This window comes from Clinocottus analis, unplaced genomic scaffold (assembly GCF_023055335.1).
Source record: "Clinocottus analis isolate CAN_PGR_092001 unplaced genomic scaffold, fCliAna1.0.p SCAF_19, whole genome shotgun sequence".
NCBI lineage: Eukaryota > Metazoa > Chordata > Actinopteri > Perciformes > Cottidae > Clinocottus > Clinocottus analis.
Window position 1 is genome coordinate 9,117,844 of NW_027175920.1, and position 103,439 is coordinate 9,221,282.

At 40.7% G+C, this 103,439-nt stretch overlaps 8 protein-coding genes across 8 annotated transcripts; 6 read left to right on the forward strand and 2 right to left on the reverse strand.

Moving 5' to 3' along the window:
* The first annotated feature begins 19,947 nt into the window (after positions 1-19,947).
* LOC137789719 (olfactory receptor 6C3-like) lies at positions 19,948-21,019 on the forward strand. The gene is given in 3 exon segments (XM_068583482.1): positions 19,948-19,956; positions 20,182-20,841; positions 20,843-21,019. Coding segments are annotated over 3 exon segments (846 nt in total).
* A 1,344-nt stretch (positions 21,020-22,363) lies between these two features.
* Positions 22,364-24,384, reverse strand: LOC137789959 (golgin subfamily A member 6-like protein 7). Its single transcript, XM_068583850.1, has one exon. It carries the CDS (start codon positions 23,817-23,819, stop codon positions 22,638-22,640), a length of 1,182 nt encoding a protein of 393 aa, XP_068439951.1. The 5' UTR covers positions 23,820-24,384; the 3' UTR covers positions 22,364-22,637.
* Positions 24,385-30,099: 5,715 nt separating this feature from the next.
* Positions 30,100-42,174, forward strand: si:ch211-183d21.1 (uncharacterized). Its single transcript, XM_068583848.1, has 12 exons — positions 30,100-30,444; positions 31,285-32,148; positions 32,360-32,540; positions 33,672-33,811; positions 34,903-35,468; positions 35,989-36,262; positions 36,440-36,635; positions 37,237-37,421; positions 37,799-37,894; positions 38,292-38,456; positions 39,082-39,175; positions 40,129-42,174. The coding sequence occupies exons 2-12, from the start codon at positions 31,326-31,328 to the stop codon at positions 40,190-40,192; spliced, it is 2,784 nt and encodes a 927-aa protein (XP_068439949.1). The 5' UTR covers positions 30,100-30,444; positions 31,285-31,325; the 3' UTR covers positions 40,193-42,174.
* Positions 42,175-44,276: 2,102 nt separating this feature from the next.
* nlrc3 (NLR family, CARD domain containing 3) lies at positions 44,277-55,234 on the forward strand. Its single transcript, XM_068583395.1, has 18 exons — positions 44,277-44,401; positions 45,604-45,867; positions 46,107-47,853; positions 47,945-48,031; positions 48,230-48,313; positions 48,551-48,634; positions 48,740-48,823; positions 48,968-49,051; positions 49,364-49,447; positions 49,631-49,714; positions 50,512-50,595; positions 51,083-51,166; positions 51,447-51,530; positions 51,791-51,874; positions 52,085-52,168; positions 53,526-53,609; positions 54,586-54,669; positions 54,808-55,234. Exons 1-18 carry the CDS (start codon positions 44,278-44,280, stop codon positions 54,896-54,898), a joined length of 3,405 nt encoding a protein of 1,134 aa, XP_068439496.1. The 5' UTR covers position 44,277; the 3' UTR covers positions 54,899-55,234.
* A 7,360-nt stretch (positions 55,235-62,594) lies between these two features.
* Positions 62,595-68,260, forward strand: LOC137789791 (glucagon receptor-like). Its single transcript, XM_068583578.1, has 13 exons — positions 62,595-62,684; positions 62,851-62,953; positions 63,135-63,245; positions 63,933-64,054; positions 65,533-65,639; positions 66,049-66,205; positions 66,291-66,450; positions 66,703-66,763; positions 66,910-66,979; positions 67,116-67,207; positions 67,310-67,448; positions 67,580-67,621; positions 67,901-68,260. Exons 1-13 carry the CDS (start codon positions 62,607-62,609, stop codon positions 67,970-67,972), a joined length of 1,314 nt encoding a protein of 437 aa, XP_068439679.1. The 5' UTR covers positions 62,595-62,606; the 3' UTR covers positions 67,973-68,260.
* A 591-nt stretch (positions 68,261-68,851) lies between these two features.
* Positions 68,852-87,042, forward strand: wdr90 (WD repeat domain 90). Its single transcript, XM_068582589.1, has 43 exons — positions 68,852-69,152; positions 69,266-69,357; positions 69,634-69,810; positions 70,263-70,401; positions 70,552-70,722; positions 71,305-71,431; positions 71,815-71,882; positions 72,282-72,391; positions 72,470-72,706; positions 72,864-72,926; positions 73,029-73,097; positions 73,227-73,337; positions 73,605-73,750; positions 73,838-73,895; positions 74,157-74,275; positions 74,703-74,864; positions 75,000-75,130; positions 75,216-75,332; positions 75,621-75,856; positions 76,089-76,225; positions 76,572-76,702; positions 76,901-77,031; positions 77,258-77,419; positions 77,663-77,791; positions 77,943-78,076; positions 78,172-78,212; positions 78,329-78,439; positions 79,019-79,183; positions 79,276-79,358; positions 79,453-79,555; positions 79,776-79,897; positions 80,809-80,965; positions 81,159-81,349; positions 81,517-81,685; positions 81,897-82,020; positions 82,387-82,558; positions 83,647-83,769; positions 84,044-84,212; positions 84,620-84,750; positions 85,629-85,772; positions 86,062-86,178; positions 86,316-86,400; positions 86,528-87,042. Exons 1-43 carry the CDS (start codon positions 69,140-69,142, stop codon positions 86,683-86,685), a joined length of 5,535 nt encoding a protein of 1,844 aa, XP_068438690.1. The 5' UTR covers positions 68,852-69,139; the 3' UTR covers positions 86,686-87,042.
* Positions 87,043-88,251: 1,209 nt separating this feature from the next.
* Positions 88,252-97,390, forward strand: rhot2 (ras homolog family member T2). Its single transcript, XM_068582590.1, has 19 exons — positions 88,252-88,427; positions 89,339-89,397; positions 89,730-89,811; positions 90,003-90,046; positions 90,516-90,569; positions 90,693-90,745; positions 91,019-91,127; positions 91,277-91,378; positions 91,504-91,602; positions 91,704-91,812; positions 91,911-92,031; positions 92,125-92,209; positions 92,452-92,597; positions 92,727-92,827; positions 93,695-93,825; positions 93,939-94,019; positions 94,110-94,232; positions 95,133-95,335; positions 95,545-97,390. Exons 1-19 carry the CDS (start codon positions 88,391-88,393, stop codon positions 95,660-95,662), a joined length of 1,857 nt encoding a protein of 618 aa, XP_068438691.1. The 5' UTR covers positions 88,252-88,390; the 3' UTR covers positions 95,663-97,390.
* Positions 97,391-98,088: 698 nt separating this feature from the next.
* h1-0 (H1.0 linker histone) lies at positions 98,089-99,463 on the reverse strand. The gene has a single exon (XM_068583966.1). It carries the CDS (start codon positions 99,210-99,212, stop codon positions 98,622-98,624), a length of 591 nt encoding a protein of 196 aa, XP_068440067.1. The 5' UTR covers positions 99,213-99,463; the 3' UTR covers positions 98,089-98,621.
* Positions 99,464-103,439: the final 3,976 nt, after the last annotated feature.

Consider the following 103,439-nt stretch of genomic DNA (forward strand, 5'->3'; position numbering starts at 1 on the left):
AACAGTATGACGACCCCAAAGGTGTTCACAATCCTAAATGGCCTCATGTTTAACATCTTTGACCTTGAGCAAACATGAAACATGTTTATTTTTCCCTGAGCCCAAAGCAACATTTTTCATGGAGAGGGAGAAACTTGATTTGTTCCCACATCATGCTGCAGTGATCGGGATGGACAAAGGAAGTCAGCCTTCACTGCGCCAACACATTTATCCGTCTGGCCTTTTTTTCCTCGCCCCGTGTCACATAACTGCGACAGTATATCCTGTCCCTGCAGGTTTTTTGAACATTAGTGGCTGGTTGATGAAGCTTACTGCCCAGCTGCACTGACAGCTAATGAAGAATCCGCTGCGTTGACGTCACACGCTAGACTTACTCACCTCAAGACCCACCGCACCACCATCAGCCACAGACGAGTGCGCACCAGAGACGCTCTCTGGGAACACGGCCTCCATCCACTCTCAGGTCTGCGATGGATGATTCAGCCAGCGGTGACCCAGCGCTGCATGCTGTCACTGTGAGAGAATGGATCTATTCCAGCGGCTGTGTGACATACTTTAATGGAAGGAAATGAGAGCCAGGAGAGATGGAACGGGAATTTCATATATTTGAATTTGTCACACTCTCATCAAGTGCTTGAATGGAAAAATGCCTTTAATGATTTTACGAGGCAGAGCTTGTAATTAAAAAGCAGCAGCCTGAAGTCCACTTATTTCACATTCATTTTTCTCAATTTAAGCTCAAGCTCTTACGATATATTATATATATATATATATATATATATATATATATATATATATATATATATATATATATATATATATATATAATGTACTTCACATAAATGATGTACTTCACCTCTGCTTACAGAACCATGTATAACGTGGAGGCAGATTCATATCGATGAAAATAGAAAATAATGCGTTGTTGTGTTGCAGGTTGAGTCCTGAGTGAGTCATACCTCACCCCTGTGAATGAACTGAATACGTTAATCACACTCACTACCAGCAGCCTCATGCGGCTCTGACTCGCTTGTCACAACCTGAGGTTCCAGTGTTGTTTCTGCAAAGACAAAGTTTGATTGGACCTGACAACACACGCTGCTGGTTTCCAAGAGGTGATTAAAACAAGTCCCATGCAGTCTGAAGTGGTTGCTTTGCATCTGGCGTAAACACGCCTGCCCATGTTGCCAGGGTAATCTCAATTTATCACCACGGTGGGTAACAGGATATGACTGGATGCTTGTTGTTTGTCATTAAACGGCAGCGGGGAGAAGCTTTTATGAAGCAAACAGCGATCCCTCCCGAGACAGCCATCCAATCCTCGTAAAATACATAACACATTGTAAAAAGAAAAGATGAGATGCATTGGAAAAGCGGCAGCTTGAAGGATTTGTTATTTGACCGTGGTGCTGACAACCTGCATCCCTTGTGTTAATGAAAGCAGGAAAATGACTTCACTCTTGTCTATGTTGGAGAAGAAAGACACAATAGCGCTGCAGAATAGCTCATTAACTGCATTAACAGTAAAAGTACGAGGTGGCGACTACCTCATTAATTATCTCGTTGTATGTAATGTGATTTGGACAGCTCTGCTGGCTCTTCATTTTTAACACATCATTAAAGCGGCCCAGGGTCCGCTCCACTGCTGGATTGCTTGGCTGATGAGGTCACCAAACAGTCGAGGGTCTAACTGATATCAGAGCAGAGATGTTAAAAGCAGTATTTGTCAAAACTTCAAATGTTTTTGGGGTAAGCAAAAAACTCACGTCTTTTCACCAAGAGACAGACTTTTAAAAAAAAGGCAAATGATCCTTACCCCTCTCATATCTGTTATATTCAGGCCGAGAAGGAAAACAATTCCTTGTCCTCTTCTTGATTGTCAGCAAGTCCGCTCTCAGTCTTTGAGCTTGATTCAGGATGACATCAATAATTACATTTGTTTATCAACACACGATGAAGTGATACTTATTAAAGAAAGACTTACCAGTTAATTACTTCTCTTATAGGAACAGATTCACTGTCTGAGCAGCAGGACTGTTTAAAAAAGAAGAGGGCTAAGTAAATATAAAAATTAAATCAAATAAATGAAACTACCTGCCTGTCCACCTGCATTTACTCTGCACGTTTACTCATTGAGTAAACCGGAGACTCCCACAAGATGCTATCTTGACAGCTGTAAGTAACCACAGCCATATTTATTGTTTACGTTGATATTTTGGGGCGGGGCTTTGGAGGGAAGGACTGTCAGTGATGCTGATTTGGCAACGTTCTCGCTCTATTTAGTGTTTTCGGGATTAAGCGCTAATATCTACTTTCATTGCATAAGAGTTGGCAACACTGAGTGGGTTTTTTTGGTGGTATAATTGTTTTAATCTAGTTTATGTTTACTGGTATGTCAAGATTACTAACTGGAGCTTTAAATCTTGGCTTCAGAACAAAAGGAAGAAGAAGAAGCAGCATGAAGGGAATTATAGTTGTTGCTGTTCAATGAGCGCTATCAGTTTCTGCCTTCTTTTTTTACTTTAAACATTTCCATACCATATGAGAAAACGTTCCTACTTTTAAAGCTAGATAAACCATAAAAACAATATGGAAATACAGCATATAGTTAAAACATCACAAAGCCAAAAACAAGGTTCATCTTTTTGGAAATACATATTTTTAAGAACAACAAGGTTTTATTGTTTTTAAAAAAAAAGAGATTATTTTTGGCACAACAACTGTAACTTGTTTGACTATGTGTCAATATTTAATGACTTATTTGAGTTCAGGGAAAGAACACTCTGAAGTTGTCCTCACAGCGCTGTGACTCACCCTGAGATACATCAGCATTGATCACATCAGAAGAACCCCAAGAAGAGGAGGAGATATTAATAGTCTTCATCTCTAAAGGGAAGGTATTTTAACAATTTAAACTCAGACACTAAGGGTCTACATCTTTCTTCTTTCCTCTTCCATTAATCCTTTTACGACCCTCCCGATGTGTATTGTAACCCTTTGGGGGGGGACTTTCACTAATAGTATATATATATATATATATATATATATGTGTGTGTGTGTGTAGTCATAACTTCTGTCAAACATTGTGAACTGATCAAGGTCAGGCTGGGTTTAAAACATTGTCTTCTCATATAGACATGTGAATTGTTGTTACGTAAAACAGCGTCTTAAGTTCTTAAATAACAACTTGTGAAATGTGACATTGTCCTCAAATGATGTATTTGATCGTATGCAATTTCCAGCTACACTTTTCCAGTAATGTTGAAGAAGAATGAGAAGCATATTGATGACAACCTATTGATTACATAAGTATCACTGGGCTGAACTCACATGACGGTTACATCAGAAAAATCATCTCCACCCACAGCAAACCGAACCTAAAAATAAACTCAGTCAACACAATAAGAAAACAGCATTAACAGTACCTGATTAAGTATAAATGACCCGTAACGTCCTCTATAACGGGATCAGGTGTTCAAGAAATAATCACAATATGTCCTGGTTTAATCTTGTTGCGCAACACACTCAGTGGTTGATTACATTTTGCCACCTTACGTAAGCGTGGGTTGCCGATGCCGTACAGTGGCAGGCAACAGGAAAAGGGTTTAAACTTTAATCGTTCTTAAAGTACTTTTGGCCGGTCTGACTGCGTCTTGGCAAGGTTGGCCCGAGTCAAAACAGATGCAGGGAGCAACTTGGGAAGTTAAAAGCAGCCTTGACTGTAAATGTTCCTCATGTGAAAACAATTTGGACGGACAGTGCGTTTCAGGCAACTCCGAGATATAAAGTGTAGTTTTGGAGGAAAAGGGATAAACATGCTGGCGACTACCACACACACACACACACACACACACACACACACACACACACCCACACACACACACACACACACACACACACACACACACACACACACACACACACACACACACGCAAACAGCTTTAAAGTTGAGGTTGCCTAGCAGCGAACAAAATGAAGCTGACAAGGTTCCTCTAGCTCGGCTCTTCTCAGCCCTCTGTGCAGCTGAGAGCATCTTTCATTTGGATAAATTACTTCAATGAATGAAGTCAGAATTCGACAGTGACCCTATTCCTTATTATTCTGCACTCATCTATTCCTTTTCTTGTGGTCGTAATAATCCAGAGAGTATTTTCTACTGTTATCAGGGTTGTTCGTTGATATAACTCTTATCCTCAACACAGAAAATAAAACCCTTATATGATGGCTTCCACGGTTCATTTGTTTGATTTTTCTTGTCGAGTGGAGAAGAAAAAAGTTTGCTAATTAGCTGGCGTTACTTAAGAGTCTGCATGAAACACATTTTCAGCCCTTTTGAGACCCAAAAAACGCAATTACTCAGTCAGTGAAATCATGCTCACGATTATAAACCAACACTACACGTACCAAGTTAATTTAATTAGCATTACTTTTCTTTTCATACAAATATGGGGTTTCAAAGAGAAAGAGTGTCCCCTTCTTCATGAATGTTTTCTCATCTCCTTCATTTATATGCATGGTTTTATTCCCAGCTGTCACTCCAACACACAGAACAGCATACTGTACATTGACGAGTAATGTGCGGCATGGTTAGCTTTTGTACTTGACTGATTAGCTTGGGACAGTTGGCACACTTCAGAAATATGATAATTGTGTTTTTATGCCGTCCTGATGAGTGTGCTACACTCGAGCGGCGCTGCGCTTTGTACCGTGCTTCAATCATCCTCATCATCATCAGCTGAATCTTTTAAATAAGGGAGCGTTCGCATCACCGAGAGGAAACAACTGCTTGGCAGACAAACAGCATTATTGTTTACGCACGTATAAGTATTTATTTCAGGCAATAGCTCAGTTCCAGTTACTTTCAGGATTAAGAAATTCAAGGTGGTTCTGAATCTCAGCTCTTTCTGCTGAATATAACTAAGATGTTTTACTGTATAACACACTTTGTTCTAACAAAGTGAAGATAACAGGTCACAGAAGTAGGTGGAGAGACACACACCTCTAACTACAAGGAATTATGCTTTCTCTCACATAAAACAAAGGGGTGCAACGTAGAGAGGGATTGCATTGTATGTCTACACGTTGGATATGTTATAGGCCACAGATTCCAGCACACTCTGCTTGTTCAAATTTGACTATTTTTAGGACAACAACATATATATGTTTAGTTTATTCCTTGTTATGTGGAAAGTCAGCATCTATATATGCATGTTGGGCCCCACGCAACTGTTGTCACACATTATTATCAGCTACACTGGATACACATGTGTATCCTATGCTGTGCCTCCGCTGAGGCTATCAGTCTGCTCTACCGGTTTTGTTTTCATTCACACTGGTTGAGCTTTAAATGCAGATTCCCATGAAACGATTGAAATGTAATTGACCATCGTGGAAATGGATTTAACCGGAGATTATCTAGGGATGCTGCTCTCTCACACAAGGTGTTTTGCGGTGTTTATGATCGTCTATATTTATACAAACAAGGTATCAAATGACAACCACAAGGTGTCGGTCGTCTGAACCTTCAGAGAAACACCTGAACTTTACTCTCACTGCGCTCTTAGCGCTGTTTTCAGTGGAACATTTAATGCTACCTGCTCATACAAACACTGTTGGAGACTAGCTGGTGAACATAGTGGAGGATAAACCGAGAGTTTTTTTCTGTCTTGGTGGAGACAAAAACTAGAGCTAAGAAAGGGTTAAACATATCATCTAGTGGCCGTAAACACAACTTCAAATGAACGACAAAAGCACTCCATAACAACTAGATCAACTTACAACAGGATTATTATTTGTCAGTGATGTGTTTGCCCCCGGAAAAATGTTTTTTTGCAGGTTTAAAATGGGAAGCAATTCTAAATAAGAACACAAAAACCATAGAACTTAAATGTGTATATATTTCGATAAATGGTGAAATCCTGCCTGTGGAGCTCTTCTGCTTCTGGGATGCAGCTGTACTCAAGTGTGACGCTGCTGAAACATAAGCTTGTAGCTGTTATGTAGACACAGTGCAATGCACGGCGTCTGGACAACGTGCAACTAAACACTCTCGGGTAATGGTGAAATAAAGTGTTGAGTTTATTTGGGTTTCAGGTGAGTTTATTTTCAAGCTCCACTCTTGAGGGATACGAAGATGAAAACAAGGGGGAGCTATGAATCCAAAGTGGATCCCCCTCCAGCCTCTTTCTCAACATCACTTCAATTTGAAACACTTGCTTGGTGTAGTAAATTGGCATTTGCTTCGTGCAAACAATCATTCATCAATCTGTCCCCTCTCACATTCCCCCTCTTCATCTGTCTCCCTCAGTCACCTCCCTTTCACTCCCATTTCCTTGTCTCCTTCCATTTCTCGCCCTTCTCCCTGCCTTCTTGCTCGGCCCCCTGTTTCCCTTCCACCGCTTCCCCCCCTCTGTCTGTTCCTCTGCTGCGGAATACACCACCTACTCTCATGAATACATCTGCGTCATTCTACTACGTCAGATCTACTTAAGGATCCTGGGGGGGAAGATTTTTTTTCCCGTTATGCCCCCTTATCCACAAAAAGCGTATGTGAAAGTGTGGGGGGAAGAAATGGGGATGGATGAGGCTAATGTAATAGGGGAAATAAAGAGAGAGGAAGTCAGCGGGAAGGATGGATGGCAGTGAGAAAATGGGTGAGAAGGAAATGTAAAAGGGGGAGGGGAGGGGATAAATGGGGTGCAGAGATGAGTGTTAGGAGGATGGTGCTGCTTGTGTGTGCACTCTGGAGATATGATATGATGGTATTTATAGTGTGTCTGATCATTTTCAGTTTTGAGTTTTTGCAAGGCGTGGTGGAACGTTTTTCACAGCTGGTGTTCCCAACGCAAATAAACAAAGGATTGTAAATGGATCAGGCTTTAAAAAGCTGACACAACATTTCCTGTTTCGAGTGTATAAGAGAGATGGGTGAATGTATTTACCACTACTCTAGTAAAATGTGCTACTTGTAACAATACAAATCTGCATGTCACAACTATCGCTCGTTTTGTGGTTTTGCTTATTTTTCTTTCGGTTTTCTTCTCTTTTTGGTTTTGTGTGTTCTTTTGTTTATCATAAATCGAACCAAACCAAATATTCAAACTGAAAGCAAAGACTGAACATGATCAAGTGACAGCTTGAAGGAAGCTTTCCGCTATCCAAAATGTTATGGTCCTTATTGCGCTCTCCACAGTTTATATTTTCATGCCAAATTATGGGGGTGTGCAACTGTGCATTCATGTTTCTCCAGCCGTTCCATCACGATGGGTTCCTCACAGTCTCAGTCCATTGAAGCTCTTACATCAGCGTCAGCGTCAGAGAGGTCCCAGTCTGGATTGCTGAAGATGAATCACGTCTAAACTGGCAGTTATTAAAAGAAGACCAAAAATAGTCCACCCTGAACACTTGCCAGGGAATGTATGCAGGGTATCGGAAATTCAGTTAGCCGAGGAAAGGACTCAGGGAGGGAATTCGTCAGTAAACAGAAAGGTTTTTTTTTTTCTCTTCTGCTTTACAGTGTTCTGGTTTGTTTAGTTACATACACCAAATGTATTCTCTTTATCTTGTGCTTTTTTTCCCTTGTTCATTTGCTCTTCAGTCTGTGGTGTTCATGGCAAGCTCTTTATTGGAAAAAGCTGTGGTGGCTTACAGGGGAAGTGCCATCTGTCCTTGGCAGACTTGATCCTGGCGCTGATTATGACGAGCCGCTATAAATATAATCAGGACATATGGGATGGAAACACATACGTCTGTAGAGATTATATATACATAGAGAGGCTGACGTGATCGTGTTCGATGTCATTACAAGTGTCAACATTGACGGTGCATTTTTAGGGTCCACTTGCAACTGCAGCTTGTGTTGCATTTAAAAAAATAATCCATTTAATTGATTTTACAAGCTTAAGTAACAGTAGAGGATGATTAGGAGATAATCATGAAGAAGGCTGTACAGACACTTCCTCCGCTTTGCTATTGAGCACTAAACCCCCTCCCAACACACGCACACACACGCACACACACAATCCGATACACAACGCTCTTCCTTCAGTATGATCAGATCTTCATCTGCAGCTCTGTTATTCTTCTGGACGATTGATTTCCCTGATGCATTAAGCAGCCTCCTCTCTCAGCGCAGTAGTGTGTGTGTGTGTGTGTGTGTGTGCGTGTGTACGTGTGTGTGTGTGCATCTGCATGTCGGAGCAGCAAGCCGAAGACAGATGCGTGCTTTCCCTCTGTCCCTCTTCGCTGTCGCTGTCTGACCCATTTTCCTGAGCAGGAGGACAGTGGAGAGCCTGCATGTGAAGAGGAGTTGATGAACAAAGTGAGGGTGAGAATGTAAACGATTGAGAGGGGACAGTTCATGTATCAAATACAATAACCCTTCTGTTTGGGTTAATAATTGTAGTTGTTTCACAGATAGTGAGTGCAGTTCAATGTAAACTAATGCAGGTTATGGTCAAGTCTTCTCGATCAATATGACAGTACCACCCTTGGCTATTGAGCTGCTGTGTGCAGCAACTAGGCTCCTCACTGTTCACTATTTTTGATTTTGTCATCATTCTGAACTTTCATCGGGTACAAACTTGCACCTGAAGGATGGGCGAGGGTTGTCTTCCTCTGGCTCAAACAGTGGGGAGGACACCTTGAACACGCCTGGAGACCACACGCTCCAGGCGGCCTGGGACCATTTGAGATCTCCCAGGGGGAGCAACACAACGATGCCGGCGAAAAGGACGTCTGGGTGTCTCTGATCACCCTGTTGCCATAGCAACCCCGTACCGGATAAGTGGTGAAGAAATGGATGGATGGATGGATTAGTAGAAAGTTGAGAGCATAAGAATTTTCCCTCTGACTGGAATAAAATTTTGGCTGAAGACTAAAGGCATGTAAACCAACAATGTGGACATCAGACATGAAAACATATTGAAATGGGATCAATCAATGTGAACGAATGTACATCAGTGTTGGCTTTGGCACACAAAAGAAGAACATATTTGTCTTTTCTCAGGGCACCACGAATCACACACTTTAGCAAAGACGCAGCATATTGGAGGCTTGAATATGAAGGGTTTGTTTGACAAAACATGAACAACATAACAACGAGCTGGATACATTTTAAGAAGCACTTACATACGCAGAGACAACTTTTAATGCAGACAATGTTAAACAGAAAGTCAGGATGTCAGTCTATCTCTATATCAGCATAGAAACAACAGCATAATGATGCTCGTCACAGCAATAAAAGGGGTGCACAGAATAAAGTGAGCAACAAATATGGTTAGAAGATCAGTGCAACTAATGGATAAGCCTCGTGTGGCTGACAGGGAAGAAATGAGCTCCTGTCCTTCTCGCTCTCTAATGAGGAAGTGGTGGTGAACTAAACAACCCTCTACATGATTGAATTTGTACAACTCATTAAGCAGCAGTGATTGAATATGCAGACTTATAAACGGTGAGGCGTGTGTGCCTGTGACCTTGCAGACTGGGAACACACGCATGGGAAAGCACCCTTTAACATCCTTAAATCTCCTGTGATCATTTCTCAGCACAGCCAGCGGCAACCGACGCGAGCTGCAGCTGTGAACGATATTCCCAGGGTGGTGACCAATCAGGACTGCTGCCATCAGAGCAGTAGAGTCAGACTTTAACAATCGATTAATTTCTGCTGACAGCCTGAAGCCTGGGGCAAGACTCGCTCTAAAGTAATAGAGGTCTAACCTTCAAGTTTCCATGTAAAAAGCTCCTCTGGCGGCCGGGGGCGATTGCATGTGCTGAAATAGAATCGCACCTTCGCAGTTTCTATTTGTTAGGAGTCATACTTTTAACGTATGCAGCTTTTTTGAGGAAATGGATACAGATGACAGTGTTGTAGCCTTTTCCAACAGTGAATCAATAAATATAGGTAATTATTTGATCACACTTAACATTATCCTCAGCGCTGAAGACACTGAGATGCATAATTACCATAAACTATAGACAGGAATTGATCGGGCACACGCTGTGCTGTACAGATGTCACATCCAAAGTTTAATGTCATTGCAAAAGTTTCAAAAGAATGAACTGTGTGAGAGGCTCGAATGTGTTGTTGGTGAGTACTGTGCCGTGAAACAAAAGCTCCCTCTTCGTGTTCAGAAAGTAATTATCCCAGGAGGGGCGAAGGGTCCAACAGGATTTTTCCATAACAAACGGTGACGTTTTTAAAAAGGAACAACAAGAAAAGGTACTGCACATTCTCCCTGGAGCAGCCCATATGTCCAAATGTTCGTATGTGTTCGAGGATTGTGAACAGCTCTATTTATGCATGCAGATAATTAGCTCCAACCCGGTGATATCTTTTAATCACGTTGTTCTTCCAAGTTTGAGGAGGCACATCTCCTCGACTGTCAAAACGTCTCCTGATGAAAACAATGACAACTGTGAGAAAAACAACGTGACGAGGCGCGGAGTAAAAGCTGCTAAATGAAAGGAGACATTCCGACGTGATTAATCCGGGTGCCAAGTCAACCAGCCCGCCTTCAGCTTGGGGTAAAAACACAAAGGGCTTTCATTACGGAAGGTTGTCTTCCTTTATTCTTTTTTTCTAAAGTATTCATCACTAGTGAGGCAGTCAAAAATAGCTCGCTCGTGTTGCAAAATGGAGAGATGAAAGAGTGCAAAAAAGGCACTTTGGGGAGAGAGAAGGCTTTCCAGGCTAATTGTGTTAGCTTCTCATACATAGTGTATCAGCACGCACGGTGCTGTGTCTGTCGCCTGTGTGCCAGCAGAAACAGTCTCCTGTGGGCAGCTGTGAGGAAACGAACTGTCTAAAACGAAAACAATTTGTACCCGACATTTCTTTTAAAAGGGACATGGCAGAAAACGCAGTACTTTTGAATGCACTTCTGTTATAAGTTGCCTCTGTGAGGTACAGGCAAGAGTGCACAGACGTCACAATGCATTGAAAGAAAGTGGACTTGTTAGGTGTCCATGTATGTTCGGAGCAAGATCTCAAAGTGGACTCCCTGACAAAGGGACGCCTATACTGTTGTTTGTGCTGTGTGACGTACAAAGTGTGATGTATTATCTTACATAATTCCCCCCATTCCCTTTCTGGAAAACCATTAAATATTAATGAACGCTCAGAAATGGTTGCTCTCCAGACTATAAATTCCATTTTTAATTATTATGACGCATTCAGGCAGAAAGATTCCCAGGGCCTCGTGCAGCTGAACTGCACAAGATAGGAAATTGGTTCCTGGAAGAAGAGATAGTAAAGGTGAAGATGTGCAATTATAGCCAAAAACCACAAGAAATACTGTCGCTCACACTCTGTGGGGAAAATATGTCTCGTCATGGGCATCAAATATGACTTTTAAGAGTTTTACAAGTTATGATTTCTAGCCATCTCCCAGGCTTTGAAATACATGGAAACGTTATTTGATTTGTGGACTGAATTAATAAACTGGCACATTCCTCATCCAAAGAAATAGCTCTGCTCTCATGCAGTTGGATCTCATTTCTTTTATCTTCTCTTGTCTCAGCAATGATTAAGAGTTAGCTGTCCGTAAACAAAATGCAGCCGCTTTTACCTGCAGCTGCTGTGCTTTGTAGATACTGTGTGAGCAACCTGCTTCGAACAAACAAAACAAGTTCCTCCTGTTGTGCACAGTTTGTGCTCCATTTCATACTCCACTTTAACATGACTGAACCTGACAAGGCCATGGGACTGTATTGTCCCGAAGCGCGAGCTCGTCTCCTCTCTGGCTTTCCAATCAGAGCAGCACAGTTTGTACAGAGCCAGACGGTGCTTTTTCTACGTGTGATCATCTAAGTGCTTTACAAATAGTCCTGCTTTTATCACAAATCTGTGAAAAGAGGCCATCATTAGGTGGCTTTGTTGTCCTGGCCTAATTCTCAGCACAAGGGCTGCTAATAGATGTTGATCTGAGTTCTGCATCTTCTTGTATTTTGTCCCCGGAGACGAGCACTGGGCTTACTCACTCCCTCGTCTTACTGATGAAGAGAAATGAGAGGGAAAAGAGGTCAAGAAAAACGTTGACGATTTTTTATGAAAGACGGACCAACAGAGTAAACGTTGCATATTCTGGTCCCCATGTGGCATTTAGATTTTTAGATAAACTGTAATGAGCTGGCATTATTGAAGCCTTTCATTATCCATGACATTTTAAATCTCATGAGATTTTAGTCGTTTTAGTAGGTTAGAAGATATACAGTACAACTGATACATGAAGACCAAGAAACTGCCACTTACAGTGAAAGAGAAAATTTACACCTAAACATGTTATTAAGCTAAAAATTAAAATAATTGATGAATCATAGATTGTACTACATGCTTAAAAAGGATCTACAATCACCATAACCTCATCCTGTAATTTCCCCTACTGAGGGACTAGTAAAGGATTATCTTATCTTAAAACTAAATCAGCAAACAACCAGATAAGTCTTAACAGGTGGCCAACATGGATGAACACATGGTTGAAAGAGAGCTGAAGGTTTTGGATGGATAGTTGAAATAGCTCAAAGAAATGGTTAAATTGCTACTGAAGCTTATGGGGAAGTTCAGTAAGGAAGATACTCTTTACACTCCCATAATCTCAGCCTCTAATTCAGCCAGCATTACTCCATCAGCTGATTGGGGGGCGTGTACAGTTTCTGTAAGCCAATCACATTGTTGCTGTCAAACTTTTGAATGGGTTCTCCTCTCTGCTGCTCACAGTAGTCATTTCAGCTCAAACAGATGCGACCTTCCTCCACCCCTGGCACCTCCGGTCAGCATTCAGTCCTGCTCCTCATTCATCATCGGGTTACAGCTACTGCCTTCTTCAACACCACCACCAGTGTCTGGACTCCAGGGAGATTCTGCCTGAGCAGATATCAGCATCACTCCCCCGTGCTTATCCGAAATTCAGGATGGAGTCCAATCGCCAAAGACTTTGCTCTATTCAACCAGATGCAAGTGTAGTAGATTATTCTTTAACTCTGAACAAGTCTCACCTGATTGAACTATAGATAGCTATAAATAAGGTTATAGGTTGTGATAAATGGGTAAAATGTTCTTCCAACCTGATCTCAGAGGAAGATGTATAAATAGCATGTTTTAAGGACAGTCAAAACGACTTCAGCAGTTTTGGAGACAAACACCATTCTCCTGGTGGAACGTGCTGCGTGAGTCTCTCACTTTTTATACCATCACACTTTTTCTGTGTCTACTCACGCGCTACACTGCAGTCGAGCAGACTACATGTCGTTGAATTCCAGACTAAATGAAAAACAAGTGTTTTTCATTCATAATGGTTGGTTTTACTGTATCTGGCGTACTTATTATTATTTTGACATTGCATAAAGCAGTGGACATTTTTCTTGGTGATATAGTAATAATACATGTAATTTGTATAGTGCCGTGAAAAGTGTACTTATAGGCACTTTACATGTTAAAAACAGGAACAATGAAAGTGATAACAATACAAACAAGGCAGAGAGATGACGTTATAACAGTAAGAAACAAAATAAAAACATATTGACCTAGCATCAAAGTTGAAAGCAGATTTAAATAGGTGAGCTTTAAGTGCAATTTTGAAAGTGTCGAGTGATGGAGAATGTCGGAGGTGCTGGAGAGAGAGATCCAGAGGGAGGGGACTGCTCAGGGTTGGACACAGTAGGGAGGTGAGGAGGTTGGTGTCTGCAGATCTGAGGTTGCGAGTGGGAGCGTGTCGGTGCAGGAGGTCAGAAAACTCTGAAGGTGTGAAGGGTTGTGAAGGGCTTTGTACACGATGAGGAGAACCTTGAGCCAGCTTTGTAGGACTGGGGTCATGTGATCTGTGGTGCGGGAGGAGGAGAGCAGGGTGGTGGATGTGCCGTACAGGATGCTGTTGCAGTGGTCCAGTCGGGAGGTGATGAAGGCGTGGATGAGTGGATCAGCGGCTGAGGAGGGGGAGGGAGGGATTTTAAGATGGAAGAAACGTTTTTGTGTGATGTGGCGTTCAAAGGAGAGGGTTTGACCAAAGATGATAACACGGTGACGGATTTGTGTGGAAGGAGGAACAGGGGCGCCATCGATGCATTCAGGAGCCAAGTCTTAAGTTTTACAATATGAAACGATGTAAGGTTTATGTGTATGTATAAGAAACATTATTCTCATCGGTCTCAAAGTTCACTCGGTGCCATTGCTCTGGTGCAAAGACTCCAGCTGGCTTTCACCAAACACACGTACTTAGGTGCACCTCTATGCTACTTTTTTGGCCCAGTTTCCTCCATTTTGTGGATATATTTGTCGAGGTGAAAACTGGGCCAGAACCTTCCCATGAGCCTCCACATGTAGACAGGAATTAGATTTATTACCCAGAATGCCGCACAGGGGAACACTGTCCCCTGCCCTGTCTGGGCAGAATCGATGAAACATGGAGGGAAGAGGAGAGGAAAGGAAAAGAGCAAACGAAGAGGAGAGGTAGCAGCTACTTGGATCTACAGCGCACCCAGGAGAGTAAGGAAGACAAAACACAGAAAAAGAGAAAAGGGGCAAGTAAGAGTGCAGAAGTTATTTTAGATACATAGTTACAAGACACATTTGAGCTCTACATCCATGCACGAGCTGCCATACCAGCTGTTTTCAGCCTTTTTATCGGTGAACATGAAGCGACTCCGACTCACCTCGCAATTCACAAGTCAACGTTGGTGAAAGGTTTGACCAGAGATAGACAGTTTTATTAAAAGTTGCTTTTGACAAATTTTTTATATCAACCACACATGATGACTCCACCACAAGGGAATTAAACCAGACTCTGCAGCTCCTTCAAATAGCGTTGTTTTGGTGGTGAGTGAAAACAGATGTTCAGAGAAAATATTCATCAGATGACCAGGATGAATGATAATATTCCTCCATGGATTATTATGTAAACTAGCAACTATTGTCTAAAACGTACACAATACATTAGAAGTGGACATTAGACATGAGAAGGTCATTTTCTCATAGACTTCTATACAACCAGACTTCTTCTGTACAACCAGAGGCATCCCCACATTGGTTTCATTAACTCGACTAGATTTTTACACATTTGTATGATTATATATCTGTGTTTAATTTGTGTTTGAGTGCACAGATAGATGATACAAGATGTATAAAGTGTCATGATGGCACGCTACATGAAAGTACCTCGTACATACAGTGCAGTAGATGGCGCAAAGAATTATGGTTTCTCAATCGTATTCATTCATCATGTCAGAGACATCGCAGTCCTATTGGGCCATAAATCCACTATAAATTGTGCTTGGCTTGAATTTATTATCCATCCATCTCTGCTAATCTATCAGCAGACTTCACTGTGTAATCTACTGAACTGGACTGTCTGTAAATTGTGGCTGGTGTCACAAAAGCAATTTGCAGTCAGGCATCAACAGATGCTTCTTGTGTCAGAGAGCACGTCTATAAATACATCAAAATGGACCGAAAGATTGTGGAATGAGGATTCTGTCTGACTTCCAAATCGTATTACGAAAATATATTTTAACATTCAAGTCTATTCATGTAAAGTTGAAGCATGCTTTAGAAAAAATAAATGACTGCATATACAAATAGCCGAATGTCATCAGCTTCAATGAGAATGTGCTTCTACTATCTAAGTTTAATATGGCACCGTACTGCAGTTGTACTCAGATCTTTTTATTAGTAAAAGCAGCTGTTCCAGAAACACTGTGACAAGAAAAAGTCCTTCATTCAAAATTTTACTTCAAGGCACAATGAGCAGGATTTGTCGACACCAACACACACTTCTAGGGGGATGAGAGGGATTATTTTTGTATGAGGAGAATCCCACTCATACTTCTTTAAAATACAAGTGCATAAGTATGCACATCAAATATACTAAAAGTACCAAAATTAAAGTATAATCATTAATGTATCTGTATCACTGTTGAACTGCTATAAATACAGACAGATACCTTAATCTATATTAGTACATCATAATGTATTTGTTGATTACTATAGTAATTTGTCTGAAATGTCGTGCAGTAAAAGTATTTGTGGCTCACCAATTGCAGCTATTGCGATGTTGTCAAAAATGATATGCCAACACATCTGTGGTAATACCCTCATCAGTCGACAATGCGCATTGCAAACACAGCTTGTTTCAATGTGACATCCAGCCATTGTTGACACAACTCATTGACAGCGTCTCGTAAATGAAGACAGCAGCTCCTGGCTCCTCTGTTTGTTCTCGCCATCTCTGATCAGACTCATTCGACAACCATTCAAAGTCCCCACGAGCGTCTGTACAATGCAACAAAGACAGATGGTTAGCGCCTGTTTGTGTACATACAGCACATATGTAGGTCAGGTACACTGCGGTCGCCGGTTGCCATGGGAACTGGTGTATCAAACATGACTGCAATCTCTCGGAGAAATCGACTCGTGGCCGAGCTCCTGCTTTCGCACCTCTTATCCCTTCTTAGCAGTTAACCTGTGCGGATTACGTGGGAATATTCTCTGGGGAAAGTTATTATTGTCAAAACAAGCTCAGACTGAGCCCGCGATGAAGCATCACTTTAGATCCATAATCCAACACACATCTGGTCAGCCAGAAGCACGTTGGCGTTGCCTTTGCTTCCATTAACCTAAATGTACTGTATAAAATCCTAATCCTACACTCTGACCTGGATTATCATCTCCACCTCACACTTGGCGCCTGTCTTGGGTCTGTTGGTAAAATGCCTGTGCATGACCTTGGGGATGCACAGTGAACACAAAGGGATTCTCCCTGCCTGGCTCTGTCTGGCCCTCCATCACACACACACACACACGCACACACACACGCACACACAAACATGCGCTCTGTATGGTAAGCGCACGTGATTGGATTCAGTGAGCTGGTGGTGCATGTTGAATGCTGATGAGGTTCTCTGGGTGCATTCTTGAAGAAGCTGTAGAAAGCTTCCTCTGTGCCTGCGAGACAGACAGGAAGGGAAGGAGAGAGAGACAATATTCATCAGCGTCAGACCTGCCCTCACCTCCTGGTTAGACCGGCACGTGCGTCCCGTCACATTTGGACACACGGAGGTAGAAATACCTCGACACACACACGCTACTCTCTGTGATGCATTGCTGCCCTTTCTCATCACATACTTCATTGTCATCATGTCTTTGAGAACTGTAGTGCACACACACTCCAGTTAACGTGCCTCCCTCCCCACTGCGTTGTCCCACGCTCTCCTGCGGTGGATATGTACACAAACCTGCTTTGTCCTCACAGTGTCCCAGTTTTTTTTTAATGTCTGTTGAGGCTAATGAGGTGAACAATTAGCTTAAGGCACACCAGGGAAGCTTTTAGGGTTAGCAGCATGCAAAGCAATTTCTGGTGTGAGGTAGCTGCAGATAGGGGATTGCAAGAAGACATAATATGAGGCTATTGATGACACCACTTGTTAAGCCAGGTTGCTGAGGCCTGTTATTTACGGGGTTGGGGTTATATACCCCATATCCTGACTTCTCTTATTGTCAACAATCCAACAAAGAATTGATCCTTCCAAGTATTTCCTGTGCAGTAAAGCCTGATATTGCTTATTGTTCTGTGCCATGGACCTTCATTTCTGTCTAAAACTATTCAAAACATCAATGAGTCGCATCATTGCACTGAGTGATTACTTGTTCATAACAATGAAAGGCACCTCGTTTTAGCTCCACAAGTCAGCTGCTGCTGTAAATACTGAAACACTGAATGCGTATTAATCTGCAGCTGAAAACAGTCCCAAGAAAAACTCTTTCCTCCTGTTTGAGCTGCATGTTTTAAAAACTACACTCCCCAGCTGTTTCAGGAACAGAACATTTTACAAAAATGTATCTCATGTGTTTGTTTTATTAGGACTTGTGACTTCGGTAGTGAGATATGGGCATCACGATGAATGACGCTGGCCAATATAATGTTCTACAAAACTATGTTTTCGTGCTTCTAAACTGCATTCTGAATTGCTTTTCATGAGTAAAACATCTTTCCCCCAAATTCCAATTTTTAGCATGTGATTAGTTGAAGAAACAGAAAAAACACAACATCGGTTGAGGTTAGAAGTATATTTGTTAGTTGTTTACAGACCAAAATCAAAATCAGTCAACGTGGAGTTTTATTTCACACGGGACACGAGCAGCGGTCACGGAAATGTTAGCTGTTCACTAACTGCATGATATTAAAGGACAAAGGTTTAGAAAACCACTCCAGGGAAACCCCGAAAGGAAATGTGTTATGTGTTCAAATAGTAAAGAACCCAAAATAGAGTCACAAGGTCAACAACATTTCTTTGAAACCTGTATTTGTAGTGGATACAATTTCCCCGCAGGTTGATCAAACTGCGTTCAAGCAGAACTTTGTGCTTCACTGTGAGTGGAACTATTAAAATATTACAACACTGCAGTGTAATATATTTTAGAGTATGCGGTCTTCCATTCTGGGGTTTTGTCTGATGACACCGGCTCCGGTATTTGATCTGTCTAGACTCAAGAAGTTAGTCCCATATCCCAGTGGGTGTAAATATCCTCCCGAGCCTGCTACTGCCGCTCCTGAAATCCATCTGATGATTGAGTCAGGGATGATGCTGCCTGTCTACACTTCAGACAACATGACTCAACACTCGCATCCAATCGCTGTCACACTCAAACAGTGACATGACAGAACGATCGTCTGAGATCAAACGTGCACCTTGCTGAATTTTGCACCGCTGCATGCAGATTCAGATTTCTTTGAGTTTTTTGTTTCTTTTCTTATGAATTATGCACTAAATTGAAGAGAACGGTGGATCCAGGAGATGTAAAGGAATAGACAGTTTTGCAATTATCATGAATTACCATTGTCGTGGCTAACTCAAATATTTTCTGAACAGATATTCCTTCATTGGATTTACTAAACTGACTTGGCATAATAATGCTTTTTCAGTGTTGATTAATAGTCTGTCAACTGAGATGTATTCACATTCTCCGAGAATTTGCTCTCCAGTTACCTCAAAGTATGAAATGAAACCCTAATTGACTTAATAAGGATTCTGTTGGACAGATGAGTCTGTATTAAATCTTCAAATGTATGAAGTTGATCCACTGAGCATAGCATCTTTCCATATTATCTGAAGGGAAGAATATTTTTCCATCGATGAATTAGATGCAATGACATCTAAGTCGTAAGTCATCAAAACAAACCAGACAGATGCATGAGATTAGACGAGGGTGTTGGAGCAGCAGTTTGACAGAAATTCATCTGCGCACACTGCAGCAGCACCACCATGCACACACACCACAAACAAAATGTGTACGTCATTAACATTTCAACTGACCTTTTCGCTGTGTCAAAATTCACCTCGACACATGAAATAGCACCTTGAACATCAAAGAATGAGCTTCCTGCAAGCGGAGTCCACTCTAAACAGTGTCCCCCTCAAGAAACCTCACTTATCAGAGGCATGTCTGCTTATTTTGCCCTGCTGACAGTTTAATGGTGTCCACAAGCCCACAATACGTCAGATAAAACACAATGCCATGCGTATAGAGCCATCTTGTGGTGCAGAGAGGTATACACTTTTTTATTGCCAAGGCCATTTTTTTTTCTTCAAATTGAACAATAAATTAACTGTTTAAAGTATTCTATAAATATAAATAAATACATACAACACATTTGACTTCAAACTATATATATAGCTGGTTGATGCTTCGGCAAAGGGTGTTTCTAATTCATCTGAAACAGAAATGAAATGCAGTTTTATTACAGTAATGAAAATGTGCAATCTCTAATAATTTACTGTCGAACATTACTCATGATGGTCAAGGTTTTTGCTCATTTTTGTTGTGAATGCTGTGATATTCCAGGCTCCCGAAACCATTCACTGTGGGTCATGCGCACATATCCTGTTACTATTCTACGAACATCCAGCAGGAGTCTATCTTGAATTATATATTATTATTATATATTATTTTTGCAAGCATGATCATGGTGGGGTTTTGGAGTATTTGCTGCTGTAAAATAAAAAATAAAAGTTGGGTTGATATAATAAACATCGGAATGGTATGCATTTATCGAACAGGTAGAACGCTTAAAATGTATTTAACAAAATCCCAGTTTTTAGTTTCAAGATGCTCTCACATACCTTCCACAATGCAGGAGATGGACTTCTCATTTTCCCAGTTGAAGTAAAGTACCAGCTCCTTGTTGACGAAGTCATTGGACGAGAGGGACAAAGGATTGCATGAACGGATGTATATGTTATGTAATTTAGTTGTGAATGAAATGGGTGGCAGCACATCACTGTATCCTCTTCTACTCTCACAGATGTTTTCAGATACACATGAGGTGACACCGCCATGGTGTTTTCTGCAGATGTGTTGTATCTACACATGTGGTTCTCTTGCGTTTTGCAGTTTAGCAGCTATGGCCTATGACAGATATGTCTGTATCTGTTATCCTCTCCACTACAACGTCGTTATGAGCACAGGGAGAGTAGGTTTGATCCTTCTGCTTATATGGATGTATTCAATTGTTAACTTTATCTTTTCATTTTCATTCATCATCCCTTTAACATTTTGTGGAAATGTCATTGACAAAGTGTTTTGTGGCCACCACTTAGTGATAAAGCTTTCATGTTCAGTCTCAGTACTTACCGAAATGTCTGACCTGCTTTTTGCCTTTGTTACTATGGTTATCCCATTTAGTCTTATTTTAGTATCTGACATGAAGATTCTGTCGGTTTGTCTAAATACATCCAAAGAAAACAAGCAGAAAGCCATTAGCACCTGCTCACCTCAGATTGTCTCACTGTCAAATATGTTTGTTGGCTGCATTTTTCATTTTGTGGATTCCAGGTTTGATGTGGCCCAAAGTACCAGATGAAGTGTGCATTATTTTATCAGTGTATCTCCAACCAATACTCACCCCCTTTATGTATGGATTTAAGCTACCCAAAATAAGAGAATCATGTAAAACAATTCTGTTAAAAGTAAATATTTTGGATATTGTACACTATGATGTAAAATTATTTGATGTATCTCCTTCACCATAATAGAAACACTTTTCAATGATCAAAACAACAAGCAACAACAAGTATCATCTGATACAACGCCTTTACTAATAAGAGAACCAGTTGATTATTGTATTTGTTTTTTGTAATGCTGACACAGAAATGCAAGATGTGGCTGTCACCTTTTTCTTTACCTTTCAAACCCCAAATAGAGCATCCAAGTAAATTATTTATTTATTAATGTTAATTTATGTATATCCTGCTTTGTCAAATTGTTTCATATTCTAAGTTGGTATCCTTGCGTCGCTGAGCACCTCTGGCCGAGAGCGTACGCCAGGTGGGCGTACGCTCTCGGCCGGGCGAGCCTGCGACCCGCAGGCGTCCCCGACGTGCCGGAAAGAGCGAGGACACGCTCACAGCTTTAATTTTTGTTTTATCATTCCATCACATCCTCAAATTGTGTCACAATCTTCCAGGGAGAAGTAATGGTGAGAAAAAGTCAGGACGTAACATCCGTCAAAACACAAATCAGTTGAACAGCTTACACATGTGCCCGTACCTTTCGGGCGTCAGTGAAATCATTTTTAAATCATGGAATTAAAGTTGAAATTATGATTTGGTTTTATTTTGGAGCTGCATGTCTTTGAGTTTGGGGGAAAACCGGATTGCCCGGAGTAAAAACCCTACAAACAGGTGGAGAACATGCGAAAAGAAATTGTGTAAAAATCTTAGAGGGAGAAGGTAATGGTGAGAAAAAAAGTCAGGACATCACGTCCATTAAGACACAAATCAGTGTAATGACTTATACAAGTGCCCTTAAGTACTTTTTAGTTTGGGCGTCGGTGAAATAACTTTTAAATCATGGAATTAAAGTTGAAATTATAATTTGGTTTTATTTTGGACCTGTATGTCTTTGAGTTTGGGGGAAAACCGGAGTGCCCGGAGTAAAAACCCTACAAACTGGGGGAGAACAAATTTAGTGGGAGAAGGTACTGGGGAGAAAAAAGTCAGGACATAATGTCCGTCCTTTTTGTTTTATCATTCCAACGCATCCTCAAATTGTGTCACAATCTTAGAGGGAGAAGGTAATGGTGAGAACAAAGTCGGGACATAACATCCGTCATTTTGTTTCACCATTCCAACGCATCCTCAAAATTGCGTCACAATCTTAGAGGGAGAAGGTAATGGTGAGAACAAAGTCGGGACATAATGTCCGTCCTTTTTGTTTCACCATTCCAACGCATCCTCAAATTGCTTCACAATCTTAGAGGGAGAAGGTAATGATGAGAACAAAGTCGGGACATAACATCCGTCATTTTGTTTCACCATTCCAACGCATCCTCAAATTGCGTCACAATCTTAGAGGGAGAAGGTAATGGTGAGAACAAAGTCAGGACATAACGTCCGTCATTTTGTTTCACCATTCCAACGCATCCTCAAATTGTGTCACAATCTTAGAGGGAGAAGGTAATGATTTGAGTTTGGGGGAAAACCGAATTAGAAAAACAAACAGGTGCAGAACATGCAAGCAGAAATTGGGTCACAATGTGGATTTCTTGCTGATTGGAGGAGGAAAGAGTCTTGGGGTGGAGGATGAGAGGATGTTTGTTAGGAAGGATGATGGGGGAGGGGAAGAGAAACACTTTTGGTGCTTTCTCTTCTATTCATCCGCCGTACTCGTCTCACCTCTCTTCTCCCTCAACTTCCTTTCATTTGCTTGTTTTTTCAGTTCCTTGATGTCGTTCTTCAACTTTTCGGCGCTCTCCTTCTTCTGTGTTTTCCGTAACTCCTTTTGTTTCTTTTCCTCCTCCTTCTTCTCCTTTTTAAGCTGCTGTTCTGCCTCCTTCTTTATCTTTGCCTTCTCTTTATCCGTTTTTTGGGAGAGCTCCAGGAGGTGCAGGTTGGCGACCTGAAGGTCAGCGTGTTCTTGTGTAAGGCGCTTGACCTTCTCTTCCAGTAGACTGACTTGGTCATCCTTTGCAGAGAGCTGGTGTGTCATCTCTTTTTGCAGGTTGACGGTTTGTTGGGTGAGGAGCTTGATCTCTACCTCCCTTTCTTGGACTTTGTCATCCTTTGCAGAGAGCTGGTGTGTCATCTCTTCTTGCAGGTTGACAGTTTGTTGGGTGAGGCGCTTGATCTCTACCTCCCTTTCTTGGACTTGGTCATCCTTGGCAGAAAGCTGACGCGTCATCTCTTCTTGCAGGTCGATGGTTTGTTGGGTGAGGCGCTTGATCTCTACCTCCATTTCTTGGACTTTGTCATCCTTTGCAGAGAGCTGACGCGTCATCTCTTCTTGCAGGTCGACATTTTGTTTAGTGTGGTGCTTGATCTCTACCTCCATCTGTTGGACTTTGTCATCCTTCGCAGAAATCTGAGCTGTCATCATTTTCAATAGGTCTGCTTCATGTTTGAGAGCCTTGTAATCATCCACCAACTTCCTCTTCTCCACCTTTTCTTCCTTTCTGAATAGTCTCTCTTTCCGAAGAGCTCCAATTATTTTTGCTTTTTCCTCCTCCCATTTGAGCTCATTGGTGTTAATCACATTCTTCAGGGCGGTATTATTTATGGCCAGCTCCACAATTTGTTTGATCAGGTACTGCTGTTGTGTGCTTGGTGTTGGAAGGTTTTCTTGCTTCTGCACCTGGTCAGTAGGGCTGGTACCATGTTGAATATTGTCGATCGATTTCAGCTCTTTTTTCAAGGCGTTACATTTGGCCTCTGCTTCTTTTCTAGAGGCTCTCTCGGCCTTTAGAGCTTTGAGTATTTTCTCCTTCTCCTGCTGGTGTTGGAGTTCCTTGTTGGCCATCTGCTCTTCAAGGGCAGCAATTCTCTGGTCCTGCATTTTTAGAGTTAAATTGCTGTTATTGTTGGTTGAGTACTGTAGTGTTGGTTGAGTACGGTATTGTTGGTTGAGTACGGTATCGCTGGTTGAGTACGGTATCGCTGGTTGAGTACGGTATCGCTGGTTGAGTACGGTATCGCTGGTTGAGTACGGTATCGCTGGTTGAGTACGGTATTCCTGGTTGAGTACGGTATCGCTGGTTGAGTACGGTATCGCTGGTTGAGTACGGTATTCCCGGTTGAGTACGGTATCGCTGGTTGAGTACGGTATCGCTGGTTGAGTACGGTATCGCTGGTTGAGTACGGTATCGCTGGTTGAGTACGGTATTCCTGGTTGAGTACGGTATCGCTGGTTGAGTACGGTATTCCCGGTTGAGTACGGTATCGCTGGTTGAGTACGGTATCGCTGGTTGAGTACGGTATCGCTGGTTGAGTACGGTATCGCTGCTTGAGTACGGTATCGCTGGTTGAGTACGGTATCGCTGCTTGAGTACTGGTGCAAGTTGTGTCTTGATAGTAGAAGGTCGCTCAGTTTACATGAAATGTAAATGTCGCATGAAAAATGTTTTCCAGAGGACTCTAACATATAGAAACTTCATCAACGTGCCTTTGAAATCTTCAAAGGCTTGACTCCTCCCTCTTCTGGTTGAGTCACATGACTCAGATCACAGGATATGGATTGGTTGCTTAGTTACATGAAATAGAATGTATTTTCTGTAACTAAGCAACCAATGAACATCCTGTTTACAAGGATAATAGTGTGATCTGAGTCATGTTCAATATTGTTGTATTAATAATAGTCTTTATTAATAAAAGGTCTGGCTTGATACTTAATAAATAACCCACAACTGCATAGATTTGAGCAATTATCCCCCACTGCACATGAATAGACTAAAACAGATTATAACATGTATCAATTAAATACTGTGATAAACTATAATTTAAAAAAACATTTCTTTAATCACAATAAACGACACAATGAGATACACTTGAAAACTAGAATGCCGTAAAGCAATAAAAAGGGTCGCATTGGGTGGGTCGTATTGGCTAAAGGGCCGCGCTGTGCTCGTTGTGTTTGAATATTGTCAGCTGTACAGCAGCTTACGTCTGGAAACAAAATGTCTGATGCTGTTTTCACATTCATTTTCAAATTTTCATTTTGACCTAAATATTGCTTGCCAAAAAAAGAATATGGTTCAATATTACCTAATCATTGTCAAATTTGAATACACATTTGAATATTGTCCACTATACAGAGAGGCAGGACTAAACAGCTTTTCTATTATTATTTTAATGTGGTCAAAGTACCCCCCTTTGGGTCATTTAATTGGCTTATTGTTCTTCCATCTCAAATTTTTACTAAATTAACACATACATATGTGAAAAATTCCAAGTTTACATTATCATTTAATAAAGAGCTTCTATAAACATTGCTATTTAAATTGATATGGAAATATGACAGATTTAGATTTAGTTTTTCAGTGCCTATACACACACACACACACACACACACACACACACACACACACACACACACACACACACACACACACACACACACACACACTTTGAAGTATTGTATGATGTATGTATTTCGATAGAGCAGAGATCATATACATAACCAAGCACAGCAGCTTACCTCACCTAAGCACTCATTATGGCGGCCACTTAGGTACTTCCGGGTCATTTCCCTCAGTTAGAAGGTTCCTAACCAAAATGGACTATTCGACCGCAGCCTGGGTCTGTAAGACGAGAGACGGCATGATGGGCCGCGGAATAAAGAGTTATAATTACAAGCACTTGTTCTCATGTCTTATGTGTCTATATAAAACACAACAGATGTATTCCAGTCCAGCGCATGTGATGGAAATGCCACCGAGACACTTTCTTCAGTGTCAGTAGAAGCCACAAGCCTCTCTGTCATACCTGAGGAACATCTGGAAAAACTTTGTGAGGAAGATTCTCCAACTGACATTCTTCAAAGTCCAGAAAACCTTGAATCAGCTACTTCATGGATAGCTGTGACAGGAGGAATATCAACACATAGTATCCAAGATAACCTCACACATTCACGGGAGGAAAAGCACTCCAGACTGAAGAGTTTTATTCCCAGTCTCTTTCTGAATTGACTCCCAAGGCAGTTACATCTGCAAGTCATTTTTTATCCTGCCTGTTTTCCCTCCTCTGTGGCTGCGGTCGAATAGTCAAATAATCACCTCCTAAGCACTTTTTCTTGACCTCTGTGGAAACGTCACGGGGTCAAGGAAAGATGGTAAGGAGAATTCATGAGGAGTTAGGAAAAGACAACCGTGGTGTTTAGAGACTCCACTTTCACTAAGCGACGTTATGACGCGACGGTAGGCGATGCTAGTGACGTCAGTCTGTCTGCAGCAGTGAAACTACAGCGTTGTAGTCCATCTCAAACCACAATAAAGCATCTTAAATACTTCATCTGTGTTCTTACAGTGTTGCGACATGCAGACGATTTAAACAACCCGGTTCATATGTTACTTTAATAGAAATTAACGAAGGAATACGAAAGTGAAACCAAGGGATTTTACACAGAGTACAAAGCTACTAACCTGTCTTTTCAGTTTAAACCTGCTGAATTAAATACGTTATCCCTCTAACGATGTGTGTCATATGTGTGTCTCATATCCATTTATGTTGTTATGGTTTATATGCAGATTATAATCTGATCATTATCTCCTTTCCTTTCGTTAAGAAAGGTCCAGTGGTTCCTAAAATAAAGGAGCTAAGTGAGGATACATGAAGCTCCTTTCCTTTGCGTTTAGAGAATTTATCACTTATCATGGCGGCCACCGAGGTACTTCCGGGTTTTCTGCATCACAATGTATAAGCCACATCTGTAATGTTGTTTTCCTCTATGACTAGAATCTGTTTGTCTTTGTTATTATGAGCAGTGTGGTGAACACACTGTGGTGCTGTTGCGCACAGAAACCACAGAAAGAGTTGCTGTTAATATTGATCTCAGTTGATGGGGAAAATAACTTTGGAAAAAATTCAAACTGATATGTGCCAGGGGAGTCAAGGTGTCGCAGCATATGGTGCAGCCCTATATTGATGGAGAGAGCGAGAGAGAGAGAGAGAGAGAGAGAGAGAGAGAGAGAGAGAGAGAGAGAGAGAGAGAGAGAGAGAGAGAGAGAGAGAGAATATTCAACTATCTGCATGCACTGCAGCAGCAACACCATGCACACACACCACAAACAAAATGTGTATGTCATTAACATTTCAACTGACCTTTTCACCGTGTCAAAGTAGACCCAGCCACATCACATAGCACCTTGAACGTCAAAGAATGACCTTCCTACAAGCAGAGTCCCCTATAAACAGTGTCCTCTCAGGCAACTTATCAGAGGCATGTCTGCTTATTCTGCCCTGCTGACAGTTTAATTGTTTAATTGCCAGTTTTATTGTGGGTTTTAACAAGCCAGTCATGGGAGAAACTCCATGCGTAGCTCATGTCTAAATCTAAAAAGGACTCTGCAAGTTCAATTTAAAAAGTCTTCATCTGAGTCCGAGTCCTGGTGGTAGGTTACAAGTTTCCGGGCATGTGCGGGCTGGTCTCACGCCAGCACGAGAGCTGCTGCCTCGTGGTCTGAAACCAGGAGGTTATCGTCCTCGTCCCAGTGTTTGGTTTTCTGCAAAAGAGAACACATTTAGCTATAACAAATGTGTTAATTGTGCCTTACAGTACCTAAAGTAATGAATAGATTATTCAATATGGGTCCACATTGTCCATTAACCACATGAACTGCATACTACCATACAGGGGTTTTATAACAAACCTTTGTCGTATTTTGTGGTCCAGGATGTGTGGCTGGGCTGGCTATCCTCCATGCATGGTACTCAGGCAGACTAGAAAGACAGCTGAGATGTCTTATGAGTTGCCTAAAGAGAGGGAAAAATAATAAGTCTGTTTGTTGACAAAATGGCAAAATAAGGATAAAATATCACCATTAAAATGGATTTATGACAAGTAAGATATTTACCTATATGGAGGAATTGTTGCTTCTAAAATTAGCTTCTAAAAGTTCTCTGGTTTTGACACCGGGTGGCAGCGTTGTTGTTAATTTGGGGAGACCGCTACTACTCAAAAAGTGTGGACCTCTACCAGGTTTAGAAATCCTCCTCTATCTCACATTATATATTCTTAATTCCTATCAATAGACTTAGAAGCCAAGAAAATCTTCTTCCTCTGAGCTTTACTGTTTGATGTCGAGTATTTTTTTTCTTTTCCATGTGTTCCAAGTCTTCAGCACGAGGGTCGAAGGCTTTAAGATTACAAACATGCACAGTTCATATATCCTGACCTGTGTCTTCCAACACAACTTGATAGTTTACGGGTCCAATTTGATGTGTATACAATACCTGCATCATTGGCATGAACCAGTTCAGGTACCTGTTTGATTTGTGTTTCTTTGAACATTTCTTGTTTAGCTAGTTGTTCTTTGTTTTTTGGTCTGAGCATTGAACTTTAAATTCGGACACATTTCTAATGTGTGATACGTCTCACCTTCCACTTCCCTTTAGCATGCACATACTGTACATTTGTGTTGTGTCTCTTTCTAACACTAAGACCATCACTTCCTGATTATTATGTAACGTATAGTGCTCTTCTTAAGTGAAGATCATCAGTACTTGGGACTCAGTGTGAAAATATGGTTTTGTAATTATATTCTCCGGAGGTATACAGGCAAACTGTATAAAGCAGTCACAGTCAAAACATATACCACCTTTGTCTGTAACTGTATATCTGAGTTCTGGATTCTGAATAAACAATCCACCACTGAAAATATACTTTAATATGCACTTGAAAAGATGAAGTGCTGCCCTTGTAATGCATCACCACAGCCTCCCTGAGCTCAGGCTAAACATAATCTCTTACCTGAGGCCACAACATGGTGCTGGTATTAGCAAAATCCAATATTTGTAGCTACATTTTGTCACCAAATACTTAAGCTATCAATAAATTGACCATATTATGGAAATAATTAGGACATTTAGATACAAGAGAGAAAAGTCACTGGTAATATGAACCAAATAGACGAAGACCATTCATTTCAATTTCAGAAAATTGCTTAACTTAACTGTAGCATCATTTTTGGGAACAAGAGAGAAGAAAACACATTCAAGCTTGCATGATAACCCAAACCTAAGACCATCAAATGTTTAAATCGTAACATTGATATCTAAACAGATAAAGCGACCGTAGCGATATAAATTTATCTCCAAGCTGCAGCCTGGCAATATATTTGTTCCTACTTTTTGTTCCTCAAAAACCCCGTCAAGGTTTGACTTTTTGCACTTTCATCATCATGTAAACTCCCAGTCCCCAGATAGATATGTGGCAATAATATTCTGAAACCGTTTGCACAGAGAGCAGAATTGAAACTTTAAAATATTGACTGAGCAATACGGAACAACAGCATCCTCTGAAACCCACTTTGCTGTGGTCAATTTTGCTGTTCAGTAATGAAGTACAGTTTTCAGGTATTTGTATTTATTTGAATATTTACATTTTATGCTACTTCTACTGCACAACATTTCAGAGGGAAATATCTAATTATATTATATATTGATAATATTTTTATGGTATTCCAGGATATTCCAGGAACTTAAAATACCTGAAATACAGGAGCATGAGGTCAGTTTACAGTACACATACTCTATATGCTTTTTGAACATGGAGGTGAAACCAATCTTGCATTCTCTCTTTTTTTTAATCTGATTTGTGGTTCGTTTGTCTGTATTATGGAGCTGTATACTTTATTCAATAGTATCTACTTCCTGTGTCATTCCGTGGAAATATCTCCATTTATGTTCTCTAAAATCTGTTCCTGTTAAGTGTCACATACAGAAAGTTTCGTCTTTGTCTTTTTTGTCTTCTTCTTCTATAATCTTTACGCACAGTACACAAGTACAGGTACCTTCTCAAATATAAAGCCAGAATCGTATATATTATGCAGCTGCCAGGCAGTTTTTTTTAAAAATTTTTTTATCACTTACACCCCCCCCACCTCACCAAAATGAGTTGTGTGGTAAAAGCTACAGCAACAGTTATAACTTGATGGTGGACGAGACTTCGGCTCTCATTAAAGTGTTACCACTGGACCCGCTCTCCCCTAAATGCACAAAGTGGGGTCAGGGGCCCCCTTCAGGTCTTTTACGAGGCTTCTTGGGATGAACTCAAGGCCGCCATCCCTTTCACCAAACGAAATGACCACAGTTTTACGCTGCATCTTTTGTATAGTGGCATTATAGACTGGTGGTTACACGACTTTACGCGCCTTTTTCTTTTTACTGGTGTTGTATCTTCAGCTGTGGCTGCCTGAATGGTGTACGAGCCGTGGAGACACAAAAAGGAAAAGAAAAAAGAAAAAGAAAAGGAAGAAAGAAGAGCGCTTCCCCTGGCAGGCATCATCCCCCTCAGTCAGTCTGACCGCCCACAGTCCGGGGGGAGAAAGTGCTGCTTTGTGAATGAAGGGAGCGGGGCGGAGGGCTGAAAACTAACTTTAACCCCCAAAAATATTTCACATTACAACCGGAGGAGGTTTGGACGGAGCAACGCGCGACACCTGGCCAACGAGCACCGAGAAAACACAGTAAGTCGCGACGGCTTTTTGGACCTCGCTTAGGCGCCGATAGAAAGCGGATTGACAGGCTTTTTTTTTTTCTTTTTTTTTTTTTCCTCGACGGGGAGATGCATGCATAGCAGCCCGACCGTGACTGGAATAACTGTCGAGAGATGGGAGATCATTTCAAGGCAGAATTGAACTCCGCAGACTCTTTCTTCCTTTTTAAGACGTCTACGTTTTCTGTTGTTTTGGTCCCAGCGTGGTTTCCCCCAGAGAGTCACTGTCGGGCAAACTAATGTAGCTTCTTAAAGACACATTTTTCCTAAAGCTGTGGCGGTTGTGGGGGATTTGGGGGATGCAATGCTACTGGGAAACTGCATCATGTGTTGAACTTGCTCCGCGAGAAACGACACGGACCACAATTCATTTTAGACGATCTTCCCATTTTGTCACTTGATCCCGTTTGTGCACGGCTAAAAAAAACAAAAAAAAACGTTTCACCGTTTCATGCAACGTTCCCGTCTGCTTGCCAGTGTGTTTCGCAACATTACATGAGTCATGCCGAAGACGTGCATTCCCAATGTCACCATGAACAAAAAATAGACTCATAGAAGACTCATTCATGATATTATGAGGTTTCTCCTTTGGGGGAGACTTGTCTGCTGCAAGTAGTAAACATAAGATTTGATTACAGTTGCGTGAACACGCTTCTGGTGCTCCAGCCTGTGCTTTTGTGTGGCTCAGATTGTGTTTCAGTCATCTTGTCCTCGCAATAAGATCCCAGTGTTGAGTTTAATAAAGCAGAGCACCATCACTCACAGTTATTATATTGTACTGAGGAATGCAACTTCTTTTTTGTTGTTGCAGAAGCTCCCCCGGTCTGGTTATTTTCAGAGAAGCCGTGAATCATGGCAGTCGCTTTGGCCTGTGTGGCTTGTCTCTGGCTGGCAGTGGTAGTCAGCGGTGACCCCTGCCTCATCATCAGCGAGATCAACGCCGACAACCCCAGACTGGACACCACTGAGTTTGTGGAGTTGTATCACACCAGTGGACAGCGGGCGTCCCTGGATGGCTACACCCTTGTGTTCTTTAATGGAAATGGCAATATAGCCTACAAGGTGCTGGACCTCAAAGGCCACAGCACGGACGACAGGGGGTTCTTCCTGGTGGGCTCGGTGGACATGCTGCCCAAACCAGCCATCCTCCTGCCTCCCAACACGGTCCAGAACGGCCCGGACGCCATCGTCCTCTACCACACATCTGCTTTCCGCTACAGTGAGAAGATGAACGTCACGTCCATGGGGCTGGTGGATGCCGTCGTGTACATGACTCGCCGCACCGGGGGCGCCGAGTTCCTCGCTGAGACGCTGACGCCAGGAGAACCGGCCTTCGTCGAGGACGAAACGGCCCTGGAGGGGGACGAGTCAATCGAGAGGTGCCTGCTGTCTGAGGATCGCTGGGGTTTTCAGGTCTCCTCACCCTCCCCAGGTCAGAGGAATAACTGCACCCCGCCTGCCGCTCCGGCAACCATTCCCGTCATCACCGAGCTGAAGCTGGGAGGAGGGCAGGTGGACGGGTTCGTGGAGATAACAGAGGCTCCAGCTGCTGGTCCTCTGGTGCTGGTCGTGTTGGACGGGAGAACAGACAGGGTCAGTGTGAGCGTGGACGTGAACGCGAACACTTCCAGGAAAGGGTTGAGCTCGGTGACCATAGAGAAGACCTACATGAAAGGTCAGTGTTCCCTGAGCAGTCGTGATCTCATACCATCGCTCCGGAAAAGATTATCTTTGTATGATTGCTCGATTGTTTTAGCTCTTTAGCTCACCGTGTTTCACGTTTGGGAAAGCCACGTAGAGTTGAATTCATTTTGTGTAAACATTCATTCATTCACTCACTTTCGTTTTATTGTAAAGACTTTGTTCCTGTTCTGATTTCTTCTCAGGGGATGAGTCAGGGGCAGTGGCCGTTTACAGTGGAAGAGCCTCCGATTTCCCCGTGGGCGGGCAACTCAGCCAGATACAGCCTCTAGATGCATTCGTGTTTGCTGGACCCGGAAACAAGCCGAGTGCCAACCTCACAGAGACTCTCATCCCAGGCAGAGAGCCCTACCAACTCAGCAACAGGCAAGACACTAGGATTTCAAAAGCAAAGCCACCCCCATTCGGATGCAGTACGTGCAAGATATGGAAAGAATTAGTGCGAGTTTGGTGAAGCGCGTGACATATTTTTAGGACGTATTCAGTGGTTGTTTTTGAGGCTAAAGTTGTATGTGTTGTGAAACACTGTAAAAGCGTGAAGAAGAGGGTCAGCTTCTGACCGCTCTTCCTCTTTGTTAATGTGTTTTTTGCTTGTTAAGCGCATGTCATCGCTAGAGCAGTACTCACAAGTAGGCTCTCGATCACACTGACTCAGGGTAACTTAAATAGATTTTGACATACCGGTCTTATTTGAGCAGCAAGCTTCATTCACAGCTCTCCGATGAAAATGCGTCATACAACAAGACCACTATAGCGACTTTGTGAGGCTGCAATGGAGAGCAATCGTGCTTTGAGTAAAGTTAAAACGCTTGCATGCTCACAAATACAATGCTGACACGCTGAAGATCAGCAGGTGTACCGTTTACCATGTCCAGCATAACATTTGCCAATTAGCTGTTAACACAAAGGTTATTCGTCATAAATCAAAATATTTGTCATATACAAATTTTGATCTAATGATGGTGCTGGACGACGATCACCAAAGTTATCAAAGTGTATCCTGACAGGGACGTTCTCGACATTGTCATAGTCGTGAAGACGTTTACTCAAACTTAAAACGTGAACCTACTGGTGGTGCGAGATGACAAGTCAAGGGATCACTGAAGTCAATAGGATTCATCCTCTGGGAACCGGGAACGTCATAACAATTCATCCAACAGCTGTTGAGACAATTCGGTCTGTGTTGCCGAGGGACTGACTTTGCCATCTTCGAGCTGGCACAGCCAAAATCTATGGAGAAATGTTACATTACAATTGTTGATGGTATTTCAAGACTATGTTATTGGAGAGCAAAACCCACTGCATACAACATAAACCAGTTTTAATATTACAACCCTGCAAAATAAGGCTGAACTCATAAGCCTTGTTTCTCAATGATTGTTTGTTCAATGACTGTAAATATTTTGCTGTCTCTTGTGTGCACTTGGCTGCTGTAACCCTGCAAAGTTCACCACTGCGGGGAAAGGATTATCTGATCTTATTTAATTATTTTGTCAGTTTGAGAGAGGGAGGCTTCGATCTGAGTCGCTGTGGCGTGGCCACCTGGGCCAGAGATCCTGGTGTCTTCTGGGAGGCCCCGCAAACTCCTGCGCAGCCCAACCAGTGCCCGTGGCCTAAGATCTGCCCACACAGTAACGGTGAGTGTTTGAATCTGCTTCATGAATTTATATATTAGATGTTTCACGTTATTGAGATCTGCATGTTGTTTAACACAGACGATGAAATGCAGTCGACTCTGAAGAGAAAAAAGGGTTTCAATGTCACACTTTTTGCCGTAAGGAAGGGAATAGGTAACGCATGCCTGATTGACAGGCAGTGAAAACATTATGAGGTCATGGCAATAACATAATCATCATAATCATGTGTGGGTGTGAGTTGATTGGAATGAGTTAGTCATCTTCATGGAGAGACTGTTGTTAGTTGTGAATACTTTTGTTGTAAGGAGCTACAAGTATAAGCATGCAAACAGGAATACTTTCAACTAGATGTTTTAGTCATCTTGAGCTCAAGAGTAGAGCGAAAGAGATCTCAGAAAGAAATACGTCCTTGTGCACAACATCAATCGAAGACAGTGTGCTGATCACTGGGAAGTTATAAATTCTATAATTCACCAGCTGAGGAACAGAGGAACAAAGCTGCGTCACTGGGACACGTATTGCAAATTAGGAACTGAAAGTTGGTGGGGGACGCTGCTCCCAGAAGGAACCGACATGAAAAGAAATGAAAGATGAGGGATCGGTTCCACACAGGAAAGCCTGTGATTTACCATGTGGACTACGTTCCAATCCCTCCAACAGATGAAGAGCAAAATGTGGGATGAAATATTATAAGGTTCAGCTGGATTCATCCAAATTTGTCAGTGAAAAATAGATTAGAAACTTCATATTTTCCATCAGCAAAAAATGCCACTCTAAAGATAAGAATATCAAGATAAAAACCTAATGAAGTTAAATGTACATTACCAAACTAATTGGACGTCGTGGTGAAATTCTTTTCTTGTCTATTTCCAAGGTCAGGAAATATTATTAATTATTATTATTAATCATTACGTTAACAAATCCCTGTGGATTCAATGTGGATTATATCAGCTACTGTGTCCTATCGCCATCTATGAAGCTCTTAAGTCCCGTTATATGTTGTTTGTTAAATCCAAAACAAAAGGAAAGTGCAGGAAAGTAAAACTATTCCTCTAACAGCAGCCCATTGATAGCTTCTTGTTGTGCTTAAGTGATTCCAGGAGGTACAGATTCGCCACCTCACCTCCCTCCCTGGGGGAACAGCGACTTCCTGATCAATGAGCTGAACACCGACACACCTGGCGCAGCTGAGGACGGCGAGTACATCGAGCTTTGGCACCCATCAGGACGCCGGGTCTCCCTGCAGGGCACCTGGATACTACTGTTCAGTGCACACAACAACAAACCCTACAGGGAGATCAGCCTGAGCGGACACTTCACCACATCTAAGGGCTACTTTCTGCTGGGAAGCGACAGGTTGGTGCCAGCTCCATCACTCCGCCTGCCTCCTAATACCATCCAGAACGGACCGGATGCTGTGGCACTCTACCGCAGCCCGTTTGGTCCACCATCAGCGACACAAAGGGGGATCCCCACCAAAGGCCTGCTGGATGCAGTGGTGTACCGGCAGAGAGGATCCGACAGGGAGGCGCAGGAGCTGAGTAAAGCTCTGACGCCTGGACAGCTGCCTCTGCTGGAGGATCCAGAGGTTCTGCCTGGTGATGAAGCGCTCAGCCGCTGTAGAGGCCTTTACCCCTATGACCTGTCTGCTTTTTCAGTAAGTACAAAGTGCGCAATGGTTTCAAAGGGCATGCGTAAATCAGTCAGTCGATAGACTCCTTTACCAAATGGTAGAAACATGACTTTATGTATAATAATGAAGACAAAAGCTCTTCACTTTGGCCAAAATGCCAAACTCAGGGTATCAAAAGCGCTGTCCACGACCCAATAGATAACATCATGACGATTACGTCCACTTTTTATGTGCAGTTTTTATTAAGAGCAAGCCTGGCTCTATTCACAAGTCACAAAATCCACTTAGCAGCATCTCTTGTGTTGGACTGTTTAAGTGAAGTCATTTCTCGGGAGTCTTGTTGTCACCATAAGTGGGGACCCCAGAAAGTTTGCTGTGTGTATTCCCCAAACTGTTTGAACTCTTCTTTTTAAATACTAGGCTATTTTTGGTAATCTATAAGCTAAACAAAATGTGTATTTGTCCTATTGCGTATTTAAATTGATGCAGGTGTGTTATTGGATATCTTACAAAAATGTCTAAATGTCTGAAACGCATCCATCAGGTGGCTCCACCCACACCTCTGAGGGAGAACAGCTGCCCCCGTCCCCCTCCAGCCCCTGAGGGTGTGGTCATCAGTGAGGTGGCTAGTGGCCACTGGACCAATCACAGCCAGCAGAGGAGCTTTGTGGAGCTGCAGGGCCTCCCCATGACGGACCTGCGGGGCCTGGTGCTCTCCGTGTTCGACCAGGAGCGCAGCGGTACCGTCATTGCCCTTCCTTTGACCGGATCTGTTGACCAGGATGGATTTTACATCGTTGGAAATGTCACTGGAGCAGGTGAGGAGTGGGGGGACAGACCCTTTTTGGGAAAACAAAACTAAGAAAACTTAATCCTCATTCTTAATGACTCTCCCAACCTCTCTCTCTCTGTCCTTTCTCCTCTTCTTTTTCTTATTTTGTACCCATTCCCATCATTCTCACTATACTTCTTGACCTCCTCTCTCTGCCGCATAGATCAGACCTTCCTGGAGGGCTCCGTGGTGCCGGTACGAGGAGCAGTGGTCCTGTGCTATGACCTGTTCAGTGTCTGTCGAGCCGGCACTGCTCTGACAAATTCCAGTCTCAGAGATGTACTGGTGTTCAGTGAAAACCAGCAGCTGCTCTCCTCTCTGTCCACCACCAGAGGGAGACAAGTCATTCCAGCGGCCAGGTAAACGCAGAAAAAAATCCAGAAAGGGATCGATCACAGGGAACCAAGCAGAAACCCTTTGAGGGTTTTGTTCCAGGTGGAAAATGTTTGAGGTAAACGGTTAAATCAGACACAATCAACTCGAGATGTGGGTAGATGGGGGCAACACCCACCAACAAATTTCCTTGGGAAAGCTCTTGATTCCTGGCTGTGAGTGTCGGCTATAAGCAGCAGCACTCATATTACTCATATTACTCCATCACTGCAGCTCAGCAGAACACAAGGTGGCTTTACCAACAGACAGTGTTGTTATTTAGACAATACGATGATGCTGTGAATCCAGGTTACAGAGTAACTTTACAATCAGGTTCAAGAGACTGATTATCCAGCTTCACCAAAAAAAGGCTTTAAACATGACGTATTGCATTTGAGTGGTAAACATTTCTGTGTATTGAAGTAATGTAAATGTTGCAAAACATCTTATTACTGTAAACTAAATGGTGTGCATACAAACCACCATCTGTTTTGCTCCATGTCGTTCCAGGCAGACGTTATATGACTTTATCGTCCCTATTACAGCTGTATGTATATGTTTGTATTCATGCATGTATTGCATGTGCAGGTCAGTGGAAGATGGTCCTGTTTCACTGAGCCGGTGTTCCTGCTGCGAGGTGAGGAGCCCCGCCTCCTGGACGAGCTCCTCGCCCACGCCTCACAGCACCAACCTCTGTCCGAGCTCCGCCTTCTCCAGCCACATTGACCTCTGCCTCGGACCCCAGTCCAGTGACTGGCTGCAGCAGCCGGCAGGTGAGGCGTCATGACTGTAACTTACATTGAATTGTACAAAATGAAATGTAAAAGTGATGAAACATGGTCTCAGGATAGATGTGTCATGGTGCACAGATTGTAAAATCAATTTAGGTCATTACTGTTTTGATTATAATCAACATAAATTCAAACATTACAGGTACAGCGATGAGGTATGTCCTGGAGCATGTTGTTAAGAGGTGCACTATATTGCTGCCATGCTGCCACTACCCTGTCAACAGCAACATGAAAGTGAATGTACAGCAATAAAGATGAACCCTTAATGTGGGAATTGATGTAAAGTTGAACTTTTTTGTTTGTTTTAATTGTCTGAAAAACGTAATGTTTTTGTGTGAATGTTCCTTTCCCTGTTCCAGACTGCAGCGGCCTGATCCAGGGGAAGAAGGTCGCGGAGGTGGCCGACTACCTGGAGCAGAAGTGTCACTGCGGCATCTCTGCTTTGTATCTCCAAGGTGAGGCAATTTCACTCAGCAGAGATAGATATTGTCGCTTTTGGCGTATATCTGTCAAAGAAATAAATTATAGACCGCTGACCCTCTGGAGGAAAACTAGATCTTGCTGTTACTATGCAGCTGTCAAGGAGGATAATTGAGCTGTTATGTTCAAGGAGAGCTGTTGTAGAGTCCGTAGGTTCAGAGAGTATAGCGTGGTAAGTAATTCTCACAGGGACATTACTTAGAGGCAGAAAGGCTCAGGTGTGATTATTTCCATGTACACAGTCATAAATTGTGTAGTTCAGTATTAAATTCCCGTCCTGTCTCTCATTTACATAATTTGCCACGCTAAAGCATTTCCTGAACACTTTCACATTTGGATAATGAAACACTTGTCCGTCTCTGCATGCTCAAGGAGCCAACATTTCCTGTGTGTCTGGGTGGCTTCGAGTGTGGGGGAACATCCAGGCGCTGTCGAACCATCAGAAGGCCCTCATCCTCCAGACATCGCACATGAAGCCCGCATCTGCGCAGGGAGATGTCTGCTCTGCTCCAACCACAGGCCGTTACGCAGGCACAGGTTAGCACCAGCAAAACAACGGCTCCTCAGGACAACAAAGCCCACCGCATAATTCATGCTTTGTGTCACAGCTGGTTCATAATCACTTCAAGTAGAAAACAACAGCTAATCGGCTAAATCACCTGATTAATAGTCTGCTGTAAACATCGAGCTTGTGTAAAACCTCCGTTTTGTCCCGAGGGTCTTAAAACAGGTTGAATAAAACCAGGCATGGCAGCCAACCCTTGGTGGTAAATTCTCTCCCAAAAAGTTGTACATTTCATATAAAATGAATATGTTATTAGATGTGTTGTTGTGGTCTATAAATGAAGGATTAAATTGTGGTAAGATCGGCCAGATCCGGCATGGTCGTGTTGTGTTCGTCGGAGCTCAGCGGCTGCAGCCGTCTTACTCTGGAGCCACCGGGCACGAGGTGTTTTACAACAAAGCCAACGGCGGGTTTTGCCATCAATGTGAAATACTATCTTTCTTTGCGTTAAGCCACGAGTTTGTAAAATTAGAAGGAAACTAAATCTGCTGCTCCCTTTTTAAGGTTTCATCCGGATGTTTTAATCCCCATGTTGTGTTTTAAAAGTAGAGCGTTGACCAGAAAATGTAAATGAGTTTTTTTATTCATTTCTCCTAGCGTCTGCCCTGGGGTTACAGATCGGGCTCATAATAGCCGTGCTTCTGCTGCTCGGACTCGGAGCTGCTCTTTTCACGTATTTCTACAGGAGGAGGTGAGAACTCCTCTTATTTTATTCTCCTCATCTCTCTGGTCTGCTGGCTGTGCATACCGATCACAGATATTCTAACTACCTCTTTACATCATGTCTACAGCATGTCATTTCTTTATTCTTTCTTAGTTTGCTGGAAATCATCACAAAGCCAGATCATCATCATTTGTTTAATCTGTTGATTAGTGATACTTCTTTCTATTACACTGCGATTGTGTGTGAATTGGCTATTTGTAATTGAGACTCTATAATGCTCATTTATCTGAAGATGTGTATTTGTTAGATTGATAACACTCGCATGACTGTACAGTTATGGTAAAAATAAAACTACAGCCAACAGGATTATGTTATCGTAGTATGAAGACTGAACAGTCTATGGAGGCCTACGAGCTGTTAATTAGTGAGTTCAGTGTCCTGCTGTTTTCAGGCTAAGCTAAGTGCTCCCATGTTGTTGCTTAATTTATACCACATTGTATCACGATACATTTGAGGTAATAACAAATCCATTCATTTTTTTTCTATGTGGCTTTAAGTCATATTTCTGGCCCATTTTCAGTTTGTAGAATTGCACATTTTCCAAAAGGGAAATATCAGCAGTAAATGTCAGGTTTTGGTGTCAGACTGTAGTTCAGAATTAAGGAGCAAGACTCTCTTAATTGTCTTCACATTTTACAACGTAGGACAGTCAGAAAGGGAGTTTGTGGTCGAGATACAGATTTCTCAGCTGACCCATACTTTTTTTTGGCCTGAAAAACTTTTTCCTTTGATGCTTATCACCTGTGTGTGTGTGTGTAACTCAGAAAAAGATCAATACAATTCATAACCGTAAACTCTCTGTAATTTACGGTTGAAAGTTATGCTCGGGAAATCCAGCAATTCAGACTGAAGTCGTAGAGTGGCAGTAGATTAGGAAGTCAGAAGCTAAGCCATGAAGCTTCTGTTGTCTCTATTCCCAGACGCCCTCTGGACTATTCCACCATGGAGCTGAGTGAGCATGCGGAGGGACTGGCTGATCTATAATCCAGGCATCTGGAAGTGCTCGTGTGGATGGGAGGACTTCAGCAGAGGGAGCAGGGGGGTAATCGGAGGTTAATATCACCTGTGCGTGAATGATTGTGCGGTTGTTTTTATCACAAGTGCCACCACAAGTGTCCTTCTGTGTGTCTTTGGAAGAATTGCTGACAAAATGACTCGTACTTGTCCGTAAACCGCATGGTTGGATCCGGTGTGTGCGACATGTGATATTTCCAGAGCACCGGTGACACTTGTAATAGACAACCCATGAATTTTAAAACAATAACATATTTTTCTAAAGGTTGGTGTACAACCTTTGCCTATGAACAGTGCTGGTTACTACTTTTAAAGGAAAAGGAAGATAAAAGAGAGCATTTTTTTTATATATACTTGGTTCCTAAATGATCATTTTTCTTGACTTGTTTATGTTACTATGGGGAAAGCCTTTTAAATTAAAAAGTTCAAACAAGCATGCTATGCAGGAAGCTCTATCAACTAAATCACATTCTCTGCTGGTTCGTCGTTTTAACAACCAACTTTATTACCAAGATAATATTCGTCAAGCTCACATTTAGTTCTCAAAATGATCAAATTCCTCCTTTGTTTTCCTGCTACCTGCTGTAAAAGTCCATTTCAGGCTTGAGTCTCTCAAAGGGCTTGATTGTCATTTTAAATGTGAATGTCTTTAGCTAACTTGTGATGAGTGTCTGTAACACTTTTGTATGCTTACTTAAAGCAAACTGTTTACATTTTCTTGATTGAAAATTAGAAAAAGGAATGTGAGGGAGCAATTTCTTGAATGGAGAGTATTTGTTTTCTAGAAATGAGAGATTGCTTCAGAAAATCAGAACTACTTTATGTTTCACTTGTGTTTGTTTTTTTAGTCGTTCAGATATCTGCTGTGCCTTTGTACTTATTGTCCTTATATGTGTTATTTGATCAGCTGATTCCTCATTTCTTGGAGTGAAAGTACAGCCATCTCCGCTGCAGCCATAAGTGTAAAGACTATGGATATTTTGTTAGTTATTCTCAGGGGGGGAAGCAGTTATCGCCAATCTGAAGGAATAACTTATTGTGGAAATACAGACACTAGTTGGGTTCAGAGAAAAACGTGACATATTGGTATTGGTTAAGTTAAATTCATTCCACTTTTTTGATGAGATTCAAAAAAATATATATAAAGTTTGAATAATAATCCTAAAACTGCCAAGACAAAGTGTCTTAAAATGAATAACCCTTTACATGATCTATTTTTAATATAGTTGAAGTGTTGCGTACCTTGTAACGATGCCTTTATCGTCTGCTGTATCATCTTCCTCACTTCTAATTTCTCAGTATTGACAAATAGCAAAATGAACCGAATACAATCAGATGTCCTCTACAGCGACACTGCTGCTTTCATATGCGTTCTTACTAAACAAAACAAAACATGAAAAATTAGATTTAAAACCAGCAATGTCATGTAAATAAATTCTCTCCCCGCGCCCATTTCATCCAATATTTTATAATGTAAACTTCTATATGTATGGGTTTTGTGTCAAATGGTACATTTCTAAACAAAACAATGTAATCAAAAAGCAGGAGGAAATTGCACCACAAGATTGCATCCTATATAATGTATTGACTTGCAAACGTGCTGACTCTTGAATAAGAAGTGAGATTGTTTCGCACTGAAGAAGATATACAATACTGAAGACAATGTGTAACACTTCTGCTCACCGCACTTGTTTATATGCACTGACAACAATCATACGAAATGGAAAAGAATACGATCAAGAGCAGAAAAGTTTAAATCTAACTTGCAGGAGAAACCATAAACTCTTCAATCTTTTTGGGGACTAAAAAGCCCCAGTGTACATGCAGGTCAGAAAACAGTGGAGAGAAAACGTTGTATCATCTGCATTCCCAGATTGCGATTCAAAAGCGCTCTTCCCGATGTTTGCCCTCCAGTTAATTTTCCCATGTTCCTTCCAATGTCATGCACTTGTAGCAGGTTTGAAATAAAATACTACTAGATGTGCAATTTGTGCAGTTTCAAAGTTGTTTTTTGACTTCTTAATGTGTCCTGTGTCCTGCTCTGTCACAGCTTTCTGTTGGATATGCTCCGTTGTCATCCCTCAGTTCGGTCTTCAGTATATAATTATTGATTATGATTATGATTTCCGGCCAATCGCCTCCCTCTGTTCTCCTGGGAAAGATGTGAATACTACTTTTGTATTTCCTTGGATGCGGTGTGTATATTTATAGAAGGTACGTTCACTCAATTCTGTGATTCACTTTGTGCGTTGCAGTCCATACATAATTGCATATGATTTTCTTGAGATGTGTACTTCCTGCCATCAATAATGTAGAGAACTTCGCTCTGTACAATTCACCTTTCTGCAGTCGTACTTTCTGTACTTTTGAAACATGAAGCACTTTATCCTTCCCTCTGGCAAGCCTTTACCCCGATAAGTATGTCTCATCTCAGCTCTCATTTGTGGTCGAAAATCTGTCGAAATATAGGAGACTGAAGCGTGGGGGAACTTTCAGTCTAGTTTTTTTTCTTTCTGTCTTGTCACTGTTCAACCTGGTAACCACAACACAGGAAGGCGTGTTAGATAGACAGGAAGGAGCTGCATGAAACTATCTCCAGCAACTGCATCGACTTATGACACGAAACGCTGCTGTGTATTTGTGTCTCGTTTAATAAGCTCGCTAGTCCTCCATCAAGTTTAACTCCATTGAGATTCCTCTAATTCACACTGCTTTTGTGAGGATTATGGCGTTACTGCATAAAACATCTGGGTGGCCAGTGTTTTATATCCTTTGACACATTCAGACAACTTCAACAAGCCCAAGGTGAGTCACCAGAGCTTTGTGTGCTGCACAGTGCTGTACATTATTGACCTTCACAGCGACAGAACAACTCGTAACTGTTAACTGCCCAGGACAATGGCAATTAAATAAATAAGTCTCTAAATAAATCTCTTTTACTCACTTCACCACAAGCGTCAATGTATCTGACATGCTGGCACATCATTGACTTGTTTTACAAACTGATCTGAAAGGCTTTTTTTTTATTTTTACTCCAGTATTGCCCTCATGTACCCTCATCATGCAAGGCCCAAAGCTACCTGTTTTTTTGTTGTTGTTTCTGTAGCTGGACGCTCGCCAATTTACACATTACTACAGTAACAGTATGTTATTAAGTGGTTAGGGCTATTAAATATGTTTGTGAACCTAACGGAAGCTCGCACACTGTGTTGAGTCTTTTAATCAGCTTCCTTTGTTGAAGCAATGTGTTCAGCACCACACCGCACAGGAAGGCATTTGCCATTTCCCGTTTTGTCTCACTGAAACCTCAAGCATAATTTGAACTTATGTTTGCAGTACTTTCACTGCATCTTCTGAATGTAGTCCTGATAATAATAATCATAATCATAATAAATCCTATTTATGTAGCTATTTCATATAAATGGATGCAATACAATGTGCTTTGCAAAAGATACAACATTTATATGAAGAAAGACACAATAGATGGTCTTGGGCCAGTCAATCATAGCTTCTCAGTTGTGCAGAATATAAGAGAGATATTTAAATAGACTGTTTTTGTTGAAATATAATTATATGCCATTGGATTGTCGAAACATTTTTACAGCTTCCGGCTGTGATAAATGGTAAATTCCTTGTGATAGTTTAAAGAAAACCTGCTTTTCAGGCCTGCAGGTTTTACTGCTCCGAGGGTTAAGATGTGTCTTGTAAATAATTATATACTGTAAATAAATATATACTGTCAGTGTATATGTGCAATAGCCATCCATTTAAATTGTTTTAAATTCATAATAGATCTAAACATTATCAGTAACAAATTAATAAGTTGTTTTTCGACAGACAAACTGACTCAGGATCGCATGACTTATCACACGTTATAAGCACAGTGGATTGTGAAGCATTAAGTGTTGGAAGTTATTGAGGGCTCGGTTAATATTCTCACCTCCCTCCATAACAGTCTTTCATGCCCTGTTAATGATAGTTTGACATTGGGGAAGTAATGTTATTTTGTATTGTGTTGACACAAACAGGGACGTCTGAGGGCATAAATTATCATAATGGAGAGGAAGACACATTATGATTCTATCCTGGACCGAAGCAAACGCATCACGTGGCAGGACGACTGCTACGTGGATCTTCAGTCTGCATCCTGCTCGCTCTCTTCATCAGCAGAAACCGAGGGTAAGAGTCTTCTGAGCCGGTTCATCATGTACCGCTGGCTTTGGAGTGGTGCATGTCAGAAGTGTGACAGGTATTTAAAGGCATTAACCAGTGTAAAAACAAAGCTAACTGCAACCAGCCCTGCCTTTTAAAGGGTGAATAAGAGAACGATGAAAGTTTACAAAAAGGATTTTGTGGTCCTGACAGTAAATATTCATTCATATAACCATTCTGCTACTCTTACCATGAATATTAAGCCACAAATGTGACATTATATTATTATCTGTAGAGCAACAGCAGTTGTGATTCAGGAAATCTAATTGAATGACAATTTTTTTCCTTCATGTTTGAAGTTTGGTGGTGATTCGAAGGCAAATATAAAGGACCAGCCTCCTCAATTAAAAGACAAAAAAAACTGCAGCGGTAGTTCAGATTGTGAAATTATAAAATGCAATCAGCAATGTCAACTTTTTCAAAGACAAAATCGGTTTTTAGCTCTTGTGTTTGTGTAAAATTGGTTTGAGTATATTTTATTATGAACTGTTGAGTCTGAACATCCAAGTGTTTTTAATATTTTTTTTACGTCATTGGGCTTATAAGTGAAGGGGGAATTCACAATGAGCAGGCTGAGGAATCATTATTTCCCTGAGTGCTTTCTATTCCCTCTAAAATAAGTTTTTCTGAAATCTTTAAATGGAACCTGGATGTTTGTGAATGAATCACTGAAGACCCTTCAAAGCATACTTGTGATGAGTACATTTGTATTATTAAGTGAAGTTTGGAAAGGCTGCGTGGGCGGTGTGATGTGGTTAAATTCTTCTTTGGCTAATGCTGTCTTCATATATTTCACAACCACTGATGATAATTGCAGGCCCGTGATAATTGCTGCAGAAAAGGTTAAAGTGCCGATGTGTTCAATTTAGGTCTCAACCTGTGATTACATTTACTTTTGGAGTTTAGAAAAATAATTGTGGAAAATCTTGAGCTCTTGTTGTTTTGGTCATTCATTTGGCTGTTGCTGGATGTTAAGTGCTTTACCTTGAATTGCTTCCCTCACTCCTGTGAAATGTGGATTGAGGCGGTACAAAATCAATTAATTTGGATGTATATTTTCCAACTGTACATCGGAAAGAGTTGTCCGGGACATTGTCTTCGTTCATTCTCACTAGAGCATCTCAGTAATCATTTCTTACAGGTTGTATCTGCACTGTTAAATGTTTTAGATCTGGACTGGATCCAAAAGCATCAAGAACAGCTGCAACGCTTCGTTACGACCTCCTTCCTGGAGGGGATGTTATCACACCTGAGAAAGGTGGATGTGCTGAGTTCAGCCGAGGAGAGCAAGATCAAGGAAGTGGCCCGACTGCAGGACCAAGTTAACGTGCTCACAACTATTGTCACTGGCAAGGACTCTCAAAGTTCGGATGCTCTGCGGGGCTTCATAGAGAGCTCGGATTCTCAGGTGGCCCAGCTCATCATGAACCACGGTAAGAGGCTTAAATGGGATTTGCTCTACGCGTATGTCTTTCTTTGATCATCTAGTCATAACCGGGATAGTGTTTTGATACATGAATTCTCTTAACAGCCTTTTAGCTCTTGTGTTTGTGTAAAATGTAACTCCTTGAAAAGCACTTTGCACCACTCTTGGGAGAAAAATGCTGTATGAATACAATCCATTTCCTTGGATCTCAAAAATTAATGGTCTGAGCCATTTCCATTTCTGCAGATTCCATGGTGAAGGAGCACAAAGAGGTGCTGTTACGTCGATATGAGCAGTACAGAGACAGAGATTCAGTCAGCTGCCCCAAACTGAACATCTCCTCGAGAACCTTACTTCTGGTCGATGGACTTTCCGACATCCAGCAAAAGGAACATGACTTAATGCAGGTGGGGGCGACTCGAGGCAGGAAAAGAAATCATCTGAGACAGCTGGGGCTGGCAAAACTCTTGGAGCCCCTGACACGAGTCAGTTTACCTCCCCGGGTTTCCCTCACAGTAGGGGTGGCTGGTATCGGTAAGACAACCTGGGTCCGACACTTCATTCGACAATGGAGCCAAGGAGCGATCTGCACAGACGTGAGCTTCGTCTTGCCTTTCACATTTTGTGAGCTGAACACACTGGAGAAGGTCTCTGCTGAGAAGCTAGTGAAAATGGCTTTTCCTCATTTAACAGATCCCAGTGTGGTGCTGAGCAGCTCCTGCCGCACACTGCTCATACTCGATGGTTTGGACGAGTTCCGCTACCCTTTGAATTTCTCCGATGCAGCTCCTTGCAGCGATCCAAAGAAAGAAGTGTCCATTGATGAACTAGTCACCAACATCATCCGGGGTAATCTGCTCCCTGATGTGGCAGTGTGGGTGACCTGCAGGCCGGGATTGGCCTCACTCATCCCTGGAGGATTGGTTGACAGGGTGACTGAGATCCCAGGATTTAGCCCGCAAGACATCCAGCTCTTCCTAAACCACCACTTCTCTGAAAGGGACTTCGCCAGTAAAATATGGGCGCACTTGGAGTCCCATAAGATCCTCATGGTGATGTGTTACATTCCATGCATTTGCTGGATCGTAGCTGATACTCTGACGTACATCATGCAGAGTGAAACACAAGAGAGCCTTCCAAGAACTTGTACTGAGCTATACGCTCACTTTTGTTCTATGAAAGCAGAAGTAGGTGAACCAAGAGGCAGGGAGACTGTAAAAATGGAGCAGCACCATGGGAGCAATCGTAAACTGCTGGGGAACCTTGGACGACTGGCGTTTTATGGGCTCCTCAAACACAAGTACACGTTCAGCGAGCAGGACCTCAGGGCCTATGGTATAGACCTGCTGTTGAGTCAGTGCAGTCTTGGTACTGGAATTCTTATCCGGGAAGAGTTGGCCATATACACAACATACCGCTTCACTCATTTGACTCTGCAGGAGTTTCTTGCCGCTACTTTCTACCATATGTCCTCCAAGCGGGCCATCTTTGACTTATTCTCAGAGAGCACCATGTCTTGGCCCAAGATTGGTTTCCAGAACCACTTCAGAAGTGCCTTTCAGCACTCACAACAAGCTGAAGACGGCCACTTGGATGTGTTTGTGCGCTTTCTGACAGGCCTGCTGTGCCAAGTGGCACTGAAACCTCTCGCTGGGCTTCTGGCCCTGGGAAAAGATGATGGAAATCAGAAGGCGTGGGCAGCAGGGTTCTTACAAGGCCTCTTGGTCAGCGGGGGTGCGGTGGTGTCCCTGCGTGCAGTCAACCTGGCTTATTGTTTACAGGAACTGCAACACACAGAGCTGTTGCGGAGTGTAGAGGAAGATTTACAGCTCTGTAGCCTAGCAGGGAAGCTAACACGGGCTCACTGTGTTGTGCTAGGCTACCTTCTGCATGTGTCTCCAGAGTGCAGTGAACAGACCAACCTAACAGGCTCTCTGACCTACGCAACAGTGAAATGTTTGCTCCCACAGCTGCTGTACTGCAGCTATCTCAGGTCAGCTTCACAAAAAAACAACCGTCTCCCTGAAAACTAAAACTCAGAGCAAAAATTGACAGGTAAAACTTCACCCTTTTCTACTCAACAGGTTAGAGAATAATCACTTCAAAGATGATGTCATGGAGTTGCTGGGAAGCCTTCTGAGCGCCAAAGACTGCCAAATCCAGAAGATGAGGTGAGAGCACACTTATTTTTCAGCAAACATCATATGAAGAAGAACATTGAACAGTCTAATAACTTGCCTGATTGCTCACATGATGGTAACACTTATTCAGTAGGATTTAGTGTCAGTCTTGTTTATAACAAGAAGACACTTAATAATATGTTGTACATGTGTGTATATGTGATGGTGACCTCATATTTATTCCCTCAGTTTGGCAGAGAATGTCATCAGTAACAAAGGTGCCAAATCCCTGAGTCGAGCCCTTTTGGTAAACCGGACGCTAACGTCTCTCAAGTGAGATGCCTTTGACTGATTACAGCTGAATGCCCATAACCTTTTGAGAAAACTGCTTCTCTTGCATGTTTCTTTAGATAACAATTTTGTCTCATTTACTGCAGCTTAAGTCACACTTTGTCCATGATATACTCAATTTTGTGTCTTCTTTACAAATATACATTACATAGTATTTCTATTGGGATTCTATATATCATCTAACCAGCTATTTGTTTATTAATATATAAAATAATTTAGTCTCCGGAACAACAACATCGGCTCGAAAGGTGCAAAGTTTCTGGCAGAGGCACTGAAAATGAACCAAGTCCTGGTGTCAATCAAGTGAGTAAATTTGCCATTGATTTTAGTTCATACAAAAATTATCCCACAAGATAACAATGTAACACTTTGGTTTGGTCTCATGGATCAATTTCCACCAATCCTCAGCTTCCAGAACAATGCAATTGAGGAGGAAGGTGCTCAGGCGCTTGCAGAAGTACTGCACTGCAACCGCAAACTAGTGTCTCTGAAGTGAGTAATGTCTGTCTTTCCACTGTGTTTTTTTGCATGTGTGTGTGTGTGTGTGTGTGTGTGTGTGTGTGTGTGTGTGTGTGTGTTCATACTGACAATAAATAGTATTTAGTAAATGTTTCTTACATGCATGTAATGATTCAGTTTACGGAAGAATACAATTGGAGCGGGAGGAGCCAAAAGGATTGCAGAGGCACTGAAGACGAACCGGACTCTCACAAAGCTGATGTAATCTTAAATTGATATATTTTGATCATTTGATATAATGTGCAAGTATGCAAACCTGTTTTTGCATTTAGATTAGATAAAAGACTACAATCTGTTCTTTCAACTTGTTTTGTAGATGTATCATTATATGTACACAGCAGCTCACTAATAGACTAACTTGGGGCTTAATTTGTCTATACAAAAGGCTTCATTTTAAGATAGCATGAATAATGCTGTATTACAGATCCAGTAATTGGGTGACGTACTGATCGTGAAGATTGATGATTTAACTTTCTCTTAATGTGTCCAGTCTTTCTCTGTTCTCACCTGCAGTCTTTGTAGTAACCAGCTTGGGGACAGAGGGACAATCGCCCTGGCAGAGGCTTTGACAGTCAACCACACTCTGCTCTCACTCCAGTCAGTACTTTGTTCACATGAGTGCTTTGGAGCATTATCCCTCACTTACTAATCAAACGTCTACTGCTAATGAATGTATTTTAACAATGTGGGTCGTTACACTTTTGTTCACATACTGTGCATCAATGACAGTTTGTCTTGAGAGTGATTTACTCCAGATGTGTTCAACCTTTCTTTTGGCAGACTTCAGAGTAACTCAATCAGCAACAGGGGGATGACAGCTCTAACCAAAGGACTCAGGCTGAACCGTGGCCTGATCTCCTTGAAGTAAGTATATAACTTTGGCTAAAACAACTCTGATCAGATTAAGAAAAGTGCCATCTCACATTTTCTTGACCCGAGTCAATCTTGTTCGAGTCCCTTTCTTAGTATTCATAACACTCTCATATCAATCCGGTAAGCATATTTGTTTTTTGTAGGATGGCACTGTAAGCCAATCAGAAGTAGCGCCGGTCATGCTATTTGCAATCTACGGAAAAACTCATTTGTCCTCAGTAAATGGAAAATGGACGTGACGTCCGGGCTTCCTTATGTTCCACTAGTTTAGGGTCATGTCCAATGTACACGCACCCACGGACTCACAGACTTTAGAGTGTGTTCCCGCAAAGTCTGTGAAGTACTGGTGTTGGCTGTTAAAAATAAATAAAATAGTATTATAAACAAAAATACTATATTTGTTATTATTTCCATTCTTATCTTATAATGTTGTGTTGACGTCGACAAGGTTTTCTGACTAATGTAAGAGAACACTGAAGTTCTGGTTTCACGTTGGCTCTTTATCCAGCTACAGTTAGCTACAGTTAGCTTAGGTTTAGAGCTTCAGAGGCGCTAATATTATATTTTGACACTGTTGGGCAGAGCCAGGCTAACTGTTTCACCCTGTTTCCAGTATGTATGCAATGCTAAGCTACAAGCTAAGCAATTGCTGGCTGTAGCTTCATATTTAATGTATTAACATTTGAGTGGTTCAGTCCTTTTTATCCTAAAACTAATTTTCAAATAAAGCAAATAGTGAGATTGTTGGGAAAATGTGTCCCTTATTTTCCTTACATGTATGTTTTCAGTTTAAGAGAGAACTCCATCGGGGTGGAGGGAGCAAAGAACATGGCCTATGCCCTCCATGAGAACAACTCTCTGCAGGACCTCGAGTGAGTCACACCTCATTAAAAGCATTGTGTTGAGTCATTCCCCACAGAGGCATAGAAATATTCGACTGTTCAGAAAATGTCATTCCCCCATACTGTGGTATGTCACTCTGGGCTATTGTATGATGGAAAACTGGAAAATCCTGTGAGATTACTGAATGATTTTTTTTTTGGAAGAATGGCGATATTCACAACAGAACTTCAACTCATTAATCAACTCGAGCTTTTATGATAATTTATATTATCAACGAGTTACTCAAATAAATTAAGTGAAATTTTCACAGCCGTGTGTTTTGTCTGCTTGAAAACCAACATTTTGTGACAGTGCTAGACTTTTAATCACTCAGAATTTCGATACTTTTATAACACCTAACTTGTTTTGGTGGGGATTGTGACTTCTACTATGTGTTTATTGGTGTGTGTGTGTGTGTGTGTGTGTGTGTGTGTGTGTGTGTGTGTGTGTGTGTGTGTGTGTGTGTGTGTATCTCAGTCTCACAGCCAACCTGTTGCATGATGAAGGGGTTCAAGCTATAGCTGGCGCAATCAAGGTCAATCGCGGCCTCACCTCTCTGCAGTAAGTGAAGCTTTCAAATACGAATGCAACAAGCACGCATGTAGACACACAGCTGAGCGAGTATTTCAAGCATCGCCAGCCTCGCCTTTTGCATTTATTGCCATGCAAAAAAACTAGATTTATTTGAACTCCCCTTTTTTAATGCTATTTGCTTACGATCAGAGCAAACACTACTTTTGCTGACAGTGATCACTTTATGAATTCAATTGTATACAAAAAAATACAGATTTTACTGTGAGGACACAGTTAATAATGTGTACTTCTCTTTCTGTTTTTACAGTCTTCAGTGGAATTTCATCAAGTCCTCTGCCACTAAAGCTCTGGCCCATGCACTCCTCTCCAACGCCACCATGCAGCTCTTGGAGTGAGGCACACAGTTCAGCCCTCAGCATCGTTACCCCATTATTTACAATGACCCCTTTTCCGCAGACTCGCTTTCTCTGTAATTAAATGTAAATGTGCCTCCCCTGGGTTGACATCATTGTGAGCAAATGATGAGCGACAGGATTCTATTGACTCAGCATGGTCTCATCAGTCACAAAAGAGTTCTGTGTCATTTCAGTCACAGATCTGTAATATTTACAGTTGTCACCATCTGTGTTTGTGTCTCCCTCTTCTCTGCAGTCTACAGGAGAATGCTATCGGAAATGAAGGCGTCATTTTTCTTGCCAAAGCCCTGAAAACCAACGCATCCCTGCATACATTATGGTTGGCATTACAGCCGTGTACAATGATTGATCAATATTCAGAGAATTCATTTCAACTCAATGACAGGAGCCAGTTTTTAAACACACACTTATAACTATAAAGTTAAATAAATACAAGTTGTGATTGACGAAAATCTTCCTACGTGTGTGACAATTTGTTGTTTTCTGTTGCTTTCACATGTGTTCACTGTTTTGCATGCTGTGTCTTTAGTCTCCAGGGAGTGTCCATGAGCACAAGTGGTGCGCTTGCCATGGCAGAGGCTCTGATGACCAACCAAACCCTGCAAACATTAGAGTGAGTCCAAGCACTGTCGTTTTGTGTGCGTGTGTTGAATTTCTAATTTTTGGCGCCGCATACGGGCTTCGTAAATGACACGACTGTATATTCACATCAACATGAGAACCTGACAGCTCTATGAATGCTATTATTGATTCAGCAGTAGCATACAGCAGCTCAGCGAACAGTTTTAATTTCTGCCAAACCACAATCGAGAGTTATATTCCAGTTTTTGTTTCATAAGGTATGTCTGGGATATTTCCGTACGTTACACAACAGCATTGCTTAGTTAATCTGTATCTAATGTTTACATGTTAGTAGTTCTGGTAGCCTTTTACATTAGACAACACTCTCAGCCCTGCAGGAGTCCTCTTTTCTTCAGCAACACCAGCAGAACAAGTCCAAGCTCTTTCTTGTGTCAAACTGTTCCTATTTTATTTGAAATTCAGTAGTAATAACCAAATTATGTAAAACCAGCAGAGCTCCATCTTGCATCTCAGTAGTATTTATGTTTTGCTCTTATTGTCAGTTATTGATTCTGAGTGAAGTCTTTTGCTTGAGTGTCAATCAATTAACCACAACAGACCAATGTTTTTAATCTTTTATTCTGTTCTTTATTTGATTTCCCATTTATTCAATTAGGGTTTAACAATATATAATTTGTGTCAATATCAATTTGTCTAGTGTAAGATTTATCATTTAGTGTATTGGATCACTGGCAGTGGGCAATTGTTTTATGTTCATATTGAATTGTTGTCTGACAAAGTACATTGACTTATCTGGTTTTTAATGAGTAATCTGTCCACACTTCAGTCTTAATTAAAAGCTCAACGTAATGTAAATGGAAATGCATCTTAGTCTGTATGTAATTACACAAACAATTTGGCCACAGCACAACGGAGGTCAGAAAAGAATGAGCCAAATAAGACAACAAAAAAGAACAGTTTAAGAGATGGACAACACAGTAGTGCGTAATGTTCAAGGGTTTCTCAACACATTGTGAAGTGCAGGCTGCAGAACAACACCGAAACCAGAAATAGTGTTGGGACTGAAGCTCTTTATGAACCCTTTCAAATTATTTCTGTTATGAAACAAACACAAGGCAGCTCACTGTGAAGCTGTCGATTTTCAATTCTTTTAATTGCAGACAGTTGAAACAAAACTCAAAATGATTTTTATAAATTGAGAGGAAGATTGGATCTGGTTCAATAAAAATCCCCCTCAGTATTTAGTTTTTCCATTCTGTCTCTAATCTTTACCACCTCTTATAATTGACTTTCATTGTTAATGCCAGTATTACACCACCTTAATTAGCATTTATGTACAACAACTATTGTTGTGTTACCTAATGATAGCAATTTTCCCACTGTTTCAGTCTACGTGGGAACACTGTGGGGATGGAGGGGGCGAAAGCTCTGGCTAACGCACTGAAAAGCAACCGAAGCCTCAAGTCATTGAAGTAAGTCCTGACTGGAGTTTGTTATGATCCATGTTTTTTTCTCATACATCCTATTTGACCTACTATACTGTGAAGAACATAGTTTACACAACGAAAACACATGGAGAGAGACGAAGGCAGAGCAGGAATGTAACACTTATTAATACATTGAATATGTGGCCGTAAACTCACCAAAATATCAGGTAGACATTACCCCAGTAGAGCTTTACATAGATAATAGTTGTTTGTTCCTATATTCATGTTCAGAATATTAAATACAGCTCCTTCAATGGTGTAAAACTAAAGTTTCAGTTCTTATCTTTTCAAACAAACATTGTTTTCATCGTTTACTTTAGCTTTGTCTCCAAAAGAGACAGCAAAAGTATACTAACGCAGGTGAATTAGCTTTGCACTATTAATCAAGCCTTCAAAATAAAATATATTATCTTATTATTTTATAATTATAACATACATTACTTAACTGCTGGGCACCGTAATCATAAATAATAATTCTGGTCCAGATTACATGAATATGCTACAAGATGGTCTGATGAAAACAAGACAAATATTTATCAAATTACTACAGTAAATAACATGTAAAAGCTCAAATTGGAGCCAAGTTTTAGTCTCAATGTTTGTCCACTGATAGTGACTGGTAGTTTAAAATGTGAACTTTTGGTTCAGTCCCTGTGGCTATAAGGTAGCTCCTATTGTCATATGTGCTGGATTTCCTATATATGTATATATATATATATATATATATATATATATATATATATATATATATATATATATATATATATATATATATATATATATATATATACATATATATATATATATATATATATATATGTATATATATATATATATATATATATATATATATATATATATATATATATATATATATATATATATATGTGTACTGAACATTTGATGAAAGAAAACAGTTGATGAAAGAAAATGTATTTTGAATGTCTGTGTGCACCATCAGTCTGCAGGAGAACTCTCTGGGTATGGACGGTGCCATATTCATTGCAACAGCCTTGAAGGGAAACCATCAATTGACATACATCAAGTAAGTATTATACATACATACTGTGTGTGTGTGTGTGTGTGTGTGTGTGTGTGTGTGTGTGTGTGTGTGTGTGTGTCATTTCAGGGACAGTTACATGCTGTTATTCAGCTTACAATAAAACCAGCATTTGTTCTGCAGTTTGCAGGGAAACGGCATTGGAGAATCGGGAGCAAAGGTCATATCTGATGCAATCAGAGCCAGCGCTCCGGGCTGTGTGGTGGACATCTGATCAAGGAACACAGCTCCTACTCAGGAAAGTCCGACATGTTAGTGAAATGAAATAACTATTTCACATGTTAGTCATAGTCAAATCTGTATATTGGTGCTGAAGATCACTCTGTAACTGTTTTACTGTGTTTTAGGAGATAGATATTAACATATTTATTAAGATATTATTATTGAGGGAGCGCTTGCCATGAGGGATGAACAAAGACTGAAGATATGCTGAGTGGCACCATATGTCTCTGTAAAAGACACACATCATCCATTCAAAGTGGAGCGCAGTCCTTTTATCTATCCTAATTCAAATTTAAATGTGTACATTTGCTCTATTTGCACGATTCATCTGGTGTACAACAATAAAGTGGACACCCCATTTACACAATAGTTGTTTTCTATTTGTCGTTTTAACAAGTGCAAAGATCTCCTGCTGATTTCCTGCTGTAGTGACGCCATAAAATTGATGATGAAAAGTACTCATGAATACATTAATCCATGGCTATTGACTGGCTCAATTACCTCTTTGTCATCTATTAGATTTATTATGTCTTCATAAGGAAACATCTTTATTCAAGAATTACCCATACGACCATATGCACAATTTACTATTCAGAAAAACAGAAGAAACACGGAGGCCACATTGAGTTGATGTAATGTCATGATACACAGCACACAGTGAAATGTAGCAATTGAACAATTAAAATAAAACAAAAGTAAAATGGAATAAAATACCAACACGAAGATAAAAAATAATATTATTTACAACATTTGAGACTTGTTGGAAATGAAGTGGTGTGTGTGTGTGTGTGTGTGTGTGTGTGTGTGTGTGTGTGTGTGTGTGTGTGTGTGTGTGTGTGTGTGTGTGTGTGTGTGTGTGTGTGTGAGACTTTCTCAAGGTTCGGCTAAGATGGATTTGCTCTTCAATCGATGAATACATGACTTTACTTTTTCTTTTTCAAATGAAAACTTCACTTTCTGGCACTTGTGGTTTGAACTGTGTAGATAACAAACTACAGACAAACATTTTAAAACTGGACTAGCAAAGACACCACACATTTAGCCGGACAGTGTAGCTTCCAAAAAGTAGCAAACCCCCCTAATAGACATCGTAAAAAAATATTTTTCCCCAAACTTCATCCACTTTGGCCACGCAAGCAGACTATGCTTGAACGAATGTGCACACCTCTATTTGGTGGCACCGATCTAGCAAGAGAGTCAAATCCAACCAAAATGTTGTGAATGCACCTTGTCATGAAGGTCATTGCACTGCCTGATTGGTTAGAAATGTATCTCTTGGCAATTGTGATAGTCAACCGCTTTTTCATTTGCAGAAGGGTTTATATCTCTCAGATGAGCCTTTACTGCGACTGCAATTCTTCTGTGACCTATGACCTCCATCTTACAGCAACAATAGTGTCCGACCTTATGGATCAAATGAATGTCTGTATACAACCTTACATGACAATCCATTAAATATTGTTATTGATATGTGAGAGCTCAAACAAGAAAACACACACACACACACACTTACTTGTGGCATTGCACATGCATGGCTCAAATCACAGACAGAGGTACACGTGTACAGACAGATGAGATGCACGTGTACAGCTCTTCATGTCCGTGGGAGTGGAAATAGAGATTGTGTTGTGTACACGTTGTCATATTGATTGAGATTTATAAATCATGTGTACCGCTTACGAATGCAAACTGTTCGAATGTTCATATTCCTGCGTTTTTTCATGAAGCCCAGGAGATGCATTTCTCCCACTATAATACTGCGGAGGCTTTTGACAGGAATCAAAACAAAAATATAATTTGTCTTTTGTTATATTTGTAATTTTGCATTCTCCCTATATTTCAGTTGTTGTCATTGGATGCATTCAACATCTTAAAATTGTATTCAGCCTGCACATCATACTCCACAAAATACCAAATAGATTGAAAGTTTTAATACATTTTTTGTGATTAGAGATACTTGAGCAGCCTCATGTCCAATTTTAATCATCATGGGTCATTAATTACCATATTCATCATTTTGACATAACTTTATGTTTGCAAATCTCAACACAAGCCAACTTCAGAGACACTTTAGGCAATACCAAACAGGGAGGGAAAAAAGGATAATGCCATTACTTTAAATGATGTCTTTAGTGGTGTTTGACTCATGCATTCTCGGCTATGTCAGGGACAATTCATCCAGTGTTACTGTATCATCAAATAGTGTGACAATGGTTTGCACATTCTGTGAGGGTTTCAAGTAGACTCAAGGGTTCAAGAGGCCTGAACATGATCCTCCACTGCTTTAGTGGTGACAGTTTGAGTGGGTGTGATAATTACTGTCGAAGAGCGTGAACATGTGTAGTTGTCAGAACATGAAGGAGTCCATATAGAAGCAATAACCAGAGTCTAGATACAGTGTTGTATGTGCTGGCCCAGGCATGCTACAAATTCAACATAAATTAACATTAATAATTACATCCATCCAGCCTGCTCCCCAAATACAACTGTCACAACAGATATCATAAAGCACACAGAACACATGACCGAGACAGTTACAAATTGGCTGCTAATGCCGCTGATGAGTATAATTATAGGTTTCTTTCTTTCTGGTTTTAATGACATTCAAAGAGATAATGTGTGTCCTCAATCAGCCGAATGTCCTTATACAGGAGCTACTCCGAATGTAGAATCCGTGTGCCATTACAAATTAATAATATTTTTTCCAAAATTCCTATTGTAGGAGCCATTAGTTACGTCTGTGTATTTTATTTTGGTAGTGTGTGTTTTATTGTGGTAGTTTATATATGGGACACAGGTGCAACAGCCAGGTGGGTAATGACGCATGGGTGACGGGGCGATCACACTGTTTTCACAGCAAGCGCAACACTTCAGGAGAATAGAAATCAATGTAACAACTTGTAAAAAATTATGAAATAATATGAAACCGGAACCTCACCCAACGATATACAAACGGCGTGGACTTTCATCTGAAAAAGCTAATTATTTTCACACTCTGGGGCTTTGGCTGTGGATTAAAGCTCTGCATCCTGTAATCATGTTGAGACAACTAATAGTAGTACTCACTGGGTCTTTTCAGTAGTGTATTTCAAGCCCTGGTCATGATCCTGCTGATTTATGTCATTGTACGGCTCAAAGTATCAAATGATGAGATGATTACAGCGGGTTTCAGGAACCTCCGCATCACTGAAAGCTAAACCTAATAAATATAGTCTAATCTTAAAAATAGCATTAAGAATATGAGAAGTAACCGCAACGTGATCTTCTCAGGTCTTCGTGTAAAAGATCAACCGCAGCTCACTCAGAGCGCTGTTTTGCTGTTTTGAGCTGCACTTATAATATTCAATGATCTCAGCCTATTTTCCTGCTGTTCTTTTACTCTGACATTTCATACGGTCCATGTACATTAATGCTGTATATTTCTACATCAGATGTTATATGCTAACAGTTGTCTTGTCAAAAAACGACATCAGGATTTGTAATAATATTTAAATGGAATTGGGGAATAGGTTTCAAATCAGAATGTGTTGCCCTGTCATTCAATCTAGAAAATTAGGGACATTTGAACTAAAAAGTCTAAAGAATTTCATGTCTCTCTGGCAAAAGATGCATTTCAACTGTGCACTTAACAATTCTGTTTATTTGTGTTCCCGGGAGACGCGATAACATGATTTGTATTAGTGTTTCTGTTACCAATCCAAATGTACAGAGGTGACAGGGAAAATGGCTGTCAGCATTGATTCTGGCTCGGACCTCAGACCAGGCCTCTTGGCCTCTTTTCATTCATCCAGCATTTGTTTTCTCATAAGCCTCCAGCGTCCTCATGTAGCGTCTGATGGGCCTCGTTTAATTCGGCATCAGGCTCGTCTCCCTGGATCCCTTTACATAGACTTTAACAATGAGAAAAAACAGTTGTCATTAATATGCAGAAGGAACACCCCCGCCTCGTTTCTCCTTTACAATTCACAAGATAATAAATACAGTTCAGATGAGGTCTGGATATGAGAAAAAACATTGTGAAACACAGGATAAAAGAGTCCATCAAAACCAGATGGAGGTATACAAAGCACTCACAGGTTGTGCTCGGGCCCTCCTCAGACTCATATCATCGTTTTAGTGAAATAATTCGTCCAGAAGGACCGTAAACATAGAAGAGACACCTATCGGGTTCATTATCACTGCAAATACTCTATTGATTTACGGTGGTCTGATTGCACAAATGGTTTCATCTGAGAAAATGGGAAAACAACTCAAACCAGAGCCTCACATATATGGAGCTGATGTTTAAAGGTGTAATGGGCCTCAGTAATATGTGTGAACGTATGTGCTAACAAGATCCTTGCAGAATTTTAACATATTGACTCAATGAGTGATAACACAGCAAAGGTTGTTGCTGAATCTGGAGGTTAATCAGTTTAAAGTGCCCTGAAGGGTGATAAAATTTTAAAAAAAAAACATGATAAAGTAGGCCCACTTCACCAGAGTGCCCTCTGTGCCATGCCCTCCAAACAGCATCCACTGCATTGTCATGACTACATGTGTCAGTAAGTGGTCTGTATGGTGAGTATATAGATGATATGGACGATATGGGGCTTCTGTTCAGTAACATCTTGGTGAATGAGGGGTTTGAGATGTTTATCAAGCTAATTGGTTATTTAATGATTTACAAATCGAACTACAAGTAAAAGAAAAAAATAACTCCAAAAAAGTGACAGATTTTTTTTTGTTTTTTGTAATAACCTTTATGTTGATGCCTTCTTTTGCTCCTCCAAAGCCGCACATTCAGAAGCACTTTTTCTCCATTGTGCCCATTTGATCGATCGCTCATTTTCTGCGCATTCGAGAAATTAGCCCCACAGCTGCTCGCTTGTGTGAGCAACTCAACGTCGGAGAATGTGCTTTAAAGGCACTTTGCGCTGCAGGGTATCGAGAGCCGCTCCGTGCAGCTTCAGGTGCAGAACGTCACGCGGCAGCGATCGGGACGGAGCGTTGTTCACCGCTGCATCTCTCACAGCAGCTTTCTCCTGCTCGACGGACCTGTTATCTGTAAGTCGCGCGCAAATGATTTCTCTTTTTATGTTTTCAGCCAACTATAAATGATTTATGCTGTTATATGTCCCAATATTAAAGGGGTTTATCAAAAGGGCGTCATACATTTTACGGAACATTTGGATACTGTTATAAAGAAAAACTAAACTTGCACAATATTATATTTTTTACTTATGTGCATTATCTTTATTTGTGTTTCTATTTCTCATAAATGATTGTGAGACTTTCCTACAACTTGATTAAGGCAAATAAATGTGGATTAGAAAACAAATAATAGCATCTTTAACATGTTATTATAGTCTACTTAAGTGGGTTTAATGCCTGCAGTCTGTTAAAGTCAAGTCCTTAAAGAGCTGAAAGAAACCTGTTGAATGGTAACTTTAGCTTATTGGGCTTTAAGATGCCGTTCAGCTGCGACTGTCATGGATACTCTATCTCTTCATTTTGCTCAACAGTGTTGTTTTGTGTCATAGTTATAACTTATGATGCACAGTCACCGCATTACATCTCTTAAATATCACTATTAACAATGTGTTTTGTTTTTTACAACCTAACACTTTAGGGTTGAACCTGATCTGAGTGGAAAAGGCCCTGATATGTTGCTCTTGAACTATTTCAGCTATGAGTGTGTGTGAGCCCTGTAAAGCACATGACTGACTTTAGACCATTTTTGCTAGAATAAGTGATATTAGGATGCGAAGCAGTTCCTGGGGTAACTGATCCCGATGTGGTCCCAGGCAATGACTGTCAATACAAATCAAGTCAGTGTTTTGGCAGCTTGTTGAGAAACAACAGGCTGCGCTGAGGCGGAAGATGAAGGGTAATGGATCCTCTGAGCTCCCTTTGATCATAAATGGAGTTAGCCACAGGATTCACAACCGTAAATATTCATCAGCACAATCATATTTTTTGACGAATGGCACAAACAGAAAAAAAGAAAAAACATTTTATCCAAGTCCTATGGTTCATTTTCTCTGCCATTGTATCTTGATTGACAGAAAATGTACAAATAGACAACAAGATACAGCCTCATGATAATCTAAGATAAGATGATTTCCGTTTTAAATGTATTCCATTTTTGAATTGTTTTCCCTCAACTGGTCTCAGAGTTATGCACTGTACCATAATTTCCCCCCAACAGACAGATGCTGCAGGAAGGATAAATACACTACATTGTAATAAACTAACAACCCACTGAATCATTGTTGTAACATTATAACATTGTTGTATCCTTATTATTGACTTCAGAATCATATGTTCCTAAGGGGGCGCCCAGTCATTTTGAACCGCAGAAAACTCAACCATTACATTTGACTAACTACATCCTGTATAGAGAAACATCCACTATAAGCCTGTGAAACAAATATGCATAATAATAATGATGGTAATAGAGTGTGGATTTTATAATCCTTAAAATTATTCTAATGGAATATTGTTGTGTTTCTTGAAAAACAAGACAGTCCAGGTGTGTTTCAGTAAGTCTCTTTAGGTCCAAGTGAGCGGTGTTTATTCTAACAAGCAGCCTTTTTTTATTTGAAGAAGAGATCCCGGCATTGCGTTTTGATTTCATCAATGAATAACAAAAACAAGATTTCATTTGCATGTTTAGATGAATTTGGTACTAATTTAAGCTCAAATGTGGCTTGCCGTGATGTTTGAGCTTCACTGAGCAGAATGATGACTGAACAAAGTTTGGCACGAGAAGGTTGTTGTCTTCACATTCGTCTGCTGAGGGAGGAAAGAGTCACTCTGCTCACCTTGAATCTAATTAAAGACGTGTGTGTGTGTACAAGATGATAAACTGACATCCAGAAATCAATCACGCTCCAGTGTGCAACTTCCACACAGTGATATGTAAACTTGAAACCTCCACTAAACAAACACTGAGAATGGACATGAGTGAAGCGACCTTGAGTAAAAATGAACATATTCAGTTTCTAGATTTTCCAATCAGAGAGTTGTTTCACTGAATAAGAGACTTTGCTGTAGGAAACTTTTTTCTATGTCTTTGAGTATTTCTGCTGTTGAAAACAGACCATTATACAGACATATGAATGAAATGAAAAGTACTTTATTAATCCCCGAGGGGAAATTTTATCTTGAAGTCAGAGACTGTGATTAGAGAGCTTTCGGCTTGTTTTTTGCATCTCAACGTCCCTTTGAACCTTTAACCATCTTTAGTCATTGCAGTGAGAAATGTTCAAATCATCTGCAGGATTCAAACCTGTACACACACACACACACACACACACACACACACATGCACGCACGCACGCACACACAAACACACACAAGGTCATGAGAGAAGGAGCCAATGATAGAAATGTGTAAATAGGTCAGACGCAATAAGAAAGCAATATATTTTTCAAGTCAAAGTCTATTTCATGTATGTGAGTTATAGTTATCTTACTCAAATGTAAATATTGTGGCAAAAAACATATTGAGAGCTTGTAAATATATAGTGATTCATATCCTCTGAATGTCCATTTTGATCTTCATAGAACAGCCAACGTTTTTATGGTTAATGCGGATTAATACACATGAACTCATGAAATGTACTTGAATTTTGAATTTGGCCAGGCACTGATCTCATTATAAAGGTGTGAATGACTAAACCTGTTCTGTTCTCCATCCTCCTCTCCGTCTTTCTGATGACGAAGTCTGCAGTGATGGACCGGTCACAAGAAATAACGGTTTTGGTCTGCCTACTCTTTCTCAAACTGCAAAAGGTTAGTTTTAATGAAATATAATATCTTTTTTTTATCTTCTTTTTTTTTTGGGAAACGTTTGACAGACAATCTTAAAGTCAGAAACTGTGAAAACTTTCTTTCTTCCAAAAAGGCAAAAAAGTTATAATTGACTTTTATTGTATTTGTTGGGGAAATGCCCTTACAGTGTGAGATGGCCAGTGGGAAAGTCTTAGAGGAGACTTATCTGAAGTGGGTCCAGTATAAAGAAGACTGTGTCAGAATGATAGAAAAGGAGCCACTCCCTCAAGGTACAAAATAACTTAATTCATGTAATGAGTCATCATGCAAAATGGAATATGTCGAGAGGTGGAAAAAGAGAACAAGGAAAATGTCAAATTATGCCATTTCAATTTGCACCAAAAATGATCATCTATGGCTTTTTTGTTGAGGAACAGGTATCTTTTCAGTTCCTTATGTTTGTCTTCCCAGCTGGCTTGTTCTGTAACAGGACATTTGACCGATACGCCTGCTGGCCAGATACTCCGGCGGGCTCCTTGGTCAACATATCGTGTCCTTTCTACCTGCCCTGGTATGATCAAGGTAAATCATCCTTTTAGTGAGTCTAACTTTGACAGAAGTGAAATATAAATGTCTTCCTTGTTGAGTAGGTTTTTGATGTGTGGCGAAGATATTCAAGATATTCAACAACCATCTTGGGAAATGTGTTTATTTCTTTGTAGAAGGTTAGTTGAGAAGATTGATGCCACTCTTCCATCTGAGAGTATTTTCTCATTGAAAATGTAATAAAGCAAATAAGGATGAATGTCTAACCATAACTTTTGGACATTAGAATATATCACCCTTTTTAAGGCAGTTAAAACATGAAATAGTCACAACATTAACAAATCAATAGAGATGTGTGTACACAGACATGAATTTTTTAATATTTTTTATGCTGCTCAGTAAAAAAAAAAAAACAGGGCCAATGGAAGGTAAATTACGATCCTTTTTTTGTGGCACACAAATGAAACATATCCACTTGACTATGTAATAGTCAGAGTTTATGATGTGGTATTAAATATTAAGTAAAATGTGTCCATGTCTATAAACCCAATCTGCCAATTTTGCATGTATGTGTTCATGTGAGTTCCTTTCCCCTTGCTGATGATTATATGCTCAGGCTATTGAACTGTTTTCTGCCCAGTGAATGCTCCTCCCGCCCCCTGTGACTCTCATAATGATTAAGCAGGTAATGAGTGAAGGACTGACTGACTGCTTCTCCTCCAGTGTCCCATGGTTTTGTGCGCCGGCTGTGTGGCTCTGACGGCCTCTGGGAGAGAGATGACAACGGGCAGGTGTGGAGGGATATGACCCAATGTGAGGAGGAAAAAGAGATCAAGTCTCAGGAGGTACGACCACCAAAATGTCACCAGCGTGGGGGTTAATTCGTTTGAGCCTTGAGCACTTCTTGTTGGTCAAACATATGGTATATTCTTTATTATATATTTGGGAAGACAAATCCTTTTGTGTGTTTATGTGTACAAAGCATTTAGAAAAAGGAGCACTAAAAGTTCACGAATAATTCCAGCTGACTGCTTGTGTGCAAAGTGCACACCCACGCAATCCCTATATTGTATAGGGCAAAACCATCACTTTGGCTTTATCAGCATTTGACATCAGAACAGTACGAGACATTCAAGGCTTTATGTCTGCAAGATTGTGAGTGTTAACAGAGGGACGGTCTCCGTAGGGTTCTGGCTTTCAGCTCTGACCTCTCTCTCTCGTTCCCATGGCATCTTCCAGACAACAGTCATGTCTTTCATTCAAACGTGAAACTCCTGCCCCCTAATTGTAACAAAATCATAAGTGTATGCATCCTAAAAACATATAGGTCATTAAGTTAATTTAGTTATTTTATTTTCATCATAAATCTCTCCAATAAGACCATTGGAAAGGTGTATCTCATTTGAAATGCCACTGCTAAAATACTGATGAGAGACACCAAAGAGAGAGAACATATTCATCCGATTCCTAGATCTCTGTACTCGCTTCCAGTGAAATATCATATTGCTTTCAAGGCCTTACTTATCGTAAATTAGTACGGTCCTATGTTCAAAAATACATTGCATATCTGCAGGCAAGCCGAGTCAGTCTCTCAGATCTGCAGTGACTTGATTAGTGGAGCTCAGAGGTCAATTACAAATGCAGTGAAACGAATTTCAGCTATTAAACTGCTCCCTGCGGGAGTCACCTGCCCTTGTAAGTAAGATAAGCCTTGACTGCAGCTATTACTAAACTAAACAGAGGATTGGTGGTTTAATCCCTGCTAAGTGTTTTTGCTTCAGCGAGTCATGAGAATATGGTTATGAATGCAAGTTATTACTCCTAGTAGGTGAGACTTTAGCCACTGCCATCAGTGTATGAATGGGTGTGAATGACAACAAGTATTGTTAAAGCTCTGGTCGGAAGACTATAAAAGTGCTGTACAAGTACAGGTCCATTTGCCATCTTATGGTATTTTATGTATTTCATTAATTATATTTTAAGATTGTCTGTTCTTTTATAAGAATAAGAATAAAAAATGTTTTTGTACTTTATTTATCTCATTTTGTTTTTGCATTCAAACACTTCGAATGACCTGTGTTTATGATAAAGAGCTATATAAATGAACTTGACTTTATATGATAAATACAAAATGGGTTAATAATGTTCTTTGCCAATACATTTTTAGAGTGGATTTTTACCTCAAACAATACTTGTTTTTATTGTTTTCATCTTTATATTGTAAACCACACAATCATCTGGATATCCTATTGTCATATTATTAGCAAAAAAAATTATAAGGTCCTATTTCCTGAAAGGTAATGGTGTGGATTTGTCTTCACAGCTGTGGTTCAAACAACTGATGGTGAGCTTCAGGATGTTGTACACAGTCGGATATTCGTTGTCCCTCTTCACGCTCGTCATGGCTCTTATCATTCTCCTGAGCTTTAGGTAAGCTGTGAAATAGATAGCTTGCTGCATCATTATAATTATATATATATACAAATCAGATACCAAAGCACATGTTTAACAATCATAACACTCAAATAATAATGCTTGTGAAAATGATTGTAAAACTAAGTAAATGGAATCAGCAAAACCCATTTTGTAGTTTTATGGGACTAATTTTAGTACTTTTAGTGTGCACATGAGAAGAAGACGTGAAGAGATTCGAGAGCAACCAAACAACGGCATTGCATAAAAAATAGAATGAGAAAAAGACAACTAGATGTAAATGATGTGCTTTTTCCGGTCGGAGAAAAAAAAGCATAAGAAAACCAACAAAATTAAGAACAAAATTGCTGTATACAAAAGAATATTTAAAGGGTCTAATTTGTGGTACTTGCATGTCCCCTGACAGGAAACTGCATTGCACCAGGAACTACATTCATGCCAACCTCTTCATGTCCCTCATCCTGCGAGCTGTATCTGTTATTATTAAAGACACCTTGCTGGAACGCCACTGGGGAAGAGAAATCATGAAAGTTGGAGATGTGAGTGAGATGCTCAGTCACCAGGTGGGTCTTGAAATGTAGTGATGCGATTGGTATTGTTGAAGGTTAAACACTAGCCTTTTGTAATGTGTATGTCCATTTTCACCAGGCTGCTATTGGTTGCAGGGTAGCACAGGTAATGATGCAGTACTGTGTCCTGGCCAATCACTATTGGTTCTTTGGAGAGGCAATTTATTTGTACTGTGTGCTTATTGCCTCAGTGTTCATCAACCACAACAAATACTTACCGTACATCTGTCTTGGCTGGGGTAAGTCTCACATCTGTGTGTCAAAATTCCATATCTTTGTGTCAAAATGAACATGCATCAAGAGTACTTTCTTACTACAGAGCATGCGCTATAACAGCAGTGTGGCTTTTATGGATGCATATATATATATATATATATATATATATATATATATATATATATATATATATATATATACAGCATCCACTTGTTATTAAGTTGGTTTTTAAAAGCAGCTGCAGCACTGAATCCTGCAATCATTTCTGCCTCTAGGAACTCCACTTCTATTTGTGGTTCCCTGGGTAGTGATGAAGCAACTGAAAGAAAATAAAGAGTAAGTGTGTGTGTGTGTGTGTGTGTGTGTGTGTGTGTGTGTGTGTGTGTGTGTGTGTGTGTGTGTGTGTGTGTGTGCATGTAGTTGTATTGTATCCCAATGTGCCTGGTCACTTTATAAATTTTAAAGCGGCCTTTTCTTCTCAGGTGTTGGGCTGTCAATGAAAATATGAACTACTGGTGGATCATTCGTTTCCCGATCCTTATTGTTACACTAGTAAGGATGGCTTGTGCGAATAGTCTTCTTAGTGCATTAATCATCTGACATGTTGGTCTCCTCTGTAAATGTATTGTATAGTATACATGTTTTGCTTTGGATACAACAACTCATATTTGGATTTTCTCATCAACAGATCAACTTTTTGATTTTTCTCAAGATCCTGAAGGTCATTCTTTCAAAATTACGAGCCAGCAACCAGAGTGGATACCCTGATTACAAACTTCGGCAAGTTGTCTCAGCATTTTTTCAATGACGAGGAATTAAATGTTGCTTTGTATGTTTTCTTAAACCATGACCACAACTCTACTGTTTGATTTGTCCTGTTAGGCTTGCAAAGGCAACCCTTACCCTCATCCCTCTGTTTGGGGTTCATGAGATCATATTCATCTTTGCACCAGATGAGCAGACAACAGGTCTTCTGCGCTACATTAAAGTTTTCTTCACCCTTTTCCTCAACTCATTTCAGGTAGGTCCTATTGGACCCGAGAGTGACCGCTTGCTGCTGAAACTTTAATGCAACATAACCATCCAGACATTATGTGATGTGTTCCTGTACAGCAAATACAGTTAACAGGATTTTTGATGGTTTCTTTGCAGGGCTTTCTGGTGTCTGTGCTCTATTGCTATGCCAATAAGGAGGTTTGTTGTTACATCTCATATTTTCATTTTATTTGATGTATCCTACATATAAGGTACTGATTAACATTGTATTGTTCACAGTATGTGAGAGGTAACATAACATGAATCTACATTGATGTAAAATGCAATCATCAACTAAATCCCATTGAAACAGGAAATCATCCTGATAATGGTGGTAATGTCTAAGTGAATGACCTTTCAGTTTTCATCACATTTTCAAGCATCAGGCACAAATTGGCATATTTACTCTGTAATTGCTCACCTCCTCTCTGGGTGCAGGTCAGGACCGAGCTGAAGAGAAAGTTACGCAGCTGGAGGATGGGGGTTGAGATTGCATGCTGTGGAAAGTGACTAGCCGTTCCTGACTCTCGAGTCGACACTTTGTCCATCGCGACAGTGCCAGAGCGCAACAGATCGTCCGCCGCAACAATGAGGGCAATGCCTGATGGTTCACCCACTCCTGAGAGTTCACTTACTTTTAGACGGCAAGTTCAGACAGCTTCCCCACAGCCTGGTGCTTCTTTGCTGCATTATCCATCAGTGGTAAATACAGACAACACGCTGCTGCATGGGAATCTGGTTGACACTGGTCAATCGTCTGTAGCCATGCAGGCCTCCTTCCTTATTCACCTTCAAGACCCAGTGGAGTTACTCCCACATGTTGTGAATATAGATTCAGATTGAAAACATTTCTAAGTTTACTGTAAATGAAAAACATGATATGTGGTGTGCTGTGAATATGTAAAACTGTGATTGTTATTATGTAAGTTGTAAAATTGTGAATATGTCAATAAGTGATTGTGATCATTCAATACCTGAGACATCTTTATCAATCTTTATCAAATGGGCTATATGAATAAAATTATATTTGTTTACATTTACTCCTTCATTGTGTTATGGAAGCAGTGCATACATTATTTTGGGATGGATAATTATGGTCTAAAAAAGTATTGTGAGGTGAGGTGATCACTCGAATCATCTAATTGATGGATGGAATGAACAGTAGGCTAGTCAGTGAACAAAAGCAATACAGAAGTTTAAGCACCAAAACAGCTTGTAAATGTAAAACTGCAACGATAATCTACACAAAAACGATACATGTCTTCCAAAACCCCAAATCGCTCAGTTTCTCTTTTGCCTTCCGGTTTGCTCTGAGTGAGAACTCCGTTACCCAGAAGCCCCAGGGAACGCAACGCAAAGAGGTCACGTGACACGTCGTCCTGTGTCGTTGGCAACGGCGGAGGCTGGAGCGGGAAGCAGCATATAATTGCTGCAGTAAGCGCCGCTTAAAATCTAAACTGTTCTCTTTCCTCGGTGAAGTTACCTACGAGGACTGGAAAAGCCATGAACGATGTGAAGCCACGTGTGTTATTAGTTTGGTCTTTCGGAAACGGAGAAGAAGCTTTTCCGGTCAGAGAGCTGTTTGTTTTTCGCGAGCTAAGATCTCAGCCGCTCGAGTTTTAATAAGTTGAAGCAAGACTGAGAGAGCAACAGGTGGACGTCACATAGTCGTTATCAATGGCCTCTAAAGGTAAACCCGACTTTAAAGTGTTTATTTAAAGTCGCTACGTATGGATACATCAAAGTATACAGACTTTAAGTCATAACTTGACGCTACTATTATTGTCCCTTGTTGTGACGTAGGTTGGCAGCATCCTTACGTCAACATATTCAAACATGTCAAAGTTGAAGACTGGAAGAAGTCGGCAAAAGAGGGGGACGTGTCAAAATACACGGTAACCTTGCTACACACTGTTATACTTGATATTTAAAGGTATACTTTACCCCAAAACTATCTTTTGAATGTCAAACACTGGTGAATGCTTGAAAGGTGGCAGTACAAAGTTTGGAAAATTGTCCCATGGTGGCAAAACGTCCACCAAAACATTTCAACACAACCCTGAAACATAATCCTCAGCCTTGCATCTGTTGCAACACAAGGTGATGGATTTATATCACTTTTAACAACAACTTGGGTTTGATGTATGTCAACTTTTGCTGAAATCCCCCAGGACAAGAGACTTAAGTGTTCAGTGTTCAGGATCAGGGGTCCTGTATCTGCCAACACCTACATCCTGCTCCCCAAAAACAGAGACCAGTCTCTGGGGCTGGTAGGACGCTACTTCTACCTTCTCTTCAGGCCGGCCTCTGGCAACTTCTTTGTGGTCCACCTGGATGTTTCTGTGAAGGTATCTAACATGATTTTAAGCAAGTGTTCTGAGCGTGTGTATGTGTGATGAAATCAAGTGTTTTTATATGCCTACACTATCTCAATGGGACTGGGGTTTGTTTTGATTTCATCAGGAGACTAATCCACATTGTTCCATTAATGTTATTATTATTGTTATTCTTTGACATTTGAAATTGTGATTTTCTTTTTTTTAATGTCTTGCCATTTCAATCATATTGAAATTGTAAAGGGGGAGCACGTTTAATATATAGGATGTCACATTGTAGTGTAGGAGATCTATACCATAGATGTTGGCACTTCAGAGCAAAAACCCCAAAAGCTGACTTAGCTGTGAACTAAATCCGTATATACTAGTATGTATGTATGTATGTGAAGATCTCTTTGATTGAAATTCCTTAAAAGAAGGAATACTTTTTCTTTCTCCCTCTCTCTGTGTGCTGTGATGTGTAGGAGGGCCAGGTGGTCCGTATCTCTTTTTCCAACATGTTCAAAGAGTTCAAGTCTACAGCTACCTGGCTTCAGTTTCCTTTCCTGTGCGGAGCTGCAAAGGATTCTGTCTATGAAAGCACGGCCAAATTCGCAAAACATGGTAGATACATGCACACATACATGCAACTGTACTTGTACGAATATGAGCTATTGTTCATATGCATTTGTTTGATACTTTTCTGTATGTTTGTATATAATATAAATACTCCACACTTACTTCAGGAGACATATTTATTTTTATGTGTTCCAGGTTTGGTTGGTCCCGCCCCCACTTCAGTGCGTTGGACGTGTTTGATGCTGGATCTGCAGTACACACTCTCTGTCTACCTCAACCGCAGCTACAGTCAACTAAAGAGCATTAAGCTCTGTGCTAATATGACAGTGAAAAACATGTTTACCAGCAACCTGCTGCTAGATCCAGGTGAGAAATTTAGTGCCACAGTCTTTGCATAACTTTAAATAATTCACAGCATGATTAAATCAGATGTATCTACATTCAAAAAAACATACCTAAACACATAGTAGCTACATACATGGCAGTTATTGGTGTCTTTGCAAGGTAGAGGGGACAAAATGTGACTTATTATTGTACATAGTACTTACTTCTTATATGTACACTTTATAAATATACAGTAATATAATATTATGAATATCACCAGTGGTTTTCTACGAGTTTGAGATGATGTCAGGTGGATAATACAAATAATGACAAGGGATCTTCTTTAAAGGTCACAGACAGAAATATTGCCAACAGTGTGCTTAGGTAAACAATATGGCACTCATGGCTTATTCAAACCACTCAATTCCAAAATGGCTCTTAGTAAAATACATTGAATATGGAGAGTATTTTTAGAGCACATTAAATTATTTTTAGACAAAAAATATTTTCTTTGCATACCCTTTATTTGGTATCCTCAGATTTGGACTCCATAATGTCTTCTTAGTGGAGATGTATGACATCTTAACTTTGCTCCTCAACCTGTGCAATTGTCTCTTTCAACAGGAATTTCCTTCAGTGAAGCCAAAGTGAGGGGTCTGGCTTCTTCTCAGGGAACATATCCTATGCCCAGAGACATGTCATATCCTGTGCCCAAGGGGGGCTCCTGGCATGATCTCTATGACTATATCAGGTAAGGTAACCTCACCTAGTGATGTGCATGATAAACCATGCACATCACTGAAATAGTGATACAACTACTTTCTGTCTTTTCTGGGGCCATATTGTTTGGTAGTAATTTGTTGTTTTTATCCCCATTTGGGTAAAAAGTGAAACATTATTAACTGTATGTCACAGATTGATAATTTTATCAATTCACCTTTAACAGAGATTCAGAAATGGATATTTCTTTGTTACACTGTCATTTTATTTTTTGACGAGCAGAGTTATTTTTTCACAAAACACCTATATAGAAAATAAGATTTTCAGTCTATATTGTTATGAATTTAATAAAACTTCAAAGTTACCTGCTTTTGTCACCATATATTTTTCATGTCCCATATCTTATCCCAACAGGTTTCCCTCAGAGGGAACAAAGTTACCGTTTGACTCCATTCAAAAAGGCAATCTCGAATCTGAGGCCAGTAAGTTATGGAATAACACACTGTTAATAATTATCATCATACAGTATTTTAGCTTTCACTGCCCTCGCACATACTCATTGGGTCTTTTTTTATTTTGCTGAGCACCACAAATAAATAATTATTGTATATTTACTGTTGTTCTGCTATTACTTGTTAAGTTGTTTTTATTATTTATTTGTAAAAGAGTTGCTTAAAAAAAAAAAGATTACCGGACAAATTTGTTGTATGTGAAAGCCCAAATAGATAGTTACTTTATTAATGCTGCAAGGGGAAATTTTTGCACCACTTATAAAATGGGTCAGAGTATTTTGGACAAAAACTGTTAAGAGAAATATTACTGATATTAGAAATATTATATTATATTGTAGATGTCAACCTTCATATTCCTTTGTCTCCCAGAATGTTCCTTTGACCAAAGAAACCCTATTAGAGAGGAGTCTAGCAGTGTAAACCTCAGCAAACCTGTTAAACCTGTGTCACTCATCCAGCAGATCACCCCTCCAAATTCAGTAAGATTTCTTTTTTCTCATTGATTCTGATCAGCTTGAAATTTGTCCGTGAAAAGTTTTCTCCTTCTGTCTCCTCAGCTCCTGATGAAACAAACACCCATGGTGACCGACATACCGAACCTGGGTGTAGTTTCCGCTCAACATAATGATGCATGGCTTTTCCATAATGATGATCAGGATCAGCAGGAGTCAACATGCTTCAGTTCACAGAAGTTCACATCAAAGCCTCTCTGGGATACCGATGACGGGGGAGTTCATGTGCATGTTCATCCTGAAGACGGCTTCAGTAAACATGAGGATGAAAGTGAAGAAGAGGTGAAGCTTCTTATTGACTTAATGATTCTAATTAAATACCCCACTGCTCTCTTTTTGTACATCATATGCAATACAGCGCATTTCCTTGACTGTAGTATGATTTTTGGACAATTTTGTGACAGTATTGGAAACCATATTGATGTTGTTATATTCTCAGTTTGTTTGCACTCCAGTTCCACATCCTGTCCATCTATCATCATTCAAAGAACCCAGACGGGAGGTGAGAAGTGAAGACAGTAGAGAGTGTAATGAATTGCTATACATGCTGTTTGAGAACTAATTACAATTATTTGTCATTTACTTTTTCTACTTTTCTTGTTAGAAGCTGCTTCCAGACCCGATTCTTAGGCTCAATCGAATCATCGGCTTCGGAGGAGCCACGACCAAATGTGTATGTTCCTGCAGAGTTACATCCTTAACAGGCTGGCTTCACATACTTTGTGATTTTGAGGGTAAAAAATAAACTGCATTTAATCAAAGACTAATCGGGGTCTAACACCTGTACTTTATTACAATGTAGGCCTTGTGGAGCAAATCCGGCGACGCGGTGGTGTATCCGTGTCACGCAATTATCGTCTCTATGAAAATATCGTCTAAGCAGCAGAGGTTCTTCATCGGCCACACTGATAAGGCAAGTGAGCTGTGATGTGCCACCTTCATAGTAGAATGTCTTCAAATGTGTTGGCTGGCGCTGCGTGTAAAAGATACATGCTGAAAAGTCGGGCTGTCGTTGCGCTGTGACTTGGGCGCAAAACCATACGGCAGTGGCTGTAGTATGTTTAGTGAGTCAACAAAGGAGCAAAGTTGTTAGTCCGATGATCCCAGCGCCGTATGTATTTTCTTCAATGTGCATTACAAAAAATGGTGCAACTTCTGTCTGTGTGTGTGCTCTCTGTAGGTTTCTGCACTGGCTTTTAATGGCAACACAACACTGCTGGCCTCTGCGCAAACTGGCAACCACAGTGTAGTTCGAGTGTGGAACTACCACAAAGGAAACTGTCTGGCTATGTTTAGGATTCATGCTCATTCATTATCATCTCTTAGGTAACCAACTATATATACGCATGCACACTGTTGATCACTGCTCACTCGCACTAATGTTGTTTTATTTGTTCTCATTCCTTTCCGAAGCTTCTCATATGGCGGTGGTATTCTCTGTGGAGTGGGTAAAGACAGCCACAGCAAAACAGTGAGTGACGCAAATGCACATTTTCCTCACATGAAAACTCAAAGGCATATTTTACAATTTTTTTAAATTAAGATAATCAGCACAAGCTGCTCTGTAGCGGGAGTATTATTAGACCCAGATGAAAAGGTGCTAAGAAACCCATTGTCGCGTTACTTGGACTTTAATTCTAGGTGAGATGATGTAAATTAGCTCCCCTTATTAGAATCTAGGACTCAGCAAAGCTGCAAGCTGTCTGTTTCGTACTAATTCCATCTTTCATAGATGGTGGTCGTGTGGAACACTTTTAACGTTAGTAAAGGTGGAGAAGTGACTGTCTTAGCCAAAGCACACACAGATGTGGACATCCTCACCATGAAGGTTGCCTTCTTTGATGATACAAGGTACACTCACTTCTCTGTGTTTTTATTATGGTTGTGTATTTTATTTTGTTTATTTAGACAAGAGTGCACATTTGGGAGATTTGTTGTGTGTGCATATATTCATACATCTGCTGCAAATATTGGCTTGGCATTCATTTTACACATAATCCTTATGGCATTCGGAGTTCTGCAAAGTAGGTTCTGTTAATCCTAATTTTAATTATGTGCACATTGTTGGAAAAATTGACTTGAAGCTTAAATGAAAACCTCAGTTCAGGTTGCAGTTATTTGCTTATTGCCCCTTGACCTCCTACTTCGGGTTCCTATGCTTTTTGTGAGCAAGTGGAAGGGGTAAAAAGGTTCTAGCTTCAGAAGCAGGAATGATACGGCCTTATGCTAAGCAAATTACAGCTCTTGATCTCCTAATCTTTAAGTGTGCTGGTTTCAGGATGGTGTCATGTGGTCGTGACAATATCCGTCTGTGGCGAGTGAGGAATGGGACGCTGCGCTCCTGTCCAGTCAACCTGGGTGAATACCACTCACTGGACTTCACAGATGTGGCCTTTGAGGAGGGAAATACTTCCAATCAGCATCTTAATGAACGAACACTGTGAGTTAGCTAAAACAGACACTGAAACTATTCAAGTTTACGTTGGATTGGCAGAAGTATGAGCCTAATCCAAATCCACTGGAAACATTATGATTAAATGATTACTATTTTCCTTTTGTGATCGTCTTTCCATAGATTTGCCAGCAGTCGGAGTGGCTATATCTTTGAAATTGACTACAGCAGAGTTGCTATTAGAAATGTCAGGAGGCTGTTGCCTGCACAGCAGCACCATGCAAACCGCAGGGAGAAATTGACTTTTAACACAGGTATGTTATTTTGTAGTTTAAAGCCGGAGTTGGGTAGAGAGGGTAAAACCTTTTCAGACTGTGTGTGTGTCTCTGTGTGTCCCAGGTCCTGGCATTGCCATTAATAGCATCAGTGTGAACTCATCATTTTGTTCCACGGGCTCTGAAGATGGCTTCCTGCGTCTGTGGCCCCTGGATTTTTCTACCATCTTCCTGGAGGCTGGTAGGCACACCAAGGCATGGCATAATATTTACCTGTAGCAGTAGCCTGTTCGGTCCCAATACGCAGGCTGTGATATAATCTTTTGTTTGTGTATGTTGAGTTGAGTTTTACAATTTGTTTGCTGTACAATCCGGGTCATTGTTTGAAATTATAGAAAAAAGAATTATTAAACAGACCTGACATGTATACATTGCTTACCTACATTTAAATCATGAATATGAGATGTGTATGTGCACCATCCTCACACAGACCAAACAATAACTCAGACACATTGTCATTGTTTTCAAGAGCACGAGGGACCTGTGAGCCTTGTGTCCGTCTCCTCAGACGGCCTTCAGGTCCTGGCAGCCACCTGCACTGGTAACCTGGGCTTCCTTGATGTGAGCAGTCGTGGTTACAACACACTGATGAGGTCACATACAGACACTGTGCTCGGCTTCAGTGTGGATGGCATCCATCGACACCTCACAACAGCCTCATCTGATGGCACTGTGCGCATTTGGAATATGGATTCCTTGCATCAGGTCAATCAATACCTAATTATATGTCCTTGATGTGTGAGATCAAAGATCCGTCAGACTGTTTTATGTTTTAGAAAAGAAGATAGGTGTTAAGTTCGTCTGTGTTTTTGTTGGCAAAGAAGATGTACCACTAATAAGTATATATTTACACTATAGTAACTGACACTGCCTCTGTTTCCTGATGGTTTACCGTTGGCTTATTCACTGTTTAACTGACTGTCTGTTGTCTCCTTAGTTGTATGATTTCGTGTCAGAGGACAGCCCCTGTTCCGTGGCCTTCCATCCCAGCGAGCAGGTCTTCTCTTGTGGCTTCAGGTCCGGCATCGTCAGAGTCTTTGACATCTCCAGTGCCAAGATGCTGGCCGAACACAGGTACGTCTACTATAGTGGAAACTCTTGCTCCACCAGTGACTACAGTTCTTGATTGTGGATACCAAAAGCGGGACAATTCTTTTATATTATTGTATGATATGTCAAGGTGTACGACATTACTTGAACATAGAGCCAGATACAGTTCTTAGCTGCTGGCCAACTGCTAGAAGCACGATATGGTAATTATAATGAAGTGACGTGTTGCTACACATTTACAAGGTCCAAAATACACAATAACGTGACTGGAATAGTAAACCTACTTAGCCCAGATGATAACGACCGCATTTGTGCGCTTGTTTTTCTATGTTTGTTTGTATTTGCCTCAACATATATTTATATATTATAGGCAGCACAGAGGTGAAGTGGTGGGCCTTGCCTTCTCTCCAGATGGGGAGTTCATGTACAGTGCTGACTCTCAGGGCTTTTTGGCACTTTACAACGCTTCTGAGGAAGACCACAATGTGATCCGAGTTGTGTGTATGTATACAAACCCACAAACTATTGCTCAAACACACCTAAACTTCAATACCTTGTATGTTTCACTTATCAGAAAGGTGAACTGTGAAACTATCAACACTATAGGACAACATGTACGCTTTCTTATGGGTTGTGGGTAATAAGGCAGCCAAGTTTAACACCAGTGTTGTTTAATTCACTCTGTACCCGATTGGCTAGGCAATTTGTTGGCCCGAGGCACCGAGCGAGCTCCAGATGCTCTCACAGTGAGCAGTGACAGCCGCTGCCTGGCCTTTATCGGCCCCTCGGAGTACATTGTCACCATCGCAGACTCGCGGTCTCTGGATGAGGTATATTACACACTGTTATTATAATGCTATTTGTCTAAGTAAATTAGAATTAGATCAGATTTCATGTCACAGTAATGAATGAGGGGTGAGGCAGCATCGCCCATTCTAAAATATTACAAATATAACACCATGCAGACGATGTACTGTAGAATAACCAATAGTTCCTATTAAAAAGTTGTTATTAATATGACGTTCTTGTGTGTGCACATTGACTTGTTCCATCTAGTTGCTCCATGTGGATGTGAGTATTTTGGATGTACAAAGCCCCCGTCTTGATTCTGCACTGAGGGTCTGCTTCTCTCCGGCCTCCACTGAACACTTGTTGGTCGCCACATCAGCCAACAAGATCCTCTGGGTCAGCACGAAGACAGGCCGTCTGCTCAGAGGGGTAAAGCTGCTGAACTTTAAACACATTAGGTGACCACGTGCAGTACTAAAAAACTTGTTAAGAGGGTCCAAGAATGAGCATTTACTTGAGACACTTGAAACGGGAAAAGAAAACGGGAAAATATGTCTTTACATTTCAAGCTCTCACTACTGTTTTTCCTCTTGTTTCAATTCACAGTTTGCCTCTACACAATCTTTTTATTATTTTCATCAATCATATGGTGGATTTCTGTCTTCATGTCAGGTGTCTAAGGTGCACAAACACCAGTGCTCGTCCCTGGCTGTGAGTGAAGACAGTCGATTCCTGCTGACTGCAGGACACAATGCAGTGAAAGTGTGGGATTATAGCATGGAGCTCGATATTAGTTCACAGGTAGTCAACAATTAAGGATTTTGTATATTTTAGAATGAGTTAAACATTGCAACCATTGCTATCATAGAAAGTATGTTGTCTCCATTTAAAATAGCAATTTTAGTAGGTTATGTGGTGTCAGTAGTAACCAAAACATCGTTCTCTGTACCAGATGTTCATTGGCCACAGTCAGCCCATCCGCCAGGTGAGCTTCACCCCCGACCAATTGGGCGTGGTCTCTGTGGGAGACGCCATATTCCTTTGGGACTTCTTGGCATATCCTGTTGACTCCTTGACAGATAGTTGGTAATAATCGCTGTTGCATGTTTGAATCTTTTTAATAATCTGCGTGTTACACTTTTTTAAAAATTTTTGTTTTATTTTTCTGTCCTCAATTACAGTTCCCCTCGAAGATTAGGCTACATTTCAGCTCCTAAATTAGGTAACTTAGCATTTGTGTTCATGCTTTTATATTATAAGATAAACGTGATTAAAATGTTCTTACTAATTAATATAAGTGATTATTGGACTTGTGTTTTCATGTCACATTTCAACCAGACGTTAGTGGAGTTCAGTTGTCCAATGGGATGCCTCGACAGACGGCACCCCTCCCCTGCTCACCGCCATCACGACTGGACATCAGAACCCCAGACCAAGTTGAACAGGACGGTAAGTTCTCTTTTTCACTTTTACTTTAATAGTTTATAGATTTAGAAAATAGAAACATATTGACAGAAGTGGAGTTTTGAGCAGTGCAATTAAGAGAGATTAATTTCTAACTCTCATCTATGCTCCCTCACCATGTAATATATATATACATATATATATATATATATATATATATATATATATATATATATATATATATATATATATATATATATATATATATATATATATATATATATATAAATAATTATTATTATTATTGCACTCTGGCTTATCATTTGATTTATAAATTTAATTTCTAATTAACTGAAGGAGGCTTTTTCCACTGGATTTGTATTGATTTTTCTAGACTGTTCAGGCGTTTATATCTACCTGAGTTGTTTCCTTGGCCTTGTTCATAGTATGTACACATATAAGAAGCTATGTGCTTACCGACCTATTGTGAGGTCGGTTCCACACTGTTTGGAAACACTGGTTTATGAAGAAATGTCTTTGTTGCGGCTAGCCATACCAAAGGTGTTTGATGAATGCAGAGACTTGGTTTATTGTGATATTTTCTCTCCTGTTACCATCCTGCAGCTTTGGGCTCCTTGTCGATTTGTGATGACACACCATCCATCCCAGTCTCTACAGTCCCAGTCACTGGTTCAGATCCTTCCTCTGACCCCAGACCTGCCGTCTCCTTCCTCCAAGTCACAGAGCTGGTCAACACATCTTCCATGAACACAAGTGATATGAACGCTGGTAAGTGCCCCTACTGCATTATCCTGCATTAACAGTGACTTTCTCTTGTCTTTTTTTCTTCTTGTTTTTTGTTCTTCTATTTTGTCATTTAGTTGAGTTGACCGAGAAGAAGCCAGTACGTCCTAATTGTTACAGGCACTTCATCCCACGTTTCAAGACCTCCACTCTTGGTCAGGTAAAGACTATGACGATGTTATGTAATGATAGACTCTGGTCACTGCTTGTATTAGTGTATTTTCTGTCATGTCTTAATGTTGTCTCTGATTCAGGCTGCTTCAGCTCCCCAACCAGGAGAAGAGGGCATAAAGCTGAAAGCAATGATTGGCTACAATGGCAATGGCCGAGGCAACATGGTGTGGAGCCCTGACCAAGGTTATTATAACAATTATTGCAGAAGAATTAGGCTCTGTCCACACTAATAAAGAAAAACAATCTTTGTGCACACAAGCGTTCTATCACCGTTTCATAAATAATCTTCATTTATACTAATACGCTAGAGAAATACACAAATTGATTTGTGTCTCATGTTTGCTTTAAAGACAAAAGGGACTGGTTATTGTTTTGCCAGCCCACCAATCGATTTCTGTTGCAGGTTTGTTCGCGTACTCGTGCGGTTGTGTAGTGGTGTTGGAGTACCTTCATACAGGAAGTCAGAGACACTTGCAAGGCCACAGCGAGGAGATCTCTTGTCTTGCCGTCACAAATGATGCAAAGGTATTGTTCATGGTTCTAAACTTACTTCCAAACCGTACACCCCAGCTCGTTCACTCTGTTAAGCTTTTGCCAATCGGCTTGTAGCTTCGTCACTGCGAGCTAAACACTCAACAAAGTCACAACGGCTTGCTGTCCTGGCTCCTCAATGGTGGAATGAGCTCTCCATTGACATCAGGACAGCAGAAAGTGTCTACAACTTCTATCGCAAACTGAAAATACATCTTTTTCGACTACACCTTGAATGAGGAAGGTAGCACAGGAGTAGCACTTTACTAGCACTTGAATGACACTTACTGATAGCACTTTGTAGTTTGACTTCATTGAACAAATTGTACTTTCCTGATTCTTGTTGTTCTAAGTTTCTACTCCCCGTTGAATGCACTTATTGTAAACCGCTTTGAATAAAAGAGTCAGCTAAATGTAATCTTCACAGTTATGACAGTGATTCAAAAAACGGTATGCAGGGCTTTGATGTGGACAATAATGACAAAGTACCAACTTAAACTGAATGAATACATAAGGGTGTGTTGCATTGTGGTCTCTAATGTCAGAGTGAATAGACCTCAGCAAGTCAGCACTGTTAGTCACTGCAGGAGATTGAGACATTTTCCTCAGATGTTTAGCTAGCCAAGAGGAGCTGTAACTAACATACTTGAGTCCATTCTCACCAGGAGACAAGACGAAGGGAAAACTGCCGAACATCTCCGCTTGTGCAAGCAAAATATAATTTGGTTCTTGAGGAACTGGTAATTGAGGAGAAAACCGTGTTTGTAGCGCGAGGAATGTGCCCTGGTGAACAACTTCTGGCACTGCTCTTCTTCTGTTCTCGAAACGTTCACCTGCTTGATTGCGAGTGTATGCTGCATGTAAATCCTGTGTCGTATGGAAACATGTGTTTACTTCCTGTGTAGATGGTAGCATCAGCAGCTGGTGGCAGTAATGGTAGCAGGAGCCTCATCTGCATTTGGGACGTTCAGAGTGGAACTTGTCGCAATACAATCTCCTACCACGTGGGAGCGGTGCAGAGTCTCGCTTTCTCTAGGGATGATCGCTTCTTTCTCTCTGCCGGTCAGTAAAATATAAATTGGACTCTATCAATCACTCATTTGATTGATAGAGTCAGTAGCATTCAGAGTCAGTCACTCAGTGGCATTTCAAATTCATGTTTAGTTTCCGTTGACAATAGTTGATTAAAATAAAGAAAAAGGCAAATCAAAGTGCTCTGCTACTACTGACCACTGATTCTTTCCAACGCCCGTAGGAGACTTTTCCAACCCAGAGGTGGCTCTGTGGAGCAGTAAGACCTTCAAGCTGCTGTCCAGTGTGAAGGTGGCGGGACCAATTCATGACGCAGCCTTCAGCCCCTCATCAGCCAGCCAGCTGGCCTATGTGGGCAGCCAAGGGGCTTACTTCTGCCTCATCCACACACATGGCTTTGATGTAGAGCTCACGGTATATGAACATAGAAAAACCTTGATAATTTTAGAGAGAATGTTACTGTGGTTGACTAAACTCTCTCCTCAAGTACTTAGTATGTCAGAACTACATTTTGATTGGGTAAAGAGTCTAGTTGTCTTTGCTTTGGTACATGGGGATTAACCACTCCTTCACTCTTGTAGGTCCAGAAGGTGAAAGCGCCAGTGGAAGTGGGTGACGTGGAGCTGACAGCTCTGTGCTACCACATGGACTCCTTTCTGTTCACCGCCACCAATCGAGGACACGTTTGCGTCTGGGATGTAAACACGCAGCGCTGCCTCATGACCTGGGAAGCTGATGAGGGGGAGATCGGTACAAATGGATCCTCTGTATATTCTATCTACAGCATTATTCAGCATTATTCACTTCTTGTTGCTTGTATTAAGGAGATGCCTTGTATTACACTTGTTAAAATTGCCATTGCCAAAAAACATTGCTTTTCTTTTGAGTCTTGTTGCTTACATGTCTTCTGGTCCTGGGTTTCTAAAAATAGTTATAGGATTGATTTGGTTTCTTTGTTTAGGAATGCTGCTGTGTCGAGGGAATCGTCTTTTGACAGGCAGCAACACCCGCTGGTTGCGACTGTGGGAGGTAGCTGCTTTAGAGGGTGTGAAGCCTCAGGGAAAGAACTGTAATGTGGAAGACAGGTCTGTATGTAGTTTATTATTCTTACCTGCCTTTGTAGTTAAACACTGCAGACGAACCAGAATATTTTGAGAGCAGGCTATATCGCTGTTAATTTGAATGACAGCGTACTTGATGTGGATATTGCTACTGCCTGGCATGATTATACAAATTATGGTTTAATGTAGTTTTTTATGGTAACTTTTTTTTTCTGCCAGGCCTGACTCATAGAATGATGAGCTGTTCTGTATAAAAAGAGCACATAAATGGTCTGCAACCAATTAGTGGAATAGTTTTTTAATGTGCATTTTGTGAAATGGATAAGAATTTAACTCAAGTGGTCATGTCATATTCAGTAAGGGGTTCATTGTTTTTGGTCTGTTTGTCAGTGGGACCACAGTGGTGTTGAGGCAGGAGATAATGCTGGATGGGACGACGATCAGTGCAGCATTTGACAACACTATGGACATGGGCATCGTTGGCACCACAGCGGGAACCCTCTGGTACATCAACTGGTCAGACAACAGCAGCATCCGGCTGGTCAGCGGGCACAAGACCAAGGTACCAGTGTTAGCTTTGGGGAAATAACCATATGCACTTCCTGTGTCTCTAGCAGGAGCTGGAACACACAGCCTATAACTGGGAGGCAAGTGTGTTGTTTTGAATAGTCAAAATGAGTTGATGGCATGCCTGGCTGCATTTACTCGTAGTTATGATTTCCAAAAGCTTTATCAAATAATATATATATATATATATATATATATATATATATGGCTGAAATGTGAACTACATATATTTTCTTCCTAATTTTGAAGCAGTTGCTGCTTAGATTGTTTTTTTATGCTGAACAATGTTTAGCTATGTGAATTGATTGGTCCAGACTGAAATATTAAACAAACAAGAGGGTTTGCCGTGACATTTTGTATTGACATTCATGGTCATTATATGCAGAATGTTTGGACAAGGAAATATTGATGATCAAATTGAAGTAAAAAGCAATATGAAGACTTCAGTAATAATCAACTTTTCAATTTACAATCACTTTGGAATAAAAAAAAAAATGGGTACTCACTTTTTACAATGTTTTTACATGAATTTATTCTTTGTATGCATGTATTTTGTATCTATTTCACTGTGAAATATCCTCGTTAACCTGTTACTATTCCTATAGAATTCACCTAAGAAGCTGTTCTTGAACAATTTAAAGTACATGCATGGTTTGGTCTCTTTTGAAAGGTAACACTCAGTGATTATGACTGTTAGGGGAAAAAAAATCTTTGTGCTACTGACATTGAGTAATAGAAGTTTGAACACTGAGGTGTTGATTAATGAGAGGGTTGAAATTACAGAATTTTAAATTAATTATTTAATTTCAGGTTTCATTATTTTAATTGGTCAAGGTTGCAATTTCTTTAATTCTGATAGCTGTTTCTGATGTTTGATTTAAGTATCATAATTGCTGATTGGGGTAAGAGGTAAAGCTCTACAGAAAAATAAACCCTCATTCTGAATGCAGCAGGAGAAAGACGGATAAAAATGACCTTCAGTGTATTCTGAGGACGCTCTGTGTGAAGTTCGTGCTGCTAACATTAACGTGTTGTACCAGTATTGATATTAATTCTCTGTGTGTACTTCTCTGTGCTGTCCAGGTCAATGATGTGGTTTTTAGTGCTGACGAGAGACATTTTGCCACCTGCAGCGAAGATGGCAGTGTGAGAGTGTGGTCAGTCCCGAGCAACGAACTGGTGGTGCAGTTTCAGGTGCTCAGTCAGGTGAGGGAACCCACTTAATATTCTAAAGTAATAGGCGACTTAGATCCTGTATAAACTGAAGGACTTTGATAAAGCATCAGAGGAAGTAAGTTGAATGGGGAAGTCAGAGAATTTATCAAATTACACAAATATAAAAAATGTACAACTTGATAAACATGTATTATACTATGCACATTTAAATATTGTGCAGAAGCAAGAATGTTTATGACTTGATCTGATCATGACAGCATATGACCTTTAGATAACAGCCCCCTCTGTTTTTTCTGTTTGTCAGGCCTGTGGCTGTGTATGCTGGAGCCCTTGTTCCAGTCCGGAGAGCCCATGTGTCGCAGCGGGATACAGCGATGGGACCCTGAGGATCTTCCGGCTTTCATCGTCGGAGATGGAGATGAAGCTGCATCCCCATCAAGTGGCTGTCACTGCCCTGCAGTACTCTGCTAATGGTGGGAAAGGATAGCAGTAGCGTCATAACCTGCATCTTATGTACAATGACTGTACAACTTACTTTGCAAATAGTTACTTCATGATGAAATATTGATATGGCCACTTCACTTCGCCCCAGTCTTCCTCGTCTCCGTCTACTTCTTTTTAGGATCGTTTCATGTCTTTTAACACCCTCCAGGGAAGAGCATTGATCCAGTTTTGCTGTTGTAGAGGCCCAAACACTAATGGAACAATGTATAAATGATCAAAAGACAGGTCAATGCAGGGTTGAGTAGTCAGCAGAGTTACTTTTCTTCAAATTCAAAGACACTTGATCAATTTCATGTGCTTCAAGTAAGTTTCCTGTTATATTTAAGCAGCTATTTTTCATCCTGTTCAACCCTGTAACGCCTTTTGGCCCCTACAGGTCATGTGATCCTTTCAGCGGCGAAGAATGGTCTCGTAGCTGTCAGCAGCCGAGTGACTGGAGCGACTATACGTGTCATCAAGGACCACAAAGGAGCTGTGATTACCACCATCCAGTGTGTGAATCAAAAGGTCAGCTCACTAAATCAGATCAAGGAGTGAAGCCTTAACTGAGCATAACGTGACAGCACAAGAATAGAATCACAATTATAGTTATCGACAACAAAATATGGTCCCAAGAGTGCACGGCTGCAACAGCGAACACTTATCAAAAACACTTCAGACTTTGACTCCTGAGTTATATTCCCTTGGAGATTGGTTCTCCATGAAGTTTGAATTTCTTTCTTAGATCCCCTTGAAACTTATGTTTCTGCTGGCAAATACATACCATATCACCTCTGACCAAAGCTTGTTACATGGAAAGATTTACCCAATACTGCAAATCTAAAGTCTTAGAAAATAGAAAATGTCAACATTAATATATATATATATATATTTATATATATGAAAATGTCATTAACATACTTACGAATGTGGATTTTTGTAGTAAATGCCATCAATACATTTAGAAACTGCTCCGAATCTCAAAAAGCCAAATCAAATGTTGATTAATATTGGCATTTATGAGGCAGAAGAATAAAACAATAGCAACCTGATTGTCTATTTCATAGCCCTTGAATACTTTCCTGAATAGGTATACGCATATTTGGTTCAGCTTCACTTTACAAATGCACTTCATGTATCGTATAATGTATGCGGCTTGTGTAATATACTTAGCTTCTCCAGTAAAACGGATCTAGATAGACTTTCTGCCGGCTTCTCATACAATGAGTTGTCTGACATTTCCTTTCACCGGCTCTCTGCAGCTACAACATACAAGGTTATGGATCATATGGAATGCCATTTAAACACACGGAAAAAGGGCTCCCTGAAATTCCTTTTTTAGTTCCTTTGACATTTAATGACATTTTTTCATCAGTATCTGAAGCTGTTTATCTTCTAATTCTCAGTGCAAGGATTTCGGACTGGAAGGCAACGAGATGTGGTTGGCTGCCAGTGCTGACAGACGCGTCAGTGTATGGGCCGCCGATTGGATGAAGGACAAATGCGATCTGATTGACTGGCTGACATTTCCTGCTCCGGCTTATTTTGGGGTACCTTCTGTTTTTTAAGTCGTAGTAATATTGACTAGAGATGTCAATCAAAATGTTGATTGCTGCCGTTTATCTATTTTTAAGACTTGCAGATACTAAATCTCCCTTTTGTTAAGTAAAGACATATTGGCATATACTTCCCTTTATGCTGTTTTATTCTAAATGCAAGTGTTATTTGCATATTTCAGCATATTTTTGCAACCGGTTTAGGAAAACTGCATCCAAAAAAAGCTTTGTCTGTCTCAAACCTTTGAACATCTAATATTTGTATAAACCTTTTGTGCTTTAGGATGACAACCCTCCTCCCAGTCTGGCTGCCTTCTGCCCTGCGGACCCCAGCCTGGTGGTCTACACTGGCTATGGAGTAGAGAAGGAGCTGTCCTTCTACAGCCTGGCTAAAAAACAGGTACTGCAGCACCCCCTGCTTCACTCCTCTACCACGGTGTTGTGATTTTTTTTCTTTACCTGTACAGAGCAGATCTTGCTGCAAAATGCTCAGATGTGCGTGTAATCTAATACAATATGTTTGTTTTTTTACCACAGATAATGAAAAAGATTGCCCTGCCAGACTGGGCCACAAGTTTTAGCCTATCCTGTAAGAGTCAACTCATCGCTGTGGGATCAAAGGGTAAACTCATGCCTTGTTTTTCATGATGTAAATCCATATGGTTACAATAAATAAATTAGATTTTAGTCGTATAAGTTTAGAGCATGTGTGTGAATAACTTCCCACTCTCTGTCTCATATCTTATCAGAGCGAGTGTTGAAGTTGATCAAGTCGACCAGCGGCAAGTTCCAGGACTTCCTGCAGCACAGTGACTCAGTGCAGACGTGTCACTTCTCTCCGTCAGGGACGCTTCTTTTCACTGTAGCTTTTAATGAGATCCTGCTCTGGGAGGTGCAGGGCCTCTGAGGGCCTCACATCTGTTTATCTTGTTTCACAGGTTCCTGGTTAAACTTTTTTTATTTCATGTAATTATAATGTTCCATATTAATGTTTTTATTCATTCAATATTTTAGAGGAATAGTAATACTCAGCGGAGAAGCTATGAGATGTGTATAGTTTTAGAATACCTTTTTGTTGAAGGGAATTGTTGCTGTGTGTCCAGTCACAGATTTTTGACTATTTATTTTAGATTTTCTTAGTCAGTTGGAATGTGTTTGAACAATTAATCACAGTTGCTGTCACGTCCACCGTTTTGTTTAGTGGTAGACAGAATCATGGTTTGTAGACTGCTGTGGGATTTGATGGGGTTCCAATAAAAAGTGGCATGAGCAATAACAATCTGTCATGTGAGATGACTAACAATGATGACTCAAACACTGAGAGGTTTGTGAACGCACACGCATAAAAAAGAAGAGACTGTATTGTTACTTGTCTTTCCACCAGAATGATGGAGGACAGACACAGTGTTGAGAACAGTTTGCAGAAATCTTATCGCACTTTCCTTTTTGTTACCAGAAGAAAAAATATATATTTCTGTCACAATGGCTTGAATTCAGGCTTCCCAATCAGGGATGGGCTTCCTAATTACAGAGTAAAGAGAGGGCAATTATTTAATATTATGAACATTTTGATACTAAAATGTAGGCAAAGCTGAGAAACAAACACTAGAACTCGGATACAGTCAATATTAAGAGCTCCCAATACCTTGCTCCATTTCCTCCCTTTTGTTTTTGCTTGGGTAATTTTTGTATAATATACACAAAACTCCTAGTGATCTTAATGTGTAATGGATTTCACAACAATCTAAAGCAGAAGTGGAGGTTTTATGACGAAAGGTGTATATTCAGGTGTTCAGATTACCCCAGACTGCTATCAACATTTTGTAATACAATTCATTCTTCATTCAGATTCCACAGGCTGTAAAGCTTTATAAAAATAGTTTCCACATGCTATAAGAGGGCTATTTTTTTTAAGATTCAGGCAGTGGATCATCGCTTTGATAATTAAACCATGTATTACATTTACATTATCATGATTGTGCTGTTATAAGGTATCATTTTACTAAATAATCTTGAGAAGAAGGAAATACAGGTTTATTAGATTCCCTAGAAGTCAGAAAGTCAGGTTCTATCGTGGTTTTAGTAACGGCCTTCGCCGTAAAGGGGGCACAATTTTGGGCTGAGGTGGAATGCAACAAAGAACAGTTACTAAAGAGCTGTACTCCTGTACAAGTTAAAAGTTAGCATGAAATGCACAATAATTACAGAAACATTTGCTGTCAATGAATATCTTGTTTCATTCAGCAATGCTAATTAAATATAAATTGCCATAGGCCTACTATATTATTGAGGTAAAGCTTTATCTCTTCTGAAACTTTATGCGCCTATAAACTTTTTTTTTTTTTTTTTTGCACTTTCACTGTTATTCTTTTAAACATTTTAGAGACGAAACAAGAGACGCTCGTGTGGCCTGCAGGGTGTTTGTTCGGCCAGCAGGGGGCGTGTTTTCCCGGTCTCCTTTGTGAACCGGAATGATATGGTTTCACCTTGGGTGAATAACGCTGTGGAGAGGCACACGTTTGGCTTCAGCTTGACATTTGGCATTCAAATGAACGATACATGTCACTGTAGGACTGTAGCGCGTCTGACTGCTCGTCAAACAAAGTATAACCATGAAACAAGACGTCAGGATACTCTTGCTGGGGGAGCGTAAGTCACTGGCACTGACAGATGACCAAAAGCTAACGGGCTAGCGTTAGCAAACATTAGCTACTGTAGCTAACGTACAAACTTCTAGCAGAATGTATCTCGGCTACTCCTGGGGGATGTTTTTGTCTGCACTTATGTATAATGTTTCCTACCAAGTGGTCACTTTCCATCAGTCATTTTCCTCTGCTACTTTTTCTCAGAGTAACTTTGGTTTCAAGATGTGAACGGTTACCGATAGGTAGCGTTAGCTAGTAACTTAGGTAGCGTAACTTAACTTAACCTAGTGAATTTAGATGCTAAACAGAAGTTAGTAAACGCGATTTTTGTTTTCATCTGGTAAACGAAAGCCGCATTACACAATAAATACATGTATTGAATTGTCTTAAAAAGTTACCTGTAAGTCAGAGCATTGAGATGTGAGCAAACTAACTTTAAAGACAACATTAGCTTCAAGGAAGCTCCAGTCAAACCGTTGCTTTACAAACAAATTAGCTTAACACTAACAAAGCGGTTAGTTAATGTTAACGAAAGTAACATTAACTACCTATCTAAACTACTACCTACCTAAAATATTACCATAATTTATTGAAAGTGACCCCTTTACCCATTGTCACGCTTAACTGTATACAGATAACGGTTCAGTGTGACAGTTATCGTGTCTTCTGTATGTATATTACTGAGACATTATACAATAGTGTTAACTACATGCCATATTAACGAGCAGCACTTCGGAGTCCACATCGGTGCATTAAACGGCACATGAATGATAACATAACGTACAGCTGGCTGACTTGCTAGCAGCTGATATATGTATTTTTACAGGAAGTGCTATCTCTTCATCACACCAGTCAAATTGGGTCCTGCAGTCTTTCTGTAGCAGCTTGTGTCGTTCATGTTGTCTCTTCCAACAGCCAAGGTGGGGAAGACGTCCCTCATCATGTCTCTGGTCGGAGAAGAGTTCCCAGAGGAGGTAAGGCTCAGTGAAACTACTCACTTCTGTGTTTTGCTTAATCACTGGAGCATGCTCTGTCCATAAAAGCTGGTGTTGAATCCAACGTTGACTTTTGAAACGTATTGAAAAATTGCATGTTTGTGCTTTGTTTGACATGTTAAAACCAACCTGTTCTGCTCTGTACGATGTGGCCAGTATAGTGTTTCTGTGTGACTTTTAGATTATTTTAGTTTAAGTACACTTGCTGGCAAATGTATACATATGGTATAATGACGAATACATGTTGCACTACTGCCCCCCTGTGTTTGTGTTTAAGTGATGGTTGACAATTTGTCTGTAATTTCTAAAAGGTTCCCTCCAGAGCTGAAGAGATCACCATCCCTGCTGACGTGACTCCAGAGAAGGTGCCCACACATATAGTGGACTACTCAGGTAACATCACCTGAAGGCTCATGCGGACGACCACCGTTATTCAGTCCACTGACTGGTCTCCATGCTTTTTGAAAATTAAGACACGTGCTGCAAAACAATTTAGTGTGTCTGTATATGTGTGTGTAGTTTGTTTAAACAAAATAAAGGTCTGAGTATCATGACTGATAGCCGTTTATGTCTGTCCTTAACAGAAAAAGAGCAGACCGACGAAGTCCTCAGAAATGAGATCATCAAGGTAAGTACACCAATAATGAACATGAACTGAAATCCATCTATTTTAATAAATGAGATTAAAACAAGCTGGAAAACTGAAGGATTCAATTGAACTGAAATAATCTTGAGCAATGCTGTACCACCCCAGATTAAGAATTACAATTTTGAGTAATATAAATGGATGTCATTGTTACCGTGGTTTGTCATAATTTGGACTATTTCTAGGAGGCCGACCATTTACACCATTTAGGCTTAGTTGTTTCTAAAGCGTTATTTATTTTACTTAAAACTCTTTTGCGCTTTGCAGCAGGCGCCTGGAAGTCTATTTTCATTCTTTTATTATGTTCTGTTATTTTGTGTGTGCAGTATCATGAAATAAATTGTTATTTCTTTAGCATTTTAATATCAATTCAAACACTGTTTATTTAATTCTGTGAATTCCGATTTTGGCGTGAGGTCCCTCACAGCTGTTCTTTCTCTAACCCACACAGGCTAATGTGGTGTGTGTGGTGTATGATGTCACCAATGAGGAAACAATAGACAAGGTAGTAACCTGCCACTAGGTATATATTGTCTCGTACTGTAAAAGCATTCCACATACTGTATATTACAATTACTAAATGCATTTAAATACAAATTACACTTGTTTCTGTCTCCTTGTTTTTCAGATAAAAACTAAATGGATACCTTTAGTGAACGGTGATGCAGAGAAAGGAAACAAGTATGTTTGTATGCTCTTGATGGGTGTGTGTGTTATCTGAGCTCCTCTGTGCTAATAAACCTTGCACTCTTCCCTACTGTTTGTATACAATGTTGCAAATCTGGGAATTTTTAGCTAAATTGTCCAGAATAAGAGCATCAGCAAAATGCCCCGAGACTTGGGGAGTGGAAGACTGATTTGAATTGTGTTTTGTGTTGAAGGAATAACTGTATTTAAATAATAAACTGTGACAGTGTTTTATAGTGATTTAACCGTCTTCATGTGTTTAATCAGAGTTCCCATCATCCTCGTGGGAAACAAGTCTGATCTGCGCTGTGGAAGCTCAATGGAAACCATTCTTCCCATCATGAATCAGTTCTCTGAGATTGAGACTTGTGTTGAGGTGAGACGTGTCCAGTCTGCACTGCAGTCTGTATGCACTTGCTAATTGTAGCATTGAAATGCACACGGTTGCTTGGTTTCACACAAATATTTACACACGCACACGTGATCTAACCTTTAGATTGCTTTTATATTTTTCTCTGGTTCAAGTGTTCTGCAAAGAACTTGAAAAACATTTCAGAGCTGTTCTACTATGCACAGAAGGCCGTTCTTCACCCCACGGCTCCTCTTTATGACCCTGAGGACAAACAGGTCAGATATTTTTATAAATGTGAAGTCAGCATGTCCGTCTCTCTTAGTCCACGTATTTATATATGTGCATAAAAACGATTGGTTGAATAATAATACGATTTTTGTCCTCCAATATTTGTCCTCAGCTGAAACAACTGTGTGTCCGCGCCCTTAGCAGAATATTTTACATTTCTGACAAGGACAATGACCGTATCCTCAGTGACGCTGAACTCAACTGCTTTCAGGTAAAGTAAAATCACTTAACATAATGCCCTCTTTGCATTTATTTGCACAAATGCCTTTTTTTTGTTGCTATATAACAAAATGCATCTAACTTTATGTGTAGAAATCCTGTTTTGGGAATCCTCTGGCACCTCAAGCCTTAGAAGATGTGAAGACAGTAGTTTGGAAGAACACCAGCGATGGGGTGCAGGACAATGGCCTCACCCTAAATGGTAACAGTCAGTCATGAATGACTACATGCAACTTTAAATGATGGTGTTGCAAGGCCACACTCAACTCAAGGCCAAGTATTGTGTGTTGTCTTTTTCAGGTTTCTTGTTCCTTAATACGTTATTTATCCAGAGGGGCCGGCATGAAACCACGTGGACTATCCTCAGGAAGTTTGGTTATGACGACAACCTTGAACTGACTGATGATTACCTCTACCCTGAGTATGTCCATTTGGCCTTATCTTTGTTTTGTGTGTATGCAATAGGTGGGAATGCCTCGGTATCTAAATATCTAATTGTTTTTTCTGTTGCCAGACTACGAGTTTCTGCCGGCTGCACCACAGAGTTTAGTCATTTAGGTCACCAGTTTCTCCAGCGGCTGTTTGACAAGTACGATGAAGTGAGTAGCAAAACCTAGTTGCCCTTGGTCACAATGTCGCACTGCACAGTAAAATGTATCAGTTAAATGTTGTGAGAAATGTCATTGAAGGAATATGATAATGCATTAAATATATTAGGGAAAGCATTTCAATTGCTTCAAAGTAAAAACAAAAAAAAGAATGCTCTCTTAGTTTTCTCCACGTCACATTCATTAAAAGAGGGATTCCTTGTTTTGACGAAGTGACCTGTTTTCCCTCTCAGGACAAAGACTCTGCTCTGTCACCGTCAGAGCTCAGGAACCTGTTTTGCGTATGTCCTTACATGCCGTGGGGTGCAGAGGTCTACATGACGGTCCCAACCACAGACGAGGGCTACATCTCTAACCACGGCTACCTTTGTCAGTGGACGTAAGTATTCTCACTTGTTAATGATTTAATGTGATTGCATGCACAAGATTTTACACTTTTGTGCACTTAGAAGCAATTTATGTCCGTTTAAGTTCAAAGTCACATGTATGTCAATCCCTTCACGTGCAGGCTCTCTGCGTACTTTGACATCCACCGTTGCCTGGAGCACCTAGGATACCTAGGCTACTGTATCCTCACTGAGCAGGAGTCACAGACTGCCGCAATCACAGGTGTGTGTTGTGTGATTGACTCAGTTAATTTTTGTATATACATTAGAAAGGTTGACACCATGTCCCTATGGAGCATTGTCGTACCTGGAACATACTGTACATCCTCAATAGGAGGATTACTAGCTTTAATCCTGTCCACTGTAGCCTAATAGATTTAAATACTTGTATTTGTCCTTCAGATGAGAAGGAATACTATGTAGTTTGTACATTTTATATTGACACATTTCCCCTTGCATGTATAGTTTGATGCGTGTAGCATTCCCTACAGATGGCAAACACATTGCTCTTGTCTTTCTTGTGAGCATTAACTAAAAGAATGATGATTACTCATTACTGATTGATAATTGACCCAATATGAGGAGCTTTTACGTGGGTGTATATTGTAGTAGTGTGCAGACATACTGTGTATGAACAAATGGAAGTGTGAGGCCAGTTGTCGGGAAAGCTTGGACGGGATTGGAAAGTGTGATGTAATATGTCTCACGGCTGCTGATCACACACATTCTGTCTCCGTCTCAGAGGTGAAGCTTTTAGGTGACCCTGCTGGAGATGTCATATAGGCCCGTAAGCCACAGATTAACACTGATTACTGTTTGTAGCATGTGCCCACCTACTGTGTTTTATTGTGCTGAATGAAACTTTCAGTTAGTAGTGTTGATGTTAATTTGTTATTGTACATTTATTTTTAGCCATGCGAGCACCTCGCTTTAAAAAAAATCAATGTCAGTTGGTTGCTCTAATCAGTCAGTTGGTTTTCAGACAAATGCATACATGTGACATCTGACATTTTTAATTTGACCATTTGGCCGCCCTGTGTGTTTGAGCATTGTGTTCATGTTGTGTGTTGCTGCTTGTTTACATGTGCAGTAACACAGGAGAAAGAGTTGGACCTGGAGAAATGCCACACACAGCGGTCAGTGTTTCTCTGCAAGGTGATCGGACCGCGGGGAACTGGCAAGACCGCCTTCCTGCAGGCCTTTGTGGGCCGCAACGTTGTGGTATGGCACCATCTGCTAGCCTGGAACTAAAACATGAAACTTCTCCTCTTAACATTTGATTGTACTATGTCGTAGTGTTTTTCTGTAATTGTTTTCTCTTCTGCCTTCTACAGAATAAAAGAAATTCCAGCAGTGCCTTTTCCCCTTACGCCATAAACACTGTCCAAGTCGGTAACCACGAGAAGTACCTCATAGTAAGTGGTTCCCATCCTGATCCTAAAGTTGACACTTACCCTTTTGACCCTGATTAAAACCACGAGCCCACTCTTCTCCTCCCTTTTCAGCTCAATGAGGTGGATGTGGAGGTTGAGTTCTTGAAGGCATCAGACGCCAACTGTGATGTTGCTTGTCTCATGTATGACACCAGTGACCCACATTCCTTTGACTATTGTGCCAGTATCTACAAGGTCAGTAATGGCACAATTACAGAAGCATTTAATTGACTCATTTATAGTCTATTAGTTTGTGCCGTTGACTTCCCATCCGAGTTTGTGCTGGCGTGCATTCTGTCGGCCGAGTTGATAATGCAGTAATACAGATTACTTTGCTGCCTTTAGCAGTTTACACCACTCATCCATTTACTACATTCCTCAATGAATTTATTGACTATGATCAAGGTGTTTACAAGAAGAAATTGTCTTAGACTATTACTGATTATTAGAGGCATCAAAGGTAAACTAGTAAAGGTATTACTAGCTTACTGAGGCTACATCCACCCGACTAAATTTTCATCAAAAATCAAAACAAATTCTGTCCACGCCGTTAACAAAATAGTTTCCGTCCATACTACAATGCCTGAAAACCATATCACTTGGCAATTCACATACACCGGGCATGCCCGTGCCAGTGTAAACAGGAAGCAGACTCTGCAGTCGGTTGTTTAGTTGTAGAAATTTCTGCAGAGGAACAACAACAATGGCCAAAAGTGGGACTAGAGACCGTTACTGAAAGTAACGCCATACAGCGACCTAGAGTATATATGTTGGAGTGACATTGCAATGGTAAAGGAGTAACCCCACACGAGAATTAGAATGACACTTAACAACAACAGGAAGAAATGGGTGTTTCCACCAATATATTAACTAAATAAACAAATCTTTCACCTTTTTAAACTTTAACCGATCCGTGTCTATGTACAAGGCAGGATAAAAGTGATTCATAATTTTATTCAGTTTGTTTCCATTTATTGTCTTACAAAAAGGTTTACTTGAATTTCATTTTGACCGACTTGCAAACAATATTGCAAAATGGTAGATTCTCTTTTCTCTCAACTGAAGTTTTTGATCTTTTTTCCATTTCTTACCTAGCAACACTACATGGAGAGCAACATCCCATGTGTGCTGGTCGCCTCCAAGGTGGACCTTCCTGAGGTCAAGCAGTTCCACGGCATGACTCCAGCAGAGTTCTGTTACAAACACCAACTGCCTCCACCTCTGCTGTTCTCCAGCCTGCTCTTTGACTCCACCAGCAAGAACATCTACAGACGGCTTGCCTGGGCAGCAGTCTACCCGTACGTTTTAATTAGACAAACTACTGCTCTCAACTCAAACCCAAATGAAAAACCTGACAAATATAAAGAGCAGTTGCAGGAGAAGACTGTATAAATATTGAGAACAGGGATAGTTTTGAGATGTAGCAAGCTAGGCATTTGTTGTCCTCATTGTTTTAGTTTTGTATTGTGTGGCTGAACCTTCAATATATTTGTTTCCTCCTATCCAGACACCGGAACGGCTCCAACCCGAGCAATACATCATTCTGGCTGAGAGTGGCGTTGGGCTCGGCTGTGGTCGCAGTTCTCGGCTTTGCCATCTTCAGAGCCGTCGTCAGACTGAAATGATCAGCAATCAGCTGAGCTTCTTCTCTTCTTTTTTTCAGCTCGACGCTCCATCAACTAAAGACAAAACATCAGAGACTAAAATTCAAAGCAACCGCATCATTTTACTCTTTCCCCCCAAAGGCTCCGAGGAATATCTTTCTCTTTGCCCCTCTTTACTTTACTTTTCGCTCTGAGTCAGTTGATTGCAACACTCTGAAGGCGACTGGAAGCTAGTGATCATATTATTCCCCACGCTGCTGTGTCCAGCTTTTTCTGCCTTACAACGTCCAACCAGGTTAAGTAGGAGTTAGCCTGTCGCCGCTCGATGCGTTGCTACTCGAAGAACTGTTCAGATCCAAACAGGTGCTTTATCAATAGGTTGGAAATGCAGCAAGATATTTCCGTCTAATCTGTATTAAATTATGTGTGAGGTGTAATTGGTGAGCTTGGGGAGTTTTTATAAACATACTGTGTTTCTTAAGCATATAGAAAAATGCCAAATTGGCTAGACTGAAGAACCAAAGTTCAGCACATGGAGCATTTTTGAAAGAGCAAACATCCCAACTGACTGCTACTGAATATCTCCAATAAGCTCTTCCTTCAGACCATGCCACCTCAGATACTAGATATTCTTATCCAATTTGCCAAATAACTCCAGCTGCAATGAGTAGTCAAAGCATGTTGAAAAGGCATATTGAAAATGAAACATTTGAATGTTTTTAGCAATAAGGCCTTCCTCCACTCATCTGCTATGGCAGAGAGAGACGTGCATGAAGAAGAATGGTGGTTCGTTAATGCATCTGCAAAAAGTCAGAAGACATTTTATCCTGTAAAAGGAGGCCAGGCAAACCTTAAAAAAACTGGTCAAAATAATCTCTGCTTCTTTCTGTTCACATTGAAATGGGAATTAATGGGTTTTTAATTGAGACTGAAATAGGTTGATGATCTGTGAATTGTTTTCTATTCATATACTCTGTGCATACACTTTGACCTCCTTACATTATCTGCCATTGCATTGTTTTCAAACATGATTCAGTCATGTTGTGTATGTTTTGTTGCTTAATTTAGCCGGGGACCTGCTGTTTCTGCAGAATACACTTCTGTGACTTTCAAAACGTGTCTGTTTTCTTACAGAAATTGAACTGATTTAGATGCTTAATAAAAGACCAGACTAGACTGGATGGGGAGCTTTTACCCAAAAGACGTTATTGATGAAAGACGAATGTTGTTACCGTTTGAGATTTTTTGATTCTTTGCATCATTTTTAAATTTTTTTTATAGCTGATGAATTTTGACTGAATTTTGGTTTTGTTTTTACTTGGTACACAAGTATTAGAGTTCAGAGACCTAAGCAGATTGGATCGAAACACGGTTTTAGTGATGTCCCACATACCATAGTATCCTCATCACAAAATGTGTGTGGTAAAAGCCACGGGTTTCACAGGTATTCTGCTGTGCTGTCAAAATACATGTTGGATTGCTTCATGTTGAACCAACAGCACTTACATCACGCCTTGGCGAGTCTGCATTGCTTTGGTTCCTCAGCCTGAAGCGGTCTTACTCGGTTAGTTGGATGATACCAAGTCTGTTTTTAAAGATAATGGATAACAGTGTATTGATGGTAATTTTGTGTGTGTGATCTTGACTTCCATCAGTTTGACTCCGGTCTGCATCTGGCGTCTCGCTCGATTCTCGGGTGACACCACAAGGTGGCAGTGTTGCGTGTCAGGTGAGAGCCCAAGTAGTGAGCGCTGGGTGTTTCTGCAAAGCCACCTCCTCGCTGCTCTGCAGCCGCACAGAGGAATGACGTGCAAGAATAAACTGTAGAGAAAAAATAGCAACTACTGTTTTTGTTAACTGTGATGTTCTGTATTTCGTATTTTCACGAGGCACAATATTTAGACTGGTTTTTACAGAGAATGCATCCCGCGAATGAATCTCTTGGATTTGTTTACCACCGCCCTATCACTTTTAGTGACTTGTGTTTGTGTTGGATTATTTCACATGGGAATATATGACACCGTGACTTCATATCACGTTGTGTTGTCTGCCACTTCACCAGATGGTTAAGCAGTTTAAAAGTAATTCAGACTGCAAGTCTCTGGTAATTTACAAGATATTAACAGGCATACAGACTTACTTAAAACATACAATCTTGCCAAGTGTCAGTATGTTTTTGTTGCATGTCCACCGATGTGTGTCAGTCTCTGCCACCGAATACCGTTGCGCACCTTGGAGCTTCCATTCGTGGGTTTTGTCCGCCTCAACTGCACAACAGCTGTAATGTGATGTAGCGCGCTTAACATGTTGTATATCTATAGGCGACAATATAATTTGGCTAATACGCAGTCTACTTAACACCTTTCAAAGGCCCACAAATCTCTCCGACTACTTCACCAAGCATATTACGCACGCGTAAAATGCGCGTAATAAGTTGACCCAACACATTTTGTAGAAGGTGACAAAGGTTTATTGGATTGCAGGAAAACAGTCTTTAAAAGTGACCGAACACAATGGGATGTCTGTATAGGATGAGTCGAATGAACATGAGGAAATATACAGAATGGAGCTTCAATGACATGTATTGAGCCTTTAGGAAAATCTTGCTGACGTCCACTGCCTATGGTCGGTACATTGTAAAGGCTCAACAATGCTCACCATTGTCACATTTGTATTTTCACTATGAGTCCGTCCCCTAACGATGACTATTCACAAGTGCAACTGTATGTACATGTTTCCTTTTCATTAAGACCCTATTCTCGCCAGTATGTATCAAAGGATCGGATAGAAATTAACAGTATTATTTACGCCAAATAAAAAATGCTCACAATTATTTCTACAGCATCTAAGCTATAGTGCAATGGGGAGAAACTACTGGTAAAAACAGCATAAATTTGCATGAGAGCTTACAAAAATAATACATATACGAAAACAGTTCCTTAAATATTTACAGTGACTTTGTCTCTCTGATATTGTCCTTCTACTTCTTCTTGGCTGTCTTCGCTGCCTTTTTAGGTGTCTTCGGCTTGGGCTTGGTCACCTTCTTTGCTGGTTTTGGCTTGGGCTTAACCGCGTTCCTTGCTTTCTTAGCTGGTGTCTTTTTGGCTTTTGCTGGCGTCGCCTTTTTCGCGACCTTTTTCACTTTCTTCGCAGCTGCCTTCTTGGGTTTCTCCGGCGTCTTGGCAACTTTCTTGGGTTTAGCCGCCTTTTTGGGTTTGGAGGGCTTTGTCGCCTTCTTTGGTTTGGCGGGTGCCGGTGCCTTGGTGGACTTCTTGGAGTCATCTGGTTTGGTGCACCTGAAGGATCCGGAGGCGCCGATGCCTCTGGTGTGGCGCAGGCTCCCGGCTGCCACCATCCTCCTAAGGGCCAATTTAATCTGCACATCGGCGTTGTCGCCCACCTTGTAGCTCTTCCTCACGTACTTCTGGATGCTCTGCCGGGACGCTCCACTCCGGCTGGCGTCGTGCGTGATGGCTGCCTTTATCATCTCCGAGTATTTGGGATGACACGCAGGTTTCTTGGGCTTGGCTGCCTTTTTGGCTTTGGCTGGAGTTGCCGACGTCTCTGTCATGGTGACTCTTTCTTTAGAGTTAGTTAACAAACAAAAAAAAAATCCAATCGGTTGTAATTTCACTGGGCTCAGCTGGTACACCGGAGCGTCAGAAACAGAAATATACGCACGGTAGAAATAAAGCTTTTCCCCCCAAGAAAGTCCGATTAGGCAAACAAATGCCACAGGAACTGCTATCACAGTAAAAAATGATACAATTGTCCTCGCAAAGTGACGCGTCAGTGCACCGGATCACTTAAGTGTCTTATTCCACAGGCGCCACGGTGAGCCTATGAAGCCTATCTGCGGACGTGATTGAGAACACCAACTGCCAGCAGCTGATCTAGCGTACTCCATGGAACTGGCGCCGTCCTGTTTGTGTTTCTTCATCCTCCAACTCCTGGCAAATATAAAAGCTACGGCTGAGTACTGATCCACAAAACACTATCGGCTGATAGCAGAGACATTGGGCTTCACGTGGACACACTTTGTGTGCTTCATCCGCGCCGGCGAACAACTTTTATTCCAGGAAAACCCGCTGGAAGTAATGCGGGCTGTGAACAATTTTGCACAATTCGCGTTAAATTGACCCAAACAGACGGAACCTGCGGGGGAAACAGCCAATGCATATCGAAATTGTATCTATGCTGAAGCGGATGCACGCGGTTCGGTCCAATTCCATTTCCGTTTTTGCTTTTAATACATCGATACATTTCCCCAACTAACACAGTCCGGCCAATGACTTTGAATGACGTGGTCGAGATTATTTGCTGTTAAACCTCCTATAAATGATATGTCACGATATCTAAGTTGCAGGTGACACTTGGGACGATGGCGTGGGTTTATATAGGTTGGAATAATATGGATAGGTTTTCTATTTTTGATGATTTTTCGACAGAATTGCTTAAAACTGTCACTATGGCAGTCGCCACTCGAGGTCCATTGTCAGGAAAGTTGCCAACACCTCCAAAGATCAGGGACTCTGATACCGGGTCCAAAAATGGATCACCATATTTCGGTGAGGGGTGCAAGTGGCTGCCGTGTGACCAGGTGTCGGTCCAGCTGCAAGGGGGACTGCACCCGAAACGAAAGTCCTGTAATATAATGCGCAGTGATGGCTTTCTTTTGTTCAGGAGCTGGCGCGTCGGAGCAGTCAATAACAGGTTTGACATTTGGCTCTCCTCATTTTTACGAGGGTCTGTGGAGCCGGTCCTGAACAACAAAAACCTCCCAAATTCTAAACTTTGATATCATTTTCCTGTATTATTTCTTAGAATAATAACAGGTCTGAATGTCCCTCCCTGCAACGCCATTTTGATTCCTAAAGTCACAGCCACTGGAGTACTGCTTTCCTCCGACTTTTGTGGCATGGTTATCTAAGTTATTGGACACTATCTTTGATTTCATTTTTTATGAATAAAAACCACAATTCTCTCCTCGTCCACACCATCCTCTGGTGCAAGGCAACATCAAGCTGTTTGTCCAAGAGGTGGTCTAGTGTAGACTGCAGTGGGTTACTGCTTGAAGCTACGGAGGGACCACTGTTATATTAAATATTATTATGGCCAATTAGCGTTTAGTTGGCATAATAATATATAACCTACCTGTGTATATTGTAGTAAACATTATAAATGTCTGGGAAGTTACACTTATGAGGAAAATAGTAATGCGTATCCCTTCTATCTCTACTTGTCCTTACAGTGAGTTGATGACTGAGTATTTTTTGTTTTTAGGTGCGTGCATGTTTTAAATGGAGGGTGGGTGAGTTAGTGAGCGGGCGGGGATTGAATGAGTGAAAACGAGGAGGGGTGGAGGAGTGAGTGAGTGAGTGAGTGAATAAGTGATTTTTTTTCACGAGGGAGTAAGAAAGGGTAAGTTGTACGACATAGCACAAGTGCATGAAAGAGGGAGGAGGAGTACATGGATGAGGGTGGAGGAATGAATAAGTGAATCAAGCGCGGGGTGAATGGAGTGAATACACATGTTTGGCGCAAGTAAAGACTGGAGGAGCACAATTAGACTGTGCGTTGCTCTGTATGCACATAGCTATAAACACAGGGATGTCTCCTTGTGATAATATGAGCAACATGTCTATTGTTTGCGACTCCTTTTCGGGCCATGTGTTACACCCAATAGCTTTCGGCTTGTTTTGGGTAATTTCGAGGTGTGGGGGAGTAATCCGTTGTGTTTGTCACCGTTTGTCCGGACTGATGTGTTATTGTCTTTGGCCGCTTGTAGCCCGGTTAGGAAGCGTGGCTCAGAAAGCAGACCAGACTTCTCCCCCTGTTAGGCCACGCCCTTCATGAGACGTCAGACGGGCCTCCTCAACCGACTGGAGCTCCCGCGCCCCGCACGACGCGTTTCAAAGTAATTATCAGTGTAATAAGATGCTGCTTGATGACCAATACGTTGCATTCGAGCTGCCTGCGTCATAGACGACTGATAATTATACATTACTGCTCATTCTTCAGTGATTGGTCTTGAATTGTCCTTGCCAGATTCAACCTGCTGTGTTTTTTTTTTTTTCATTTTGTTTTTATTTTAGGATGAGTGTATTTTTGGTGTGGGGAGAGCTGAGGAGATTAGTCCATTAATGTGTTTGTTATTGACAGAAATCACTTAATATATGTGTTTTGGTGCATATACCGTGATTCCTTAAGGCTGCCAGTACACTGAATGCTGAATATATATATATATATATATATATATATATATATATATATATATATATATATATATATATATATATATATATATATATATATATATATATATATAGAGCTTCCCAGGTGAATATTTGGTGTTGGCTGGCTTGTATCATTTAACTTACATAATGTTTAACCCAGTGCTGCTTTATTTGTCAGAAGTTGGAGAGAGTCAAGTGGGAGGAATACTACATGTATTTACAGAAGCTACACCATCCGGTCCTGAGTGCGTTAGCATTGCATCTCTAAATTTATCCGATGTCAGTAATTTTAGCTGCCTAAAACCTTCTCTAGTCTAGTGCAGCCTCTGGCTGGGTAACATCACCCACAATTTCACCACTGAGGGCCTCAGTGTACTCGTATCAGGGCTGTGGATCAGTCCAAACTGTCCCAACACATGAGCACACTGTGCTCCGTTAAAAGCATTCTTTCTAAGTTATTTTAATTTGAGGACTCTTTGGTCGTTTACCCCGGCTTGGAAAATCAGATACGGTCAAATTAAATTAGATTTTTTTTTTTTATTTAAGACAATCTGGGTGTCTTATTTTCATGATCTCATCTCACAAACTAATATTGCGGCTGATTTCCTTCTTCTAGATCGATGATGATTTAATCCTAATCTGAACCTGAACCTGTCTAAACTATCTAAACCTGATACTGTATGATCGTGAATCCATCTCCTATCTGACTGCTCGTGAGACGCCACAGGGACTCGCTCACAGACCTCAGTAATCGAAACACCCACAGAACACAGAGAGTAATATGGGAAGAGAGTTCACTTCACGTAGATTTATTTGTAACACACAGTTTGACAAGTACAGCAAGTCGCACCCGGTATCATTAGGCAACAGCTCTGTCTCCGGCCATTTACTGATTCTGTATACCGGTATGTGTTTTACTCCGACGCAAACATTTGTACCTTGTATAGAGTTTATAGCTTTTTGATGAACTGAATATGCATCCAAATCAAGTTTCAACTGATCACCCAGTCAATGGAATCTGATTAATTTCATCAATCATTATGAGAAGTATTGTTTTTAGGAATGTATATTTTCACAATTATAGTCTCAACACGAGATACCTGCTTTTTTTTGTTATAGATTAAAAACTAATAATTGTGCAACTTTTCTAACATGGAAACCCGGGACAATTACTGTGTTCTGCCATCACCTGCGTGTGACAGGATGTAACGCTGGTTTCACTCCAGCAAAGTGCTTTGAGAAAAAACTCAAACCAAAGAAATACAGAACAATGCATACGGCCATAAATTATTGTTGTTTATCGACACATTTCTTTCAAAAATATAGGAAAATTATTTATTTTCATCTTTAAGCAGTGGCTATATTTCCTGCATGCATATGTAATCAATATCTCCCTGTGTGCAGTTATAAACGTGCCAGTTGGGCCTTTGAGCTGGAGACCATTTCGTTCAGCTGCCACCGATGAAATCATTGAAGATTTGGTGATTAGTCTCACTTCAAACTAACAGCATACCACGTTGTGACAACAAAAGTGAGAACAAGACATTGACACACATGGCGGT

What these genes read in the sequence shown, in the direction of transcription:
- LOC137789959 (XM_068583850.1), bottom strand. Translation starts at nt 23,819, where the DNA reads ATGCAGGACCAGAGAATTGCTGCCCTTGAAGAGCAGATGGCCAACAAG.
- si:ch211-183d21.1 (XM_068583848.1), top strand. Translation starts at nt 31,326, where the DNA reads ATGGCAGTCGCTTTGGCCTGTGTGGCTTGTCTCTGGCTGGCAGTGGTA. An exon ending in ATGACCTGTCTGCTTTTTCA is followed by an intron (nt 35,469 to 35,988) that starts GTAAGTACAAAG and finishes CGCATCCATCAG; the next exon opens with GTGGCTCCACCCACACCTCT. An exon ending in ACGTATTTCTACAGGAGGAG is followed by an intron (nt 39,176 to 40,128) that starts GTGAGAACTCCT and finishes CTCTATTCCCAG; the next exon opens with ACGCCCTCTGGACTATTCCA.
- nlrc3 (XM_068583395.1), top strand. Translation starts at nt 44,278, where the DNA reads ATGGAGAGGAAGACACATTATGATTCTATCCTGGACCGAAGCAAACGC. An exon ending in TGCCAAATCCAGAAGATGAG is followed by an intron (nt 48,032 to 48,229) that starts GTGAGAGCACAC and finishes TTATTCCCTCAG; the next exon opens with TTTGGCAGAGAATGTCATCA. An exon ending in CAAACCCTGCAAACATTAGA is followed by an intron (nt 52,169 to 53,525) that starts GTGAGTCCAAGC and finishes CCACTGTTTCAG; the next exon opens with TCTACGTGGGAACACTGTGG.
- LOC137789791 (XM_068583578.1), top strand. Translation starts at nt 62,607, where the DNA reads ATGACGAAGTCTGCAGTGATGGACCGGTCACAAGAAATAACGGTTTTG. An exon ending in TCTTTCTCAAACTGCAAAAG is followed by an intron (nt 62,685 to 62,850) that starts GTTAGTTTTAAT and finishes ATGCCCTTACAG; the next exon opens with TGTGAGATGGCCAGTGGGAA. An exon ending in AAGAGATCAAGTCTCAGGAG is followed by an intron (nt 64,055 to 65,532) that starts GTACGACCACCA and finishes TTGTCTTCACAG; the next exon opens with CTGTGGTTCAAACAACTGAT.
- wdr90 (XM_068582589.1), top strand. An exon ending in AGTTTCAGGTGCTCAGTCAG is followed by an intron (nt 83,770 to 84,043) that starts GTGAGGGAACCC and finishes TCTGTTTGTCAG; the next exon opens with GCCTGTGGCTGTGTATGCTG. An exon ending in CTGCTCCGGCTTATTTTGGG is followed by an intron (nt 85,773 to 86,061) that starts GTACCTTCTGTT and finishes TTTGTGCTTTAG; the next exon opens with GATGACAACCCTCCTCCCAG.
- rhot2 (XM_068582590.1), top strand. Translation starts at nt 88,391, where the DNA reads ATGAAACAAGACGTCAGGATACTCTTGCTGGGGGAGC. An exon ending in TGTTTGACAAGTACGATGAA is followed by an intron (nt 92,210 to 92,451) that starts GTGAGTAGCAAA and finishes TTTCCCTCTCAG; the next exon opens with GACAAAGACTCTGCTCTGTC. An exon ending in GCCTGGGCAGCAGTCTACCC is followed by an intron (nt 95,336 to 95,544) that starts GTACGTTTTAAT and finishes CCTCCTATCCAG; the next exon opens with ACACCGGAACGGCTCCAACC.
- h1-0 (XM_068583966.1), bottom strand. Translation starts at nt 99,212, where the DNA reads ATGACAGAGACGTCGGCAACTCCAGCCAAAGCCAAAAAGGCAGCCAAG.